At 32.4% G+C, this 121,896-nt stretch overlaps 4 protein-coding genes and 1 long non-coding RNA gene across 9 annotated transcripts; 2 read left to right on the forward strand and 3 right to left on the reverse strand.

Annotated features, from left to right (window-relative positions):
• Positions 1–2,416: 2,416 nt before the first annotated feature.
• LOC127737886 (uncharacterized) lies at positions 2,417–6,283 on the reverse strand. Its single transcript, XM_052248844.1, has 3 exons — positions 6,116–6,283; positions 3,870–3,969; positions 2,417–3,471 (listed from the first exon to the last, which is right to left on the reverse strand). Exons 2-3 carry the CDS (start codon positions 3,964–3,966, stop codon positions 2,642–2,644), a joined length of 927 nt encoding a protein of 308 aa, XP_052104804.1. The 5' UTR covers positions 3,967–3,969; positions 6,116–6,283; the 3' UTR covers positions 2,417–2,641.
• Positions 6,284–11,302: 5,019 nt separating this feature from the next.
• On the forward strand, positions 11,303–32,709 carry LOC127737887 (tetraspanin-7-like). The gene is made up of 7 exons (XM_052248845.1): positions 11,303–11,492; positions 17,211–17,399; positions 18,917–18,991; positions 20,085–20,180; positions 23,711–23,878; positions 26,962–27,045; positions 28,676–32,709. Exons 1-7 carry the CDS (start codon positions 11,403–11,405, stop codon positions 28,745–28,747), a joined length of 774 nt encoding a protein of 257 aa, XP_052104805.1. The 5' UTR covers positions 11,303–11,402; the 3' UTR covers positions 28,748–32,709.
• On the reverse strand, positions 14,132–15,363 carry LOC127737890 (uncharacterized). Its single transcript, XR_007999845.1, has 2 exons — positions 15,265–15,363; positions 14,132–14,629 (listed from the first exon to the last, which is right to left on the reverse strand). It is a non-coding gene; the product is annotated as an uncharacterized LOC127737890 (long non-coding RNA).
• Positions 32,710–50,405: 17,696 nt separating the features above from the next.
• Positions 50,406–78,216, forward strand: LOC127737881 (uncharacterized). The gene is made up of 8 exons (XM_052248832.1): positions 50,406–50,717; positions 69,722–70,463; positions 70,947–70,967; positions 73,239–73,351; positions 75,491–75,558; positions 75,910–76,388; positions 76,988–77,317; positions 77,773–78,216. Exons 1-8 carry the CDS (start codon positions 50,607–50,609, stop codon positions 78,150–78,152), a joined length of 2,244 nt encoding a protein of 747 aa, XP_052104792.1. The 5' UTR covers positions 50,406–50,606; the 3' UTR covers positions 78,153–78,216.
• A 4,887-nt stretch (positions 78,217–83,103) lies between these two features.
• LOC127737883 (uncharacterized) lies at positions 83,104–121,654 on the reverse strand. 5 transcript variants are annotated; one of them, XR_007999842.1, is made up of 5 exons: positions 121,239–121,654; positions 120,704–120,850; positions 117,151–117,403; positions 113,263–115,398; positions 111,872–112,846 (listed from the first exon to the last, which is right to left on the reverse strand). XR_007999842.1 is itself a non-coding variant. In XM_052248835.1 (4 exons), the coding sequence occupies exons 1-4, from the start codon at positions 121,483–121,485 to the stop codon at positions 83,938–83,940; spliced, it is 1,380 nt and encodes a 459-aa protein (XP_052104795.1). In that variant the 5' UTR covers positions 121,486–121,618; the 3' UTR covers positions 83,104–83,937. The 5 variants fall into 5 exon arrangements, 4 of the variants coding, with proteins under 4 accessions (XP_052104795.1, XP_052104796.1, XP_052104794.1 ...); XM_052248835.1 differs by lacking the exons at positions 111,872–112,846; positions 113,263–115,398; positions 117,151–117,403; positions 120,704–120,850 and adding exons at positions 83,104–84,670; positions 88,218–88,470; positions 90,053–90,199 and having other exon boundaries at positions 121,239–121,618; XM_052248836.1 differs by lacking the exons at positions 111,872–112,846; positions 113,263–115,398 and adding an exon at positions 83,104–84,670 and having other exon boundaries at positions 121,239–121,618.
• Between the last annotated feature and the right edge of the window lie 242 nt (positions 121,655–121,896).

Below are 121,896 nucleotides of genomic sequence, written 5' to 3' on the forward strand. Positions count from 1 at the left end.
CTAAATTTACAATATACATAACTTCAATTTAAGTTTTTGATAAAATCAAACCACATCATTATTATTTGCTTTTATATCTAAATCAGAAATAATTAACCAACTTTAAGTGGAAAATTTTCACACATCACGCCCCCCCCAAACTCAATCCCAGCCTTCAGTTTGTGGTATGGTACCTTGCAGTACAATTTCACAGAGATCCAATTACTTAAACACAATTAATTGTTGGAAACTAAAAAAAAATGCTTATTTTTAACCCCTTTTTTAGCCCCTTATTCCTAAACATTTGAGCAATTATCCCCCAAACTCAATTCCAACTTTCTCTTTGTGATCAGAATTAACCAACTTAAAATGGAAAATTTTAAAGAAAAAAAAAAGGAAAAAAAATCCCCCCCCCCCAAAATTTTTTGACCCACTTCCCTTTGTGGTATGGTACCTTTAAGTACAATTTCAGAGAAATCCATACACTTGAACACAAGTTAATGTCTGGAAACTAAAAAAATGCTTATTTTTGCCCCCTTTTTTGGCCACTTATTCCTAAAATTTCGAAATTAATTTGTAACCTTAAAATTAAATAGAAAATGACATCATAGTCATAGCTAAAAATAAACAAACTATTGGTAAATTTCCAATGGAGTTTATTATACTAAAACAATAAATTTGCAACCATAAAAGCGCATTAAAATACATCATAAAAGTATTAAAAAAAATTTAACTACATCATAAGGCTATTAAAATAGAAAATGACATCATAGTCAGACTAAAGGTAAACAAAAAACCTTCATCAGCAAAATTTTATTTTGGCAAATTTCCAATGAAGTTTATTATACTAAAATAATTGGCAAATTTCCAATTTACATAATTCAAACATAGTGCAGGTGAGATATTTAAATGAGTTTGAATTACCAACCTTACACTGCTTTTAAATAATGTTCTTTACTCAATTATTTGTCTATTAAAATGGAAACCCTAGTTTTTTAACCTTTTTTCCCCTTATTCCTTAAACGAAAAAAAATAATAACCCCTTTTTGGACCCCCCCTCCCCCTTATGATTCATCACCCCCCCCCCCCCCCCAAATTCTCTTCATGATAAAAAAAACTAACTTAAAATGTAAATTTTAAACAAAAAAAAAGGAAAAAAAATAATTACCCCTTTTTTGACCCCCCCCCCCCTATGATTCATCACCCCCCCTTCCCCCCCAAACCAAGCTCAATAACAGCCTTGCCTTTGTGGTATGGTACCTTGTAATACAATTTTAGAGAGATCCATACACTTGAACACAAGTTATTGTCTAGAAACTAAAAAATGCTTATTTTTCACCCCTTTTTAGGCCCCTTATTACTAAACGTTTTGGGCAATTACCACAAAACTCAATTCCAGCTTTCCCTTTGTGAAATGGAACCTTGTAGTAAAATTTCAGAAAGATCCATACACTAACACACAAGTTATTGTCATGAAACTAGAAAAATGCTTGTTTTTTGCCCCCTTTTGGCCCCTTATTCCTAAAATTTCGAGGAAATTAACCCCAAAATCAATCCCAGCATCAACCCTTTGTGATATGGAATCTTGTAGTACAATGTCAAAGAGATCCATACAATAACACACAAGTTATGTCTGGAAGTTACAAAAATGCTTATTTTCGGCCCCTTTTTGGCCCCTAATTATTTAACTGTTGGTACCATAACCCCCAAAATCAATCCCCACCTTCCTATTGTGGTATTGAACCTTATGGTAAAATTTCATAGAGATCCATTCACTTAAACTAAAGTTAGAGTGCGAAAACCATTGTGTATTCGGACGACGACGCCGGACGACGACGCCGGACGACGACGACGACGACGACGACGCCAACGTCATACCAATATACGACCACAAAAATTTTTTTGCGGTCGTATAAAAAAACTGAATGTTTTTACGCGAATGTAAAATTGCAATATACAATTTATTTTCTCTCTACAAAACAACAGAAAAGCAACTCGACCTCGCTTTTCTTTCTGTTTCTAAAGCTCGTATATATATATATCTTATATTGCAACGTGTATATGCATTTCGTCCCGCCTGTGATGAATGTCGCAGACGGCGAGACATAGATATACATTTTCTGGTGCCGGTGTCACAGAATCATCTCTTGAAACTAATGTAAAGTACTGAATAAAGCACATTTCAAAATAAGCACTTGTAATAATTTTTGTTCGTTGACATTTTATACAAAGCTGCTTTATCGTGAATTTATTTCAAAATAGCAAGCATACTATGAGGGGACACCCTTTCTGAGTCATTCCAGAGAGAAACTGAAATCTTTACATGTTCGTGCAAACTGTTCTTCTTGGTGTTTTCTGAACATACAACATATTTGATATAAGCTTAGGGAGGCTTATGGTGTAACAATGGGTTGTCGAGTATACAGACGAATAAAACTAGAAAGTACACAATTCTTTATTCAGTTACTAAATTAACTATAAAAATTATTGAAAAAAACCATACATTCAACAGTACACAATTTTTGTTCTTCATACGAAAATAGAGGTATCTGATCAATCACAGTTGATACTTCGTTAGCACCAGGATTTGCGTAAAATGACAATCCTAAAATTTTAGTTCAGTCAATATTATGCATAATGCCTTAACATTTTGAGGATAAAATCAGACAACTTGATTCTTTAAATTTTCTTTTGTTTCGGAGATAACCATGCCCTTCAATGGATTTCTGACGTGTCTCACTATTGTAAGAATTATTTTGATAATAAAAATAGCACCGGCTATTGACAACAAAACGATGGTGAAAATTGAGTTTCTGTTACCCTCAGAATAGTTTTTGGTCAAACTTCCAATCAGAGCAACAATGACTACACAGTATGGTGTTAAAGTGTATCGCGTGTATCTGTCCCAAACGAAAAAGTCTAATACAACAAATACAAGGATCTGTGCAGCAATAACTGAAAGAGCTACAGTTCCGCCATCATGAACTGATACGTCCAACGCAGATCTATATATGAGTACCATGCTTAAGTTGAGGTTTGTTGCAATTGTACACCACGTGGCGTAAACGGATAATCCATTTTGGACCAATATTCGGGTTAACCAAATATCTGCTTTCCTTTCCTGCTTTTGAAGGCTCTGAAGATTTTGATCCAACGCTCTGTAGCTTAAGAACAGACACATGTAAAGAGTAACGTACATTAGAAACAAAATCGCTAGACATGGCTCCAAATATTGTCTATCAAACAGAAATATCCAGGCTAGATTCAAACCCATGTTGATCGTAAATACAACGAAAAATGGCGCTGACATCAATTCTGGGTTGTTGAATACGAATCCTAATTCGGTCTTCCGGAATATATTGACTATTGCGTAAATTAGCCATAATGTTTGCCATATATATATCACACCCCAGATGCTGAACGTCCAACCTGCTGGTGTAACTTCTTGGTAGTATTTGTCAGATATGTCTCCAGTATTGCTTTTAAAAATTGCTGGAATGAAATAAAAAAACAAATCGTAAAGCAGGATATATAAACAACTGAAAAGGACAGTGGTGTTAGAAACATTTCTGCCAAGTTGGAGTGTCTTCTATTCGTTTATTCTCAAAAAGAGGACCAACATGTGAAACGGATGGACGTCGCCGAGCGCATAAACTCACACGGCCATCGGCCAGGGAAGCTAAAAATCAAAACAATAGAATGGACCCAATACAAATCGCTTCGTTAACTGCATGAGTAATCTGTTTTTAACACATAAATACTAATTAACTCCGATTTGTCTTATGTGTTGCATGATATTTCCCAAAGCTTGTTCTTCTTTTTCATTCCTTTTTGTTCTTCATTAGTAGTTGTTTGTTATGATAAATAAAAATGATTTTTTAAATACTTACCATTTGGGCCGCCTCCCGATAGTGAATTAAAGATGGTTGCCACAGCGTACATAACACATGCCGCTACCAGCAACACAACATAGGTAATGCGATCCATATTCTGAAACAAATTAATATTTTTTTATGAATTAATGCAATCTTTATAACAAACTTTAAATTTTAATACTCAAATTGCGTTTTTGCAACTAATACCTTACATTTTATAAACGGTAGCAGACATTAATTGTAATATCGAACAGTCGTAGGCAGTGGTAGTTCTAGGGATAAAAACATCTTTCAGCCAAATTGAACCGAATGCAGTAATACGATTTTAAATTTCCGAGGACAAATATCTATTTTTTTTTTATTACCTTTCTTTTTGGATATTTGTTTCATATGACTCTGTTAGTTTTTGGTAATGCGTATTTCTCTTCTAAGATCACTTTTAATCTATCATGGTTTGTCAAACGTGTTTATGACAATGTTACTTGCTTGAAGTTGATCACAATTTAAAACCATTAAAACCAGAGGCTCCAGTAGCCAAGTACAAAACTATAAATAAATTTATTAAACTAAAGTTAAACAGCTTTCAAACTGAAAACTTAGTGAAAAGTTAACAATTATCAACACAACTCAATAGTACTTCTCATTTTAAGTCTTATTACAACCCTAAGTTTGTACTAAGTTTTTTTTTTTTTTGGTGCATCAGTTGCCAGGCAGACTCGTGCGGGAACAATTACCAAAGAGGATTTCCCCAAGACACCAGAAAAGTTCGGTTCTTACATATATGTCTCTGGTTCTTATTGGCGCAGTGGATTCAGACAATGATATTTTTTTTTATATTTGTTAGCTGAATTTTCAATTATTAGTACAAGTGACCAATTTTTTTGGGAAAGTATCATTACCGGAATGCTTAAGGTTCATCATAACAAATGGACAAATATGGCTGTATTTACACCTCAAAAACTACTCTGTGTACAGACTTACCTGTGCGGTTTGGAAAGTTTTAAGGTCTGGCATCCACTAGATATATAAGTTAAATGCATTTTGTGTTTCAGAAAGATAAAATCATTTTTGGATTTTGATGGGCATTTTTTTTTCGTTCCTGCAGAAGATGTAAAAATAAACAAACACCTGAATTGCATTTGATACTGTCCACTCAGTTACACCATTTAAATCACCTAAAGAAGTGTAGATATCTATTGTATGTCTATTGTCCAGCCAATCAAGGACAATCAATACAATATTAAACAGTTGTTACCTGAGAGGGAGCATCTCAAAGTTGTATCCCAACTTAGTTTATTTTTACACCTTCTGCAGGAACGAAAAAAAATGCCCATCAAAATCAAAAAATGATTTTATCTTTCTGAAACACAAAATGCATTCAACTTTTATATATCTAATGGATGCCAGGCCTTAAAACTTTTCCAACTGCACAGGTAAGTCTGTACACAGAGTAGTTTTTGAGGTGTAAATACAGCCATTTTTGTCAATTTGTTATGATGAACCTTAAGTTACAAACACAACACGCGTCAACAGTGCTTGCCAATTGAAGTCATATGAATATGATATGTCACAACTTTATGTTTACAGCAGTTCATCTTTTGGTTGGAGGCTGGATCATCAAACATGATCGAAAAAATAACCACTCATGGACCATTCCACCAAAGTATGGTTTAAATTGATCATGTTGTTTCGGAGAAGATGATTTATAAACGATTTGTGGTCATATTTTACTATTTTTAGTAATGGCGGCCATTTTTGAAAAAAAATATCATTACTAGGATGTAAAAATTACCACAGAACAACACGTCTCAATAGTACTTGGCATTTCAAGCCTGACGATATTTCACTGTATCAGTTCTGTTTTAGTAACGATTGATGGCAAAGTTCACACTGGCTTTTAGCCAGATGAGCTAAAAAGTGAATGTACTCCAGGAATAAAATACTCCCGATAGTTCACGCTAAACCATGCCGCATTGAGAGTTGAAAATTATTTTAAAATAGACGTTATTTGGTCAGTTGAAGGCCGTGTTAGTTATTAATTCTTTACTCTCTCAATAATTTGCATTTACCTGTTCACTTCATATGAAGTTAGAAATAATGAGGTTATACCTTTCATTCACTGTACACAACCAAATATTAACTGATTATTAAAAAAAAACCACAGAAATATTAATCTCTTATATTAGTTTTAATTTGCTATGATGTCGTTTATAAAACATAAAATAATAATTATTTATGCAATTAAAGAATGATTTTCTTACCTTGTGGACTTGTCAAAAGTTGCTTCAGACTGTTATACAAATGTTTAATGGTCTTGTTTATATTTAAATGTTTCATAACATACTTGCATAACCTAGACCTCGTGAACGGACACGTGTTTTAAAAATATCACGTTAAGTTATAATCTCATTGAATTGAATTCTTTTGTGAACTATTTCGCCTCAATCCTTTACATATTCACTTGTCAAGTGTTAGTTCGGTTTACAAAACGGAAATTTAACAGGCCAATGACCTTTACACTTTCCGTTTGTCACTTATTATTTCGACATTAAAGTGGTACATCAGAAGGTATATTGACAAATGTGGTCGTGTTTAAACTATAATGTGTACAGAGTAAACACAAACGTCTTGGGAAAAGTTTCAGACATTGTATGATTTAGATGAGAGAGAAAAAAATGTAAATGCATTTTATGTTTAAAAAATTAAACACTCTTCTGGATTTTGGTGCGCATTCCTCCTGCTCGTGAATTAAGTTGGGAGAAAATGTTTGAGATAACCAATCTCCATATGTAATTAAATTGTACTGGTTAACATAGGCAATGTGGACCTTATAAAAACAAATTTAAATATTTGTTTCTTTAACCATGTTTAGCATACAGGCTTGAAAATGAATCTCCAAATATATAAAAAGTTTATCCGGACTTAAAAGAACATTTACAAAAGGATTTCGAAGTTTATCGAAGTAATGAGATGATTATCATTCTCTTACATATACTTGTTCCCTCAGTCAATGACGTATATATGTTAGTTGTAAGTCCTTGCTTCAGGTTATACATACTAAACACAGTACACTGTCTTCGTGTACGTGTACCCAAACGATTTGATATAGGACATTTAATTTTTATATCATTCAATTTACTTATGTTCTCATTCGTTCCTCAATCGAATATAAAGTAGTTACTCCTTAAACCGGAACACTTAGGCTAATACATAAAAAAAAAAAAAAACACCATATCATTATATAATCAGCTAACTTTATTAGATTAATTACACAAAAAATATTAAGAAAAAGTCCGTCATATATGACATCTGCACTGGCCGCTGCCATGTTGAAATCATCCACAAAGCAAAACAAAAACAGTTGGCATACAAATAAATATAAAAAATATATACATTCTCCATATAAATAGTTGTTTAGCTGCACTGAACACTGAGCTTCGAATGATTATAAACTGTAGTTTGATAAACCAAGGAGATAAGCTCCTTGGATAAACAAATAAATCTATTCCCGCTTTTGAAGTTAAATGTCCAATTCGGAACATTGGTCAGTGTTTAATAAACAAATATAAGTACACGTGCATAAGGTAATATAGGCACGTGTATATTGTAAAGCAAAATATCGTTCTATGAAATCATGGATATTTACGGTGATTTCTTTTGTTACAATTTATTGGTGATTGAGCACAGAACCCGAAAATAGCTATAAGGAGAGATAATGGAAACGAATAGTTTTTCAGAGGGAATTTGATATTTGATATGTCTTATATAAATTAACAGATACAACAAAAGGAGAAAATTACCGTTTTGAAAAAAAAGAAGTTTTAAAGAAAAAGATGTTGGATAAATTGAAGACACCGAGAGAGTAAAAAAGGACAAAACACCGTATAAAAATTCTTTATGATTTTTTCCCAAAAATTATTAAAATTAAATAGAATCTTTTGTGAATTATATAACTATTTTAGTTATGAGTGAATAACACATTTTATGCTGGTACAAAATGAATTGACTACATATCAATATACTATTCCCAGATTTTTTGTTATACAACCCTATTGCTGAAAATAAAACTATTGAAATACAATAATACGTAAGAATAAAAAAAAAGTAACGCTTTTGGTGATGAATTCATTACTACTGAAATATAAATAGCACTATTGTTACATTTGGCGCTCCAACTGAAAAAAAACCGCGATGGTTAAGAGATGAAAATAGTGTAGCTTTAGTTTAGAGGAGTAGTGGCTTGCTGTGCCAGGAGGCCCGAAGAAGATTTCCGGTTAATACAGACACTCAGTTTGTGACTGAAGGGGTAAATATGTATTAGCTGGCTTCTGTCAGCTACTAGAAAATTAAAACACTGAAAAGAGATGTTTTCAACTGTGTGGATTTTAATTTTTTTTATTTCTTTCAGAACATATAACTAATTTGCAATACATTGAACCAAACATGGACAAAAGGAGATTTGGCCTGAGTGTATGCCAATATAAGACTGCAATCCAAACCATTGATATTTGGATATAATTCCTAATTGAATTTTACAATCAATGACATATAAAGAATTAAGAGAAAAAAACATAAATAAAATTGATAAATGCTTACATCATTAAATTTTGCATACAGAACGGAGTACTGTACTGTATGGGCATTTTACATTGAATTATAAAATTGATTATATATACATGTACAAGTTTTCGTATCATTAATTTCTTACACAAAAATTAGATAAATTAACGACTTTTTTATGTCGGGTCACAGTATAAATTTTATAAGTCATATATACATACAGGACAAGAACACGTTATATAAATATATAAAATGCCTAGAAAATCAACATAACGATGAACTGAATTCGATGGACAATGTATAATTTGCAGTTGTCACTACACATAGGCAGACATATATATATATATACATCCTGTAATTATACAGAAGAGATGAGTAGATGATTATTCCTGAACACTTTAAAATACTTCTGGTATTGTGATAAGATGTCCTTGTTTTTAAATACCTACGAGAAGGTAACACCTCCCGAAACGAAAGCTGATTTTTATCAGCTATAGTTAGAGGAGGGGATATGGCGTCTGCGCAATGCTACTAGGCGGTCTTGTAGTAGAAGTGAGAAGTTAAAAGTATAGGTTCCAGCCCCTGTTGGTGAGGAAGTGAATAATCAGATCTACTCTAACCTTTTTGGGTTGATTTTCTAGGCACAACTTGATTATATATATATTTCTTAGCCGATTTATCCTTTTCTTGACCCGTTTAACAGTATTGTTAATAATAATTTTTCTAATTTCATATTAAGTTTTCAATTTTTATATTTGTAAGTAATATTTTTCAATTTAAATTTAAATTTTTTTGGTATAAGATAAAAAAAAAAAACAAGATATAGATTATCATGCATGTAGGTATTTGTATGTGTCAAGGAGCATTTCTCTGGTGAGTTTCTCCTTGAAGCACTCATTAATAGTGCTGCAGGCTATATATATATATATTGTTAAAATATACTTTTTCACTTTTTTTGGTCTTTTGGAAAATGTTGTTTGTGCTGTATTTAGACCCCTCTAACAAGAAATTTGTTTTGCATGCACACGTATAAAAATTGCAGTTTTTATCCAACGCAAGCATAGGTTTGAACGTTGTTTTCAATTTAGACTTGTATATATATATAGTTAATTGTTTTCTGTTTAGTTTTAAATTTATAATTAAGATCCATTTATTACATCGGTGATCCGTTTATTTGGCAATCGCTAATGGAAGTCAGCAGGGTTTAAGAACATTTGTTGTTCGACCTGTTAGTCAAATGCGTTTTGTTAAAATATACTTTTTCACTGTTTTGGTCTTTTGGAAAATGTTGTTTGTGCTGTATTTAGACACCTCTAACAAGAAATTTGTTTTGCATGCACACGTATAAAAATTGCGGTTTTTATCCAACGCAATCATAGGTTTGAACGTTGTTTTCAATTTAGACTTGTTTATATTTTTTCGTTTGGGCTTGTATTATATTTGCCTTCGGGTTTATTTGATCCGTTCATCCTATTTTGACTCCTCAAATTTCAAGAGTCTATCCTAAATTGAGGTAAATTGTATGGCTTTCCAAATACCGTTTCGATTCCTTACATCACTGAAGAGACATTAATTGTCGAAATCCGGATATGGTGTACAAAAACCTTTGCACCTTTTGTTTGCGGTATACCATCTTTTCCGCAAGTTTATTGTTTTCTGTTTAGTTTTAAATTTATAATTAAGATCCATTTATTACATCGGTGATCCGTTCATTTGGCAATCGCTAATGGCAGTCAGCAGGGTTTAAGAACATTTGTTGTTCGACCTGTTAGTCAAATGCGTTTTGTTAAAATATACTTTTTCACTGTTTTGGTCTTTTGGAAAATGTTGTTTGTGCTGTATTTAGACACCTCTAACAAGAAATTTGTTTTGCATGCACACGTATAAAAATTGCGGTTTTTATCAAACGCAATCATAGGTTTGAACGTTGTTTTCAATTTAGACTTGTTTATATTTTTTCGTTTGGGCTTGTATTATATTTGCCTTCGGGTTTATATGATCCGTTCATCCTATTTTGACTCCTCAAATTTCAAGAGTCTATCCTAAATTGAGGTAAATTGTATGGCTTTCCAAATACCGTTTCGATTCCTTACATCACTGAAGAGACATTAATTGTCGAAATCCGGATATGGTGTACAAAAACCTTTGCACCTTTTGTTTGCGGTATACCATCTTTTCCGCAAGTTTATTGTTTTCTGTTTAGTTTTAAATTTATAATTTAGATCCATTTATTACATCGGTGATCCGTTCATTTGGCAATCGCTAATGGCAGTCAGCAGGGTTTAAGAACATTTGTTGTTCGACCTGTTAGTCAAATGCGTTTTGTTAAAATACACTTTTTCACTGTTTTGGTCTTTTGGAAAATGTTGTTTGTGCTGTATTTAGACACCTCTAACAAGAAATTTGTTTTGCATGCACACGTATAAAAATTGCGGTTTTTATCCAACGCAATCATAGGTTTGAACGTTGTTTTCAATTTAGACTTGTATATATATATATATATATATGAGTCTAAAAGATTGTGTAACCATACCGATAAATAGATGGAAAACAAAACACTAAAAAGTGTTGAATATCATCGCACAAAGATGGAAAAACTGAACAGATGATATAAATTATACAATAATTGCAAGTATTTCGGCTCAACAAATGGCCTTCCTCAGTGTTAAAAGTTTTATATATATATATATATATATATATACATATACATCGTGAATTCCTTGCTTCACTTTTTTTACGCTAAAGCAATTTTCAGTCGGAAAGATCTGTTCGTTTGAGTGAAATTTTTCAAATTCTCTAATATATATATATATATATGTCCGCAAAGATATCCGGAATAATTAAATAGCCGTTACGTTTATGACCTAAATTTAGAATAGACATTTCCGCCACGTAAACACCCACAACAAATAATTGTCTGATTTGATAACACTATTGATTTGCATACGATTATTACATCACAAGACTGTGACAGTTCATCCATAGAAAATGCCTGGTAAAATGGGTTCTGCGATGGCAACTGGTCCAGCAGTTGCATGCATGAAAACCTTATTAATGGTTTTCAACTTCTTATTTTGGGTAAACAAAAACATATGTTTAATTATTTTAAGCTTAATTTAGATATATAAATTCAACTGCGTTTTCAGCTGTAATTTATTGCGTTGTTTACTCAGAACAGCTGTCAGCATATTATACTCATTTCCTTACCATATAAAATTACACAGGCAAACTGATTGTTAAAATTAATATAAAGTAGGCTGTGCATGGTTTTCCAGGTCAGGAATAACCACCAATTGGTGGACTATACCTCAATTGACGTATAATCCACCAATTGACATATATTGGTATAGACCAATTGACGTATAATGCAAGTTTTTTGTAATAAAACGCTAGTCTGGGATAGGAGCATCATTTTGCAACTTGCAACCTATTTTATAACCATTACTGAATCCTCCTAAAGTTTCAGTTTTGTCAAAGCCTGCTGCATCTCTTGAGAATGGATGTGTATAACAATTCTTTTGTTAAAACATCTGTACTATTGACCATGATTGACTTTTAATAATGAAAGTCAAGTATTAACAAAGAGCTCCATTCACCTGGTGAGTTGTACTCATAATCACATGACTGAAGACAGTATTGATGTCCATTGACCGGTGATTAGTGGAAAATTTACCAATCAAGAATTGACAAGATAACAATAGAAGAAACTGCAAATACAATTATTGATTAAATGCAATATGTTATGTCACTATACTTAACTAGGAATGTTTGACATGTTTTCATACCATAATATGGTTATAAGAAAACAATGCTCCATTTTGGTTGTATAGTTTGCTTTGAAATACAAAGAATTATACTTCAATTGGTCTATACCATTATATGTCAATTGGTGGATTATACGTCAATTGAGGTATAATCCACCAATTGGTGGTTATTCCTGACCTGTTTTCTCTTTGACATGTTTGTCACATATTGTCATTCTTGGGTATTTTAAATAACTTACTGTACAGTATGAATTATGCTCATTGTTGAAGAGTGTACACAAACCTTTCATTGTTCTCATTCTTGTCCTTATCAGATTATCATGCTTATGTCTATGGTGAATGGTTGATGCATAGTTGTCTCATAAATTGGCATTCATACCACATCTTCTTATTTGTTATAAAAACTGGTATATATTCAGTGATTTCGCTAGCGCTCATCATTTCTTCATTTACAAAAAGGTTTTCATAATGACTAAAGTTTTTCAAATCAGTTTCGTCACTTAAATTCGAAAAGTGTAAAAATATATTCGCATGAAAATAAAATAATTCTACCTGTCTTCATGTTTTTGACAAGTTTATGACCCTCATCTAATTAACGTATACCACAGGTGTTATAAGTTGTGATTACAGGTAATCCGCTTATCGCCATCAGATGGGTCACTAATTTGTTAATTAATAAACCTCATAAATCATTGACCATCATAATTATTTTTCCCAGTAAAATCGGTCAGTCGGCATTCAATTTCAATATTTCTCAAACGACCACATTATTTGCAGTTCATTTTATATCATAGTTTTGTCATTTGAACAAAATGTTTTCCCCGCGGACAGTTTGCATATTAATTTCAATATTTCTCAAACGATCACAATTTGCAGTTCGTTTGTCGTAGTTTTGTTATAAGAACGAATTTTAGTCATATTCTATATAACTTTTCATCAAAGACTTTCAACAATTTCGATTAGAGAGAGAAATTTATTCAAAATGTTCAAAAATATATCCACGAGTCAAACAGGTGCTTCCTATACTATGTACTGCACATGCATGAAAGTATTCTTATAAGTTAGATATTAAAACTTAAAATACGAAATCATTTAGTATCAAAATAAAGGAAGGAGACAAATATAGTTCTTACTAAGCAACTTGATTTAGAAATATGATAATTTCCTGACTTTTGTTAGATGAATCAGGATTCATTCTGAATTTATTATCTTCCTGTCACTTCCCGTTTTCATTTCATTTTAAAATCAAGTAAACATGATCTATTCTTGATTAAATTACAATATACAGTCATTAGAATCGTTCCAACAAACAAGGATTTGTACAAATCCTTGATTCCAAGTTTTTAGAAATGAATTCCAAATATCGATTTAACAGTTTTTACAAGGATAATGATTATGCAGTGAAATAGTCGTTACAGCCTTTAATAATACAGGTTCATATATGCAGCGATTCCTGGTTTAAAAAAAGGAACTCAACTTTTGTTGATCAGGAATGTCCCCTGAAAATAACTGAAGTAAAATTGTATCTCTTTAAAGTCTTTAAGTGTAGTATGAGGACTACTTATGTAAAGGGTATGGAAGTTTAATATTTGTATACTTATTCCATGAGATGTTTGACTTTTGATATGCTTTAACAGGTATGCTGAATTTTTTATAATTCACTTCTACATGTTCATACTGTCATTACTGTAACAAGAATAAAGTTTTTTTCATTATGCCCATTAAGTTTTACCCTTGTCCGTCTGTACGTACGTATGTATGTCAAAAATTGGTTTCAGTTCTCGAACTCGAGTTTGCCTCAACCAAATGTTATGAAACTTATACACAATGCGTATTACCACAAAACACAGATCAAGTTTGAATTTTTGTGGCATCACTTTAACCGTTCTTGAGTTATGCCCCTTTATAAATGGAAAAATTGCAAAATTTTTAGTTTCCGTTCTCTAACTTAAGTTTGCCTCAACCAAATGTTTTGAAACTTATACACAATGCTTATTACCACAAAACACAGATCAAGTTTGAATTTTGGTGGCGTCACTTTAACCGTTCTAGAGTTATGCCCCTTTATAAATGGAAAAATTGCAAAATTTTTATTTTCTTTTAAATATCAAGTAATTTTTATACGACCGCAAAAAATTTTTGCGGTCGTATATTGGTATGATGTTGGCGTCGTCGTCTTCATCCGAAGACACATTGGTTTTCGCACTCTAACTTTAGTTTAAGTGAATGGATCTCTATGAGATTTTACCATAAGGTTCAATACAACAAAAGGAAGGTTGGGATTGATTTTTGGGGTTATGGTACCAACTGTTAAGGAATTAGGGGCCAAAAATAAGCATTTTTGTAACTTCCAGACATAACTTGTGTGTTAGTGTATGGATCTCTTTGACATTGTACCACAAGGTTCCATATCTAAAAGGGAAGGCTGGGATTGATTTTGGGGGTAATTGCCTCAAAATTTTTAGGAATTAGGGGCCAAAAAAGGGGCAAACAACAATCATTTTTCTAGTTTCATGACAATAAATTGTGTGTAAGTGTATGGATCTTTCTGAAATTGTACTACAAGGTTCCATATCACAAAGGGAAAGCTGGAATTGAGTTTGGGGGTAATTGCCTAAAACGTTTAGGAAAAAGGGGCCAAAAATAAGCATTTTTCTAGTTTCCAGACAATAACTTGTGTTCAAGTGTATGGATCTCTCTGAAATTGTACTGCAAGGTACCATACCACAAAGGGGAGGCTGGGATTGATTTTGGGGATAATTGCCTCAAATTTTAGGAATTAGGGGCCAACAAGTGGCAAAAAAACAAGCATTTTTCTAGTTTCAGGACAATTACTTGTGTGTAAGTGTATGGATCTTTCTGAAATTGTACTACAAGGTTCCATATCATATAGGGAAAGCTGGAATTGAGTTTAGGGGTAATTGCCCAAAACGTTAAGGAATAAGGGGTCAAAAAGGGGCCAAAAATAAGCATTTTTCTAGTTTCAGGACAATAACTTGCGTTCAAGTGTATGGATCTCTCTGAAATTGTACTGCAAGGTACCATACCACAAAGGGGAGGCTGGGATTGATTTTGGGGGTAATTACCTCAAAATTTTAGGAATTAGGGGCCAAAAAGGGGCAAAAAAAAACGCATTTTTCTAGTTTCAGGACAATAACTTGTGTGCAAGTGTATGGATCTTTCTGAAATTGAACTACAAGGTTCCATATCACAAAGGGAAAGTTGGAATTGAGTTTTGGGGTAATTGCCCAAAACATTTAGGAATAAGGGGTCAGAAATGTGCCAAAAATAAGCATTTTTCTAGTTTCCAGACAATAACTTGTGTTCAAGTGTATGGATCTCTCTGAAATTGTACTGCAAGGTACCATACCACAAAGGGAAGGCTTGGATTGAGTTTGGGGTGATGAATCATAAGGGGGTTCAAAAAATATTGGGGAGGGATTTTTTTTTCCTTTTTTTCCTTTTTTTTTCTATAAAATTTTCCATTTTAAATTGGTTATTTCTGATTTACATATAAAAGCAAATAATAATGATATGGTTTGAATAGGTAAATTAAAATTTTTTAAGTTCTTAGACCACATTCATTCTGTGTCAGAACCTATGCTGTGTCAAATATTTAATCACAATCAAAATTCAGTGCTGTATCAAGCTTGAATGTCCATACTTGCCCCAACTGTTCAGTGTTCGACCTCTGCGGTCATATCAAGCTGCGCCCAGCGGAGCATTTTATTAAAATTGGAGTTATCTTCCTTTGTCCATGATTATAGTTGAATCAATTACAATCAATGCTTTATGCAATGCAATGTTTAATTTTGACTTCCACTGATAAAACAGATCAAGTTGAATTTGGGTAGTGTCACTTTAACCATTATTGAGTTATGCCCCTTTATAAATCGAAAGATTGCAAAATTTTTAGTTTCCATTCTGTAACTTAAGTTTGCCCCAACCAAACATTATGAAACCTATACACAATATTTATTTCCACAAAATTAAGATCAAGTACAAATTTTTTGTTTCCATTTTCTAACTTTAGTTTGCCTCAACCAAATGTTATGAAACTTATATATACACAATGCTTATTACTACATAATACAGATTAAGTACAAAATTTGGTGGCGACACTTTTACCATTCTTGAGTTATGTCCCTTTATAAACATAAAAGTTGCTGAATTTTTCGTTTCTGTTCTCTTACTTTAGTTTGTCTCAACCAAATGTTATTAAACTTATAAACAACCATTCTAGAGTTATGCGTGTTTACAAATAGAAAAATTGCTGAATTTTTAGGCTCTGTTCTCTACTTAAGTTAGCCTCAACCAAATGTTATGAGACTTACACACAATGCTTATTACCACAAAACTCAAGTTCAAATTTGGGTAGCGTCACTTTTACCTTTATTCAGTTATGTCCCTTTATAACTATATGATGTGCAAGTGGGGGCATCATGTGTGTCCACATGTGGACACTATCCACATTTATTGTTCATTGTATCTGTAAAGATCAGTTTTCATGGCCAATAGAACTTATTAAGTGAAGTTTCAGAGCCTTAGGGAGACCCAGTATAAAATATAACTTTGAAAGGACACTGAAGTATTTAAGGTATCCAATAGGATTTGATTATTGTTTCTTAAATCTATACCTAATGATTAGTTGATTGTTGTTGAATATGTATTTGGTTTTTCTATTATATTTCATCAAGTGTAACATTGAATTGTCCTTTGGCAAATGATATAAACTCATCATAGATACCAGGATTGAAATTTTGTACACAGACGTGCGTTTTATCTACAAAAGACTCATCAGTGACTCTTTTATTTTGTTAGTTTTTCAATACATATGGTACACTGATATATGATATCAATGTATCCTCTGATGTTTTACTGTTTATAATTAAACAAAATTAAGAAGAAGGTTAATATTATGTATTTGAATTACAGAGGAGCTGTGTGATTACAAAAGGAGAAAAACATGTGTAAAATTGGTAATATATTATCATTACTCAATTGTTGAAAAATTTCTTTTTTTGTTCTTCAGGTAACTGGTATAGCCATTCTAGCTTTAGGAATATGGACAAAAGTAGATTTGTATAAATATATGGAACTGTCATCCATATACTACAAAGAATCGCCATACATTCTGATAGGAGTTGGTGTGGCCATAGTGGTAGTTGGATCCTTGGGATGTTGCTGCACAATTAAAGGAAATACTATACTCTTATATACGGTAAACAGCTTCATAAATATATAGGTCACCTATTCCCAAAGTAATTTTATTTTTTACTTGACAAGTTGTTATTACCATAATCATTCTGTTTATGAAAATATTCGTTCCTACTGTACAAACCCTATGATTTTTAGAAAGGAAATCCTAAACTTAAACATACTTTTAAAATGTTTTAGAAGGATGAACAAAAGTTTGCTTTCTACCAGTCCTGTGCATAACAAAAAAATAGAAGTTCCTCAAACTCTGACAATGGTGTAGTTATAGAAGAGTTTTTTATGGCCCACATACATGTATGAAAGCAGAGAGTAAGTTTTTATGCCTGTCCCAATTCTGGAGCCTGTGATTCATTGTTGTCATTTTGTTGCTGTATATCATATTTGTTTATTGTGTTGTATATAAATCAGGCTGTTAGTTTTCTCATTTGAATTGTTTCACATTTTTCATGTAGGGGCCTTTTATAGTAAACTATAGTGATGGGTTTTTATACCCCCACTTTAAAAAAAGGGGGGTTACTGTTTTACCTCTGTCTGTCCATCTGTCAGTCCGTCCGTCCGTCCGTCCCATGAATATTTTTTTGTCGCATCTTTCTCAGGAACTACATTACAAGGATTTCTGAAATTTGGTTTCAGGGTTTATATGAGTCAGCTATACCGTGTAATGCGTTTTCAGATTCATCACTCAACAACTTCCTGTTTACCTTATACTTTTAGTGGGGCGGGGGTACAAATGTATCATTACTGAGCAGTAGCTCACAGATTCACTTGTTCTCTTTGTTGAAGGCCAGACAGTGGTTTTGAAGGCCAGACGGTGGCCTACAATTGCTTACATCCACTTCATTTGAAGTCTGGTGGATAGTTGGCAATTATACTTCAACTTCTTATTTTTATATTGAAGGCTATCTTTAGCCAAAACTATGAATGATGAACACAAGGTTTTCTACAAAAGATCCTCATGTTGTTTCAATGAGATGAAAATGTGGCCACAAACATTACATATATATTCCAAATTTCCAATTAAATAATTTTTATTTTTTAACATCTTATGAGAATGTAAGTCAATACTATGTACAGCTACCAGGTGAGCCATCATAGGCGGATCCAGGGGGCCCTGGCCCCCCCTTTCGTGGGAAAAATTTGGATGATTATATAGGGAATCACTGAAGCATGACTGGAGCGGGCCCCCCCTTATGAAAAGTTCTGGATCCGCCACTGGCCATTTGGGCTCTTAATGGGTGTATTAAACAATCTTGATTACCAATGCTACTGTCACATGGTAGGAGACAGACTCCTTTAAGTGTCTAATTGTCCTCCCTCTACCATCTTCATTTTAAAAGTTAAAACATCCATAAATGTAAACAAAATCTGAGGGCATAGAATTTATTTGCTTATTACTCTAGGGCTTTCATTAACTCTCATTTATCATGAAATTCTTTGTTTAATTTAATTAAATTAGAATAATCGATACCATGCACCTTGTTCTGGAAAAAATGTTTATTTTGTTGTTTTGTTTTTTTTCAGTATGCTGCATTCCTTATTGTTATATTTGTTGTAATGCTTTCCACTGGAGCAGCTGGATTTGCCTACAAGGGAAAGGTATAGTTGTATTTATTATTATGGTACATGTGCATACAACATATATGTTATAACTGACATATTGTGTTCAAAATCAACCACTACATCAATTGTCATACAACATATTTCAGCATTTATTCAACTGCCGACAGAGGAGAGTTGATCTGTCCAGCATAATGTTTTAGATGACCTTCATTTGCAGTTTTATACTTACATTTCATGCAATATGTTCTATAACAGGGGTATAAATTTTTTCTGACAGGGGCAAGCCCATGCCTTTTGTCTTGAGACTAATTAATCCTGGATATATTTGTGTTATTTAATTAAAAATATTATCTTAAAATGATTAAAACAAAATCAATTAACTATTAATAGTTGGTAATAAATGTATAAGTATAATATTAATAAGCAGAATTGTATCTGCTTTGCTCAACAAAGAGTCTGACCAAATCAAAATACAAAAGTATAAAATTAAACATTATATTATTAAAATGCATTTGTCCTTTCTAGACATTTTTTGATTGAGTTAAGCCTTCCAATTGATATTTTATAGTGTGTTTTTCTATGTTGTGATGTTATACTATTGTTTCAGAAAAGGGAGAAGGTTTGGTACCATTAAAACGTTTAATCCCGCTGCAAATGTTTGCACCTGTCCTAAGTCAGGAATCTGATTACAGTAGTTGTCGTCTGTTTATGTAGTTCATACGTGTTTCTCGTTTCTCGTTTTTATATAGATTATACCGTTGGTTTTTCCGTTTGAATGGTTTTACACTAGTAATTTTTTGGGGCCCTTTATAGCTTACTGTTCGGTGTGAGCCAATGCTCCGTGTTGAAGGCCATACCTTGACCTATAATGGTTTACTTTTATAAATTGTAACTTGGATGGAGAGTTGTCTCATTGGCACTCATACCACATCTTCCTATATCTATATAAAAACATATTTTTTGATAGCTCAAATTTTTGTCCATTCTAAAGTTTAGAAAATTGTCAAAAGTAATGTTACTGCTTTTTGTATTCAATAAATTTTCAGGGCTAAATAAACCCCAAAATGCACCTTTTCCTTTCAGACCTTGTTTTATTAGTTTTTATGAACACATTTTATCATTTTAATAGCTGGAAAAAGGATTTAGAGATGGACTAAAGAATGCACTGAGACAGTATGGCAATGATACAGAAATCTCTAAAGGCATGGATGATCTCCAACAAAAGGTAATATCTTGTCTCGCTCCAGGGGAACAGAAATCTCTAAAGGCATGGATGATCTCCAGCAAAAGGTAATATCTTGTCTCTCTTCAGGGGAACAGAAATCTCTAAAGGCATGGATGATCTCCAACAAAAGGTAATATCTTGTCTGGGTGATCTACAGCAAAAGTTAATATCTTGTCTCTCTTCATGGGAACAGAAATCTCTAAAGGCATGGATGATCTCCAACAAAAGTTAATATCTTGTCTCTCTTCATGGGAACAGAAATCTCTAAAGGCATGGATGATCTCCAACAAAAGGTAATATCTTGTCTCTCTTCAGGGGAACAGAAATCTCTAAAGGCATGGATGATCTCCAGCAAAAGGTAATATCTTGTCTCTCTTTAGGGGAACAGAAATCTCTAACGGCATGGCTGATCTCCAACAAAAGGTAATATCTTGTCTCTCTTTAGGGGAACAGAAATCTCTAACGGCATGGCTGATCTCCAACAAAAGGTAATATCTTGTCTCTCTTTAGGGGAACAGAAATCTCTAAAGGCATGGATGATCTCCAACAAATGGTAATATCTTGTCTCTCCCCTCAGGGGAACAGAAATCTCTAAAGGCATGGATGATCTCCAGCAAAAGGTAATATGGTGTCTCTCTTCAGGGGAACAGAAATCTCTAAAGGCATGGATGATCTCCAACAAAAGGTAATATCTTGTCTCTTCAATTTCATCCTGTCTGTATGTCACTTTGCTGAAACTTTTTTTTTCTCCGAAAGCTTTATTTATAGACTAATATTAGTTTACAGAAAACATAAGACCTATTGATCTTTTATTTCATCTTATATTACAAACAAAACAATTAAAACAAGCATGTTTAACAAAGTTGCATGACCAGTAAAACAACAAATCTACAAAGCTTGTACCAAACTTGCCAGCTCCATGTCTGTTTCTTGATGTTAAATTTGTCATGCTGGTGAATGCAGTACATTGTTGAAATGCAGTTTGTAATTTCTGAAAATCATAACTTTTACAGTTTACTAAGATTGATGTGAAATTTAACCCAATCACTTGCGATATGGCCTAATTATGTATGCTTTATTGTCACTTACATGTTGCCAGCTCCGTGATAATTGGAGAAAAATTGGAGAAATGTTTTCTTCCCATAATCATTTTTAATAAAAAAAAAAAAATTAACACTTTGAATATGCCATTCTGTTTTTTTATGTCTACATGCACAAACAGATTTTTGAAGTGTAATTAACATTTATATGTTTGACACCCCAGCTGTAAAAGTAAAATTAACCGAATTGTAGGAATTAACATGTCAATTAAATAAGGTGTTTTGGTGTGAAGACATCTGGTGAAAGGTTGATCAGGGTGGAAACAAAATTTGATTTTCCTCCTTTGAAAAAGGCACAGGGGCACATAAAACGGCACAGGGACACCTTCTTAGAGACATCATTAGCATTTTTTATTTTGTCAATAAATCTGAAAAAGTTCTGAAATAATTGTCAAATTGAATTATTTTCTGTAAGTTAGGTATCATTAGTACTGATGTTTGAGAATGCTACAGCTGGTTAACAAGATCTTATCCCCGGCTTGGTATAATTCTCAGATTTTGATTGGCTAATGGCCGTCGTTAAAAAATCCTGGTGTTGCTAACCTATATACTGGACGTTGTTACCCATTACCCTGGAGAACGTCACACATGTTTTCTTTAGTTCCGAGGTTTGTTCCCAGTGAATAATTAAATTCTGTAGATTATTCATGATGTCTGTAAATAAATATGCAATCCATTAATGATTTTATCCTATTATGTGGACCATTGGCATTAATCTTAGTAAATGCATCACTTGGCTTCGACGTCTTCAATGAACAGGACTACTGAGCTAGTTAAGCAAATGACCCATGTTGACGTTACGCCGTCTATGACATAATGCTTGCGACTTGAGCGCCAAATTTGATGTATTCTAGTTTCTTTGTCTCTGGATTACAAACATCTTATATTTGATTACCTTTAGGGTTCTACCAAAGGTACCCTACGCCCCGTAAAAAATATGACAAATTTCCAAAGTTCAATCAAACTTTTTTATATAATAAAAAAAAACATGGCTTTCATGTAACACTTCCCTAAATTCCTGAATTTCCCTAAAAATCGCCCAATTTGGACTAAGACCGGGAATAAATTCGTTATCTACGTTCATATCTGTAGATATGGGTATTTTACACCCTTCAGTACCCTGTACGCCATTTGGCTTTGCTTCAGGGTATACTGGGGTACTTCAGGGTGTTAATATATATGGATATACAGATGTTCAGATATGAACGTAGATAACTCATAATATCTCCCATTTAGTATATATATATATGTAACACTCCCAAACTTGTCCATCCCCCCCAAACGTGTCCGATAATTGTTATTCGCCAAAACGTGTCCAGATAAAAACGCCACAATGTCTCAAAACTCTTAGCGCCAATATAACTCCGTGGAGTCAAAAACGTTTACGGCAATTCAATGGCGTGGGATACGATAAAGGACGTCAGGTTCGGTTGAATTCTTAAAAAATAAAAGTAGCTACCCAAAGAAATCTGCAGGAAAGTTTACTAAGCCGTATAGACAAATGTTCAAGACATGTAGACTGTGCACAGTGACTTCTGCTTTCAAAAAAATAGACACCCGGTTAAAATAGAATCCCACAATAAAAAGTTATTTTTACTTGCAGCGGTTTTAATAATGTTTTATATAAAGTTCAGAGAGAGGTATTTCACAATAAAAAATTTAATATATTTTATCTTGTAAATTTTCACGGTGCTTCACTGTTAATAAAGTGGTAATTTATTAGCATTAATTTGTTCAACGCCGGTTATTTTTTATTAAGTATAATTGCAAGCTAAATTTGCAACACATAATTAATTATTGAATGTTGATTGCTTAATGTCCAGTGGAAAATATGTCATGCGTATTTAAAAAAAAAACAAAAACATTGCAATTTATTAGTTTTGTACAGTTTAAATAATTGTTTACTAAGTGGATTCTATTGTACTAATATTCTTCGATGATACCTAAGTGTCTATATAATGCATGAGGGTATTGTACGACCTGCTTCATGCAGAAGTGGTTTCTGTGCTTTTAAAATGGAGACTTTACGGTTTCATATAAAACGGACACGTTTGGCCTTTTTTTTAATTAAATGGACACAATTGGGCGCTTATAAACAGAACACGTTTAGGTGCCCTTTAGCAACTAGACATGTTTTGCAGTTCAGCGACGTCATATGGACACGTTTGGGGAATCGGACACGTTTGGGGGGATGGACACGTTTCTGAGTGTTACATATATATAAATATGAAATCAGATCTTCTCTGTATTATCTTTCTATGTTATTTGATCTGCAGCAAATAACAAAATACATGTAGATGCTAATATTCCATGAGTATGGCATAAGTGTTGTGGTAAAAATACTTTAAATAGATTTTTTCTGTTTGTATCCAGGAATTAAATTAGGGACTTCTATACATTTAGTGATAATTCTACAATTGTTTATTACAGTTGAAGTGTTGTGGAAGTGATGATTACACAGACTGGTTTACCACAACTTTTGCAGGCGGAGAAAAAAAAGTACCAACTTCATGCTGCATAGATGGAAAAAGTACCTGCCAACATACAAACTTGCCAGATCTTCCACCAACTAATGCCACTTTAGAAATTTACACAAAGGTAAGCATAAACACAAACCTGTCAAGGGAAAATTTAATATATCCAACTCACACAGTTTACTAAAGAAGTACAAATTAACTTGCGTATCAAAATATGGCTATTGGAGAGGAAAGAGGTAAAATACTGCTATTTTTGTTCTTCATCTTCAAATTTTCTGGAAGATCTTCAGTGATGGACAAATAAATTCCATCTTAAACCATGTGTTATTATGGTATTAGTTAGGATGATCCCTGATTCAATATATAAACAATGGAGATTGACCTGACACAGGAACTAAACACAACTTATGATAGGGACATATTGGATTTATGGATACCAAAATATTCCCCATTTTTCGCAATATTTTTGGTGAAATTAAGAGATGAATTCATTGCAAAACAAAAATGATGTAACTGGATATAAATATAAATTTTTTTGCTTAAGGAATTTTAAATATTTTCCAATTCATAGATAATTATAAAGTTCATCCTGTGATACCTCTGTAATGGTGTCACGGAATAGAAGTTCCTTCATAATATAAGTTCCAAACGGAAACAATATTCTGGAATATTATTTCCACTGGAATAAATATTACAGTAAATGTTCCTAACGGAATAAATGGTATAGAATATTTGTTCCAACAGGAATAAATATTTTGACATTGTTTATAACAAAGTTTCCAGTGGAACTTCTGTTAGGCGGAACAAATATACGTTGACAATGGTACAAAACTGTTGATTTACATGATGCAGATAAATGTAAACATTAAAAAAAAGCTGAAACAGGATGATTATCAGTAAAAATCGATCTCATTGTAAACTTTAAATTCAGAAATTATTTCGAGGTTTTTATTATGCAAATAATGCAACTACTTGAGTATCGCAATAATAAAAACTAGCATTCTGATATCAAATACATGTATCTGTATGTAGCTTTTCCTAAAATCGCAATAATTAAACTCCCATGTTTGTTCATTCTTCAAAAATGGCAATAATGAATGCACGTAATAATTTCTGAATTTACAGAATTACATATTGACCTTACAAAAGATTATATTTTATCATTAAAAATCACTATATGGAATCCATACTGGTATGCATTTAGGAGTAATACCACCATTGTTTTTCCCCTATTAGTCTTTGTTAAATTGGCATTTTTCAAAAAATTGTGCAGAATTTATTTTTGTTTCAAATAAAAAAACTACTTGATATGAGCAAGTTTTATCCGGTCCAGTACTACAGTAAAAAAGTTCAAATAACATTTCATTGCATATAAGATAATAACATTCACCGGAAGTAAACCAATCAAATTTGCACCTTTTTTTTTCCTGTTTACAAGCTTTAGTAACCATGTCACCTCAAGTTTTCAAAATATTTTATAAAAAATAAAAAAAGAATGGTGCTTTGAAACACCCAGTATATATGTTTATGACTCAGAGTTTTTTTTTACTGCAATGAAATGTAGGATTAATTTCCTACAACTATCAAATTCAAGGGAATATTTTTTTCCATCCTTTTTCGTATGTTACCGGATGTGATGTACCATGATTTGGTGGATTGATACAATATGTCTGTGCCCTATATTATAAACCATAATATCAGTGACAAACTGATGTGATATGAACAGTCTTTACCTGGGCGCACACATGTTGGGTGGATCCAAACTTACCTATACTGATGTGGATCCCATACAGGGAACTTGAATGATGTGAAGTCTTAACCTGGGCACACACATGTTGGGTGGATCCAAACTTACCTATACTGATGTGGATCCAAACTTACCTATACTGATGTGGATCCCATACAGGGAAATTGCATCATGTGAAGTCTTTACCTGGGCGCACACATGTTTGGTGGATCCAAACTTACCTATACTGATGTGGATCCCATACAGGGAACTTGCATCATGTAAAGTCTTTACCTGGGCGCACACATGTTGGGTGGATCCAAACTTACCTATACTGATGTGGATCTCATACAGGGAACTTGCATTATGTTAAGTCTCAACCCAAAAATATGTATACCATGTGAATTCCATGTAGTGAACTTATGTGATGTAAAGTCTTTACCTGGGTACATGCATGTACATGTTGGATCGACCTAAACATATGTATTCGGGTGTGGATTCCATACTGTGAACTTTCATAATGTGGCGTCTTTACCTACAGACCTGTTGGTTCAACCCAAACATATGTATACAGGTGTGGATTCCATACTGTGAACTTTCATGATGTGTAGTCTTTGCCTACAGACATGTTGGATTGACCCAAACATATGCATACGGGTGTGGATTCCATACTGTGAACTTTCATGATGTGGAGTCTTTACCTACAGACATGTTGGATTGACCAAAACATATGTGTACAGGTGTGGATTCTGTACAGTGTAAATACTGTGGATTCATTTATTTTCGTGGGTATCAATTTTCGTTGATTGAGGAAAACTTGCATTTTCGTGGGTATTTGATTTCATGGTTTTGCCAATCTCTGCAAATAAAGCCTATAGTAATGATGTCATTCGTTGAGCATTTGTATTCGTGGTTCACCTGTACCCACGAAACCCACGAAAACTGGTATCCAATGAATAATAATGAATCCACAGTAGCTGTCTGCATCTGTTTACTCTCAATATTTTGCAGAATTAACCACAGTTATCCCTCTTCTAATTTTACTGATTATTACTCAAGTAGCTTTCTACTTTACCAGGATTGTTTCCCTTTATAAAAATCTCTTTACTGGGAAAGTAGTTTTGTTTGCAGTGTGTTTTGTAGGTTTTATGATCAGTTAAAAAGAATGAATTGCCTTCCTAAAGAAGTACAAATTTTAAATTAGTTAATTTGATATAAGAAAATAAGAATTTATGTAGATTTTTTCTGGTTTATCTTAGAGACAGTGACAGTCATTGATAACTATCCTGAACTTTCACTAACTCAGCTCAATTCTGGAACAATAGAATTACCAAATTTCACTTAGTTTACAAAATAAATTAGTAAAATTTTAGATTTAAAAGATGGTTAATTGAACTTTGACACTATGACAATTATATTGTATTCTATAACCAAGTTTAGTTATTCTCACCAGTAAATTTTCCCCCATTGATTCACAGGGATGTTATGGTACGGTGTTGGACTTTATGCAGGGTAACATGGCAATAATTGGTGGTGTGGCTCTAGGAATATCCTTCCTGCAGGTAAGGATTCAATATTGCTTTTCACTTAACTTGATAGATGTATTTTTCAGAACCTAAAAATGATCCCTAATGTATCAGGTTACTTTCTGATATAAAAGCTATGATCCATTTATAAGAGAATAAGAATGATTTTCAATATGGCCGTCTGTTTTATTGGACAAACTTTACTGGAGTACATAACAACTATTGAGAAAAGCAATGGTTTAAGTATCTTAAGTTTTGCTGGTTTGTTTGAGCTAGCAATTGGAATTTGATTTGTATGTGATATATATTCTGTTTTGAAGGTACTGTTTTTTGCATTATTGTATGCACCAGGAAAAAAAAAAAATTTATATATTGCCAAAATTTATATTTTTATACAAATTCTATATAAATACTCAGGTAAGATTTGGATATTACCTGAAAACCCATTTGAAGAAAAACCATAAAAAGGATAACAGGATTCATAAACAATACTTCATAGAATAACAGCTTGTATCAACCATCAACATGTGATTCCTCAGAAAAAATAACAAACATACAAACAAAGACAAACAACAATGAATATAACATATTCCTGGCCTTGCGGTCATAAAACTTTCGAGTAGGATTCTCGTACTCAGACTCAGAAACCAACCAATCAAAACACTGGATTTAGTGTTTCGAGCACAAATTTTGTACTCCGAGTACTGAATGAAATTTTATGACCGAGAGCCCAGATAGCCTGATTTGGTACAGGTACAAAATGTAGTGAGGTTACACCAGTTTAATGTGCACACAAACCTTTACCTGTCAGGACCGAAACCTGTACCTGTCAGGACCGAAACCTTTACCTGTCAGGACCGTACGTCATAAAAGTAAAACACACAAACCTTTACCTGTCAGGACCGTACGTCATAAAAGTAAAACACACAAACCTTTACCTGTCAGGACCGTACGTCGTAAAAGTAAAACACACAATAAGAAACATGCAAAATGCAGCCTCCAACAGGAAAACCACTAACTTGAAGAAGGTTATAAACAACACCGCATAATTTTGCAAGCAGGGTCAAAATATGATTGCTACTACTGAAAGCATTGTTTAGGTTACTACAGCTGTTGGTTGGATACTGCTGCTCATGAAAATAAAACAAAAAAAATCACAATTCACAATAAGATTTTATGAAGTTTCAACATAAAATATAACTGAAATTGGCAGTATTACAATAGTATAAAACAGTATAACAATAGTATAAAACAGTATACAATAGTATAAAACAGTATTACAATAGTATAAAACAGTATTACAATAGTATAAAACAGTATACAATAGTATAAAACAGTATTACAATAGTATAAAACAGTATTACAATAGTATAAAACAGTATACAATAGTATAAAACAGTATTACAATAGTATAAAACAGTATACAATAGTATAAAACAGTATTACAATAGTATAAAACAGTATAAAACAGTATTACAATAGTATAAAACAGTATTACAATAGTATAAAACAGTATACAATAGTATAAAACAGTATTACAATAGTATAAAACAGTATAAAACAGTATTACAATAGTATAAAACAGTATAACAATAGTATAAAACAGTATACAATAGTATAAAACAGTATATGTACACCTTTTACATTACATTAATCTCTTTTTCAGTTATTTGGTGCTCTGTTTGCCTGTTGTCTTGCTAAGAATATAAATAAATCCAAGTATGAACAAGTGGCATGAAGCAGATAGATTTACTCAAACCTTTTTATGTATGTTCTGTATTGTTACATTTTGTGCAGATCTGTTGTCTGTTATGCTGTCTAGAGATTTAAATTTGTTACATGCACTTTTACTGAAGATTTATTGACTTCTGGATGTTAGTTAAAATATCTTAAAGAAGAAATTGTATTTCATTTGTAGATAAAATTCGTTTTTTACTATTAAAATTCAAATCAAAGTAATATTGGCATTAAAGGATACAATTATTTTTACCCACATTAAGTATTTAATAATTCTTATAAATCTGATAAGCCAAAATGGATAATCTAATAACAAAGTTTTAAATTGAAAAATCTTTATTATTTGGGCAATACACAATTTGAGCTTCTTTTGTTTCAACGTAAATCAAAGTTTGGAAGTCGAAATTATGTTTCTTTCTAAAAGACCTGTGCTATATGTAGTGCAGAATTCTGTTTTTATTATTTCACCATTTGTTAATCATAGGATACAGTCATGTAGTACTGTTTTAGGGTAAATTTTTTAGACAATTTTCTCACAAAATAATTGTTTGTTAGGGAGATTTATCAAATGCTGTGTAAAATCATCAGGCATTCTCACATTTATTAATGTCATTACATCAGCAGAACTAGAAAATGGAAAGGTAATTTAAAGACATATTTGAATTTCAACCAATTAAAAGTAGACATATTTGAATTTCAACCAATTAAAAGTAGACATATTTGAATTACAACCAATTAAAAGCTGAGAACTGAAAAAGCAGTAGAGTATAAATCTACTTAGAGAACTTTTAATATTTATACATTGTCATTGTAACAAAACTTTATCATACTTTGAAAGTATCGAATATGAAATTGAAAATTATTCCAATTTAATAGTCTGTGATATTTTAAGAGAAATACTAATTTGTCAGAATATCTATATTGTTGATTTTTTCTTTGAGAGTTTATGGTTGAAAAAATACTGTTATTTGTTTAAGCATTACCTATTCTACACAATCATTGTTGTAAATCTATGTTTTAGCATAATTTTAATGCAATTGTTAATTATTTTTTATGCTATTATTGTTTATACTGTTCATGGTTTTGTATTTTTTTTTTTTACAAAAGCCTAATAATCTATCAGCAGGATTGGAAATTTAATCAAATTATATTTTTTTAATTTTTGTTATTTAATTTCATTAAAATATATTTTTATGTTGATTTAAAAAAAAAATGGTTATGTTTATATTCAACTTTTCGATAATGGAATGAAAATAAAATTAAGAGGCTAGTTTACATTTAATACTCATTCATTTTAGCATCTGAAAGTTAGTATTTAAAGATAGAAAATTTATTGGATTATTATCAAAATCATTTTGAATTATTAACAATTATTATACTTCATATATGATTTATACTTATGAGGTAAGAGCTTAATATATGTAACCCATGAAGTGTAAAAACAGTCTGTTTACTATCATGTAGTCTGTGAAATCTCTGCAATAGTTAAAATCATTTACAAATTGATAACTTAAAGAGTTTTTTGGTCATTGTTAAGATTAGAATTACTTCTATGTTATTTTCATGTAGTTCTTGCATGAATTGGTTAAACTGTGAATATAATTTAGTGATGAAATCCATGTCTTAAAACAGATTTTCTTGAATTATATGAGTAATCAAAACCATTAAGTTTCTTTTGAAAAACCACCTGAACTGTGAAATAAGCAGTTATATGATACCAAATCAAAGTTCATTGTCACAAACTTAAACCAATTACCTCATTGATACTTTATGCTAGGCTGTGATGCAAACATTTATGAGTACCAGTATTTTAATCTGCCTAAAAGAACTTTAAAAATATATATATGATAATATTAAGTTATTTAAAGTGGAATAGGTTCTACTAAGATCAATATAGCAGGGATCATTTGAATCCTTTACCATCAGTTTAATAAAGGTCAGTAAATTACTGACTGAACCATGTGTTTTATTAAACAATATAATTTTGTTGGAATTTTAAAGATTGCTTTTGTTCATGTTATAAAGTTTTATATATAAGTTTTTTTTACACAAATATTTATTTATTTATTTTAATCTGTATCAGTTACTGTAATCCAACCTACTGTTGTGCTAGTTGAACATATAATGTCCTGAATATGTCAAACTTGAATCTTCTTTGTTTTAAACATTATTGAGTTGGAAAATTCAAAGTCAGCTAGAAAGGGGCTTATCATGAAAAAAATATCCATCAAAATAATTCTGTTTACAGTATTTAAATCAATTTTCTAAATATATTTATTCATCACTTAAATGAAAAGTTTTAGTTTTACGTCTCACATGGATAGATATATTCAGTGTTTTGCTTCTCTTCCTGACACATAAAGATGAAAAATGTATGGCAAGATTGAAATATCAGAACAGCATTAAGGTTTCAGAAAAGGAACAGAAAATCCTACAATAGTATCATTGTTAGGGAAACTAGGTTTATTGACCAATGAATCTACTTTGTAATATTCCAAGGAAAAATAACAACATCGTCATGAAATGTATTTTGACATAATAAATAATTGAAAAATGAACTAATTTGGCATTATTTATATATATATTTGCAAGGTTTTCTATTCTACTTTTATTTTTCTCTTATTTACGAAGGAGTATCAAAATGATAATAATTGGGAAAATTTACGCTTCAAACAGGAAAAAGAAATGATGTGTAGAACAAAGCCTAGCTAGATCTAATTAATCTATCAAAATATCTTGATGTTTTCACTTAAATGTTTATTGTAGTGTAACAATTATTATTATTTTGTTGTTTGCAGTATATTATGGTTATGGCATTATAATGTAAAATATATAGATTATATTGCACATTAATTTGTATTTGTTATAGAAATGTTAGAATGATATGTCTTAGTTAAAATTTCATTTAAAGTATTATTAATTAAATCATTATAATCAATATACATGTACTAACATGACTATTATAATTGTCTGATATATATATATATATTTGTATTGAGTTCAATTTTGATTTTAGCTATTGAAAACAGACAATATAAGGCATTAAGTGAATATGTCTGTTCTAAAAATAGCCATTAAAGGGATTATTAAAATGAAGTAATCTTTGTATTTGAACCAACTAGAATTATGGACAAAATAAGATATCCTCATTTCCAAATTTTGTCTTCCATTGCCAATAAATACAGTGCAATGTTTAACTTTTAGTTTCCAATGTAAAGTGAATGCTATCTTTACCCTTCAGTGCTCATAAGCATTTGATTTCCAAATATCTTCAACTTCTTTTATATTTATATTGTAAAGTCTAGTGTTTTTCATGATTCAATTCCATAATGTCATTAATTATTTTTTATATAGACTGCTTTCTGTTAATTAAAAATATCTCATGCGAAATTATGTCGCAGTTGAGTATACAAATATTTCAGTTTTGAGCATCTCATACATTTTCAATGAAATAGCATAGGGTAAGATGTTAATATTTTGCCTTCAAAAAGTCAGTGAAATGAATAAAGTAATGATAGATATCAAAATATCTAGTAACAACATTGTCTGAGATCATATTTGATACACATTATATATTGTAGATTCATGTAGTTGAAATAAATTTAGGAAATTTAGAAAGAATTAGAATAGGTTTTGTAAAAAGGGATCTGTGTATACAATTAATCTAAACTATTGAAAGATATATCAAAATATTGAAAGAAACGTTACTACACAACATATGGTGGCAGATTAAGACTATTTCTTGTGTCATACATGATATTTTCTACACCTTTTACTCATTGTGCAATATTTTGTATATTTTTGTTCTGTCCCTTATATGAATTTCAAATTTCTTTCTTACATGTCATTATGTCATTATTGTTGCCAATTGTAGTAGATATTTGCATTAAGTTAAAACTTTATTGTTAATGATTGTTTAATGCATATTTTATTTGCAGTATAATATAAGTTATTTCATGCTTATTTGTTCTTGTACTTTTTATTGGCAGTTTTGGTTAGTAAATTTTGTGCATGCACTTTTCCAACTAAAATCAGTTTGCCTCTTCAAAATTCGAAGATTTAGGGAGGTTTTACATATACACATGGCATATTGAATTGCTGCTAGTGTTTCTTAGTAAAGAAATATCAGATATTCAAATACTAGGTCTTGCTTTATTTTAAATGCAAACTAAACATGATGCTATAATTGGATCCTCTGTCTTATTGTGTCTAATTTGTGGTCCGATATTCATAGTAGTGAACCCTAAAGTTTATAGATATTTATTTTTAAATTAAAGAATCCCACTTAGGTCTATTTTAAAGTGGCTGTATATTATCCTCAGAATATTGAAGTATAAGAGGTTTATATGAATAGCTGGGAGTTTCCTGTGTTATATCAAACATATAGTGACAGTTGATTATGTATAATCATTCAGGTAAAAATATTAGCAAGGTGAAAAAAGCAAGTAAGGTAACATACTTATTCCAGAAGGTATTTCAACTGATAAAATCAAGTTCAGCATTCTGTATTTTAGCCATCACTTCCAATTTACACATTATTATCTACATTCTAGTCATTTTTTTGATATTTTTTGTCTCGCCTGCGACAGAAGTCGCAGAATGTAAGACATAGGGATTACAATCCACTCGTAGCGGCTGCGTAAACTATTGGTATTAAGCTTTATATTTCAGAAGGTAGAAGACCTGGATGCTTCATACCTTGTATACAGATACTTTATGTTACGAAATTTCTGTCTGTCATATGTCCATTGTCCTTGACCTCATTTTCATGGTTCAGTGACTGCTTGAAAAAAATATGATACAGAGCCTAAACAAAACAGAACTATTTGGGTCATCTTTACGCGAGGGCACTGCAACTTTAGCTTTAACACAATGAACTAATTTTATGGATGGGAAATTCATAGACAAAAACATTTAATTTAAATCATGACGACAAGTACTGAACGAATGGTACCCTTCTGGCTGATAGTTCACCAACAGCTGTACCATCCCAGTGCTAGTACAACATCTTTGACACAACAATTACCCATTTTTCCATTGGGTTAACATTTCAATTCGTACAGGGATCAACCTTTTACTACTACCGTGACAAATCAGGATACCCCTGATTTGACTAATATACGGTCAGAAGGTAATTATTCCTTTAAAAATTCAGATACTTTTCAAAAACTAAAACCATGTACTGTTAATATTTTCGACTGTTTAAAGACACCTGCTATAAGTGAATCAACTATCATTTCTACTTGTAAACATTAAAAAGGAGCACGTGTAAGACATGTAACATACCCAAGAATGAAAGACACTAATGGCGGATAACCCTTATCAGCGACACCCGGGATGCAATGTTTTTAATGATGTTCGATTAACATAGAAAGTAATGGGAAAATAAATGGGTACCCTTCATTAATTCTTCATATTATTTTTATTAATCATCTGAATTCTTAACACATACGACCGAATTCTACATAGATCAGTTTATCTTATCTCATTGTTAGGTCTCCGATTTTTCGAAATTTCATTATCTAAATTCACTTACTCACATCAGTAAATATCGATGAATTACCTCAAAAGAAACGAGACAGCAGTAACTAAATAAATTGAAGCACACTTAATATGCGGAGGAAATACTATTAACACATACTGTTGAATACTCCTGTCAATAAGCTATATTTTGATGTCAGAAAAGTCAGTTTAAACAGGGACAGTCTATACTATTAACAAGATTAGTAAATGCAACGACTCTACTGTCCAATATAAACAGATTGGGTGATATCGCTTGGAACTGTGACATATTCTTGCACATGTATGTTAATCACGACTCCAGATTTCACTAGTACTTAACAGGAAAAACTTATGATACAAAAATACAAAATCTTTTGAGCCTCTGTCGTTTACGGAATTGAATGTACTTTATGTGGACTACTTTGTGTTGGTGAACCTCGACAAATTTTGCGTAAAAGGATGAATCAACACCGGTCTGATAATAAAGATCCGCAATTCAGGGTTCTTCATAACCATTTAAATCAACCGGACCATGATCCTTCTTTATCTATGAAAGTACGCATCATCGAGAAAATTTAGCACCACACCAATAGCCCTATACTAAGTACTCCTTTCCGAAAAGATAGAGAAAATTTCTGGATAAGGGAACTAGGTTCTGCAATGCCATATGGTTGCAATGATAACACCAAAGGAGTAGGAAATTTGTCAAGTCCAGCCTGCAGTGATGTACATGTAATGAGCTACTTAATACTACATTAAGACACCAGCGTAGTCATGGGCAAAAACGTTACCATCGGCCCAATGTAAAAAAGTCTTCCAAATCTAGATCGCCCTCCGGTAGCTTTGATGACCTTCTTTAACATCTTCATCATCCACTAGGGTTACATTACATTAGAACTATTCTTTTTTCACTGCCTGCATGTTAATTTTCTAAAATGTTTGAGAGATTATGAACTTGACAAGGGATGCATGAATACATTTTCTTCAATATACAGACTGGTCAGTATAATTCGGAACCTTTACATAACGAAAAGAAGAAATTCCTTCCAGTTCAGGTTACTACTAAAGGAATTGATGCTATCAACATCAGCAACGTTCTTCATCACAAAGAGGTAACGTCTAAAATTCCACTTTATTTTCAAAATGAGTCTGTACCTATTGTTTCTTACAGTTACATCAAAACCATTGCACCTAAAGTATTTAACTATAAGCAAGCATTGCAGGACTTTGATTTAGAAGAATATCTAAAAAAAAACTCTGACATGTGACTGTTCCCACTCGCCTTATATTTACAGCCCCTTTGGCCATGTTATTACTGGGGATCTAATCATAATTCAACATGAACATCTCCGAAAGGTGATATCTCATGGTCCTAAGTTCAGAGAACCCCAACACATCAATTCGAACCATAACTTCAAAATAATTATGGATTCCATTGAGGACTACCCCAGAGCATGGGCATAACGAGAAGAAGTTGAACTGGACACTACTTTGTCAGAATGGGTCAAAACAATCAGGTCTCTGATAAAACGTCGAATTCAGAAGTTGAAAAACTGTGTGAATGATCAACCAAAGTCCGTTTTCAGAGACAAAGAAGCTGTGAAATGTCTATTATCTTTTCACGATAAATATGTTGTTGTTCCGGTGGACAAATAATATCGTCTTTGTATGTAAATCGTACTACTACGAGTGTCTTTTTTAAAAGAGAATTAGGAATAAATAAGCACTCAGGTAATCCCACATACAAAAACATATCATTTGACAAGGATGAGATTTTGGCAAATCATAAGTCCTTCATGGCTTCAATGAACATTACATTGAACAGCAAATCTGAGGACTTACCTTGTTTGTATTTGATACCTAAGCTTCACAAAATTCTGTACAAACAACGGTACATTGCCGGCTCATCTGCATGTTCTACAAAGGAATTGTCCATTAGATTGACAAAAATTCTGTCCGCAGTGAAAGAGGGTCTTCAGAAATATTGTGAAACTGTTTACTCGCGTAGTGGTATTATCCATATGTGGATTCTAAAAAACTCTAAAGAACTTTTGGATAATTTTAATCTCGATCTTTCTCTGAAATCTATTCTATCAAAACTTTTGGTTTTTCAACCCTGTATACCACCATTCCCCATGTAAAATTGAAAAATCGTCTAAAAGAAATAATCCACAATGCTTTTCAATATTAAAATGGTAGCATACGCTACAAATTTATTACTTTGGGATACCATACGGCATATTTTGTTAAAAGTGAACCAAATGGTAAAACATGCTAGACAGAGGAACAAGTGATCAGTATGCTGGAGTTTCTTATTGACAACATATTTGTTGAATTTGGAGGTAGACTTTTTCAACAAATTGTCGGCATTCCTATGGGAACGAACTGTGCGCCTCTCCTTGCCGACCTCTTCTTATTTTCATATGAGTCGGAGTTCTTTCAGACACTTGTCAAAAACAAGAAGATCAAAAAAGCTAGATCATTTAATTTCACATTCAGATATATTGATGATGTTCTTTCCATTAACAATCCAAACTTTTCTGATTGGGTTCCATTAATATATCCCTCAGAACTAGAAATTAAAGAAACAACAGACACGACTTCCTCCGCCTCATTACTAGACTTATACCTCGAATTTGACATGAGTGGTCATCTCATTACCAGAATATTTGACAAACGAGACGATTTTAATATTGAAATTATCAACTTCCCCCACCTTAGTAGCAATATACAAACTTCACCTGCATATGGGATATACATTTCCCAACTCATTCGGTATTCAAGAGCTTGCAGCTATTACTCAGACTTTATAAAACGTCACCAGTGTCTGAGCAGAAAGTTGATGAACCAGGGTTATGTCAAAGAACGTCTAGTCCCTTTTCTAAAAAAGTTAATCGGAAGATACCAAGACCTTGTTGATAAATACTAGTATTCCGTATCAACTTCACAAATAATACATGATGGTCTTGAAGTATAGATTCTAGGTACTGACGTTGTTTATCATCTTAATTGTATAGTGTATTTTCAATTGTCTTTGTAAATTATTAACCTTTACTGTTTAGTCGATTTTTGGTAATATCCTTTTAGCGTGGCTCTGTTCTTATACATCCCGCCATTGTGTTATTGTGCTACGGTCAATTTTGTATTCTGGTCTTTCATTTTTTCTTATGTGATTTGTATATATGCCATTTTGTTTTTCTTTGTTAACATATGTTTTTGTTTTTATAGTGATTAAGATTATAATACAATGTTGACTGCTGTACCCCTATTTTTTGACATTTTTACCTATTATATCTGTTTGTTTTGTTCACACATTGTTGTCAATATAATGGAATTTTATGCGACTGTCATACAAGTGAGAGGTTTAGCTAGCTATAAAACCAGGTTTAATCCACCATTTTGTACATATCAAGGAAATGCCTGTACCAAGTCAGGAATATGACAGTTGTTTTCCATTCGTTTGATGTGTTTGAGCTTTTAATTTTGCCATTTGATAAGGGACTTTCTGTTTTGAATTTTCCCTGGAGTTCGGTAATTTTGTTATTTTACTTCATTACTTTGGAAAAGTAAAATTTAATGCTGTCAGTAACATTCTTTCACTTAAACCTATTTCTATCAGATTAAATTCACAGTGTTCTGGGGATCTATACCAAAATATCCGTGTCATAAAAGGTTTTATTTTATTTATTTATTTCATTATATTTTCAAGTTTTGGACTGTAGTCAATACAAAGGTCTTGTTTATTTCATTCTGCGTACATTCTGAGATTTCAGATTCATTACCTTTTCCGTTTTATACTTAAGCAGCATTGGGCCTCCTACATGGAAAAGTAGGATCTAATTGTTGCTTTAGCTGGGTTTTTTAAAGGTAGTACGTCATAAATATAGATAAGAAGATGTGGTATGAGTACCAATGAGACAACTCTCCATCAAAGTCACAATGTATAAAAAGTTAACATTGTACAATACTGTATCAGGTTAGGGTGAAGGTTGGGGCCTGTTAAAACGTTAAAACCGGCTGCATTTTTATACACCTGTCCTAAGTCAGGAGCCTGTTGTTCAGTGGTTGTCGTTTGTTGGTGTTGTTCATAGGTGTTTCTCGTTTCTCGTTTTTTATATAGATTAGACCGTTGGTTTTCCTGTTTGAATTGTTTTACACTAGTCATTTTTGGGACCCTTTATAGCTTGCTGTTCGGTGCGAGCCAATGCTCCGTGTTGAAGGCCATACTTTGACCTATAATTGTTAACTTTTACAAATTGTGACTTGGATGGAGAGTTGTCTCGTTGGCACTCATACCACATCTTCTTATATCTACTTACCATGTCGACGCACCCGGTTTCGCTCCGTTTAAAGTTGTTTTTATTTGTTTCCTTGATTTGTCTTCTTTCATCGATTTATGATAATTGAACATCGGTAAACTACTGTTGCCTTATTTTATTCTTTCATTCGTAAACATAAGAGCTTTTTGAGAAGTATGACAATGATCTGGTGTTATTCTTTAACTTTATGTTCCGCATATAGATGATGTCCCCCCACTCAATAAAAAATTTAAAGTTTGATAACTATATTGGTCGAAGATTCATTGAACTTGAAATAAAGGATACGCACGAAGAAACAGTTAAGCCTGTTTCATATCATGTACTAGTAACTAGAAATTTACAATGATGTTTGGTTTAAAAATGAACTGAACGACAAAAGCGTTTATTTTAATCTTCCTATTTTGAGTGCGGACTGACGAAAAAAACCCAAGAACAACAGCATTATTTACTTTATACCGTCCCAGTACACAGGAGTATAAGTAGCAATAAAATTAAGATAGACTTAAGATATCACAAAAAGGCCATTAAAAGAAGAAAACATTTTGAAGAACTATTTTGAACAGATATATTATGTTAAGGAGGGGTATTTGCGAAAAATACCAGTCGAGAGAATGTTAAATTTCGCGAGCCGTAAGGCGAGGGAAATTCATTCTTAAGACTGGTATTTTTCGCAAATACCCCTCAAGAACATGCTATATCTGTTTAATTACACCGAATGTTAACGTACAAAACGCATTGATGATCGTGACATAAAACGCATTGATGATCGTGACATTACAAGCGTCCAGTCGGATAGAGAATTTTTTGGCAAATACCACGGCAGAGAGGGTAAAAAAGGCAAATCCTTTTTGCATGTACCCCGGTGCTGTTTAAAAATGAACGATATTCATTTGATAAAAGTAAATTGGTGAAAAATACACTGGCTATCAACCAATCAAAACCCCGGATTCTTACATAAGGTGTAATTATATGTAAAATGCATGAAATATAAGTTTTAAAAGATAACATCATCAAACATCACATTAAAAGCTTACTTCATTAATAGGAGAAAAAAAACCCTGACGATTACTTAATTGGTTATTAGATTTATCGTTAAAAATAAAACCAGTCATATATTAAAACATTAAAATCCATGCTATTTGAAATGAAAATATGACATATAAAGGCGTACAAAGATAATACAATCCTTCTAGGGGACACTAATCATTTCATCGATTCAAAAATATTTAATCGTTCATTTCATCATTATAAAAAAATAATTAGATGTGAAGTATTCATATCAGAAGTATAAATCTCAATTACTCACAAAGTTAAAAATGTTTATTTTTATGTATTATTACCAAAAGGTTTATTATACATTATTGATTGGCGAAAACCGCACGTGCAGCTTACAATGAGCTGGTAGACCCAAGCACAACCTGGTACATTGCTTCCAGATAACAGGTGTAATTAAAAAAAAAGTAATTGAACTGAAAAGCACATCATCTGAATCATAAAAATAAGTGACATTTTAAAACAAATTGCACTATGATCACATAAATAAAAGGTCACATATGGACAAACATTTCATACAATTTAGAATTGTAGAAAATTGTTTGGATAAGACTTTTTTTCAATACATTGATTTAAAGAGTTTCTATAATGGAAATGTTAAACATCCTGCCAACTGATTAAAAATCAATACACAATTTCGGATCACTACATTCTTTATGTGCATGTCCCAAGCAAGAAACCTGATATCCTCTTCATGGTTGTCGTTGGTTGTCTGCCATATTTGTGTTTTTCTCATTGTTGTAGTATAAATAATGCCCTTGTTTTTCTCATTTGGAGTGTTTCAATATTTTGTCAAAACAAGGCTTTTTATAGCTTACTATACGTTACAGGTTTTGCTCATGGTTTTTCTTACAAAGTTTATTGTGTTTTGGAAATCATTATCTAAAGAGATGGAAGTTCCGGATTCTACAATTTTCAGCAAGTCATTGAAAAAGGACTTGAAGCTTATACGGTAATTTTCACGGCCAATTTTTTTCTGGTATATGAAACCAAACAAACAGTTTTAACAGATAAAAGTCAACACTACGGACGAATAAATTAAAGAAAGGCAAAATAAAAATCACCAAATTCTAGTAAAGACTTAATGCAAGGCTTAAGCAGTACAAAAGACCGGGCGTAATATCTCAGGGTGCTCCGGAAGAGCTAACATATCCTGCTTCTAAACTTAATACTTAATTTCAAAAATGTGAACTCTTTAAAAGACCAGACTGATTTAAAGTGCCGTGGACAGGTGCTCCTGAAGGGTTAACATACATTACTTCTCATAAAGTACAATCATTTTACAAGTTGGTCGGGGCTGACAATGAGTTAAATTCGGAAAGGTTCAGACAAATGATGAAAGAGCGGAGAGAACTTACTGAAAGTCATTAATGAGAAAAATGATAAAGATAGACCATTTTTTGGTGGTAAAAAGGTCAACTTCTGGAGCCTAGAAGGTATAAAGAGGATCAAATATAGAATTACTTTCTAAATAATGTATTATTTATCTCGTTTTATGTAAGCAATGATTTTAATAGTATATCAAAATGTCTTTGCTTCATTTATACTATTTGTATGTTAATTGCGACACAGTTTATTATGAAAGTAACGAAAATAAATTATTATTGCAGTAGTTGAAGGTCGCAGCAAAAATGGTACCGTTAATGTGATTATTTAAGCTCCTTAAACTATTATATTACAAAACAATCTGAAACTAAAAGTTTACTTTTGAAAATTTATTAAAGTAAGAACAGTGAAAATAAAAGTTTTACTATTTTTACATGCATTATTATCTTATACTATATCACCCAATATATGTGCAAACATACAACATGTGTTGCACACATGTATACAATACGGCGTTGCGAGCCAAAGGAGATATATATTTATATAGATGTCAAATAAAAGATACACAAATTCAAATGACATCGGTAGGTTAGCAAACGGTCTTCAAATATCCCTTCAGACAATCTATTGAATGCACTTTGGCACTGGACAAGATACAACAACGATTTCGTATAAACAATCATGAGTAATTGTCAATAGAAATACATATTACCAACAAGCATATTAAGTATTTCGTTGTAAAATGTTCCTTTTTCTTACAGGAAGTATATGAATACACAAGTTTATGTTTACGTGGGAACTGACAGTTGACAGGAAGCTATATAAAAACAATAAATTTGCTAGGATAGTATATCTTCATTTTTGATAATGACGCATCTCACTAGAGGTACAAAACTTTGGGAGATATGGAGGCATAAGGGTTGTATTTAGAGGTTTCCTTTTTTTTAAAATGATTGATACGAAACAGAGAAAAAACATCGACATTTAAGAAAAACGAAAGTAGAACTTAAGGCTTACCGAGGGCTAGATATATGAATATGGTAGTTTTTCGAATTTTTATCAATTTTGAACTGCCTAGTCAGCACTTCTGCATTGACATGAATTATTATTTATATTGTCATATACATAAATTTAATGTTAGCTGTATCTGGTATAACCTTTCAGAATTTTTGGCCCTCAATGCTCTGTCTGAATCTTCGTTCTTTATTTTGGTCTTCTATTTTTTTGGATTCGCGCGTCACTAATGAGTCTTTTGTTGACAAAAAGCGTGTCTGGCTTACATAGTTATAAGCCACGGACTGTTTATCAATCAAGATAATGTATGGACCGACTTACGACATGTCTCAGCACGCACATCGAAGCTATCTTAGGACTATCTTAGCTAGGATGTCCTAACTGCTGTCCTAAGTGTAAGCGTAAATGAAAAAAACGCGGATATTAAAAATAAAAAAAAATGCATCGAAATTCGCCAGTAGTAATGATTAAAAAGATAATATAAAATATTAAAAAAAATATATAATTATTATTAGTATTATTTTAAAGATAATACAAAATATTTAACTAACAATTGTACATTCAATTTTATGAAACAAAAACACAAAAAATGTACTACATTTTATATAAGAATCGAACAAATTATTAGTGAATAGTGACAACTTAATATAATCAGTAAAAATCATTAGACATTTTGATTGAGTTTAATTCGAAGTGTCACGGTTTTACACTTTACAGATTTTAAGACAAATCTCGCGCATCTTTCATATAAATACGGAGTACATAAATTATCTCATTGTCATGATTACGGATCACAAGCGCGTGGGAATGGACCCATTTTTGCTAAGTCTCTTTTTTTAAAAACTTGTTTTCAAGTAGAAATTCTTTAATATTGTAACCTATTTTCAGTTATTTTACATCCACTTGCGTATAATATCAATGTCACTCAAATAGTTCAGTGGATTACTTTAGACACTAAGCGGTCTATTTCTACAAAAACTATTTGTTATGCTCCCTAAATAAACATATATAGTGGCAGCAGTTGTATTTGTTTACAAATTAACCATCATAAAAAATATCATAAAGTAAGGACCATCCTAAGATCACCTTAAGACATCTATATAGGTGTCCTAAACTTAGGACGATTCCTATGACCTTTCCTAAGTTACGACATGTTTGATAAACCCACTTAGGACTTGTCCTAGTCCCAAGAGCGCTTCGATAAACAGGCCCTTGTATCTTTGACGAGTTATTTTGTTAAATTTATAAAAAAAAAGATATCTGTAGCATTTATACTTTCCGAGATACAATGCATTCAAAATTTGTAAAATATATCTATAAATGCATGAAAGTAACGTAAAAAGCGGCGAAATAAAGTAATTATTCACTTTAAATTTCTCGAAGTTTCGTCCTTGGAATTTTTATTTGAAATAATGCCTTAGGACTGTGATCAGTGTCCTTTTTAATGATGTGAAAAAATTAGGGGGTCGCCGTATTCGTTTTTTACCAATTAATATTTTTAAGTATAACTGATGTTGAAAAAAACAACATTAAAACGACGTTTCCATAATGTTGTCCTTTTGGCGTTTTTTCATTCTCCATATTGAGACGAATTGATTTCATCTATAAAAAAAAACAATACGGTGACTCCTAATACACTAATATCATTAAATTGGAAAACTTTACAGCAATAACATGTATTTTTTAAACAAAATTCTTTCGGGGAATTTTCGAGAAACCGCCATTTAATTAAAAAAAGTGAACAATTAATTTCTTCTCAATTATTTACGTCCGTTCTATACGTCTATAGTCCTATTTCACAAATGTTTAAACGATTGTATCTCTCGAAGGACATAAAGCAGTTCGCCGAGTTCTAAATGCATTCAAAATTTCATCAATATCCGAAATATTGCCGAATACATATATTTTTAAGCTACCGTACCAGCACTTCTCTCTGATACGAATACGAACTATAAGGAACTATATGTTCGTATACTCCAGTTGACCCAAAAAAATACTTTTGATTTAAAAACATTCTCTATACTTCCCCTATTACCTCGCAAAGCGTTTTTGTGCAAGATAGATAAAGATGATGTGGAATGAGTTCCTACGACAACAATATCTAACTGACCTACAAACAGACAAAACAGTTCGGTAAACGATTTTATCAAGACATTCTTTAGAGAGTAGTCCTGGTACGGTAGTTTAAAAAACATCTGTTGTAATGTTGTTACTGTGTAAAGCAATTTTGTTTCGTAAGTTTATATATATGCAGTAAATGATAATTTAAATTTAACAAAATTATTAATTTTGTTCAAACTGCATTTTTACGATATTCTCGCAAGATTATTAACTGTCATGAATAGGAAAAGTGATAGTGGTTCTATTCGGAATTTATTCAAAGCGTCCAGAAATGAATATGACTGTTAATTAAGGTCAACTTACAAAGGTTCATGTCACAGATTTTTATGAAATGATGTTAAAAACTGCGGTACGTTAAACTGGAACTTAAAATCGAAAAAATAAGGCATTTATCTCTTAGTTTCTGAAATTTAATATTATTGAATGAATTCTTTAAAAAAAAGATTTATTAAGCACGTGTAATCGGGAGTTTTTCTAAATTATTTTGTGGTATACGTAATGCTAATTCTACACAAACTATTTGAAAGTTTTTTCTGTCAATCATATTTAAGCAAGTTTAATAGGTCAATAAATTATTTTTTTCGATCGATTTTCAGCTAGATTTGAACGTGCAAAAATTGTATGCAACATTTCACTAAAATCTGTCACATAGCCCATTTACTGTTCCTCGACCTTACTTTAAGAACATTCACGTTAGGCGTCATGCTCACTAGGTAGCTTATACTTTATATATTCAAGGTTCCTTATAACTAAATATTTATTTATTTATTTATTTATTTATTTATTTATTTATTTATTTATTTATTTATTTATTTATTTATTTATTTATTTCAGTAAATGGGTTATCTAGAATAGAAAAACTGACCTTCATTACAACACCCATGTCAGTAATGCATAAATATAATAGTGTATTACCTATAATAGCTTCAATTTATAACTTTATAAAAACAATCCACGATTTCACACTAATTGTGAAGTTGCGTTATAGTATAATTCTAATTTTCACAACCATGATTGAATATTGTGCAGTTTGTCTACCTAAAGAGCTGTACAGGAACTATACTTTTTTTCTAAAATGGTAGCGATTAAAGAAGCCATGATTATTCACCATGGAATATGTTATTTAATGCGGTTGATACTATCATTCTTTCGTTACCCTCACAAAGAAAAATACTAAGTATAAATATTAATGGGTTTTAGGTCGTTCAGTGCAAATTAATTATGAAATATGTTGTACAATAATATCAACTTTAGCAGATGATAAAATATGATTGACCAATTCCATAAACCATTAATATGTCACTACTATTATAATAAATTTACAATGCCCTGGTGTAAAAAAACTCTTATAAGAAAATTATAATTGGTGGACTCTCAGAATAATTATCTCATCGAAAATTTGATGAAAGAAAAGAACTTAGGTTTCCAATAATTAACTGTATACGATGAAAAAAGGAATGTATTATTTTCATTTTTGTATGATATTGACAAAACTTGGTTTTTGGTTGCTTTCAACTGAAGAGTACAGTATTGCATAATAGAATATTCTTCAAATCAACAAGGTGGAAGAAATCGACATTTGAACCACACTTAAATATTCATATTTACTGTATTTACAAAAAAACAAACGTTCCAGATTGAAACAAGGCAATGTGAGATGATTGCAATGAACCTATTCACTGAAGATCAAAGGACAAAAACGTGTTCGGTATATACAATGTTCAGGCAGAGTGCATGTTTTAAGCGTCAAATCGTAGAAACTATTGCGGAGTCATTTGTGTAGAGATCATTGACCACTGAAATTTTATTATATTCCTTTCTAATGCAAGTTGTTATAGTACAAACTCATCAAAGATACCAGGAATATGATGTGTTACGTCAAAGTTAACGCGTATACATCAGACTCATCAGTGGCGCTCGAATAAAAAAGAAGGAAGACCAAATCAAAGACGAAGTCGAAGAGTTGTAAGGCTGTTTAAAAACATTAAAGGTTCCATTTTAAAAAAAAGAATTCTATTTAAGAACTTTGAATATATTTATCCTCCTAACTTACGATGTGGCGTTTTAAAACATATGTCGAATGATTGCAAAAAAAAATCTTTTTTAAATGATTTTTTTCAAAACATTGTAAATATTTTCTTAATACCATTTCACCCATAAATATTTAGAAAATTCAACAATCACCATATTTGACTGAATCAACTATTTATTAATCTTGACTATTCATCAGAAAATGTATGGTAAATGTATGAAATTGTAATATCTGTTCGCTTTGTTAACTTCAATGTTAAATTTGATGGTTTTTTGTTGTAATTTCTCCCACAAAATTCTTATTTTTTTCAAATAGGTGTAATGATAGTTTACGTATTATGTGTTTTCATGGTCATCGATTTAATAAAAAATGTCTTTAAGATGCAAAATTTAACATATCATATTACTATTTCATTACAAAATGTATACCATACGTCTGAAAAACTAGAAAAAGAATGATATCATAGAAATTTTACTTATAAACACTGATTTATGAAAAATGAATTCATGGAAATTTAAACATTCAAACAAAATTGAAATACAGTTTAAACGGGAAAACATGTTAAACAAGAGACAATTAAAAATACTTTATTTCATTTTGATATCAATATTACTCTTAGTTCAACAATCGAAAGAAACATTTGAAAATGTAAATGAAATCCTCACCAAGGTCATTATAAAAATTACCCATTTTTCCTGCCGGTTATGTCTTTCAAATGATAAACACTGATTAATTAAAAATGAATTCGTGGAAATTTAAACATTCAAACAAAATTGAAATACAGTTTAAACGGGAAAACATGTTAAACAAGAGACAATTAAAAATACTTTATTTCATTTTGATATCAATATTACTCTAAGTTCAACAATCGAAAGAAACATTTGAAAATGTAAATGAAATCCTCACCAAGGTCATTATAAAAATTACCCATTTTTTCCTGCCGGTTGTGTCTTTCAAATGACTCGCCTCTTTATGAGCTGATCATTTCAGTTTTAATAAATGAAGTCGATCAGTAGTACTATGACATATTTTGAACAGATAGAGTCCATAGCAATATTCATTTTTTTCCCCCACTGGAGATGTATTCATATTTTGCAGTCACCAACACCTCAGATAAGTTGAATTTTATATCCCGAACAATTATTAAGAATGTGTATGAACCACAATTTACGTTATTTTACTCCTCATTTGACATGCACTTAAGATTATTCTTAACATGAAGTACCTTTTACAAATACACTTGGCATAACAAATATGCAGCATCTACTAACCAAAATCGTTGTAGATTTTCAAATTCCTTTAATTCACTTTCAGATTTAGTGAGGATGTCCCTCAATAACCAACATTTCAGTGAGTTCTTGCATCTCATATATCCAAGCGAACTCAAGATAAAGGTTCCCACTGAATTAGGTGGTCTGCTTCATATCGTGATCTTTTCTTCGACATTGAAACAAATGGACTTCAAACTAGTATATATGACACTAGTGATGATTTGAATTTTCCAATAGTCAACTTTCCATTTCTTGGCAGTAATATACCATCTGCCCATCTTATGGCATATATACGCTTGTGCATGTTCACATTATACGGACTTCATTAACAGGGGTGTACTCATGATACAAACAGCTTTAACAGAGTAAAGAGGAAACACGACTGAAATCGGCACTAAATAAATGTTAATGACACCTTCACGAATCGGAGGACAAAAACGATATGTCTGTGTCTCAATGGACAAGCAACATGTTATCGCGGTCTTATATCTTTAGATACCAGTATAGTTTTCTGATCTGTTGGTTTACCGTTTTTGTCCTATTCCCGATTGTGACATATGATTTTTTTCTTTCAAGATGACAAAACTACAGTCAACTGTCATACAAGTGGGAAACTTGGACCTAGCTGTAAAACCAGGTTTAACCCACTATTTTCTTCGTAAAATGCATGTACCAAGTCAGGAATATGACAGTTGTTTTCAAGTCGTTAGGTTGGGCTGACCGTGCAAGAGCCTCATGCGTAGTCAAGGTCGTTAAAAACCACCCTCGTCGTCGTTACGTTGGTTGTTTCAGTCGAACATTTAGTTTTGTCAGTTTTTATCGTCTTCCCTTGTTAATTTACCTTAAAGTTCGGTATTCTTGTTATTACATTATTGCCTGAGTGTGGATTCGCATGGCGGTTGATGCGTGTCTAGAAAGAGTCGCAATCCTTGTCTACTTAGCCGCTCAGTCTTGCTCCTTTTTTGAGTCCTTGCGATTCCTTCAGTTTTTGTTTTATCTTGATTTGTATCTTCTTAATGGATTGATGAGATTGGAACAACGGTACTACTGTTGCCTCTAATTTAAGATTGTGCATGAATTTTTTTTTTAAAGTACAGAAATGATAATGATTGCATAACTTTCTAATGTGCATTTATCTTCACTATTCTTCAGAAAGGAATGTTCACGTTGAGGAAATATGTGTTAAGTTTGATTCTCTGGTGGGTTTGACAAAAACAATATGTTTTGTTCAAATTGATGTAACGATTCAGTATGGAATTTTATCATAGTCATTAATCTACATTTTTTATTTGCAAAAAAAGAGGAAATTATTATTTGACAAGTCTAAATAAATGTATGAATAGATAATTTCATTGCAATTTATTATATTTTCAGCATTTTATCTCTTTAATCTTTAATTTTATTTTTTTTTTCAAACAGATACACTTTTTATATAATGCACGTAAAATCGGTAAAATATATAGATACAATGTGAAAAACTAAAGGACGTTGTGACGTTAGTGAAAATGACAAGCATGAAGTTCCACGATTGTAGAAAGTAAACATCAATGCAATTATCAATAAAAAATGTTTGCAAAGATGTAAAGTAAATATTTGTTATGTTCCTGTCCCAAGTCATGAGCCCGTAATTTATTGGTTGTCGTTGTCATTGGTTCATTTGAAAGGTTTCTCAGTATATCTTCTGGAACTGATAGTCAACACGAAGCGTTGCCGACGACAATGTTGCTATTATAAGTAACGTATTTGTTTTGGATGTTGAACAGAGTTTTGGAAACTTAAATTGTCATTGAAAATAAAACACTGGGTGCATTGGTACTCATTGACACTTTACGATGTCGAATTTTGATTAATATAAACGATCTTATAGAACTGTCCAATAAGGGAAAAAACACATTAAGAGTCTTCTTTTACTCTTTTCGCCGATTGCCTTTGCGAAGTCTTCTGCTGTTTCACTCATTAAATTGATATTGTATTTCCAGTCGATGGGCTGTGTTTCATGATATAAGGTACATATATTATACACTTTGGTGCTTCATTGCTTGTCGTTTTCACTAACGTCAAAGTCCCTAGTGATTACAAGAACATAGGGAAACTGAGAACTAGATTAAGAAGTCTAATGATGTAGATGTGCCGTTGATACTTCGGAACTATGCGCCTCCATTTATTGATAATTAATGTCTGTTGTTCTTTCTAACCTTATCAAATATTTATGAGACATGTTGACTTGAAAGGTTAATAGATGCGGAATAAATTTTCGACTCTCGACTTTACCTATTAAAATCCAATACTTTGATCATGGTTCCTCCTTGACAGACTTGTTATTCCTATATCGCCAGTTTTCTACATGAATGAAGTTATTTCCTCTAGTTTCAACATTTACAAATGATGATGGTGCTGATTATTATTAGTAGTATTAGTAAAGCATTATTATCATTCTGATTATTAGTATTATTATCATAATTATTATCATCATTAATATTAGTATTATTATTAATTTTTTCTATCATTATCATAATCATAATTTTTATTATTTTTCATCTAAAGTAAATGCATTTTTCTTTAGATATGATCATTGGATAATTAAAGGTTTTTGTATATGGGATAGTTCAGTGTATTGATAAGTGAAAAACAAAACCTTTCTCTTTTAAACATTTTCCCGAATGATTAAGATTTGAATGTTTTAGGTGAATCTTTGTGATTGAAATATTTTGCCAAACATTGAGCCTAAAAAGTTTCCTAAATAACACATAGAAGAGCAAATAGTTAGATTAGTTTATCTCTAAATTTAGTCATTATCGATTAATAATGCGTGTATTGGTGGTATCTGGACTACGGGCATATTTAGCCCTCTAGGAAGTAAGATTTTTTATAAAGATGGTATTAATACATTTGATAAAATGCAAGGATATAATGATTATATTTCGCTTTAGGCCAAAAAAGTCTAACATAGTATATCGTTCTTCGGAGTTCTACATGACTGGTTTAATGATAGAGACAATGGACTCCCTTGTATTAGCGCATGTGTAATGCACTGTTGAATTGTCCTCGAACGTGGCGTGGAGGCAAGTTTCATTGATTGAGATGGAATTTCAGTAACTTCTGAAACAAAATTCCAAGTTAAAAATCAAAGGATTATTATACCATTATACAAAATGTTCTGAATTTTATCTTATGACCAAAGGAGGTCATTATGGAAATTTCAGGAATTAAAAGAAAATTGTGATGGAAACACCATCTTGGGTAAAACATTTCGAGGATAATCGATACAACCAGCATGAGAAACATGATGATTCCTTTTCAACAACTATGCTGTCGGACTTCTCTGAAACAATGGTAAGACTATAATTTAAGCACTGCTTGGGACTGTTCAAAAGAAGATGAAATATGCTAACTTATTTGAGTTACAAATTATCAAGACCTAACCATTTAATTCAGTTGGATGGCCTACTAATTTCTCTGTGTATTTTGCAGCATTTTCGTTTGAATAAAAGATATCTGGGTATTTTTTTATTGCAGAAAAAAATCTGCGGCAATAAACGCATCACTCATTGGCTAAATTCCTGTCCATCTTCATCAAAATCAAAGGGTCAGTGTTTATAAAAATCAAATGGTCAGTGTTTTATCAAAATCAAATGGTTAGCGTTTTATTAAACTCAAAAGTTCAGCGTTTTATGTAAATTCAGATGGTCAGTATTTAATGTAAAGCACTTCTCTCTTATATATTATACATATTGCATATTTATTATGACGATAAAAACGGCTGTATGTACTGCTCTTTTTTGTAAATCCAAATCTACAGTCGTCCATGAAATTTAAATGAGAAAAGATGTTTCGGAATATTTTGTACTCATTTTGTAATGTTCCCATTTTAACGTAGTTTTACCAGTTTACATACATAGTCATGTGTCTTCTTTTAGATTGCATATCTCTTCAGTGTATTGTCTGACATCTTTATCTTTATATTATCTGCATGATTTATGTAAAAACTGACTTACTGTCAATCAAACTAAATAGAGCATTTCTATCCTGCATAAAATAATATTTGTCGTCATTATCATATAATAGTTTGATTTGAAAAAAATATTATTTTAAACAACGTACGATTTAAAAGTGAGCGGGCAGTTGCATAGATTGTTCCTTATATTTTCTGTATTATTATCCATATTCTGAAATTACTTCAATTAACGCAACCACCCTTGTTGGCAGTAAAGATATTTTTTAAAAAACTCGGATAGTATTATTTCCATTGATATTTGTGATGTCGGTAATGCACATCTAAGATGCACCAGATTTGTGGGACAGATTACAAGCATCGCACGGTATAAATAGCCCGGTGGACGACCGAGGGGTAGACTTCAAGTCCCATACGTTATAATTACCCCGCTGGCTAGTGATTCTGCTTTTAAGTGATATTACTTTGAAACTAGTAGTTTGAGAAACCTTTTGTTTACAACCGAATTCAAAAAGAAAGTTAAATGTGTTTCATTCAATCTTTTTTCCATGACAAAACAGTAAGCAGAAAACAAATAGGGCAGACAGCAGCAAACAACCACTGGCTTATAGGTTACAGGCTAGCGACAGGGACATAATAAATATGGAAGTATTTAACTTAGTTGTGAACCCTCCGCCTAATCTGACACAATGGTGTGAAAAAAATAATAACACAAGAACCAACTATTAAAAATCACGCCATCACGAGTTGGTTGACCGTTATTTAATATCTGTTTCACTGATGACGACCGATATGTTCCAATTGTCGTAACTTCAATACCGTCCTCTTTTCCCCGTATGTGATCTACCGAATTAGACTTATCACCGGGTTTGTACTTGCATGAGCAATACGACGGGTGTGCTTACCCGTCCGGAGCACCTGAGATCACCCCCAGTATTTGGTGGGGTTCGTGTTGCTCAGTCTTTAGTTTTCTATATTGTGTTTTGTGTACTGTTGTTTATCTTTTTCTTTTTTAGCCATGGCGTTGTCAGTTTTTTTCGACTTATGAGTTTGAATGTCCCTTTTGTATCTTTCGCTTCCTTTTTGGAAAGGGCTCATACCTGTACTTGGCCAGTTAAGACCTCAATAAAAGACAAAAGACACAAAGTACCCGTCCAAGAGTACTCACAGTTACTGAAAGCTAGTTTGAAGTCTATTTTAAAATAATTAATAAATCATATTCTCTTAGGTTAATTTTTCAATCAGTACACCTCCGACTGATTAAGTATAAGGACGTCATAAATTAAGCAGTTGGAGAAAAGCATTACCTATGCAATGCCAAAATATGAATATCGTTATGGTTTAGGATTATAAGTGTAAATACATATACGTATTTTACATTTGATTTCCAGCGAATAATGTGCAAAAAATATTTTTATTATTTTTATATCTTATCATTTTGTATCATATTCAAACATAAGGTTAACGGCAACTAAGTAGACTTTCGGACTTTCATTAAACTTGCTGACTTAAACTTTTTTGTTAAAGACGATGATATCTGTATTCCACATGTTTCTAGGGTTGGGTACAATTTCTATGTAAATGTCTATACAATGTGACCTAGATGAAATTTCTTTGCATAAAAGCTGCCTAAAAGCTTATCTAAGTCACTAGTTGCCACCAATCACTAGTTGAATCCAACTTCAATTCAATTCAAAACAATTAATTAACATAAAGAAATGTCTCTTTGATGATGATCACGATATTGTCACAGTGACAGACATAGATAAACGTCCTACGAAAAGGGGAACTTTAATGACATATAATTGACTGCAACATAATTAATATCATCATAAAACATCTATATTACTTCATGATATAATTCAATATAGTCTGTTACATGCATATACTATGTTATTAGTTTAATCTACCCCGGTATATAACAATTACTGCAATTATTATGACATTTATCAACCACTCATGTGAGACATAACATTACAAATTTTTTGTAACCTTGTTAAGTATGTAATTTGTACGAGTTTTGTCTTCAGGGTGATTAAACGGTTTCCTTGATAAATACTTTTGTATGCTTACTACAAACATCAGGTGTTAAAAGACTTGTAACATCTGATTGAGATTACTATTGTTTTACGTACCTTTTCAAATTGATGTTACAATCCATAACAATTTAAATTACTAATGCTTAAGTTTTGACACCGAAGTTGGTTTATTTGTTGTTGTTTTTTTTTATTGTTGTTGCTGTAATTGGAACACAATTTGATTTGTTTCAGTATTGCAACAGACCGAATTCTTTTTTTTATGTATTATTTTCTTCTAAGATGTGCAGTAAATTGATTGCTCTCACTACGGAAGTAAATATTCCATAGGGTTAAAGTTTCAGCCACATCTAACAGATACACTTCGATGATTAGATGAAATAAATATTGAAAAATTGAGGGAAGGAATAGAAAGATGTTTGAGTGGAAGCAATTCCGTTATATTTGGATTTTCCCTTTTCTATTCCTATTTTTATACTTTTTGTATAATGATTATAAGTCGTTGTGTTAGTATTGTTTTAACTCCGCACATATTTCTTTGGCACTATTACGGTTGGGGTTTTATAGTTTTATTTAAGTACTTATAAGGCATGTATCGAGGTGCTCACAGTAACTTCTTAGTACCACATGTTCTGCATAGTATATTATTTATAGTATATCGTATTGATTTTAGCTTATAGCTAGATTTGTGTTTGGTATTTTTTATGTTTAATAAGGAAATATTAAGAATTAATAAGTCACTGTGAGAAAACCAAACATACTTTTTGACTTGCCTCTTATTTAGCCATGTATATAGATAAGAAATGTTTTTTATTCGGATGAATTTAAAGTACGTTTATGATTTTAAATGTATAATTGATTTGGTTTAAAGAATAAAGATATTTCATAAGAAGAACGTCGAATAGATCATCATGATCGAGATTGGTTGAAATTAATTAAAACTTTTAATAGAGCGGGAAAATCGAGTTACAGTTCCTTGATTTTTGACTGCGAGAACTTCATTTAGACGATACTTTATGAAATATGAACCCCTTACATGTCATCTTATATTCACTTCCATTTGGTTGACTTGAAGCTAGGATCCAGGGACCGTGTCAATGAAGCTGTCTAAGAACTAGGACATGTCTTAGGGTGGTCTTAGTCCTAGGTCATGTTAGCGAAAGTCTCCTACGATAAGATATGTCTTAAATCTGGTCATAAATTAAGAATATATACATAGGTGTCTTATGAAAGTCCTAAAAGTCACGATGTCCTAAGTCGGAATAAAAAAAACAAATATGACCTTTAGTCAGCATTTGAAAAAATTATCTTTGTGTATATACTATCCCATGTCTTCTTAAAATTATTCTTCGCCACATTTGCTAGCTCGCTGAATAGAGAACAGAATTTAACAATAATATTAATTTCCTTTTATTCAACAGGATAACATATTTAGTCCACGACTTATTTATAATAAGGTCCTGCATTATATACATATTGTATAGAAATACTGATACAAATATTAACTATTTATACTGTTATAAGAATTAAACAAAATAGTCCTCAATATATGTTTTTTAAAAGATTCAATTGTGTTATATTGTTTTAAATTTGTTGACAAATTGTTCCATAAATACTTCCAGATATCAACAAGGAGCGTTTATAGTATTCAGTTTAAGTTTTTGGAACAAAAAGCATATTACAAGTACTTTGTCTGGTTGTTCTAGAACTAACCTGATACACATATCTAAATTCTCTGAATTGTTCCGGAGTCATTTGGTGAACTACTTTAAGAATTATAATTGCTTTTATATATACAAAATAATCTGAATTTGGCATCCATCGCAGCTTTTCAAAAAGTAGTTTGACGATGTCATACTATAACGCTCATTTGTAATACTTCGTGCTGCCCTTTTTTGAAGCTTAAATGTTAGCAACATGTTTTGCACCTGACCAAATGGTACAACATTAATTGAAATGTCAAAAATATTTGAATTTCTGTTTCAGAAAAATTTAAAATTCTTTTCTTACTCTCCATCCAAGTCACAATTTGTAAAAGTAAACCATTATAGGTCAAAGTACGGCCTTCAACACGGAGCCTTGACTCACACCGAACAGAAGCTATAAAGGGCACCAACAATGACTAGTGTAAAACCATTCAAACGTGAAAACCAACGGTCTAATCTATATAAAAAACGAGAAACGAGAAACACTTATGAACCACATCAACAAACGACAACCACTGAACATCAGATTCCTGACTTAGGACAGGTGCAAACAAATGCAGCGGGTTTAAACGTAAGGCTGATTCAATACATGTAATAAAAAAACTAGTTTATATAGCTTAAATTGCAGCACGATAATAGCCTCTAACAAAGTTTTGTGACAATTTAGTTAAGTTGTTGTATGAAATTTATTTATCATTTTTGATAGTACATAATAATGTATCTATTAGTATTACGTTAACTTTATTTTGCGTTAAATTTTTTTACTTTATAAAAGGTACAACCTCTCAACCTTTACATTTATACATAAGTACATTAAAATATATTTCATTTAATTCTCTACATACTTTTATAAGTTAAATGTGTTAGGATAGTCCTAGGACAATCGTAGTTAGGACTGTCCTAGGATATCTGTGTATTACATCCTACGACATGTCTCAGACACGCCCAAAAACCACCTTAAATAATGTCCTAAGATATATCTTAGGACATATCCTAGAATACTTTCATTGACATTACCCAGGTCAATATCCTGGTTTCTCTCAGTGACCTTCTGGTAAATATCGAATATTTAATGATATTGAACAAGGGTATCAAGGATGGATTTACATGTAGCCAAGTGTGTTGTTCACAAGAATCCCAATCCCTAAAATGCAAAATATTTTGTCTTTTTATACTACAGTATTTAAGCATGTGTGTAAAAATCAGTGCCAAGTAAAATTTTAAAAAATCGAAAGAGAGTCATTGAACGAAGCGAAAATGGAGTACGTGTTCCAATACTTTAAAACTCCGAACGCAACTGTGGGAGAAGTCAATAACTCAAATTACGGAAGATCTTCTCCGAATGAAAATGTTTAGTGTTATACCGTAGAAAAAATAAAATATGTTCACTTAATGTGCCAAAAGTGGTCTTTTTATAACAACAAAGCATTTGAACATGACTTGTACATTTTCATAGGGTAACATAGTTTTAAGACTAAAAGAAACAAGCCATTACAATTAATAAGAAAATGTTACTGGTCATCAAGTATATAACATATCTATGTATATATGTCCAGGTATACATGATTTATAACTGGGACTAATCAACTGATTGTCACAACAGATTGGCAGCTATAGCAATGTAAAGACATATGAAAAGACCTCGTTACTTATGTATATATTTATCCCTGAGTGACTAATCACAAGAAATGGGTCAATAATTAATGATATAACTCCAGCGGGCGAGTCACCCAATATAATTTTAATAGACTACCCTATACTCGCTGTAGGTCCCTACATTGAAAATGGTATATATTTGGTCGAGGCGAATGTAGCATCAATAGAAAACCCGACTGCAAAGAACCCAGCTGGCAACTCGCCAAATACAGTTTTTACTCCACTCCCGTATGCCTCTTCTTACTCCCTACATTACTACTAGGAAACTTTTGCATGAACTTTACATATAGAAGTATTGAAATGTTTCAGTTTTCATAAGATCGCTTGATAAGCCGACACGGTAATGCTAAAGAATGAAAAACGAAACACCAGGCAACGGTAGTATTTCCAGAATTGACATTAAGCTCCGCCTACCCCCAACATATTTCTTGTTAATGAAAACTATTTTGAGAATATAAAACTTAGCATAGATTTTAAAACATATAATCATGGGACAACATTAATTGCCAGCATCGGTGCCCAAGGTTACAGTAATAGTTTCAATTAACTACGTTCTCCGTTTTTATTTGCATTGATATAAAGGCTGTTGTTTATTTTACGTCCAGTGGCGAGTATTGCATGCATAGTATTTGCATGTATATAGATTGCTGTTTACTTAACGTCCAGTGGCGAATATTTCATGCATATTCGGGATGATCTTTTTTTCATTAAACATGGTTTATTTGCATAAAACGTGTGTATTCATGATGTTGTTACTGACGTGACACAATACTTTATGTTTATTTATTTTTTACCGCCACAAAAGCGTTATAACATATCTTTACTATCTACCAAATTGTAATAACTACAAATATTTTGACATTTGATGTCTTTAAAAAAACAATTGTTCATCAACAAGTTTTGAACAAAAACAAGTGTCTCCTTTGTCTTAATATTTTTATATCCGTGTGAAACATAATTGTTTTCTTTTGATGAACTGACCAACCTTAGCGATTTGAATTTACATCAAGACACGGTATACATAAAGTTACCTGGTGTTGACATGTGTGTGGTAAAAGAAGGAGATGAAAATAGATACAATTATAATATTGTTTTTTTTATTACATTAACCTTTACACTTATCGTCTATATAAGTACATTTTCTTTTTAAAATTTAGAGTTTTAAGGTTTTCTTCTCAGTGTAAGATGAAACGTAATACAAATAATTGAAAAAAAATATGAATGACAGAAAAGAGACTATTAGATAATTCTATATATAATTAATAAAAACATCGTTACAATGCTCAAAGTAGCACGTAGATAGCTTGCTAGGCATTCTCTGAACAGACACTAAAGCAAGTGGCACTGAGATTCATATGCTGCCATAAGCAAGTTTTAGTTTAATTTTCTCTCTCTCTCTCTCTCTCTCTCTCTCTCTCTCTCTCTCTCTCTGCTGTAGCGTCATTCTGTTGACATCAATCATTTTGATAGATATTTGTTTGGGTGTTTCAAACACCACCTAAGCCTTAAAGTGCAAGTTGTAAAACTATGCCCACAAGCCAAAACATTTAATGCATCGCATATTTTACATGCATCTGTCAACATTAACCCAATCAAATTTACCAATTAACAATAAACCCAGTTGTTTAAACGTCTACTATTTTTATAATACGTTCAAAAAAAGTAATTCGAAAATTTTAAAGCGTACGACTTCCTTGTTAGCACGTGACGTCATTCTGACGATACACCCAAATATATTGATGTTGATTGGTTTTTCGTTACCGTATTATCGAATTAGTCAGTGTGTTGTCACGATTAACAACAATATGTTGTTTCAGTAAAGGTATAAATTATCGTTTATTGATTAAAACGATAATTTTATTCTGTCTAACCACATTGAATATGCATAACTTTGTGGGTGTACGTGAAATATGAATGACAGGCTTCAATTTAATAATAATTTTATTGAATAACTTGACAAATCATAAATGGGTATTTCCATTTAACATTTTTTCCTAGATTTACCAGAAAGATATTAAACCTAGAATTTCAGTTATTTTTTTATCTAGTTAACTTCTCCGGATCCTCAAATGAATAGACAACAATATTTAATTGTGGACTTAGAATCAATGACTTAATTCGTTCCTGTGGTTTTGAGGTTTGGGGCTTATGGTTGAGGGCGTCGTTGTTTAGATCTTACAAAGGTGTTTTCAAAAGTGTTGTGTCAAATTTCCGCCTTTCAAAAATGTTCATAAGATAAAATGAACGCTAATAGTAATTTGTATCCGACCGTCATCGAAATCGTAAGTAAAATTTATTCATTTTTTTCTATTAAATACAATACAGTTTTATCTTACTACGTATAATTGGTCTGATACTTTTTTATGTTTCCTTTAAAAAAAATTAAGGATATTTTCTGATATCTATGTAATTTGATTTAACAATTACATCTGCCATCACCCTACCTGAAATCTTTGTAACCTGATTAAGCGGCAGTATTCAATCACCCTACTTGATATCTATGTAACTAGTTTAAACAGTAACATCCAGTCAACATACCTGATATCTATGTAACTTGATAAAGCAGCAACATTCGGTCACCCTACCTGATATCTATGTTACTTGATAAAGCGGCAACATTCGGTCACCCTACCTGATATCTATGTTACTTGATAAAGCGGCAACATTCGGTCACCATGCCTGATATCTATGTTACTTGATAAAGCGGCAACATTCGGTCACCCTACCTGATATCTATGTTACTTGATAAAGCGGCAACATTCGGTCACCATACCTGATATCTATGTTACTTGATAAAGCGGCAACATTCGGTCACCATGCCTGATATCTATGTTACTTGATAAAGCGGCAACATTCGGTCACCCTACCTGATATCTATGTTACTTGATAAAGCGGCAACATTCGGTCACCCTACCTGATATCTATGTTACTTGATAAAGCGGCAACATTCGGTCACCTTACCTGATATCTATGTTACTTGATAAAGCGGCAACATTCGGTCAACCTACCTGATATCTATGTTACTTGATAAAGCGGCAACATTCGGTAACCCTACCCGATATCTATGTTACTTGATAAAGCGGCAACATTCGGTAACCCTTCCTGATATCTATGTTACTTGATAAAGCGGCAACATTCGGTCACACTACCTGATATCTATGTTACTTGATAAAGCGGCAACATTCGGTCACCATACCTGATATCTATGTTACTTGATAAAGCGGCAACATTCGGTCACCTTACCTGATATCTATGTTACTTGATAAAGCGGCAACATTCGGTCAACCTACCTGATATCTATGTTACTTGATAAAGCGGCAACATTCGGTAACCCTACCCGATATCTATGTTACTTGATAAAGCGGCAACATTCGGTAACCCTTCCTGATATCTATGTTACTTGATAAAGCGGCAACATTCGGTCACACTACCTGATATCTATGTTACTTGATAAAGCGGCATTATTTGGTCACCCTACCTGTTATCTATGTTACTTGATAAAGCGGCAACATTCGGTCACCCTACCTGATATCTATGTTACTTGATTAAGCAGCAACATTTGGTCACCCTACCTGATATCTATGTATAAACTTGATTAAGAAGTAGCATCCAGTCACTTTTTAACTGATATCTATATTACTAGTTTAAGGAGCAACATCCAGTCACCCTACCTGCTATCTTTGTGACTTAATTAATATTAAAATAAGGAGATGTGGTATGGTTGCCAATGAGACAACTATCCTCCAAAATATCAAATGAAGTGGATTAAAGCAATTATAGGTAGCCATACGGCCTTTAAGCATGCATAAGAATGCATGATAAAATCCGGTCACCCTATCTGCTATATATATAACTTGTTTAAGTAATAACATTTGTTCACTCTATCTGATATCTATGTAACTATTTTAAGCAGTAACATCCAGTCACTTTTTACCTGATACCTATGTAACTAGTCTAAGTAGTAACATCCAGCCACCCTATCCGATATCTTTGAAATTGTAACTTGCTTAAGCATGCAAATAAACACCCAATCCCCCTACCTGATATCTATGTAACTTGATAAAGCAGTAACATCCAGTCACCCTATCTGATATCTATGTTACTTGATAAAGCATGCAAAATAACTTCCAGTCACCAATGAGCAAAATAATACCGCATAGCAAACTATAAAAGGCCTGACGTGACAAATGCAAAACAATTCAAACGAGAAAACTAACGTTTTGGTTTTGTTCATTGTTGGAGGCCGTACGGTGACCTATAGTTCTTAACTTCTTCTTCATTTGGTCAATTGTGAAGAGTTGTCTCATTGGCAATCATACCGCATCTTCTTATTTTTGTATTAGCAGTCTGGTTTATGTACAAAAGACTAAACAAAAAACAAATGTGATATACAGCAACAAACGACAACCACTAAATTACAGGCTCCTACATATGGATACATGTATTTACATTTTAATATCATATGCGACTTTAATGTGTTTAATTGATCTTTTCTAAAACCACTTGTCACTCTCAATAGTCGGCTTTCAGTAAGGTATCATATAAACTAGCAATATGACTGCAATTACAGCAAAAAAATATACGGTGCCCTTTCTATGTCTGTATACTGTTTATTCACGTTTCTCTAACTTTTGACAATATTAAAATAAGGAGATGAGGTATGACTGCCAATGAGACAACTATCCACCAAAGTTCAAATGAAGTGGATGTAAGTAATTATAGGCAACCGTACGGCCTTCGACAATGAGAAAAACCCATACCGTGTAGTCGACTATAAAAGGCCCCGACATAAAAAATATGAAACCATTCAATTGAGAAAACTAACGGCCAAATTTATCACAAAACAATTTACGAAAAAACAAATATGACTGACATGAACCAACGACAACCACTGAACTACAGGTTCCTGGCTTGGGACAGGCACATAAAAGAATGTGGCGGGGCTAAACATGTTTGTGAGCTCTCAACCCTCCCACTAATCTGGGACAGTGGTGAAACAGCACAACATCATAAGAACAAACTACTATAAAAATCCGTTGAAAAGGCTTAACTCATCAGATCGATACAAAGCAGAACAATCTAACAAAAACACAGACCGGACGTGGCAGGGTATTTATCCATCCCTCATCCCTAACAACAAAAAGGACACTAAGAACAGATCTGAGAGTACTCGCAGTTACGGATAGCTAGTTCAAAGTCAATAACAACTAATAAAAAAATCATGTATCTAAGACTAAAATATCAATCAGTACACATCCACCATCTAATAGATTTAGAGTAAAGACGTCATTAACAGTCCGAGAAAAAACATGACCTTGGGCAATGCCAAAATAAAGGTATCGACAGATTGTAGTGCCGTTGAAGTGCATATGTGTATAACAAAACTATTTAGTATGATTTTAATTTACTGATAACAAAATCAATATTTATACCAATAAAAACAATATTCAAAGATCTAATATCAGTGTTGAATTGGTAATCTTTTAGAATAAGTTTATTTAAAGGATAGATAAGTTTACCCGGATCGTATATAAATTTCCGGTCTCGGTAAACAACATCACCGTAAAAATTAGGATGTTAGGATGTGCTATTCCGTCTGAAATAAGTTTTTTACAGGTACAGCCAAACTTGCAAATCAAATCTTTGTATCTATGGAAAAATTTAGTAAAGGTTTTAAGTAATTTGTGGTAACGAAGCTTGACTTAATAATTTACCAGTTATACATAGATTACGCTCATTGAAATCCAAAACGTCACTACAGACACGGGCATAACGAACGAATTGAGATATATAAACACCGAGTCTAGGGTCTATTTTACCTTAATTAATCTTTACCTCCCGCACTCGATGGACGCCATCACGAGACAATTGAGAGGGACCGCACTGGATGGACGCTACCAAGAGACAATTATTGAGAGGGATCGCATTCGATGGACGCGACAAAGAGACAATTGAGAGAGACCGTTTTGTTAGAAAAAAAGGAATAAGTTAATATTATTAATTTGCTGATCTCATGGAAATATAGGCATGTATAGAAATTCCTAACTGACTTACTCAAACAAGACATAAATAGGATCCCTTCAGAAAAATCTCATGTATTGACAGGAGGATACATATACCACAAAAATCGACTCTTCAGAGTAAATAGACGTACAAACAGACAAACAATAACGAACAACACATCGTTTAGATAGCCCGACTTGGAATGGTGGGTTAAACCAGCTTTACGTGCTCACAAACTCATGCCTTTCTTTAAGTAAAATGCACAATAAAAAAACCTGCACAGTCCAACAGAATTACAACTAAATAGGGAAACAAAAAATAAAAGACGACACATTACTTAGAAAGCAGGCTCAAAATGTATTCTCTACTACGGAAAGGTCAGTCGTTTTATAAATAAATCTATAATAAATGATATTTTGGGGAGCAAATTTACGATTAATGATTGAAATATGATTTTTTTAGTTCATCAATACTAAACTAAATCACTCAAATGATATCCGCCCATCTGAATTTTACACATTACACAAAATTCCTATGGATCACAATTCTGACGCTACTATACACTGGTGTAGGATAGCTGTATACCAGGAACTTCATATACACGCAAAAACTCAGGCTAGAAACATGGAGTGTAATTTTGTCTTATCTAAATTTATGTTATTTTACAAATTTTTAGATCTGCGCATAAATTTATCGAAGGCAATACTGCATATATCTTAAAAAAAGGGATATTGTGTATAAATTCACGACACAAAATTTCCTACATGCACTTACCAAAACTCAATCAAAGGAATAGAGCTATAATTCCTTGCTAAATAGGTAACAATCCTTCTATTTTTAATTTTCGAAAACAATTACAATGATGGCTTTATTTCACAGAAACGATTTTAGAAAGAGATTTTCATACTTATGATATCATTACGTATTTGCAGGGACAGATTCGCTAAAATAAATTGTCACATGTTTCTCATGATGTATATAGGACCTTAATAAAGCATAAATGTCAATACACAATGTCATGCTACCTACATACAAACTAATCAAAGCAACACATTATACATGAAGTTGATATTCAACTTGTCATTCTGTTCCGAATATTTTGTGATTGCTTTAGACCTTTGCGACATCTAACTATTTTCATGAATAACCTTACATTTTTTTTTATGTATTATAATTAATATATCTATAAAAGAAAGAAGTAAGCATTTAATCCGCATAAGAATGTTAAGAAAATTAACATCCTACATGAACATTCTGTCGATACTTATATTTTGGCATTGCCCAAACTCATGTTTTTCTCAGATGGTTTTTGACGTCTTTACAAAAATGAGTGGTGTACTTATTGATAGATTAGTCTGTGAAAACATTGTTTAAGTATTAGTTGAAATTGAGCTTTGTACTAGCATCAAATAACTGCGAGTACTCTTTATTTTGGTACTTTGTTTGTATTTGGTTTTTTTTAGTTGGTGTGTGCTTAGTACCATCCTTGTGAGTCAAACCCTTTCCAACTTATTTTACAGTTTGTTCATTTGGTGTGCTGCTACACGACTGTCCCAAGGTTTAAGGGAAATGTTATTATGATGTGCCTGTCCTAAGTCATAGCTTATTTGTTTTAAACATAAATAAGGCCGTTAGTTTCCGCTTTTGATTTGTTTCACATTTGGCATGCCAGGGCCTTTTATAGCTTACTATACGGTTCGGATTAGCTCAGTGCTAAAGACCGTACGCTGACCTGTAGTCATTTGGTCTCTGGTAGATAGTTGTCTCATTGGCAATCACAACACATCTCCTTGCTGTATATTACCAAATAAGGTCCTTTGTTAAACCATCATCTATGAACATAGTAAAATCAAAAATAATTTTGGATGGGGATTGATGTCTTATAACAGTTCCCCCCAAAACAGGCGACTTTGATCTGACCATCTATTTTTTCAGATTTAAAACAATCCCGAAAAAAACCCGCAATGGTTTCAATTCAATCATAGCGATCATATGTAGTCAGGTATTTAAGAATGAGTCAGACAACCAAGTCGGCCAACCAAGTGTTTGGCCTGTTAAGGAAAAATAAAGTGATAGGTTGTGGTTCCTGATGACTTTACAAAAATGATACCAGAGATTGATTCTAATCCGATGGTATATGAATAACGTGTTGATTAGTCAAAATGCAATCCAATTGAAATCAGATCTACTTTGATTAACATCATCATTTTACCTAGTAGCATATTCAATTTGCCTTAAATATTACAAATATCATCATGCAAATCGCAGATACTAATCTGTAACAAAGGGCATGACCTACATGTATATTAGGTTAAGAGCAAGTATTGGTATTATCTGATTTGTCAGTCTACAGCAATCATTTTGAGATCCACCTTATGTCCAAAGGTCATCAGTTAGGCAAGGAAGTTAGCCATAAGAAAGGTTTTATGAGATAATAAATGAAAAAGGATAATAAATTTCTTTTAAATCTTGAAATTATGCTATGTTAAATTTGTAGTGTCATTTTCTTGCCCCGAGTTAATGTAAAAAGAATGATTAAATATTATGTGGGTTTCATTGCCTTCTAATAGTGTTTTATAGATTTAAGTCTACAAAAAGTTATATTTATTTTTATCAGTACCCATAGGAGGATAACAGCAATTAGAACAGTAGCTGTCTCAGCACTTAAATGTTTTATTTGTCATATATTAGTTTTCAAATGAAGAAAATACTAAGCCATTCCGCATATTTTAAGGAAATGGATTGAAGATGAGTTATATTGATCAGTTACATGTAGATACTGGCAGGTATAACTGCTACCGGTTACATTTACTAATAAGTTTGAAATATTGACGTTTACACATATTCTCTAATTATTCATGTTATCCATCTCAATTAATAGTAACTTTAGTTCAAATATCTGAATTCCATAGTGAAGAAGTAAAAACTGACCTCTCAAAATATAGTTACAAATGTATATGTATATACATGTAATCACATGTTCAAAGCCATATTTAAAAAAAAAGATATTTGATGTATTATGTGTAATATCCTCTAATTGTATTTTTGTGACAAAATTTATATAAAAAAAATTGCTACTCAAGCGTATAAGTAATGAGGGTGTGGATGGGGGGTGATAGAATAGAGAATAATGGGCAAACATATAAAGAATAGAGAAAAATGGGCAAAAATATAAAGAATAGAGGAAAATGGACCAAAATGATAAAGAATAGAGAATAATGAGGTGCTAAAATATAAAGAATAGAGAATAATGGGCAAAAAGTATAAAGAATAGAGAATAATGCCATAAAAAATTAAAGAATACAGACATGAAGGACCCCATCCAGATCCTCATTGTTTTCGCATAAATTCAATAAACTTCCCGGTTCTAAATTTATTGGTAACCCGTACAAAGATCAAAATGCTTCATTTGTGTTCGGGAAGCTACCTTCTAATGGTTGTGGTCTGTTATCCATTCCCTCAATTGAGGTATTACAACGTAGAAAGGAGTGGGATATGGATACGTGTTAACACAAATGCATGTATTTGATGTGCTTTTATCCTTCAATGCTATTAAAAATTGGAAATTTCTGTCGACTAATCGTTAGGCAAAGGTCAGGACGGACATTTTTTTCTCTGTGGCAACAGTTTGTTTACTTCAGGCGTTGTCATTGACTTATGAATTCACCTTTCCTTGATGGTGATGTTCAGTTGTCTTCTTTTAACTACTGGTTCAATAAGAGTGTGTTTGCAATGAAGTTTCAGATTACAGTGAATGTAATATTTCCCTTACTAAAAAAGACTTTTACGACAAGAGAACGTAATATTTTCATTACTAAAAAAACCTTTTACAAGAGAATATAAATATTATAATTTTTTTCTATTTCTTTCTAATTTTTGGAAATTCACAAGACCTTGTCCCGTTGATTAGGTTACTGTACGAATCTACTTCGAAGTACAGCCGCTGATATTTGAGAGCAGGACGGCATGATATTTAACTGTATAAGTACTATACGCAGGCTTTCGGTTACTGCGAGCATTCTTTAGTATGATATTTAACTTTATAAGTACTATACGCAGGCTTTCAGTTACTACGAGCATTCTCTGGTATGATATTAATCAGATTTGTTTAGCTTGTGCTCGTATTATTTATGTTTGTTATATCGATATCCTTTAATTCCTTTTTCAGAACTTATTTTTTACGCTGCGCATGCACCGGGTATCATTTTACTGATCGAGATGCATTTGAGATCTCAGAAAACTAGTTAAACGAAAGCTCTGTTATAAGACGATACTATTGTGTCATTTTTGATTGACCACAAATATCTTTACCATTTCGTGAGAAAACTATTATCAAACATGTCAAAATAAGCGATAAATCAAGGTAGTGTGTGACTATGTTCGAGGATTTGACTAAAACCTTCACTTTAGTTTTATTGAAAATATACCTTATACAGATACACATAATAACAAGAATGTTATAATGGTAACAATTTAAATCTTACTGGAGACAGGGCTGTCTTCAATGTGTTATGTGAATTGGTTCTCCACAAACGATTTCGAAAATGTATTATGTATGAAGCTTATAACAGAAACAAATGTCGTTCATATACTCTAACTAATACAAAGAACGGCGTCATTTTTTTTTTAATTTGCTCTGCATGCGATTAAAACGAAAGTCATTTATACCAGTTTACATCAAGAAATTGCTGATTCGTAACTAAATCAAAATATGAAGGATTCGTGACAATGGAAAAGTCAAAAGTATTAATCTGGTTACTAAAATATTATTAATATTACAGGTATTTTTGTGGCACTTATTATGACAAAAATGAAATAAAATTTTATTTATATATACATATATACATCCATATAAGTATATGTAATTATTTATAATTTATGTAGTGAAATAATCGTGGAGAGTAGTTGACACTTGATGAACATGTATCATTTAAATTAACCATAAGTCTGTTTTCTATTATAATTTGTTTATTGTTTGTATACTTAATTACATTTATTTGTGTCCCCTGTAAATAATTAAAGCTATAAAAGGAAAAACAAGGCTATGACATTTTCTATCTGTCAAGAATGATGTCTACAATTATAACACATGTAAACACACAGATGCACATTCCTATACATGTACGTACTTATTGACCCATTACCATTACCATTAATCTAAGTCAAATATATATATTTCTACTCTATAATACAATGCAAAATTATAGATAACATAAACAATTAAAAAAAAATGCACTGTCAACAATTTCAGTAACAGATATTAAATATTCAGTACCAATGTTGTACTTTTTTTTAACAACTTTTTCCGAAATTTCATTCATATTCATTAGTTGGTTAGGTCAAGGTTGTAAAAGTAATCAATAATAATTGTTACATGTATGTGAAATTACCTAAGAATTCCTAAATTGATGGTTTGTACTACCCCATTAAAACGCAAATAAAACTAAATATAAAAAAAAGTTTAATAAATTAGGAAGTCTTATTTACATGTATAGAAAGCAGAGCTTATAAAACGGAAATAGTGCTTTAATAGAATAATTACATTTTTACACTGTAAAACTTTATCGTGTAATGTCAAGTCCAAGAGGTACAACCACTATGAAAAAGAGACTTCTTCTTCTTCTTCTTCTTCTTCTTTATTCAATGTAAAGTTTCTTGATAACAAAAAAAAAAGACAAACAAATTTCCAGATACTAATGAACCATCTGTAATGTTATTCTCACTACAAATTCATTGATAAATCATACTTGCGTCTACGCCAAACGGAACATATTTGAGGTCATCTGAGACACGGTGTTTCCTACACAATCAACAAAGTCACGAAGGTGACCGTAGTTCGAAAAATTCAACTTGAAATTTTACTAATAATAACTTTGGTTGAAGCATCTACATAAGTTAACAATAACCTTCTATCTCCCGATGTACAAGCTAATGAATCAATTAAGAAATATAAATTCCGTGTTCATAATACAAAGACGTGTTTCTTTCATATACATAGATGATTGTAAGTTATGATAACTTTAATATAAATTAACATATTTTCAATTTTCGAAATGTTTGAATTTATTTGCTATTGTATTCATAAAAACAATGAAGGTATTACAACAATACAATACTTCCATGATAGAACATAGGTGTTTGCTGTTTATCATACATGTTATCATGTTGTCATTTTAGTTTATTATTGTGTACATAGATTAGGCCGTTGTACTTTTTTTGTGTTTGTATTTTTTCACAATTTGTCATATCGGGGCTTCATTGTTGAAGGCTGTTCGGTGACCTATGGTTGCTTAAATCTACTTTATTTAGGCTCTGGTGGATAAGTGTCTCATTTGCAATCAACCACATACTCTTAATTTAATAATATAAATAAAAATAAGGAGATGTGGTATGATTGCCAATGAGACAACTATCCATATGGATGTTGTAGTTTTTACTATATGTACATAGTTGTACTATTTACATTTTCAGTGAATGTTTGTTACTATCCTTTGTTAAGGAATTTTAAAAAAAATTGAAAACAATCAGATATTTCACGAAACTTAACAAAAAATAATGCAGATGGAAGGTTATTGTGACTGAAGGTTGACAAATACCACGTGACTTGCTGTGTATATGTTTAGGTTCGAAAACTGAAGGAAATCCGGGTATATTATTCTAAACATCACAAATGTACACTTGCGTAAAATGTCTTAATCTTTCAACTTTTTAATAAATTATACATAATCGTAAAAACAAATTAAAAGCAATGTAAAACATTTCAAAACTGCATTTATTCTCTTGACAAACATACAAAAAGCATTAAAAATGTTAATTGGGAACCTTCTAACAAATCATTTACAAAACCTTTTGTACAGGATCATGTAAATGTATACCTATAATGTTCTCTAAGTAATCAACGCTATTATATATTGGTTTAAAAATGCAATTTACGTGTATTAACTGAACTTTCAATACATAAACCCTTTTCTTGTTTCCTTTCAGCAAACACCAATACATCACAGCCGGTCATATAGTGCAGAATGTGAATCCACCGACAATTTGTCCAGCAGTCAAATCATTCCACGAATTCGAACCATTCAGTCTGAATGTACCATAGCAGACGAACAAAAGAAACATAAGAAACGTAGGCGACGAAGAGCTGTTGATGAAACTTCCGGTTATAGTACTACCTCTTTAAGTGAACTATCTGAATTTGAATCCCCAAGACAAAAAGTAGGACGAAATAAACTTCATCCGAATCACACACGACAAGAATCTACAGAAGATGATCGAAGCGAGCGAAGCCGTGTTAGTAAAGGGTCGCAAGCAACAAGTCGACGTGGCAGCGAAGCTTCAAAGACAACCATTCAAAACAATAATAAAATAGCCAAAGGTCCTACTGACCGAGGTAAACGGGACTCACCTTATCAAAGGAAAGACCAGTATAAAAATAGTCCCCAAAGACCGCCTTCAAGAGCTAGATCTACAGCTAGCCTTCAAAGTGAAATCAGTGTTAAAAGTAATCAAAGTGCACAATCTAAACAATCGAGAAGTAGCTCAACTCAGTTCCGAACGGACAGACTTTCTGACGAGAGGTTTGATCCGTTTGCTTTTATTCAACCAGTCCCTGAACCTTTTAGTAGAAAGGTGAAGAAAACTTTAGGTCCTATATTTGGGATTTTACTTTTGCTCATTTTAGCTGCAAGTTTAGGTGCTGCTATTTACTTTGCTGTAGAGCTCAAAAGTAAGTCTTTAATTTATTATACTTTGTACTTGAATGTTTGCAAAACGTTATTTACATAAATTGACAAATAAATGATTTGTGTTTTATGATAATGATGCTGCTGAGTAGGGTGAGGTGGGTAGACGATTTAATGAAAAAACGCATTATTAGCACTAAATTACATTTAATTTTTAATGGAACTTTGATAAAAAAAATTACAGGAAAAAGCATGCCTTTTTTAGCCGACTATACGGTATGGATTTTTCTCATTGTTGAAGGCCGTAAGGTTGCCTGTAATTGCTTATATCCACTTCATTTGAACTTTTGTGGATAGTTGTCTCCTTGTTAATTATACTACATCTCCTTATTTTTATATTATACATGAGTGTTATTGATATTCAGTTCTATATATCTGTTAAATTTCGAAAATGCAATCATAATATTATGAAAGGAGGGAATTTTTGATTTTTAAACTATTAAAATACTGTTATTTTTTTTCTTCAGAGAACCAAGATACTGAAATAGGTATGTTTCCTTAGATAATAAATATGATTTTAAGTTCTTGTTAAAGCGCATACTGGTACCCATGCTATTTTCACCAATGACGGTTCGTTCGTCACTCAAGCTTTCTTGTAGATACAGTGTTTGTTCGAGATTAAATCATCAGTTGTTTTCTGTATAAACAACTCATCAAGATACCGGGTTTATAATATAGTACGCCAGACTCGCGATTCATCTACATAAGACTCATCAGTGGCGCTCAAATCAAAACAATAGGAAGGCCAATTCAATAACATAGTTGAAAAGCACTAAAAACAAAAAAATCCAGAAAGTCGTGACTAATCTGGCTGTAACAGAGAGTCCTACTACCAAACTGCCCATTCAACCTGATTTGATGGCATACTAATAAGGGCGGAAGACAAAACGACTGATTGTGATTTATATTGTTATCTAATTATAGAAATGTTTGTTTTCAAATATTGTTGTATGGTTCAATGGCATTCAACTTTCTGTAAAGTCATTTCCGTCTGAGTGTACAGGAATCACTCTTAGTCTATATATCTTCCCGTCGGTCTGCTTGTGCAAGTCGTATCCGGTTCAGAAATTTTGAATGCCATCCCTTGAAGGATATTAATGATAATTGAAATTGGTGTCGCCCTCACACAGAGGGTGTACTAAGAATAACATTGGAATGTCTGTCTACAAGGTCAATATCACAAAATAAGCTTAACTACATCAACATATTCAAATTTACGAAGTCGCGTCTATTATAAGTATGCCTAACGGTAAATACCTGGATTTTACCATGATTAGTACTCGTAGTGTTATTGGCATTCTTGAAGTATAGAGCAGTGGAATAATATTATTCAAAGACAAGGGGCGAGAGATATCGTTTTGTTTTGTTTTGCAAACTTTGTACGAAGTTTGTATTGTTTTCATGGTAAAATTTGTTGGCATAACTGATACTTACTAATCAGTAATTTGAAATTTACATTCGATAAAACAAAACTACCACCATGTTTTTTACACCAACAGGAAATAACTTGACCAATTAAATGCCACGTTTCATAGTATATATAGTGCATGGTATTTTAAAATTCCATGACTGTACAAACTTAATTATAATATAAATTACATTACAGTTGTTGAAATTAATTATTTTAATTTTTCTGACCTTGCTCATGAATTTCCAGTTATAATTTATATTCATGTCTATAGTGTCATCTTATTATGATGTTGAAATGGGTGTTGTTCATACGTGTTTTGCATATATAAGAAAGTGACAACGGAATATAATCGTTGGTTGTTCTTTTTGAAGTATAAACTCAAGATTCAAGATTCAAGAATCTTTATTTCTCAAACACCATATAGTTACAATGGTACAAAGAAATTCATCAAAAGTTATAACATAACATAAACACACATGACAAGATGAGAAGAAAAAATAAAATAACACAAAATAACACAGTAGTGGCGAAGAGTGGTGATTAACCAGGAAGACTTGCTTGAAAAGTTATAACCCTGATAAATTTGCACAGCTTTTTTAACTTATTTTTTAATTTTAACTGAAATAGTTTTCCAAACTTTAGTATATTACTTCTGTGCAAGAAAAAAGTATCCAAATATTGTGCTCGAAAGTTTGTCAAAGAACTACACTGCAAAATGTAATGAAGCACCTGCATTTAACGTTAATAAAAGACATATTTTTCAAACGCTTATAAATGGTACTTGACGAAATGAAATTAGAAAACTATTTAATGGCATTCATGATGTGTGTCTTGCAAGTTTCATAGCACCAAATTGGCTGCCTATATCTCGCTAATAAGTTGATTCGATAACTAAAATCATGTGCCGACTGAGATTGATCTATGTTTGTATAATGACCTCAGACCCGCTAGTGGTGGTCAATCGTTAGCCTCTCATTTTTGTATTGGTTTGATTCAAATGAATCATTTTATTGTAACTTTTCAGTTCATAAATTATGTAATTGAATTAACACTTAAATTCCAACTCCATTATGCAAAGTTGACCATAAAACGAATATGACTGTTATGTTTAGATCCTTTTTGTTCTGATTTCATGTATCAAGATTCCATGCATTTTTCCCTCGAGCGTACCCGATGATGCTAACACTTATATCCTATATTGTGCGTGTACGTAATGTTAAGCAATAATTATTATATTAAATATAAAACTTTAGTTCACTGAGTAAAGACATTATACGCTTTACAATATCCTAAAGCTGACCTAGCATGGAAGATGTAAAGATGTTATTTATGCTTTTTTTATTTTCAGAAATGTTACGTGCCAGTTTAAACATGAAAATTAAGAATAACAGACTTGGTAAAAGTCTAGACGAACTTACACCGTCTGACTTCAAAATGCTAGCTTTAGCTTACTGTCAGCAGGTAAAGAAATATGTTTAAGAAATACGTTTTTATTATTATTGGTTATTTAATAAAGTATACAACCAAAAACACGAACATTTAGAACGCTGTACAATGTCACTTTAAATGTTTGCCAGTAAAACAAGGGAAAATATACCAAGGTGACAATCAAAAACCTTGTTATAAGTCATGATTAACAATCCATAAGAAACAGAGAACATCACTAACAGAAAACGACAAAAAGACAAAACAACAGTTCACAAAACGCTGCACAAAAAACGAAAAAATCGAGCAACACGAATACCAGAAAAACCAGAAAATAAACTCGATGTTTTGTAACGGTAATCAGTTCTTGTTCTACTAGTGGCATCCATCTTGTTGCTCATTGCAAGTAAAAAATCTTGTGATAAGTCGCATTTGATGTTGTGACGATCGGAGGAAATTGGAAATACCATCCTTTAATAGTACTCCCGTTGTATCAGTTAGAAATGCACCGAACAGAATATTGGCAACCAATCGATATTTAACAATATTTCATCTGGACAAAATGTCCAGCTTGCATGAAAGAATATATCATAAGGATCTGTTGACAAATAATTACGCTGGGTAGGACATGATTATTTAATTCTATATATCATATGAAGTGGTCGTTTCTACCCTTTATAGTTTGGAAACTATAAGAGTTACACAAACCATATTGCTATATTTATCACTTATCAAAAGGACTTGAGAGAGAGAGAGAAAAGGGTTCTATGCAGTTGTTTAATGTTGGTCCTTTGGTTCTATATAACTGCAAAAGTAAAAGAGCTACACCAAACATGGCTGACTAACTTTAACAGGAATTTCATTAGGACCTGAAGGAAAACAATTGCCTCAAAATCAATAGTCAATATCCTTAAAGTTAATCCAATTAAAGCCTCGTCAAGTTTGTTTATTATCAAAATAAAAGTTTACGTTGTATAAAAAAGCCGAGAAAATGTTCATTTCTATCTATCTACTGCGATTAAAAAAAAAGAAAAAAACCCAACTAGATCGGGGACCAATATTGACGAGCCTTTGACATGAGAAAAGATTTGTATAGTCACAAGAAATGATTAAAATATTAAAACTTATTGAGATTATACAAGACCCTAACAGGATATCTTATCTTCTCCAAAAGGTCAATTTCTACGTAACAATTTTATGATCAATAAAGTTATTGTTTAACGAAATAATAATTTTACAAAATGAATGCTATGTTGTGACACATTTTAGTGGAGGTTAAAATACCATCCGTATATACCATATGCATGTAATAACTTTTTGCTGTTGTTCATATATAATATGGTCAAAAACACCTCTGAAATGGATATTTTGGACAAATATTCTTATGACGCCACCTTGTCTTAAAAAGGGTTTCCGCTTTAAGATGATAAGACTTTATCATCCTATCCAACCAATGAAAGATTAACATAACTTTTAAATCATACCTTCGAAAAGTTACGGACGCCATCACGAGTTGGTTGACGGTTATGGAATATCTGTTTCAAATGTGACGACTGATATGTTCTAATTGTCGTAACTGCAATCCCTCCCTCTTTTCCTCGAATATGACTTACCGAATTAGACTTATCATCGGGTTTGTACTTACATGAGCAATACTGCAGACCCCACATATAGAGCGGGATACGCTTACCCTTCCAGAGCACCTGAGATCACCCCCAGTTTTGCTGGGATTCGTGTTGCTCATACTTTAGTTTTCCATGTTGTGTTTTATTTACCATTGTTTGTCCATTGGTCGTTTTTCTTGTTTTGCCATGACATTGTCAGTTTGTCTATGGTATCTTTCGCCATTCTTTTAAAGGATTGAAGAATTTTACTATTTTGCTTTTTTATAAGGATCCCTAAACTTTTCATTTTGCCTCCCTTATCTTCACTTTTAATTGACATCAACGCATTACGTCAGTGTAGCGTTTATTATTTTGCAAACAATCATTGAACTTGTTGGTTATGTACATTCCGATCCTATTTTATCGGCAGAGTCGGTTGTTGTCTGTTCAACTGTCCATTATTTTTAGTAATTCCCTTTATCATTTGTATTTATTGTATAAAATGTATAAAGATAAATTCATTGTTTAAAGTTTGAAGATAAATACAATAATCTCTTACCTTAATTTACAGATGGACGATTACTACAGAAATAGCCACTTTCAAAAAACATACAGAGGGTGTGAGCTGGTTTCTATAAAGTAAGTCAAAAAAATGGCTTTGACACTTTTGTAAAAATATGTTATTTTGGGAAATCAGTCTATCATTTAATCTGTTCTGTTAAAACTATTTGTTTTTAGAGAATTGTTAAAAACTGTATATTGACTTTTGGATTTATTTGAGTGTGTGTTCTGTTAATTTTTGTTATATCGCTGCCTAATACACACACCTCCTTTTTATACATATACAGCTTTGACGTCGATTGTTTTTCTTTTTATTGAGTTCAATATTCCAATATTTTTCGTTTTATTTCTTTCCCCAGATTTAAATACAATTGTGCATAATTACCATAAATTGTATGGATTGATTTTGAATTTTATTATATATTTCAGGAATGAACGCATAAATTTTACATTATTTTTTATCGAGAATGCTGCTTCAAAGAAAGATATAATATCAGTTATAGAAACATCAGCTCCTAAAGTACAAGACAATGGTCAAAATGCAAACGTAGCACTCGTTGATAAATTTGAAATTGAACTTGAAAATGCTAAAATTAAAATAGAACATGAAAGGACGCCTGTGAATTTCAATAAAATAATTACGACGACAACAACTAGTACAACAACGACGACGACGACGACAACGAGGAAACCAACAACTAAAATGAAAACAACATCAGAAACAACGAAAGCAACAACAAAATTAAAAACGACTTTACCAACAACATCATCACAGACAACTGAAACTTCGTCGATAGTAACAACAACAGAAACAACAACACAAGTTTTAAAAAGTACTGTTACAACACCAGTGACAGATATAAAAACAACTACCCGATGGGACGAAGGATGGAGTGAAGATGATATATGTAAGTAACCCATAGTAAATTAGTTATATAAAGAAATGAAGGCATGTTTGTAGTATCAACGATGAGAAAACGGAGAAGTTATATGTATGCTTTGCATGGCAAGATGCACAGAATCTCAATAACGAAAACGTCGTACCGCCAACACCCAGACCACGGAAAAAATGAATTCAGTTTAAATAAATTCCACCAATCTGATCCAAAAGGTAGCTTCAATGGTTCTATTTTTAAATAAATCATACATGTAATTTTTGTTTATCAATGCATATTTTTGTTGTTTTGAGTTTTACTGCATCATGAATTAATTGCATATACCATTATTAAGGACACCCGTTTAGTTGTCAGTCATCGAGATATGTAACATCGTCTTGAAAATCATGACGAGTCACATTATACTATCTTAATGAAATGCAAACATAATGGTACCGATGATTTAATCATTCATTATACGTTTTTTCAAAGCAATATTTTTTGGAGGAATTTCACTTGATTTTTAAAATACAGTGTAATGATAATATGTAAAGTTTTTTTTTTTTTAAGATTTAAAAGTATACTAATTATCAAGAGCAATTAGTCAGCAATCATTCTTTTCTTTTCTACAGTGTTTGCATGGGAACCATGTTATATGAGTGGCGGGAAGTTCTATCCGTATCCAACAGATTGCAACAAATATTTTCAATGTGAACATAGTGCATCACTGGTAAGGTCGTGTGCTGGTGATACAGTCTTTGATGTTAATTCTAATGTATGTGTACCGCACAGACCGGGTGTAGTTTGCCCGGATCCAGCCCTAGCACCTCCCAAACCACCTGGTCAAGAAACAGTTGAAGAGACGACAACAAATACTCCTTCTATAAACTCAACGACTACAGCATCCTCACCAAAGATCCACACTAAACGACTCACGCGACCTATTTATCCTGCGAGACCGGGTAAGAATACGTAATCAAGTTAGTTTATAGTTTAAAGCTGGTTTACCTACCTCGTGACGGAGCTTTTAACCTTTTGGCGGGAAACACTTACTGCTTAATTGAAAACAACTATAGCCTTATCCTTTAACTTCAGGTTCCCTTATATATCTATTTTTTCCCCAATACGTAGTTCAAAGTTTGTTTACTATGTTGATTGCATCTGTCACATTTTACTTGAAATTAAAAACAATACCACGGACACAATTAGGTCTGCTTCATATCTTAACTTACACCTAAACTTTGACAGTTAAGATAGTAGAGGCTTCACCTTGCGACAAAAAGATGACATCAATTTTTCCATTTTACCATTTCTTGTTTTATCATGAAAGATAACAATCTAGTATAACTACTTCTCATACATAGTTTGACATGCTTTCTATCCTATTACAGTAATTATAATATTTAATTATTTCCAGAGTATGAGAAAGAGCCATGTGTCAAAGCTGATGAAGGAACGTTACATGCTCATCCAGATGACTGTTCAAAATTCATACAATGCATTTCTGGAAATTCGGGTGTTGTTTTGACATGTGCAAAAAATCTGGTATACGACCCAGAAACATCGTCATGCATTTTTCCAAGAAATGAACTCATCTGTCCTGATATATTACCGTGTTTAGGTAAAAACAATGGATATTTTTCTCATCCATTTAATTGTTCACTTTATATTCAATGTCAGTCCGGCAGGGAAGTTATCCAACAGTGCTCATCCGGACTAGTTTGGGATCCTTCAGTAAATAGTTGTGTGTTCCACACAGCAAATGCTGCATGTTCGGAAGCCACAAAGAAAAGATAAATGCCTGTTATGTTATACGTATTATTTATAGTTATTATTTGTATAATAAATTGTTATTTGTTTACTAGTTGCCTTTCGTTATAATTTTAAATGATTATGCGAATTTGGAGTAAAAGTATCTAAAAGAGCGATAATTAAAATTCTTTCCTAAGAAAAGCTATGTATTTACGTTCGATACCAAATGAATTAATTCTTGTTCTTGTTTTCCGCTCTATTCAAATGTTACAAACATGTAAAATTTGCAAATGTTATCAAATGGTTTCCATCAGCAATAGTGTGTACAATTGATGTTTTTTTTACTTGTTTGTATAATATTGATATACCTCTCGAGTATATTATATAAATTCTAATAATATGAATAAAAGGTGATATACGTCGATGAAATAGCAACCTAACCACCAACCGACATTTTGAGTGGAACACAGTCTTTAACAATATACAAGTATATACTCTGTGCAATATATAAAGCTCTAACTCGTACAGATTGTAAAAATCAAAGCCCTGCTATCAACACCAGGTTCGTTCTTAAAATTTGGTTGAAAAGATAAATGAATAAAATAGGATGTATTTATGATGGGTTTTATATAACTATATTAAAAGCAAGAGGTTTAGGCATTAGTGTTTTTCTGCTATTCTCTGTATATTTGGTTATTCCAATTGATTGAGATTGAAAGAGGGAATAATTAACCCACCGCATGTGCCTGTCCAAAGTCCGTATCAATGTCAGTAGTTGTCTTTTGATAAATCTTAATGTTTTTGTCATTATAAGAATTCAGTGTTTTATAGCAGATATATGATATTCTCTGCAAAGTTTATTCACAAGTTAAATGTGGATGATTTAGAGCACATATATACGGTGTTCAAGAACACATTCAAAGTTACACAAGCAGATTTTGATTGCCCGATGACATATTTTATTTGTCTGATGATTTTGAAATTATCTCTTTAAGATGCTTAACGAGAAAACAATTCAACCTCAAAGTACTGCTAAAATAAAAATGTAAAAAATACATTTCCAAACGAGCTTATATATATTTTCCCTGTGTATGTTTTACTGTTTATACAAGTTTTCTTAATATCAAACAGGTCAACAGAGCGTTATCTTAAATTAGCAATGTTTGTTCTATATTAAAAATAACATAGTTTGAGAACAATCATCCGATTTTTCAGTCTTGTGTATTGATTGGATACAGCTTTTAAAGACCCAAATGTAAGAATAGGTATACATCTTTTCAGTGATGACAATAGCTGCCAAAACCATTTACAATAATAGATAAACACCTCATTCCACATGAAGTCGAAAATGGTGTTAATCAGCATTCTGTAGACTTTCAAACTATCACCTACATCATAAATACCTCATAGAGTCGGCATATATTCACAATCATCGTTTAATACTGCATGACTGTGGAACAGCGCATGTCCATAGGCTACCAGTGTTTATTTCTTTAAAAGATTACAGTAATGTCAACGTGTTATTACAGCAAAATAAAGTACATGGTCATGATGCAAAAGTTTACCTAAATACAGTTATAATGAAAGCTTACAATTTCTGCACTTAAAATTTTGAATAGCTTTATAGTTAAAATTATTATAATAGTTAATTGCTATATTTTCTAGTTTGTAGAATATGACTGTATTTATTTTTCCAAAATTTAAAAGCTAAATTGATACGTTACTCTTTAAAATGAACGTTTCCAGCCCTGTGTCAGCAAATCAGGAGTCTCATACTATTTTGTTCTACGTACCGTCTTTGAATAAACAGATGCCGGTGAAATGTAAACAAATATCTGCCCTATTGTCATGACTATACCCACACGGGAAATCTGCAGATCACATGAAGATGAGGTACAGTTAAAATATATCAGACCTTGTAAGAACCACATGATATAATCATACAAAACTTTTCCTATTTAAAAATGACATTTTGATAAATCTAGTTGTATTTATATTTCTTGTAGTCGTTACAATTTCTTATTTTAGTAATACAAATTCACTTTCCAGACGTGTCTTTTTATGGTGTAATGTTACAGTACTGTCTCAGGTTAGGATGAAGGTTGGCTCCTGTTAAAACGTTTAAACCCGCTGCATTTGTATGCACCTGTCCTAAGTCAGGAGCCTGTTGTTCAGTGGTTGTCGTTTGTTGATGTGGCTCATATATGTTTCTCGTTTCTCTTTTTTTATATAGATTAGACCGTTGGTTTTCCTGTTTGAATTGTTTTACACTAGTCATTTTGGGACTCTTTATAGCTTGCTGTTCGGTGTGAGCCAAGGCTCCGTGTTGAAGGCCGTACTTTAACCTATAATTGTTAACTTTTATACATTGTGACTTGGATGGAGAGTTGTCTCATTGGCACTCAAACCATATCTTTTTATTTATATGTAAAACTGTTTAAATCGATTACTTTTTTTTCTTTGTGTGATTGGAGATAAAGAATACAGTCTTGTGGTTGGTTTCAGACTAATGGGTACTAACTGTGCCGATTTGTGTCTTCGAGTTACGAATCACAGTTTGAAGTTGATAAAGACCCCACCAAACACCCATTGATAGATTGACACATGATATAATATTGAGGTATCTTGTCTCTGGGCTCAAGGGATACATTCTAATTTTATCGTTGGCTCCATGCTCCACATTACAGAATAAGGGTTTCTATTTGCATTGTTTTTTTGTCCCCAAAATCAAGGTTCTATGTAACCGCAACATAAAAATGGTTATTATTGGTCTTATAAAAATGAATGCACCGATCTAAATTTCATACTTCATTTACATTAAATTATTTAGTTTATGTAAAGACACGTCAGTTTATTAATATTTATATCACTATTTGACTCTATTGGGTAGGTTTAGGAGGATATTTCCCGCTATATATAATCATTTTCACCTGTTGCTAGGACGGCTTTTTTAATTTCACTTTTGAACACAAATATTTCCTGCATTTTGTGGGGCAGACTATTTATATTCATTCGGTCTTGGTGAAGATTGTCTTTTTTCCCCATGTCTTACCAGCTTACCAGGCCATGATATTCATTAACAAAATCTTCCTGCAGATCCTCCCCAAGAAAATAAAATGGTCGTCCCCTTCGGAGTCTTTTTTATTTTAAAGAAACTGATACTTAACAAAAACATTATGAATCAAATCAACACTAAAATTTATTAAAGTTTATAACATTGTAACATTGACCATATTGAGTAATGTTAGTCGTCAAAGTATGTTAAACTTCTCCTTCGTTAGTATAGATATTGGTTATTATGTGGATATGAATTCTTATGCACTGACCTGGTATGTAGGCAAGATTTGTTGTTCAATTTTAAAAAGGTTTGCTTTTATTTGTGACCTAAATGTGAACAAATATAAGTGACAAGAGTGGTTTCCTTTCACGTAAACAGATCGAAATGATCCCTCTCTCTTTGTATTGTATCTGGTTAGGTAACACGATACCGAATGACGTTACGGTATGAGTCTATGAGTTATCGTGCCTGACGTTATTGAACAAAACAACGTTCCAAGATATCAGTCAATGCAGCAGGTTCCGTCGTGTTTCTGGAGGTTGCTTATATTTTTGTTAATTATTTTTTAGTGTAATTTTGCATAGATGCAGAGTGCCGAGAGATTTGATGCAATACGTTATTTGACATTGATTGCTTCGTCATCTTTCTCCCGTTCTTCTCAATGTATACTTTATAAAAGGTTCTATTCTATTGACAAGTAAGCATTTGTACGCTTTATTTATATCTGTTATAACAGACGGAGATTATTTATTCTTGGTTGGGTTTTTTTTTCGCAATACATTCTCTATTATGATGCACGCCGTTTCCCGATGAAATTTGTTTTCAAAGTAGAAATCCAAGTTATAGAAAACTAGGATAAAGTGTGAAATTACAGGGAATCGTATCACCATTAATGCAATTCCGTTAAGAAATCCCCTTGTTTTAAAATGGTCGCCGAAAAAACCCGTTTTTCATTTTGTCAGGCGTGGAATGAAAAAAGGAGAATAGTTGAACTTGGTTATTTGGCCGAAAACGAACAACATTTTCCCTATGTTTCAAGTGTAAACAGTTTCTGAAATTTATTGGACTGTACAGAAGAAGTCCGAAATGGTTGTGAAAGCTTGTTAAAAAAATAAAGTGCCAGCATTGTAATCGTATAAGCACAGTCTACCATGGTCTACACAGGACAGCAACATCGGAATGAGGATGTTTCATTAAAACGATTCTTTAAAAAAAACGAGCTCCACAATAAATGAATGATCGGTGCTTTGATGAAGGTAAATCCAGAAAAGCGTTTCGAACGTAAACAAATTATAAAGAAATAAATTCTTTTAAGGAGATTAAAAATTCCCTTTTTAATCACTAAATTACTAACTGAAATACCAAATACAACAAGTAATACATATGATATATGTACAAGGAATTTTAAAGATGTTTATGTACACGCTTGTTGCAATTGCCCAAGTACTAATGCACAGCGCGAAGTCTGGTGGGACATTTTAGGTGACAATTTTCCAGTGCAGCTTTACTGTGAATTAAGCATGTATGACGACGAAATCCTGTTTCAAATGTTATTCGGCCGAAAACCACTGACAATTTTTTCAAACATATATGAGTCGGTTCAGTTTCTCAAGCTGTGTCATGCACATGTTATCCAGTGTGTAGCAGAATATAGTCGATCTCTTAGACAGTGTTATTAGATGTGCCAATACATGATGTGTCACTGCATCAGTATTTTAAATATTGCCTGTATAAACAGTCATTTATCTTTTGTGTATTTACTTTATATTTTGCTCTTATACTAATATTTTGTGTGTAATTATGACGTTTACTTATACTCATTAATTATATGTACAAGTACAAATAAAGCAAAACATTATTTGTGTACCTGTTTTTTGTACAATTTGTACAATAGTAAGCTGATTGCAGGATAAATCAAATTATAACATTACCAGCACGTTCACAACAATAGTCAGATTTTAATTATAACAATAACATACTCCAGTCTCATAGTACATTAAAGTCTGTTAAGGACGAAATCAAATTAAATTAGTCAAAATATTATACTGAATACATAGGAAATTTACGAAACCTGACAGGAGAAATGAAAATAAAATTACAAACACAATTCAGATCCTGTTACATATTTTTACAATACCTCTGAGTAATGAAAACGTTATTTTGTATTCAGTAACGTCACACGTTTTCTGTCAAATTCTAAGCGTATCGGTTAACTTTCAAGCAATTTTTCTAAAAAACAAGGATATACAATCCTGGATATAATAATAGTTTATAGTCTTTCTCCGTATATAAAAACATAGCCATCCAATAAAAAATCTAAAAAAATAAGTAAAAAACACGACATTTTTCACTATATATCTATGTAATTTTGTCGCCAAAATTGACGTTTTCTTATGAAAATTACAAAAAAACAAAAATGGTGACCCCAATTTTTTATTTCATATTCCAATGTTACTCGAATCAAAGTACAAGTGTCCCAAACATTTTAGAAGTCGGGAGATACGCCATTTAATAGCGTGTTACATTAAGCTGCTCTGATCATAACGTCTCATTTCCCCTTCAAGAAACTTTACATTTGAATGATAAATATTCATATGCCTTTTTATAGATTTGAAAAACAATTCTCAATAAATGAAAATTAACCTCTCTCTCTCTCTCTCTCTCTCTCTCTCTCTCTCTCTCTCTCTCACTTGCAAAACTGATTAGAGCTTGTTTGGAAATTTAGTCTGGTGTACAAAATCTATCATGTGTTGTTTCTCTGGCGCGTAACTGCTACCTCAATAGATCAATATCTTTCTGGTTAATAATACGCAATTGCTCTGCTTCGTGAGTTTCATTTTCCATAGTATCATTGTTATCTTCATCGTTTCCATCATGTTGATTGCCTTGGTTTCCTTCCTCGTTCATGATCCCGATTCTCGATAACACAAGTGTTGCTATGAACCGAACTATGAGTAGTCCTATCATTGTCGGATCTAGAAAACATGATAATTTGTGATACCATTTTTCTGTCGGCTGAAAATCTTGTAGTAAATTAGAAAGGAAAAAGTCCAGTTCCCGATATGTAAAATATTCTCCTGGTAATTTTCCGTATGTTAATATGCCTTGTTTTGTTACGACTAAGCACAGTGGCCAATATTTCTGTTTTAACTTTCTCAGGATTCTTCTACCTTTATTGGACGCCATGTTGACCATTCCAAAATTTACTTTATCACGGTATTTAACGCTTAATGAGGACAAAAACATGGGCGGTACAGTCATATTTGTAAAAAGAATTATTCTGACTGCAATTTTATCATTAGAATCACGATAAAAGGCCCATTGTGATGACGTGAATATGTCCCATGATGAAATGTGTGTAACTCTATAATTTATTTCTTTTTGAATACTTGAAAATATACTGTGAATATTGTAGTCATCTCTTATATAATATTCTGTGACGTTTTCTTTTCCTGGAGTATACAGGTAAAGTGTTGAAATATTCCATTTCCTTTTCAGGCAAATGCTGAAAAATGCATGTAAGAAAACTGATATGTTTCTTTTATCCATAAAATAAAAAATTATGTACTACATAAATATAATATCTTTTTTGTGCCTTTTGTAGCCCACCTGACCAAAACGTTTTCAACAATTTCCCCTATAAAACTACTGGCGAATTGGAACCAAACTTGTCCATAATCATCATCGGGGTATTTAGTTTTTTCCTTAATGTGTCCGGTGACATGGCCGATGGCTTAGAATAGAACATAGGGGTAAAATTAAAGTATTGTCTATTATCTTGAAAATCGCTACAGATATTGAGAGCTTACATTCTCAAAAATGATCAGCGATACAAGATCTACAAATAAGTCAAATAAATGAATTCGTGGATCAACCCCTTACAGGAGTTAATGATTATTTTTACCAATTGTTTTGCAAGTTTTCTTATTACCTTGAAAACTATAATAGACAAAGAGAAATTTTTAATAGTAAAAATGATCAAAAGGACAAATTTGTCAAAGGACTGAAATCGACAGCCAAATCTTTATAGGAGTTATTGCTCCTAAATGATGATTTTGATATACATTTTTTCATTTTTGGCAAACATATAGTAGATATAGAATTGTGATGATTTTGTATCATAGGTTCAATCGTTTACCTGAGTTACAGTTCGGCAGAAGCCTTATTTTATACATTTTTATAATACTTTATTAAACATAGAAAAGAATCAGATGTTTCACGGGTAAACCTTGGGTCAGGTCAAATGTGAAGGGATGTTCCAAAGGAAACTGTAATACGAGTAAGGAGGCACTTTGGTAGAATACCCTCCTTCAATAATGGTACAGTTACCATTGGGGTATAAAAGCAGGAGCGATTCTTTACTCTTGGTCGACTGTCATACGTTTAGAAGACGAAGACCTTTAGTTACGGTACGTTGATATTTGAGATCGTTGTCTCTTATAATAGATATCATTACTTAAGTGTAATAAAGAACAGGTTGGTGTCTGTTAGCAATACGGACTTGTAGTATGTGGAGTTTACAAACTGAACCGTATTGTTGTATCGTATAGGACAAGTGTGAGTATGTGTGACCAACTTGTAAAGTACATAATAGTACCAAGAGGACAAGGACAAGTGTGTAAACTTGTAGGGTACATAATTGTACCAGAAGGACAATTTTGTTCCTGACCCAGGACAAATTTGTAATAGTACAAATTTGTACCAGTGTATATAGTTTGATTAGAATAGTTATAGATAGTTTATTAGAGAACGCAAAGAGCAGTTGTACATATTTTGGTTCATTGACGTTAATTTATGAATAAAGATTATTTGTTATATATTTTGTAAATAGAACATTTTGGATCCAGTATCAAACTGGTAACGAACTCATTCTAAAATAGAAATAGACACGCTTACCCTGTGTACACGTTACAGAATAACTGTAAACAGCAAAAAATATCTACACGCCAAGATCTACAAATTTGTTTAGATAGTAGGAATCATCTTTATAGGAGTTATTCCCCTTTGATGATGATTTTTACCCAACTTTGCATATTTGGCCAAAGCTATAGTAGATAACGATAAATTGTAAACAGCAAAAACGATCATCAAGAAAAGATCTGCAAATGTATCAACATGGCCGAAAATGTCAGCCGACTCCTTACATGCGCCCGAAGAGCTCTTCTGAATTAATGTTCATCAAGAATGCTCAAACCGTTGCAAAAGCATCTGAATGCCAGGAAAGCTTAAAATAGCAAATAATAAGAATAAGTTGCGAACTTGTAAATTACTGTTGTTTGTCTTTTCGTCGTTTATCGTTTTTTGCCATGGCATTGTCAGTTTGATTACGACTTATGAGTTTGAATATGCCTTCGGTATTTTTCCCCTTTGTTTGTCAAGTTTTTATCTAAATCAAATTATTTTACAGAAACATATTTGTGTAATGTATTTGTGAATGTAATATATTTTACAGAAGTCCTAATGCTAAATTAAGAGCTGGTGTTGCTCCCATTAGGATAGAAACTGGCAGGTATGAGGGTCTGCATGTTATTTAAAGGTCCTTTTCGAATTGTAGAAAAAAATTGATGTAATTGAAAATTAAAAAAAAACATATTTTAATAGAATACCCAAAATATGCAGATTTAATAACACATATTTTGAATAGTATATGGTATTAGAAGGTTGTTTCAATTATATGTCTGAGGAAGAAGATATTATTTATGCTTCAATACGTCAAAGGTTGTTATTTTACTATCAAAATCTGCCATGAAATACTTTTTAAAAGAAAGTGTCTTTTATAATTGTAACACTTCCTTTTAGATAATGTTATGTTCTGCTAAATGCATTGGTATATAGTATAGGTTGCAATGTGCATTCTTACAATACAAAAATAAGGAGATGTGCTATGATTGCCAATGAGACAACTATCCACTAAAGTTCAAATGAAGTGGATGTAAGCAATTATAGGCAACCGTACGGCCTTCAACAATGAGAAAAACCCTACCATATAGTCGGCTATAGAAGGCACCGACATGAAAAATATGAAACAGTTCAATTGAGAAAACTAATGGCCTAATTTATAACAAAACAATTTACGATAAACAAATATGACAGACATAAACCGACGACAACGACAGAAATCAAACATGTAACATCAAACTTTAAACATAACGAAAGTGGCGGGGTTAAACATGTTTGTGAGCGCTCAACCCTCCCCCCTCACCTGGGACAGTGATGTTACAGCACAACATAAGAACAAACTATAAAAATCAGTTAAAAAGGGCTTAACTTATCAGATCGATATAAAGCAGAAAAACATCAAACAACAACACAGACCGGACGTTGCAGGGTATTTATACATCCCTCATCTCTAACAACAAAAAAGACACTAAGTATCGATCTGAGAGTACTCGTAGTTACTGACAGCTAGTTCAAAACAAATAACAGCTAATAAAAAAAAATCATGTATCTAAGACTGAAATATCAATCAGTACACATCCAACGGATTTAGTATAAGAAGTCAATAACAGTCAGAGAAATACATGCCTCTATTTAGAGTGGCTCGTTGATAAATCATTCTGTACGTTTTAAGAATTTGTTGTTGTATGGCAAATCCTAGAGAGAGTACTGTAATAAATACCAGGAATTACAAATGTAGACGGGAGATTATATTGATCGAATTCCAATGATTTACCTGAGGGAAAAGGCTATCAGCGAATTAGATTCAAAAATTTAAAAAAAACTTATTTCAATGACAAAGAAAAAAGCAGTTTTAACAAATTGAACTACCACGCAATACCGTGTTGCGAAAATAACTTTTTTTAAATTGTACGCGTCCGAAAAAGTGCGTGGATATTGTGTGCACAGTGGGAACACTCGGATCGTAAAACAGGAAGTCAGAAATGACTGTCTAGATGACATAAAAACACAGTACAGCTTAACATTACCAAGGTCCAAAACAAGTATGAAATTCATCTGTTTTAACACATGCCAACAATAGTGTAGGAAAAAAGTGACTGCCCAGCGAATCTGGAAAAAGTCATTTTAAAATTGTAACTAAGTTTTTGCTATACCGTTTTTCAAAATCACAGTCAAGTTCTCCAAATTTGAAGTCCATGTATGTTAGTTTTCGTCTAAGAGCATTCCATGATGATTCGTTGAAATATGAGGATTTTAATCTTGGAGGCAATATATTTATGAGAAATATACTATCGTTGTGTTTTTCTACAGTTTCTTCGATGTTGAAGGCATTGAATTCATGGACCGGTCCAATCTTTTGTTCTCCAATTCGTTTCATGTGGGTTAAAGCCTCTGTAGTTACTGGACCTGTAAAAATATAGATAAATTGGGTTTGGTAAATAAATAAAAATTGAAATGCTATTGACGAAATATAAAGCATTTACGGAGTCAAAAGTAAAATAACAAAAATATCGAACTCCAAGGAAAATTTCAAATGGAAAGTTCCTTATCGATTTGCAAAATCAGAAGTACAAACACATCAAACGATTGGAAAACAACTATAATAATCCTGACTTGGTACAGGCATTGCCTTATGTAGAAAATGGTGGATTAAACCTGGTTTTATAGCTAGCTAAACCTCTCACTTGTATGAAAGTCGCATCAAATTCCATTATATTGACAACAATGTGTGAGCAAAACAAACAGACATAATAGGTAAAAATGTCAAAAATTTGGGTACAGCAGTCAACATTGTGTTATAATCTTAATCACTAAAAAAAAACAACTATGTCAACAAGGAAAAACAAAAAAATGGCATGTAGACACTGTATAGACAAAGCACATAAGCAAAAATGAAAGACAGAAATACTAAAATTAACCATAGCTCAATAACACAATGGTGGGATGTATAAATACCGAGCCACGCCAAAAGTATATTACCAAAAATTGACTCATTTAACAGTAAAGGATAAGATGATAAACAACGTCAGAACTTAGAATCTATATTTCAAGACCATCATGTATTATTCATGAAGTAGATACGGAATATTTATCAATATCTGCTCAGACACTTGTGACGTTTTAAAAAGTCTGAGTAGCAGCTGCAACCTCTTGAATGCCGAATTAGTTGGGAAATGTATATCTATATGCAGGTGAAGTTGGTATATTACCGCTAAGGTGGGGGAAATTTGTAATTTCAGAATTAAAATCGTCTCGTGTGTCATTGATTCTGGTACTGAGATGACCGCTTATGTCAAATTCGAGGTATAAATCTAACAATGAGGCAGAGGAAGCCTCCTCTGTTGTTTCTTTAATGTCTAGTTCTGGAGGATATATTAATGGAAGCCAATCAGAAAAGTCGGCAAGGAGAGACGCACATGTCGTTCCCATAGGAATGCCGACAATTTGTTGAAAAAGTCTACCTCCAAATTCAACAAATATGTTGTCAATAAGAAACTACAGAATATTGATCACTTGTTCCTGTTTGCAGCATGTTTTACCATTTTGTTCACTATTAATATCTTGATATTCTGCTTATATTAACATGGGTTTTGATGTCTTTAACCGCGAAGAACCTACAAACTAGTTTGAAAGGGTGAACACTGTGGAATCTTATAAAAAACATTGAATCTACAAAAGAGCTGTACTTCATTACTTCCACGTAGATTTTAATGTCTTATGAACATATTTATCTCTTGAATTGAAAGACTCTGACATATCTTTTATTCTCATAATAAATAAAATAACAAAAAACTCCAAGGAAAATTCAAAACGGAAAGTCCAAATGGCAAAATCAAAAGTTCAAAGACATCAATCGAATGGAAAACAACTGTCATATTCCTGACTTGGTACAGGCATTTCCTTATGTAGAAAATGGTGGGTTAAACCTGGTTTTATAGCTAGTTAAACCTCTCACTTGTATGACAGTCGCTTAAAATTCCACATATACCTGATATATTAACGGCTCCAATTAAGTCATGTTTTGTTGACCTACTGTAATACATGATGCCTCTTTGATTTAGCAGTTGTTTTAGATCAGAGATGGCTAGAGACTTTAGATCAACCAGCATAGGAGGCACACTTTCCTCTACGACAACTGAAAATAAATACGAAGTATACATAAAAGAGAGGCGAAAGATACCAAAGGGATATTTAAACTCATAAGTCGAAAACAAACTGACAATGCCATGGCAAAAAACGAAAAACGACATAAAATAACTGTCTGACAATATTCATTAAAATCTGAAGTCTTTATATTAAAGCTAATTTTAATATGGTAAAATTTATTGCTGAATAATAAGAATATTTAAATTAAAAACGAATAAATGAACTTCGAGAGTATTTGCTATATCAGTGGAATTCAAAATGCATACTACTTTATAAACACATATCTTACTACATACTTGCAAAATGATTATTAAAGTTCTATTGATATGCTACTTTCAGTTTTCTTTTCCATTCACCAGTACCTTTTGTTTTGGCTAATGTAACCAGTCGACTTCGATCTGCACTACGTCGATAAACTTCCCCACGGCTATCTAGGAGGTCAAACAGCTTCTTATCTGCTAGGTAGGCCGGATCGAGTCTGTCCACGGAAATTGTATTTTCCACAGTATTTTTATTAGTGGAGCTGAATAATAAATATACCGCGCGTGAAAGAAAAATGTAGAAAAGAACGTCATAATCTACCACAATTGTTCTAACAAGATTAATGATCGGCATTGTTAACTTTTCAATTGACTCCTCGCACTAAATGTTCTATGCATGTAAGCTCCATTCACAGCAAGTCTTATCAGCATTATTTATAGAATATTGTAATATATACCATGATATATGGTTTTATTATCGTCACATGATCTGTTTTTAATAGTTGTTTTTTTCAAATAAGGAAGTTTAACTTTTATATAATTTGAACGTGGTGCAGTATTACCAAATGATATGATTATAATGTTACAATTATCAATGATTGTGCTTATATATTATATCTTGTTTTAACGCGATCAAATGGTATTATGTTATATACAAACACAAAATATGCTCTGGTGTACTATAACTTACTATCTACTTTCGTTTTTGTTGAATAGACGTGGACATCTTAATGGAATTTCACCTATCTATGTGCGTATACCGTAAAAAAATACATATCGATGCTTCTCGTTTGAAGAATATACTGTGAAAAGAATGGGAAAAAATCGTACAATCTTTCAGGTTTCTCTGTGGGGTTTTTAAGGAATGCACTTTTGTTAAATTGGCGAAATAAATCCGATCAGGGTCCAATAGATGAGTGCATTAGTCCCAGTCACAGGTCCGAAGTATACCTGAAAATGTTGTTGAACTTACTTTGAGGAACTTACTCACAATCATCAAATACGTCCTGAAATCCATAGTTGTTTTAGTGTATTATTTACATTTATCACAGTCGGGTGGAGAAAAGAGGAAGAGATCAATAAAAAAACATCTTTTGTGCTGAAAATACTTAGATGGATTGGTGTCTCTAACTTCAAGTGGAAGACATAATATGTATACCAGGATGATGATATGTTAATCGGTATCTGTATACGTAATTCTGTCATGCAAGGCACACCTTCTATCGGACAGAACGTTGTACTAGACACCTCATTTCTCCCACAACTATTATACACATTTTGAATCAAGTTCCTTGTGCTTTCGGAGAACCTGAGATCAACTTCGTTTTTTTATGGGGTTCGTGTTCCTAGTTTTCTATGCTGTGTTTTGGTCGTTTTCTTTTTTTGCCATGGCATTATCGGATCGTTTTTGACAGCCAACAGCTTTATTGGTGATGGTCTGTAACAATTGTAGATTATTTGATATAAGAGCAACATCATCAGCGGATGTTGGCTCACGTACAGCATCTTAAATTTTCAATTTGGCTGACTCGCTAAGGATATGTAAAATGAATTAATATAGACTCTGTTCAGATCTGCAATGATGGCTCCATCGTGGCTGATCTTGGTTTAGAGATATGAATATGAACCCTGCTTTGTATCAGACCGATAAGCTGAGCCAGAGTTTTACCGTGATGGTGCACAGGGTAATAGTTCGCAGGAAGAAATGCACCCATCCCTACACATTATTTGGACTCCAATCATCACAGTCTTTGCTCTTACTCCCTTGATTGCCACGCTGAGCTGAGAAGCAGCAAATGCCAATTGTTTATGCATTGCTTAGATCTGGCCTGATATCGAACCAGAACTCCCACACCCTATGTGTGCACGCTACCACTAGACCACAGAGGCGATGGAAATAATAAGGCATTAAAACATAAAATCATTGTTGTCTGATGGGCGAATCCGTTTTATATAACGTTCTTTGGTTTTGAAATGAAACCTGTAAATAAATGTTTCAAAATATTTGTAGATAAATATGAATATCAATCTATCCAAATAACTGGCATGCAAACTCCATTCAGTTATAAGCGTGGGCATTTTCAAAGTTACAATATTTTGGAAAGTATCAAAAGTCATACAAATAGCCTCTACAAAGTATAATAGTATTCTTGAATGTATGTAGACATTTATCCGCCTTGAGGTCAAACAATACGAACTTACAAGTAAGTTCGATTTAGAAGAAATATCGACATAGCTTGATAATACTATTAATTATCTAATTACTACCACAATTGTATATTAATAAGTATTGTAATTTTCATTGTTATTAATACATGTTATATCAGTATTACAAACCTAATCTTAATCTCTATCCTATTTTTTGGAAATTTATAGAAATTTATATGTGACGTCACATTGTGCGTCGATCTCTTCGGCTAACATATAATACGTTGTTCGGCTGTGCCTTTTTTATGTGCTGATTTAGGTTGTTTTATGTATTCGTTTTTATTCTGTAGTTAGTCACCACTTCGGTGTTTACATGTATATCTATTATATAGTCATTTTTATAAATTTACTGTTTGCAAAAGTATGAATTATTCTAAATACTAAGGATTTTCTTATCCCAGGCATATAACCTTAGCCGTATTTGGCACAATATTTTGGAACTTTTGGTCCTCAATGCTCTTCAACTTTTTTGATCTGAGCGTCACTGATGGGTCTTATGTAGACGAAACGCGCGTCTGGCGTATTAAATTATAAGCCTGGTACCTTTTGTTAGCTATTATTTGTGTGTGTCTCTGTCCTGCATTTTCTCCCATTTATTTGTATTGTAGTCCTGTCATGTAATCTTGTCATTTTAATGTTATATTTAACATTGCCATAAAAGCGGGAGGTTTGGCTAGCCCCAAATCAGGTTCAACCCACCATTTTTTCTTAAAATGTCCTGTACCAAGTCAGGAAAATGGCCATTGTTATATTATAGTTCGTTTCTGTGTGTGTTGCATTTTAGTGTTGTGTTTCTGTTGTGTCGTTGTTCTCCTCTTATATTTGATGTGTTTCCCTCAGTTTAAGTTTGTAACCCGGATTTGTTTTTTTCTTAATCGATTTATGAATTTCGAATAGCGGTATAATACTGTTGCCTTTATTTAGATTCAATACCAATAACGATTTCACTTAATAAAGTGTACTTGAACGAATAGTGTAGAATTGTTTATACTAATATTTAAATAAACAAGTATACAAACATTTTTGTCTTACTAAATACTACCTTGTTGTTTACAATGACCCCGTTATCATTACGAAAATGACGATTTATAAATTTGGTGCACCCGAGGTGCTTTATCTGATTTCCCTTCAGCGAAAAACGCTCAAACTAATTTTGGAAATCCAAGAACCAACAACTGGTAAATAACAACAGAAAGTTTGGGCTTCAGAATCAATACAATTATTTAATTCACTAAGTTGTTACCTCTGCTGGTGGACTATCAGTCCCCGAGGGTATCATCAGCTCAGTAGTCAGTACTTCGGTACTGACATGATTTATAACAAACTATCTAAAATTGCCCGTTTATAAATTTTGCAATTATACAGAAACTAAGGTTTCAACTCCCTCAAGCAAAGTTGGCCTTAGATGGATTTGGCTATTTTTTTAGGTCCTTTTTTGTTTATAGCTCTTGTCCGTATACATCCTTGACTTTCAAATATTCGGCTTTAAGCGTTCCTGATGAAGGTAAATCCAGAAAAGCGCTTCGGACGCATGATATGTATAACGTGTTGTTTTCATTTTTTAAAAATTCATACACAACATGGAATAGGATCCCAGTTACCGGATACCAGTCCAGTACCCACGAATGAAGTCCCTTAATAAATCTACCATCTTTTAAATGGGATGTTGTACCGAGATGAAAATTATGTAAAGATGCTTAAATTTGTAGTATATCTAAAGGGTATTCATTTAACTTTCAACTTCTGTAAAATTTTCAGTGATTCTGAAATGTATAGGGTGGATGATTGTCGGAGTAAATGGTCCAAATTTAATTTCGATTTTAACCAGGAAGTTAATGAAATGACCTATTAATATCAAAACAGTATTGCTCTCTTAAATGCCGGTCATGACCTTCCAAGAATTCTCATAGAAACCATGAAGGGGGATACTAGTATGAGAAAGTAATTTAAATTTTGCAGTCTAATTTAGGGAATAAAACATCTGCCCGTCAATTTGGATAGAATTGCATTGAAGTAATGGGGGAAATAATTGGGTTCCCGTTCCACATATGCAATGCTAAGACATTTCTTTTATGCAACACTCCAACCGGACTCATCTACGTCAACTTAGTTTATATTTTGGACAGCTAGTCTGTCAACCCCTTTCTCGTATTATATACATATTTCTTTTTACCTGTAGGCCCCAAAACTCATACCATTTACTACGCTGTAAATGGCCTCGACATGACAAAATGTAAAAAGATTCAAATGAGAAAACCAACAGCCTGATTTCTATACAAAACAAAAATAGCATAAAACAAATGTGATAGACAGCAACCTACGACAACCACTGAATACAGGCTTCTGCATTTGAAAAGGCACACCCAAAAATAACGCTCTTAATAGCAAATTTGATTTGTAGTTAATTACATTTTAAACTGGGCTCTGAAAGAAAATGAAACGAGTACTAATCTGCATAGAAAAAATTGTCATATGAAAAATGTTTTAACATTATTTCTATGATAAGAAAATCTGAGGTGACAGACCCAAAGTTCGTATCGACCTTAATGGCTATATAGCCATGTGTCTGTCATATTCAAACAACAATCACAGTGCTGCTTCCTACAGTGAGGTTATATAACTGGTGGACTGTTAGTTCCCGCAGGTATAATCAGCTCAGTAGTCAGTACTTTGTTACTGACACGATTTATAACAAACCTCTATTAAATTGTCCGCTTGTAAATTTAGAAATTATTCCGAAACTAAGGTTTCAACTCCCCCGTGGAAAGTCGACCCTTTGATGAATTCGGCTATTTTAGTTTTGGTATTTGTTTGGTCATATAGCTCTTCAACTGTTTCGGTTCGTATACATCTTTGGCTTTGAGCTTTCCAGATGGATGTATGAAATTTATAAAGTGTTATTAAATTGGCAAAATGATAATTCATTTTGTATCATATTGATCAATCTTTTAATCATATTATGTTAAAGAAAGTCCAAATAGCTGTCCATTCCTGGGAAATAATGGACCGGGTGACATTTCTCAAATGTGTGAGTTAGGTAGCTTGTGTAATATTAAAGTATATAGGTAATATTTTTTTTCAGAAAAAAAGTGCCTGTGTATCCGTGACAGAAATTCAGCCAAGATTTGCTTCGGAAAACAAATTATGGATAATATTGTGGAATTTTAGTGAATACGATACTATATATAATACGATGGAATTATATATACGACTTGCAAGTAAAAGCTGTTTATTAATAATGAAACATTTTTGTGTTCATTGTATTACTACAATCCCAATTTTTTAAAAATCCAGTATCAGCCGTTTTTGTAAGTTTTCATCTTTATTCAATACATCGTTACGTCATCATAGAAATATTTCCATGGAGATATCCAAAGAGCAAAACGTCCAGATGAATGACGATGAACAATAGAAAATATCTCTCCATTCCTGAAAAATAATGCAGAGTTTGAACAAACTGAGATTTACGTCACTAGTATAATCTATCCCATCGAACTAGAGATAAAGGATACTACAGATACAGTTAAGTCTGCCTCATATCTTGACTTACATCTAGAAATTGACAATGAGGGTCGGTTGAAAACAAAACTGTACGACAAAAGAGATTATTTCAGCTTCCCAATTGTGAACTTTCCATTTCTATGTAGCAACATTCCAGCAGCGCCTGCATACGGAGTATATATCTCCCAATTGATACGATATTCCCGGGCTTGTGTTTCCTATCATGATTTCCTTGATAGAGGATTACTGCTCACAAGGAAGCTATTAAACCAAGAGTTCCAAATGGTGAAGTTGAAGTCATCCCTTCGTAAATTTTACGGACGCCATCACTAGTTGGTTGACCGTTATGGAATAACCGTTTCACAGATGATATCGGATATGTTCCTTATGTCGTAACTACAATACCCTCCCTTTTCACGAATGTGACTCGACTTACCGAATTAGACTATATACCGGATTTGTAATAACATAAGCAACACGACGGGTGCCACATGTGGAGCAGGATCTGCTTACCCTTCCGGAGCACCTGAGATCACCCCCAGTTTTTGGTGGGGTTCGTGTTGCTTAGTCTTTGGTTTTCTATGTTGTGTCATCTGTACTATTATTTGTCTGTTTGTCTTTTTATTTTTGGCCATGGCGTTGTCAGTTTGGTTTCGATCTATGAGTTTGACTGTCCCTCTGGTATCTTTCGTTCCTCTTTTAAGTAGATTCATTGATAATGAAAACCACAAGGAATCACCTGATTTTAACAAAGTTTATTACATGTACATATGAGATCTTTAACATATATCTTTATAATATATATCAATTAATAAATTAATGTGTTTTACAAAAACATTTATGCGGTGAATAAAGGAGATACACGTCAATTAGATATCACACCCATAGACAAACAGACATATAGAGCGCAACATAAAGTCTTCAACAATAGACAAGTGTCTATCAAACATATCAACCTCTAAATTGCCCAGATTCCGTAACATGTGATGGATTAAATAGAAAGCACGGAGACCTGCTATCAACACCAGGTTCATTCTTTAAAAAACATTATAACTAAAAAAAAGATAAATAAGTTAGAAATAAAAACATTAAAGAGGTTCCAAACTAGCGACTATGCATGACTGTATGACGGGTTTTATATGACTACTGTAAACCAACTTATTTTCGCGAGCGATTTATTTTCGCGACTTTCGCGAGTAGAAAAATAACGCGAAGATAAATCGTGGCGAATATGTAATACTTAGATCGTTCTTTATTCAACTAGTTCCAGTAAACTTGAAAATCGCGAAATGAAATCGCCGCGAAAATGGACAGAAAGGGTTCAACGCAAAATAAAGTATCCGCGAAAATAAGTTGGTTTACAGTATATATTTCATATCAACTAGTTAAGAGCCGAGTGTTTTTCCTGTGCTGAGTTTTATTTTATGTTATTTTGTGTACCGATTGAGATTGAAATGAGAAAGTTGATATCCCCGATCGCATGTGCAGGTGTCTGTCCAAAGCTAAGAACAGTGTCACTGGTTATCTTTTAGTATATCTTAATGTTTTGTAGTTTTAAAAATGGATGGCTCCAAGTCAAAACAAACCCGTTTAATCTTTAAAATAAATTTAGTACGCCCTCAGTTTTGTTTGTAATCTTGATTTGTCTTCTTTATCGATTTATGAGATTCAAACATCGGTAAGCTCTTGTCTTAATTTTACCTTACCTAAACACTGTGTATCATCGCCACCGGAAATTGGGTACTAACGAAGCGGAGAGAAATGGAAAAAAAAGTAAACAAGGTAAGAATTCATTCAATTTAAAGCATTTCTACTGATTTGACGAGGGTACCGCTTAAGAAATGATTTTCTGATATATAATTCTTTAAATTATTAGGCCGATAAGTACAAAATTAAGACAAGATTTTGTGTTATACTCAAGAACTTGCCACTTAGTACCTGAAAATTTCGAGGTCGATCGTCCTCTGTCGCCCCATTGGCAAGATCTTCAACTGTTTTTCATTATTTTTCCATACACTTTTTTAGATTATTATAGTGTGGCATCATATTTACTGAAATTTGTTGTCAAAATGATGGTTTGTAAAGAATATAGACCATAAAAAATAAAGTCTAGGGTACGGCAACTTGCTCATATTGACAAATTTACTGTATGGCAACTTGTTTTCAACTGTATGGCAACTTGCTAATTTCAAAATATTTATTTGCCGTCTTTTTAGAGAAAATAAAGTATTAGGTTAAATATCTAATTATGCATTTGATAAAAATACAATTCGCTTAACACCATTTAAGATGTATACACAATATAAGGCTTGAACACAGTCTTATTACATCTTTTACATACCTGTCAAGGCCATAAAAAGGAATAGGTTGGTTTGCCCTAACCCGACCGACCCATAAAAAAGCACCCGAGTCAAAAATTTTTTTATTCAAAATTCGCGATGTTTTTTTTTTTGCGGAGTTTTGTCGTATCCGTATCCGTCTTGAGTTTGTTGCTTAGAATAACCTGATCCAATCTGACCGCGCTTTATCACAGGACAATTTGTGTTATGTATTAAAGCCTCCAATTGATACGGATGAAAAACAACATGTTACCGTCTAGTACAAATAAAGGTTGGATTAAAATCAAAACCCGAAGTTTCCAACAAATTCTATCGTTTTGAAAACGCAAAAAACATGGAAAGAGGTGTTTGATAAAGTGTGTGATGACAATTTGATACTACGGAAAACTGATGAAATGTGTGCGACTGTCTCTGACCGATCGGGACACTCGTTTGACATTGTGAGCCCGATTTTGAGGAACCAATCCAAGTTGTTCAGGAATTTGATTAGGCATTAAAATTTGATTAAAATGATATTATTCTGACAGAAGTTCTGTCAACAGTGTTTTTGTTCAAGTGTTTTGTATTTGAATTTTGAATTCAAATAAACTTCTTCTTAGTATGAGCCTCCTTTAATTAGGAGAATCTCCAAACATATATGGGGTTTTTCCATAACTTTCAAATTTTAAAGAATAAAACAAAAACGTTTTTTCCAACATATGTACAGCACAAATCAATATAAAACAATAAAAGTATCATGCATGGCATATTTACAGGGACCTTTTTATTAATTATTTAATTTCATTTTCATAGCTTTTGATATTTGTCCAGCGCTTCTTTAATACATTTCTTACAATTTGTTATATGACAGACTCTGTGTCGGTATATATATGTCACTTATGATAATCACTATTTTCATTTGTTTGTCATTTCCTCCATTTTAAGATATATGTATATGCAATATATGTCTTGCTATTTGTTGTTCATGATTTTCAATCTTTCTATATGCATTTTTTTGGTTATGTTTTCAATATTTTCCTGGAATTTTTCACCGTTATCAAACAGCTCCTTATATTTTAAACAGTCTATAAGCAATTGTTATATCGCAGTTTTGTTCGCGAAGGTGCAGTTCCATTTTGTTGGTGTGATTTTATCAGTGATCTCTTTTCTTATTTCAGGGAAATATTTTTCTCTCGTAGTACTGAGTATAAACTCATTTAAAATGTTTGTCTGTATTTACAATGTAAACATTCAGAAAAAAGTGTGAACATTGAGGTGGAATGCTGAAAAAAAACTGTTAATAGAATAAGTATTGCCTGATGTATATACAATATGAATACGGCATATACAAAAGCTGGCAAATGTTGTAACTTTCGGAAAGGCATGTCACTGTTTTACTGACCTGTTGTTATGCCCCTGACGTAGCGTTAAATGTTACCCATGTCCGTCCGACCCGTCTCTCCCGTCCGTCCAGAAAGTCCCAAAAATTGGTTTCCGTTCTCTAACTTTAGTATGCCTAAACCAAATGTTTTAAAACTTACACGAAATGCTAATCACCACAAAACACAGATCAAGTTATAAAATGGGTAGCGTCACTGTTACCGTTCTTGAGTTATGCCCTTTTATAAATGAAAAAAAGCTAAAACTGTCGTTTCTGTTCTCAAACTTTAGATTGCCTCAACCAAATGTTTTAACCATACAACATTAGTCAGCATTTGCATATAAGTGATGAACATTTCGGGGATGGGTTGTGGGTGGAGGGAAGGAAGGAGGTAAGGGCAGGAGAATTTTTCCGCATTGAATATTTAGAACCATTAAGTGAATGAATTCTCTTTCAACTTTCAGATAAAATGAAATATGAATGAATTATCATTCTCTGCAAAAAAAAATGTTGTATTGCTACACCACGGCACCATGTTAAGGGAGGTTTGAGTGCTCACAAACATGTTTAACCCCGCCTCAATATATATATGTGTCTGTCCCTGGTCAGGAACATGTAATATAGCGGCTGTCGTAAGTTGCTACCTGACATATGTGTTTATGATTTTGTTATAAATCAAGCAATTTTGATACGGAATGGGTTTTGTTCATTGTGAAGTGTATAGTAACCAATAGTTGGTCAAATCTATTTCATTTGGACTTTGTTTGAAAGTCCTCTCAGTGAAAACCATTCCACGTCTCCTTTTTCAATTATTGTTATTGTCTTATTTGTAAAAGGCAAATACAGCCAATATATTAGAATAAAGAACATTCATTTTCTAAAAAAAAACTTCATCTCTATATATGAATCTTAATCTGAATCTATATAGTAAGATATGAGCAAGCTCGGTGGCTAACACTGTTTGAATTTAAAAAAAAATATTAACCTTAGATTAATCATTTTTTGGAAAGAATGAAAGAAGAATCCGATACAAGGGATACAAATCCGGCTGTGGCTGCGGCATAAACTATTTATACAAACTTTCTACTTGAGAATAAAGATGGCCTTGTATGAAGTTTTTTTGGTTGCCATCTTAATATTATATACTTATTAATACAATTCACAAAAGCTAGCATCTTCAACTTGTAAGTTTAAAGAATTATAATGAAATAACATCTAATAAGGACAGGTTGAAATATTTTTGAATCCTGATGGTGCATACTCATAAATTCTTTTGGAAAAATCCACGTAAATTTAAATGTTGATTTGATAGCGTTCATTTATTTATTTGCCCTCGTAAACAGTTTTGTTAAAATACCGAAATCGGTAAATTTTTATCGTGAACGAATAAGTCGGGTACACCTTTTTACATTCAGGCGTGCTTAAGTTGCACTTTTTTCTTCTTATTAAGAAAAATGATTTTAATTTTAGCATCTATCTAAATATTAGATTATTTACACACACCCAATGCTAGGGCTTACTGTTGATTTTGAAACTCTATGAATTCACATTTATATTCAACCAAACAGATAGGCCGAGATCTATACCTTTATAAGTTTCAAAACAGAGAAGGTGTGTTTGAAAACAAATAATCACGTACTGCTATATCTTTTAAGGCAAATGCAAGTCTTACTTGTATTAATTATATAATATTATTACATTGGTAGCAATGAATTACATTAATTTCCCAGTCAAATAAAAACCGATAATTTCACATGTGAAATAAACGTGGTTATTTCACTCTCTGACGTCATACAACAATAGGCGTTGTCAAGACGTCGATAACGTCGGATCAAAACAAATTGTGAATGCGTAGAAAAAAGATATAGTTCCTTACATTTTCTACATTAATTTAAAAAAAAAAAAGCCCTTTGCCAATTTAATAAAAAGAATAACTAATCAAAGAATTTAAATATCGAAAAATATTCAACTCGTGACCGAACAACACTGATAATTAACTCATGCGCTACGCGCATTTGTGAATAATGTGTTGTTCGGTCACTCGTTGAATATTTTTCTCTATTTGAATTCTTCGATTAGTTATTCTATAATTATTACATTGGTAGCAATGAATTACATTGATTCCCAGTCAAATAAAAACCGATAATTTCACATGTGAAATAAACGTGGTTATTTCACTCTCTGACGTCATACAACAATAGGCGTTGTCAAGACGTCGATAACGTCGGATCAAAACAAATTGTGAATGCGTAGAAAAAAGATATAGTTCCTTACATTTTCTACATTAATTTAAAAAAAAAAAAGCCCTTTGCCAATTTAATAATAATATAATAATAATTGGCACAATATCACATTAAAATTTACTGAGAAATATTATACATAGTAATCATGAAAATGTACTACTGTAACAATGAAAATTCGGACGAATACACTCCTTTTCACTACCCCTCCATCTACTCATTTAAGTTTAGGCCAAACAGCCTTAGCAACAGTCTTTTATTATTTTTTCCCTGTAAATAAAAAGATTGATTGAATTTACTTAAACTAAAAAAAAAATACAATCTTATTTTCAATAAGAAACTAGAAAATTAATTCAAAACACAATTCATGATTTATTTCTCCTAATTTTCAATGAAAACAAAGTTTTTTCTTCACTTTTCTTTTAACAAATTATTCATTTCAGAAATTTAAAAAAATAAACAATAAACAATGTTGAAGACCGTACCTTGACCTATAATGGTTTACTTTTATAAATTGTGACTTGGATGGAGAGTTGTCTCATTGGCACTCATACCACATCTTCCTATATCTATTTAACCCAGCACATTCTTTATGTGTCTGTCCGAAGTCACGAGCCTGTAGTTTGGTTGTTGTCGTTGGTTCATCTCTATCATATTTGTTGTTTTTCGTAAATTGTTTTGTTATGAGTTAGGTTTCTTGTTGAATCCTTCCACAATTTTCATGTCGGGGCTTTTTATAGCCGACTATAAGGTACGATTTTTCGTTGTTGTAGGCCAAACGATAGCATATAATTACTTACATACACTTTATTTGACCAGCCTGGTTGATAGTTATCTTATTTGCAATCATACAACATCTCCACTGTTTATATTTAAAAAAAAAAACAGCACCAACAAAAGATGAATGGTCGGTTTTTTGAACTTAAAAAATTTCACCCTGACAACAAATAAGACAAAAGTCGTTAGTATTATAACGATATATGAATGCTTTTTAGGATCATATGGTTGAAAAAACCCTTTGTCTTTAAAAACACAAAGTCAAATAGAGGTACGCAACGACGACTTCTGAACGAAATTAACGGCATATATTTTATAATATTTGATAAGTAGTTTATTTTGTATATTTGTAAGCCGGTAAAGCTTTGATACAGCCAAAATATCGTCACTTGATATTTTCTAAACAGTGATTAATTTCATCTTTAAATTAAAATATATTGCAAGACGCCGTACAGACAAAAGTTGTTATTTTGCAATTCGCCGTACAACGTCCTGCAATTCGCCGTACAATAAACAAACAATGTTTTGGTCCATATTCTTTAAAAACATCTTTATGACAACAAATTTCAGTCAATATGATGTCACACTATCATAATCTAAAAACGTGTCTGGAAAAATAATGAAAAACAGTTGAAGATCTTGCCAATGGGGCGACAGAGGACAATCGACCTCGAAATTTTTAGGTACTAAGTGGCAAGCTTTGGAGTATAACACAAGATATTGTCTTAATTTTGTACTTATCGGCCTAATAATTTAAAGAATTATATATCAGAAAATCATTTCTTAAGGGGTACCCTCGTCAAATCAGTAGAAATACTTTAAATTGAATGAATTCTTACCTTGTTTACTTTTTTTTCCATTTCTCTCCGCTTCCTTAGTACCCAATTTCCGGTGGCGATGATACACAGTGCTAAACATAACACATTACGGTGTACACATTGATTACAACTGGCTTTGGTAAGATGCGTTACGGGAAAACTACTTAACTCCAATAAAATGCCAAAATAAACGTTCCAAGATTGTATTTATTTTTATCTTACCTACGTATATTCTATTTCAATCCTGTCATTTTGAACTCGGTAAATCTGAATTCCAACAAATAAGTCAAACGAGTATTGCGTTTTTAAAATAAATGACATATTTTAAAAATGAAAACGTTTTATTCAGTCATGTCATAAAATGATAGATTAAAAAACCATTAATTTCATAATAATTGAGATCAGGACCTCTGTCCACATGTGCTCTATATATGGTGTTAGTATTTGATTTATAATATATTTATACCACTAACACGTAGGCTATATGTCAATTACATACATACCTGCCAACCTCTGAAACCTTCAAAGAGGAAGATGGGAGATTTTGGGCGAACGACATTTTCAAGCTAAATATATGACCTGTACACTTATTCATCTACAAAACACCAATAAGAGTAACTAAATATATTTTATTTCTTCAATTCATGGTTGTAATCTAACAAGGTGTTTTTCCCCCTTTTCAATACCTCCGAGTCTCATATTCATAACTCATAACATTCAATATTTTGATTTTTTTGTGAGTCTCACACTAATCATGCTTTTGAACGTCGTACAGACCATCAGAAGCAACCGAAAATATAGTTGAACATAATGTGCACAATTCATTGTACCGATTGAACTTGGTCGTAAATTTTTCATCAAATCTGCTTGACATTTGCAGTTATATTTCTCCTTTTTTACACTGCCGCTTGATCCAGACAAAGACCACTATCTTGTTGGAGTTAACATAGCAGAAATGATTTTCGATTACTAATGAATCGAACATAAAAACTACTGACCAAAGTTTTCAAACAATCGCCGATTGTTTGTTTCTTTTTATTGACAGTAAAGAAAAATCCCGAGAAATGCGAACGCGGGTCATTCCGGGTTGAAATATCCGAAAGCGGGAGATTCAATACTCCCGCGGTAGAGGACCGGCAAGGGGGAGATTTTCGGAATTTCGTCGTTTGCGCGGGAGACTCCCGCTCAAAACGGGAGGGTTGGCAGGTATGATTACATATGTGACAGTTTAGCACATATATTTAATATAAATTTTATAAAGTTTTGATAATGACATTGGTAGACGCGGTAAAACAGAGGTGAGGAGAAAATTGCTCCTAACATCGAATTTTAACTTTGTACACTTCTTAATTGTTTAGGAAACAATACTTAAATTGTAAAAGTTGAGATAATTAATCAGCTATTTCATTTATATGATTTTTAGATTAAAGCAACTATATGCACAGGATTTTTTTGTTTATACACGGTTTTGATTTAGAAGAAGTACCGACAAACTATTACACATTTACAAACACAATTCCATTTTAATATTCTTGTCATGGTTAGAAAATACATAAAATAACCCCATTACAAATTCAATCCCAATTTTATATTCTATTTTTAGAAATTCACCTGTTATGAAATAAACGTCACAAAAAATACGTCACTTTTTGTGGCGTTGATACATTTTTATGTGATGTACAGTTTATAATTCTATTGTTTTGTCCTGGTGTACTGTCGTAAATTCATAGGAGGTGTCCGTTGTTATTCTGTGGTTTACATGTTGTAATGTACTATTATATTATTTATTTATGTATTTCTCTGTCCTAAGTGTTCTTGCGTTTATTTATACTGTATTCCTGTCTCATAATATTGTCATTTTAGCGGTATTTTTAACATTGCCATATAAGCGAGAGATTTGGTTAGCAATAAAACCAGATTCAACCCACCATTTTTTCTTAAAATGTTCTGTATCAAGTCAGGAATATGGCAGTTGTTATCAAATAGTCCGTTTCTATGTATGTTGGCGTTTGTTTTTGTTGCAGTTCAGTGTTTCTGTTGTTCCGTTGTTTTCCTCTTATAGTTGATGTGTTTCTCTCGGTTTTGGTTTGTGACCAGGATTTGTTTTCGCTTAATCGATTTATGACTATTGAACAGCGGTATACTACTGTTGCCTTTATTTAGAAATAAGAAGATGTGGTATGAGTGCCAATGAGACAACTCTCCATCCAAGTCACAATGTGTAAAAAGTAAACAATTATAGGTCAAAGTACGATCAAGATGGGTTTTCCTAACGATCTGGTAGCAAATATTGCATGCTGTCAGGACGATAGCAAATGAAAAGATTACCAGTATCATTCTAATATACCGTGCTTATTTCTCTTGTAAACAACAGCGTGATACAATTCTCGATATATCCATTTTTAGCAGTACTTCGGTACTGGCATGAAAATACATTTATTGCCGAAATGCGCATCTGGTGCAACAAATAAAGGCAACAGTAGTATACCGCTGTTCGAAACTCATAAATCGATAGAGATAAAAACAAATCCGGGTTACAAACTAAAACTGAGGGAAACGCATCAAATATAAGAGGAAAACAACGACACAACAAAAACACAACATTAAAATGTAACACACACAGAAACGAACTATAATGTAACAATGGCCATTTTCCTGACTTGGTACAGGACATTTTAAGAAAAAAATGGTGGGTTGAACCTGGTTTATGGCAATGTTAAATATAACATTAAAATGACAACATTACATGACATGACTACAATACAAATAAATGGGAGAACATATAGGACAAAGAAACACACGAATAATAGCTAACAAAAGGTACTAGGTTTAAAATTTTAATACGCCAGACGTGTATGTCCACACAAGACTAACCAGTGACGCTCAGATGAAAAAAGTTTGAAAGCCAAAACAAGTACAAAGCTGAAGAACACCGAGGAATAAAACTTCCAAAAAGTTGCGCCTAACACGGCCAGGGTTTTCTGCCTGGGACAAGAACATCCTTATTTAGAATAATTTATACTTTTGCAAACAGTAAATTTTATAAAATGACTATATAATAGATATACATGATAAAACCGAAGTGGGGACTAACTACAGAATAAAAACGGATACATCACCAGCCCAGAAGCCAGTACTTAGGTATTGTTTAGAAAGTACGGATATTGTTTGATTGAAATTTGCTGTTATAAAATTTTGAAAATTATTTAAAATATAAGAATACATCTCTTTCATGCAAAGCTCTGATTCCTTGTCCAGATTTTGCCACACATTAGGTCCTTTTTTATTTGACCAGCTGTTCAACATTTGTATAAGTTTTGGTGTGTCAAATGTTTTGGCCTCGAGCATCACTGAAGACACATTTATTGATGAAATACGCATCTAATGTAGTAAAATTGGTACCGTTAATGTTATTAGCGCAGACTCAGAGATGTACATATTAATGACTATTACAATTTAACGGATACAACTCTCAAGCTGTTATTCCGTTACTTGTATGCTCCACCTTCGGATAACATTGCATTAAAATGGTGTTTTGAAGTAGGTTTTGTTCTATTTTCTGTTCGATTGCATATTTCGCACATTTATTTATTTCAGCAAGTCAACATGGCAGCTATCTCCTTAGTTAGGACAAGTCAATAGTGGATTTGACGGTCAATAGAAACCAACGAAAAAAATGTTTAAGTTGAGAATTATCCGGATTAAACAAATAACCCGGACTCAAGCAATAATAGGTCATTGTACGGACTTCAATAATCAGAAAAACCCGTGCCATATAATCAGCCATAAAAGGCCGCGACATTATAAAATGTAAAACAATTCAGACAAAATTACAACTGCTTGATTTATGACAAAGCAATAAACATAAAACAGATACAACGGACAGCAACCAACGACAACCACTGAATTACAGATTCCAGACTTGGGATAAGCACATTTAGAATGTGGCTAGGTTAACATAAGAAAAAACCGTTAAAATCAGTTGGAAATGGATTGTATCATAATCTCGACACGAAGTACAAACACAACAAGCATGAAGACCTGGAATATAGCTTAGTTATGTGATTCACTTACAAAATCTTGTCCTTTTCAACTTGTTTCAATATAAAAACATTAAAATAGGAAGAACGGTGCTTGTTAGGTAGCACTACAGTCTGACTTTTTCTGACTCCAACAACCAACAGTCGTTAAAGATTAATTTCTCCAAACTACTCAATGGATTTAAAAAATCTTCAACTCATTTTAAAGCTGAAATATTACTCATTTTTAATCTATAGATGAAGTCATTTTTGGTATAATCAATAAAAAAAAATATATCATTAACTGCCAAAAATGTGCTCTCCTAACTTGATGAAAATAGCACATTCAGGTCAAATAGTAGTAAAGTTTCATCCCTTTAATTGACCATACACACGCTACAAAACCGTGTCTCAGATTTTTGATATATACATCCAACTAGAAGATATTTTGATTTGACTGCTTTGAATATAGATATCAACATTCCTCTGGAAACACCCCAGGAGTGTTCTGACACCATTATTTTATCAATAGAACCACACAGCTTTTGTCTTTTATACACTTAAACTGTAAATGTTGCATGATTTGTGCACTGTCAATCCCTTAACAACACTAATTTAGCATTTGTGAGAGTTTGACGTCACAAATTTGGCCAACATCTGTAATGTAGTAATTAAACATGGTCATAGCTCCTCCCCTTTCCAGACAGTATAAGATAGGAGAATATTAAGAGTGATCAGTTGCATATAATCAATATTCAACATAATTCTCACTATGAAATGATTATTATTAAAGAAATATATGGTATTGTGGAATTTACTAGAAACTTAAAACTAGGCAATGAAAGATATTTTCATACAACCTACTGTCCTCTACAAAATAGAATAGCTACTTTTTACAGCACAAATTAAAAAAGTGCTTTTATCCAGGTGATTTGTCTAGAATAAGGATTGTTGCTGGTGTCAGATTTAGATACAAATTATTTTGCCTTTGGAAGAACATTTGTCAGATGCTTTCAAAATTTGTTTTTACCCTACTCTTGCCGTTTATGTCTATCTATATATATCTTCACTTTAGATTTTATTCCCTCTGCATTTTTTCTCTTTTAAATATTCTTTATTTACCGCCATTATTATATAAATTAAGTTTGATTTCAACATAATAAGATAAGACCACGTTATTTTTCTTGTGGTCAGAGATTAACAGCTGGACACTTGGTATCAACAGATGATTGAATGATTAGCTCCTCCCATATATGCTCTTATATATAAAGTATTTACCATGTTATTTTATTTACATAATTAAATTATTAATTTACTCCCTGTTGTAACATCATAATGACTCTGGGATTTTCACAAAAAGTTCAGATGGATAAATACTTTAAAATAATGTGTTAAAAACATTCACCACAAAATCATCATTAGATTGTAGTGCTACCTTAAACTAGTAATGAAATGCTGTGTTCTGTCAAATTTTTAGTGGTGGTTAAAATACAATCCGTATTTGCCATATGCATGTAATATCTTTTTGCTGTTGTTTATTTATAATATGGCCAAAAACATCTGTGAAATGGATATTTTGGACAAATATTCTTATGGCGCCACCTTGTCTTAAAAAGGATTTCCGCTTTAAGATGATAAGACTATATCATTCTATCCACCAAAAAAGATTTTAACATAATTTTCAAATCATACCTTCGAAAAGTTACGGACGTCGTCATGAGTATGTTGACTGTTATGGAATATCTGTTTCACATGTGACGACTGATATGTTCCAATTGTCGTAACTGCAATCCCTTCCTCTTTTCCTCGAATATGACTTACCGAATTAGACTTATCATCGGGTTTGAACTTACATGAGCAATACCACATATGAAGCGGAATATTTTACCCTTCTGGAGCACACGAGGTCACCCCCGGTTTTGTGGGATTCGTGTTGCTTATACTTTAGTTTCCCATGTTGTGTTGTATTTACAATTTTTTTGGTCGTTTTTCTTGTTTTGCCATGGCATTGTCTTCGACATATGAGTTTGAATATCCCTTTGGTAACTTTCGCCATTCATTTAAAGGATTGAAGATTTTCCCTATTTTGCTTTTTAAAAAGATCCCTTAACTATTCATTTTGCCTCCCTTATCTTCACTTATAATTGACATCAAATCATTACGTCAGTATAGCATTTATAATTTTGTAAAAAATCATTGAACTTGTTGGTTGTGTACATTCCGATTCTATTTTATCGGAAGAGTCGGTTGTTGTCTGTTCAACTGTTTTAGAAATTCCCGTTGTCATTTGTATGTATTGTAAATAATGTATAAAGATAAATTCATTGTTTAAAGTTTGAAGATAAATACAATAATCTCTTACCTTTGATGGGTTTTTTTTAAATTTCCAAATGAACGATTACTACAGAAATAGCCACTTTCAAAAAAAACATACAGAGGATGTCAGTTGGTTTCTATAAAGTAATCCAAAATAATGGCTCTGACGCTTTTGTAAAAATATGCCATTTTGAGAAATCAGCCTATCATTTAATCTGTTCTATTAAAAGACTATTTGTTTTTAGAGAATTGTTAAATACAGTATATTGACTTTTGGATTTATTTGAGTATGTGTTCTGTTAATTTTTGTTATGCCGCAGCCTAATACACATATCTCCTTTTATACATATTTATCTTTGACGTCGATTGTTCTTCTTTTTATTGATTTCAATAATACAATTGTGCATAACTATCATAAATTGTATGGCTTGATTTTGAACTTTATAATGTATTTCAGGAATGAACGCATAAATTTTACATTATTTTTCATCGAGAATGCTGCTTCAAAGAAAGATATTATATCAGTTATAGAAACATTAGCTCCTTAAGTACAAAAGCAAACGTAGCACTCGTTGATAAATTTCAAATTGAACTTAAAAATGCTAAAATCAAAATAGAACATGAAAGGACGCCTGTGAATTTCAATAATATAATAACGACGACAACAACTGTACAACAACGACGACGAAGACAACGAGGAAACCAAAACCTAAAATAAAAACAACACCAGAAACAACGAAGGCAAAAACGGCTTTCCCCAAAACAACACTAAAGACAACTGAAACTTCGTCTATAGTAACAACAACAATAACAAAAACAACAACAGAAGTATTAAAAATTACTGTTAGAACACTAGTAACAGATGTAAACACAACTACCGGATGGGATGCTGGGTGGAGTGAAGATGATATATATAAGTAAACCATGAGTACATTAGGTATATTAAGAAATGAAGGTATAGTTGTAGGATTAACAATGTGAAAAGGGGGAAATTATGCTTTGTATTGAGCATCACAAAATCGCCTAATATTGAAAACGTGGTACCGCCAACGCCCATACCACTGCACAAAGGAATTCAATTTTGATAAATTCCATCAATCTGATCCCAAAGGTAGCTTCAGTGGTTCTTTTCTTAACAAAATTATACATTTAATTATCTAGGATTATCAATTCATATTTTTGCTGTTTTACTACGCCATATATTAATTGCATATGCCATTGTTAAGGACACCCGTTTTGCGTAAAGCTTTGTTCTCAAACAACACATCCATAATGATTACGTTGATTTAAGCCATTGTCGTGACGTCAGCCTATTCATTCACCGTGGATTCTTTTTCTAGAATCAACGCTTCCTTAATCTGACGCTGAAATGGACTCACCAAATTATATTCAATTGTTTCCTTTGTGTGCCTAATTTCATTAAGTTTGAATTGGCTAATTTACTGATTTCTATTCACTAATGGAATTAATTTAAAAACTTACCTTTAATTTTTGTAATTTCTATATGCCTACACTTGGAATCGAACGCGTCCTTAAAATCTGTTATGTGTGACTGCCATCAACATATCGACGAAACCTCCCGGCTACCAATGGGTTACAATTTAAATGTGTATTACATATATATAAATGAACATATAATATACATCTGTACAAAGGACACACAGGGCTTGTACTTTTATATATACATAATAGGAAATCGTATTGTATAAGTTGGTAGCCGCGAGGTTAGCATGGTTAAAATCAATGAGTTAAAGATAGGGACTTGTCGGTTTAGGTTTGAATCCCTGTATTCTCTTTGTTGTCCCTATTCTTAAGTTTTCCAGTTGTGTTTTTTTTTTTTTTTTTTTTGTATGTTATTGTGGATATTTTTGTAACAATAGCGAGTTTTACCGTTTATTTGAGGACTGTTATTGGCTGTTTCACATATTTGAAAAGAAAATGTTTACATTCTATTTGTCCATTTTTGTTTTATAAATATAGTATGATTTCATCTGTTTTACTACATAATTTTACAAATGTTTGTTAGCAAATTCCTATGCGAGAAAATCGTGATGTGCCTAAAATTAGGGCTTCTTGCTAGGGCTTCTTGCTAGAAATTTCGGTAACATACTTATTATGTATACTTTATATATCCTCTTTGGTCGGGTTGTTGTCTCTTTGACACATTTCCCATTTTCATCCTCAATTTTATTAGATATGTCTTATTTTTATAAAAACAGATAATATTCAGATGCCTGATAATATAAAGATCTTAAAATGTAGAAGCGTTGTGTTATATTTGTATTTTGTTAACCAATTACTTTTTCTATTTGAGCGTCACTGCTGATTCTTTTGCAGAAGAAATTCGCGTCTGACATACAAAACTTGATTCCTGGTATCATTGATGAGTTAATGATAATATGCAACGTTATTTTTTAATAGAAATAATAGTATAAGCAAGACCAATTAATCAGCAAGCAATTTGGTTTTCTTTTCAACAGTGTTTGCAAGGGAACCATATTACATGAGTGGCGGGAATATCTATCCGTATCCGACAGATTGCAACAAATATTTTCAATGTGAACATAGCGCATCACTTGTAATGTCGTGTGCTGGTGATACAGACTTTGATGTCAATTATAATGTATGTGTACCGCACAGACCGGGTGTAGTATGCCCGGATCCTGCGCTAGCATCTCCAAGACCACTTGGTCAAGAAAGAGTTGAAGAGAAGACATCAAATACTCCGTCAATAGACTCGACAACGACAGCATCATCCCCAAAGATCCACACTAAATGACTGAAACAACCCATTTATCCTGCAAGACCCGGTAAGAATATGTAATCAAGTTAGTTTACATTTAAGAGCTAGTTTACCGCCCTCGTGACGGTTTTTTCTTAAACCTTTGGGGAAAAACACTTACTGAATATTGATATGAAAAGAACTAGCCTTATCCTTTAACCTCAGGTTCCAGTAAGTATTTAATTTTCACCCACTAAATAATTTAAAAAAAAAAGTTTGGTTACTATGTTTATCCCATCTATCCCATTCAACTTGAAATAGAAAAGCATTGATTGGATACAGCTTTTAAAGACCCAAATGTAAGAATAGGTATAACTCTTTTCAGTGATGACAATAGCTCCCAAAACCATTTACAATAATAGATAAAAACCTCTTTCCACATGTTAATCTGCATTCTGTAGACTTAAAAACTAACTCCTACATCATAAATACCTCATAGTGTCAGCATGTATTCACAACCCTCGTTTAATTTGGCATAACTGTAGAATAGAGCATGTCCAGAGGATACCAGTGTTTATTTCTTTAAGATTATAAGTAAACTAGAAAAAATGGTAACAGCTCATGTTACAGAAATGTTAACGTTTTATTAAAGCAAAATAAAGTATATAGTCATCATGCAAAAGTTAACCTAAATACAGTTGTGATGAAAGCTTACAATTTCTGCACTTAATGGGATATGCTAATTTTAAATGGCTTCACAGTTTGTAGAATATGTATTGAATTTTCCGAAATTTCAAAAACTAAATGGATAAGCTTTAAAATAAACTTTATTTCTAGCCCTGCGTCATCAAATCAGGAATCTCATACTATTTTATTCTGAGTAACGTCTTTGAATACACAGATGCCAGTGAAATATAAACAAATATCTGCGCTAATGTATGCAGCTAAATCTGCGGATCACATGAAAATAAGATACAGTTAATATATATCAGGCCTTGTAAGTACCACATGATATCATACAAAACTTTTCCTATTTAAAAATGACAGTTAGATAAATCCAGGTGTATTTATATTTATATTAATCGTTACAATTTCTTTTTTTAATAAATTAATACAAATTCACTTTCCAGACATGTTAAAACTGTTAAAATCGATTACCTTTTTTCTTTGCGTGATTAAAGATAAAGAATACTGTCGTGTGGTTGGTTTCAGACTAATGGGTACTAACTGTCTTGATTTGTGTCTTCGAGTTACGAATCATAGTTTTAAAGTTCATGAAGACCCCACCAAACAATAATTGATAGATTGACACATGATATAATATTGAGGGATTTTGTGACTGGGCTCAAGGGCTGAATCCTAATTTTATCGTTGGCTCCATGCTCCACATTACGGTTTCTATTTGCATTGGTTTTTTTTTTTGGCCCCAAAATTAAGGTTCTATGCAACCGTAACATAAAAAATGGTTATTATTGTTCTTATAAAAATAAATGCACCTATCTAAATTTCATACTTCATTTACATTAAATTATTTAGTTTATGTAAAGACACGTCAGTTTATTAACATTTGTATCACTATTTGACTCTTTGGGTGGATTTAGGAGGGTTTTTGTCGGCTATATATAATCATTTTCACCTGTTGCTAGGACGGCTTTTTTTATTTTCATTTTTGAAAACTATTATTTCCTGAATTTTATGGGGCAGAATATTTATGTTCATTCGGGCTTGGTGTCTTTCCCCCCCCCCCCCATTTCCTACCAGCTTACTAGGCCAGGATATTCATTAACAAAATCCTCCTGCAGACCCTCCCCTAGAAAATAAAATGATCGTCCCCTTTGGAGACTTTTATTTAAAAGAAACTGATACTTAACAAAAACATTATGAATCAAAAATTTACATTTGAATGACAAATATTCGTATGCCTTTTTTAAAGATTAAAAAACAATTCCCAATAAATGAAAATTAACCTCTCTCTCTCTCTCGACATTGTTTCCATTATGCTGATTTCCCTGGTTTCCTTCCTCGTTCATGATCCCGATTCTCGATAACACATGTGTTGCTTTGAACCAAACTATGATTAGTCCTATCAATGTCGGATCTAGAAAAAATGGTAATTTGTGATACCATTGTTCTGTCGGCTGAAAATATTGTAATACATTAGAAAGATAAAAGTCCAGTTCACGATATGTAAAATATTCTCCTGGTAACTTTCCGTAGGTTAATATGCCTTGTTTTGTTACGACTAAGTACAGTGGCCAATATTTCTGTTTTAACTTTCTCAGGATTCTCCTACCTTTATTGGACGCCATGTTGACCATTCCAAAATTTACTTTATCGCGGTATTTAACGCTTAATGCGGACAAAAACATGGGTGGTACCGTCATATTTGTAAAAAGAATCATTCTTACTGCAATTTTATCCTTAGAACCACGATAAAAGGCCCATTTTGATGACGTAAATATGTCCCATGATGAAATTTGTTTAACTCTATAATTTATTTCATTTTGAATACTTGAAAATATACTGCGAATATTGTAGTCATCTCTTATATAATATTCTGTGACGTTTTCTTTTCCGGGTGTATGCAGGTAAAGTGTTGAAATATTCCATTTCCTTTTCAGGCAAATGCTGAAAAATTCATGTAAGAAAACTGATATGTTTGTTTTATCCATAAAAAAAAATATGTACTGTATAAATATAATATCTGTGTGTGCCTTTTGTAGCCCACCTGACCAAAACTTTTACCACAATTTACCCTTTAAAACAACTGGACGAACTGGACCCATACTTGTCCATAATCATCATTGGGGTATTTAGTTTTTTTCTTAATGTGTCCAGTGATTCAACCTACCAACCAACATGGCCGATGGCTTAAAGTAGAACATAGGGGTAAAATTCAAGTATTGTCTATTATCTTGAAAATTGCTATAGATATCGAGAACTTAAATTCTCAAAAATGACCAATAAGCCAAGATCTACTCAGTCTTTAGTTTTCTATGATGTGTTTTGTGTACTATTGTTTGTCTGTTGGTCTTTTTGTTTTTTAGCCATGACGTTGTCAGTTTATTTTCGACTTTAAGTTTGAATGTCCCTTTGGTATCTTTTGCATGTCTTCTACAAATAAGTCAAATGAATTTCCAATCGGTTGTGGGTATACGAAATAATTACGGTTGACATACTTGGGGAGGCCTGCTTCGAATGATTCCGACAACAAAGGTAGGCGTGTTATACATCATTGTGTAGATAAATCAATTTAGATTTACGGCATAACAAGTTTTAGTGGGTAGACAACCGAGAAATCGAAATGTAAGGCAAGTTCGCGACCGAATGACATTTTTCAAAAATGCGAGTTAAGTACCTTGTGTTATATTAAGGTATATATAAAAAAAAATTCAGAGACAAGTGCCTGTGGATAAACTTATCAATCCTTTAAATAAACCTATCCCAAAAGGTTACCAATTCTATCTTTGAATATTGTTTTTATTGGTATAAGTATTGATTTTGTTATTAGTAAATTAAAATCATACTAATACTTTTGTTATACACATATGCACTTTAACGGTACTACAGTATGTCGACCCTTTATTTTGGTATAGCACAATATGCAATGGGGATTTATACATCCCTCATCCCTAACAACAACAAAGACACAAAGTACAGATCTAAGACTACTCTCAGTTACTGACAGCTAGTTCAAAACCAATAACAACTAATAAAAAAAATCATGTGTCTAAGACTAAAATATCAATCAGTACACATCCAATATCCAATGGATTTAGTGTAAGACGTCATTAACAGTCAGAGAAAAGCATGACTTTATTTAGAGTGGCTCGTTGATAAATCATTTTGTACGTATTAAGTATTTGTTGTTGCTGTTGTTGTATAGTAAATACTAGGGAGAATGCTGTAATGAATACCAGGAATTACACATGTAGACAGGAGACTATATTGATCAAATTCCAATGATTTACCTGAGGAAAAGGCTATCAACGATTAAGATTTAAAAATTAAAAAAACATTATTTCAAAGACACATAAAAAAAGGTTTTTTAACATATAGAAGTACCACGCAATACTATGTTGTGAAAATAACTTTTATTTCAATTGTATGCGTCTGCAAAAAGTGCATGGATATTCTGTGCACAGTGGGAACACTAGTATTGTAAAACAGAAAGTCAGAAAATGACTGTCTAGATGACAATGAAACACAGTACAGCTAAACATTACCAAGTTCCAAAACAAGTACGAAATCCATCCGTTTTCACACATCCCAAGAATAATGTAGGAAAAAATTCCTACTCTGTAGGTTTTAAAAAAAAATTAACTGCCCGGCAAATCTGGAAAAAGTAATTTTAAAATTGTAACTAAGTTTTGACTATACCGTTTTTCAAAATCACAGTTAAGTTCTCCGAATTTAAAGTCCATGTATGTTAGTTTTCGTCTAAGAGCATTCCATGATGATTCGTTGAAATATGAGGATTTTAATCTCGGTGGCAATATATTTATAAGAAGTATACTATCGTTGTGGTTTTCTACAGTTTCTTCGATGTTGAAGGTATCGAATTCATGCACCGGTCCAATTTTTGGTTCACCAATTCGTTTCATGTGGGCTAAAGCCTCTATAGTTATTGGGCCTGTACAAATATAGATTAATTGGATTTAGCAAATAAATAAGAATTGAAATGCTATTTACGAAATATAAAGCATTTACGGAGTAAAAAGTAAAATAACAAAAATACCAAACTCAAAGGGAAATTTAAGACGAAAAGTTCCTTATCAATTGGCAAAATCAGAAGCACAAACACATCAAACCAAAGGAAAACAACTGTCATGTTCCTGTCTTGGTACAGGCATGTCCTAATGTAAAAGATGGTGGATTAAACCTGGTTTTATACCTAGCTAAACCTCTCACTTGTATGACAGTCGCATAAAATTCCATTATCTTGACAACAATGTGTTAGCAAAACAAACAGACATAATAGGTAAAAATGTCAAAAATTTGGGATCAGCAGTTAATATTGTGTTATAAACTTAATCACTACAAAAACAAACAACTATGTCAACAAAGAAAAACAAAATGGTATATAGACAAAGCATATAAGCTAAATTAAAAGACAAGAATACTAAAAATTACCATAGCTCAATAACACAACGGCGGGATGTATAAATACCGAGCCACGCCAAAAGTATATTACCAAAAATGGACTAAATAGTAAAGGTTACAAAGATACACCCAAATGAAAAGAACACTATGACACGTAATTAAGATGATAAACAGCGTCAGTACCTAGTATCTATACTTCAAGACTATCATGTATTATTTGTGAAGGTTTTTTTATACGGAATATTTATCAACAAGGTCTTGGTATCTTCCGATAAACTTTTTTTAGAACAAGAGGCTCTCAAGAGACTGAATCGCTCGCCTGTAATTTTTTGCTTAAATCTTTCATCAATGATTTTTTTTGCTTTTCAATATATATTAATTAATGGCTTAAAACTTCCATTGAAATGTTCTTTGTACCTGTCATATTTTCTTCAAAATCAAAGAAATGCATTTTACCCCTATGTTTCATTTTAGCGATAGTGGCTATGTTTCTTGACGTACAAGAAAATAAAATACAAAATTTATACTAGATACTCTGAAACTCATTCAGCCCAAGTTTGGCTGAAATTGATTCAGCAGTTTCAAAGGAGAAGATTTTTTAAAGTAAGCAAACTAAATGAACAAATTTTGAAAAAATGATTTTAAAGGGCAATAACTCCTTAAGATGACAATTGACAATTTTGGTCATACGAACTTATTTGTAGATCTTACTTTGCTGAACATTTTTGCTGTTTACAGTTTATCTTTATCATTAATAATATTCAAGATAATTACCAAAATCTGCAAAATTTCCTTAAAATTACCAATTAAGTGTCAGAAATCCAACAATGGGTTGTTAGATTCATCTGAAAATTTCAGGGCTGACAGAGCTTGGCCTAATAAACATTTTTACCTCTCATCAGATTAGCTCTAAATGCTTTGGTTTTTGAGATATAAGCCAAAAATTTCATTTTACCCCTACGTTCTATTTTTAGCCATGGCGGCCATGTTTTTTTAAGAAACAGAAAATAAAACACAAACTTTATTCTAGATACCCCTAGAATCATTCAGCTTAAGTTTGGTTGGAATTGGTTTGGTAGTTTCAGAGGAGAAGATTTTTTAAAGTTAGATAACATGATAAACTGTGTAAAATTGTCCTTAAAGGGCAATAACTCCTTAAAGGGTCAATTGACAATTTTGATCATAGAATTTATTTGTAGATCTTACCTTGCTGAACATTTTTGCTGTTCACAGTTAATCTTTATCATTAATAATATTCAAGATAATAACCAAAAACTGCAAAATGTCCTTAAAATTACTAATTTAGTGGCAGCAACCCAACAATTGGTTATCAGATTCAACCGAAAATTTCAGGGCTGATAGAACTTCACCTAATGAACACTTTAACCCCATTTCAGATTTGCTCTAAATGCTTTGGTTTTTGAGATATAAGCCAAAAACTGCAATTTACCCCTATGTTCTATTTTTAGCCATGGCTGCCATGTTATTTGACGAAACAGTAAATAAAACACAAAATTTATTCTAAATACCCTAAACATCATTCAACTAAAGTTTGGTTGGAATTGGTTTAGTGGTTTCAGAGGAGAAGATGTTTGAAATAGTTTACACCAGACGGACGACGACAGACGACGGACGACGACGGACGCCAAGTGATGGCAAAAGCTCACAGTTCCTTCGGAACGGTGAGCTAAAAAGGACAAGACGTTCTTTGGCATAACCCTGGTTCATCAACTTTCTGCCAAGACACTGGTGACGTTTTAAAAAGTCTCAGTAGCAGCTGCAAGCTCTTGGATACCGAATGAGTTGGGAAATGTATATCCCATATGCAGGATGGTATATTGTCGCTTAGGTGGGAGAATTTTATCATTTCAAAATTAAAATCGTCTCGTTTGTCATAGATTCTGGTACTGAGATGACAGCTTATGTCAAATTCGAAGTATAAGTCTTAAAATGAGGCAGAGGAAGCCTCGTTTGTTGTTTCTTTAATTTCTAGTTCTGGAGCATATATCAATGGAAGCCGATCAGAACACAGAGAGTTTGCATTGTTAATGGAAAGAACATCATCAATATATCTCAATGTGAAATTAAATGATCTGGTTTCTTTGATCTTCTTGTTTTTGACAAGTGTATGAAAGAACTCCGACTCATATGAAAATAAGAAGAGGTCGGCAAGGAGAGACGCACAGGTCGTTGCCATAGGAATGCCGACAATTTGTTGCAAAAGTCTACCCTCAAATTCAACAAATATGTTGTCAATAAAAAACTCCAGCATACTGATCACCAGTTCCTCGGTGTAGCATGTTTAACCTTTTTGTTCACTATTAATATCTTGATATTTTGCTGATATTAACATGGGTTTTGATGTCTTTAATCGCAAAAAGTTGATAGGAAACGTACAAATAAGTTTCAAAGGGTTACCACAGTGGAATCTTATAAAAAAACATTGAATCTACCAAAGAACTAACTTCCATATAAATTTTAATGTCTTATAAAAATATAAAAAAAAACATTGAATCTACCAAAGAGCTTACTTCCATTATTTTAATGTCTTATGAACATATTTATCTCTTGAATTGAAATAATTTGACATATCTTTTATTCTCATAAAAATTAAAATAGCAAAAATACCGAACTCCAAGGATAATTCAAAGCAATAAGTCCCTTATCAGAAGGAAAAATCAAAAGCTAAAACACATCAATCGAATGGAAAACAACTGTCATATTCCTGACTTGGTACAAACATTTCCTTTTGTAGAAAATGCAGGATTAAACCTGGTTTTGTAGGTAAACCTCTCACTTGAATGACAGTTGCATAAAATTCCACACATACCTGATACATTAACGGCTCCAATTAAGTCATGTTTTGTTGACCTACTATAATACATTATGCCTCTCTGATCCAGCAGTTGTTTTAGATCAGAGATGGTCAGTGACTCTAGATCAGCTAGTGTAGGAGGCACACTTTTCTCTACGACAACTGAAAATAGATACGAATTATACATAAAGGAGAGGCGAAATATACCAAAGGGATATTTAAATTCATTAGTAGAAAACAAACTGACAATGCCATTGCAAAAAACGAAAAACGACATAAAATAACTGTCTGATAAGTACTTTTTCTAAAAATATTCCTTAAAATCTGTAGACTTTATATTAAAGCTAATTTTGATATGGTAAAATTTATTGCTGGATAATAAGAATTTTAAAATTAAAAACGAATAAATGAACTTCGAGAGTATTTGCTATATCAGTAGAATTGAAATGCATACTACATTATAAATACATATCTAACTACATACTTGCAAAATGATTATTTAAGTTATATTGATACGCTACTTTCAGTTTTCTTTTCGATTCACCAGTACCTTTTGTTTTGGCTAATGTACACAGTCGACTTCGATCAGCACTACGTCGATAAACTTCCCCGCGGCTATCTAGAAGGTCAAACAGCTTCTTATCCGTTAGGTAGTTGGGATCGATTCTGTCCACGGAAATTGTATTTTCCACAGTATTTTCATTAGTGGAAGGGACATATAAATATAAAGCGCGTGAAAGAATAATGTAGAAAATAACGTCATATTCCACCACAATTGTTCTTATGGCAACCAGCATTGTTATCTTTTCAATTGACTTCTCGTACAATATGTTCTATACATGTAAGCTCCATTCACAGCACATCCTATCAGCATTATTTATAGAATGTTGAAATATACCATGATATTATGGTTTTATTATCGTCACATGATTTGTTGCTAATAGTTGTTTTTTTACAAATAAGGAAGTTAAACGTTTTATATATTTTGAACGTGGTGTATAACCAAATGATATAATAATAATAACATTATCATAATCAATGATTGTGCCTATTATATCTGGTTTAAAAATGATCAAATTGTATTATGTTATATACAAAACAAATATGCACAGGTTTACTATAACTAACTATCTACTTCCGTTTTTGTTGAATAGACGTAAACATAGTAATGGAATTTGACCTATCTATTGCGTATACTGTACCAAATA

This window comes from Mytilus californianus, unplaced genomic scaffold (genome assembly GCF_021869535.1).
Source record: "Mytilus californianus isolate M0D057914Y unplaced genomic scaffold, xbMytCali1.0.p SCAF_4, whole genome shotgun sequence".
NCBI lineage: Eukaryota > Metazoa > Mollusca > Bivalvia > Mytilida > Mytilidae > Mytilus > Mytilus californianus.

What these genes read in the sequence shown, in the direction of transcription:
- LOC127737886 (XM_052248844.1), bottom strand. Translation starts at nt 3,966, where the DNA reads ATGGATCGCATTACCTATGTTGTGTTGCTGGTAGCGGCATGTGTTATG. An exon ending in ATCGGGAGGCGGCCCAAATG is followed by an intron (nt 3,472 to 3,869) that starts GTAAGTATTTAA and finishes ATTTCATTCCAG; the next exon opens with CAATTTTTAAAAGCAATACT.
- LOC127737881 (XM_052248832.1), top strand. Translation starts at nt 50,607, where the DNA reads ATGGAAACACCATCTTGGGTAAAACATTTCGAGGATAATCGATACAAC. An exon ending in CGGACTTCTCTGAAACAATG is followed by an intron (nt 50,718 to 69,721) that starts GTAAGACTATAA and finishes GTTTCCTTTCAG; the next exon opens with CAAACACCAATACATCACAG. An exon ending in TGTGAGCTGGTTTCTATAAA is followed by an intron (nt 75,559 to 75,909) that starts GTAAGTCAAAAA and finishes TATATATTTCAG; the next exon opens with GAATGAACGCATAAATTTTA.
- LOC127737883 (XM_052248834.1), bottom strand. Translation starts at nt 90,825, where the DNA reads ATGCCGATCATTAATCTTGTTAGAACAATTGTGGTAGATTATGACGTT. An exon ending in TGGAGCCGTTAATATATCAG is followed by an intron (nt 88,471 to 90,052) that starts GTATATGTGGAA and finishes ATATTTTTACAG; the next exon opens with GTCCAGTAACTACAGAGGCT. An exon ending in GACTGTGATTTTGAAAAACG is followed by an intron (nt 84,671 to 88,217) that starts GTATAGCAAAAA and finishes TGCATTTTTCAG; the next exon opens with CATTTGCCTGAAAAGGAAAT.
- LOC127737887 (XM_052248845.1), top strand. Translation starts at nt 11,403, where the DNA reads ATGCCTGGTAAAATGGGTTCTGCGATGGCAACTGGTCCAGCAGTTGCA. An exon ending in ATACTATACTCTTATATACG is followed by an intron (nt 17,400 to 18,916) that starts GTAAACAGCTTC and finishes GTTTTTTTTCAG; the next exon opens with TATGCTGCATTCCTTATTGT. An exon ending in TGGATGATCTCCAACAAAAG is followed by an intron (nt 20,181 to 23,710) that starts GTAATATCTTGT and finishes TGTTTATTACAG; the next exon opens with TTGAAGTGTTGTGGAAGTGA.